The sequence below is a fragment of the Pteronotus mesoamericanus genome, unplaced genomic scaffold, assembly GCF_021234165.1.
Source record: "Pteronotus mesoamericanus isolate MK-2021 breed Mesoamerican mustached bat unplaced genomic scaffold, CSHL_Meso_final contig_82, whole genome shotgun sequence".
Classification (NCBI taxonomy): domain Eukaryota; kingdom Metazoa; phylum Chordata; class Mammalia; order Chiroptera; family Mormoopidae; genus Pteronotus; species Pteronotus mesoamericanus.
In genome coordinates, this window is record NW_026555265.1 from 14,296,551 (window position 1) to 14,440,729 (window position 144,179).

The 144,179-nt window shown below is 36.9% G+C and overlaps 1 protein-coding gene and 3 pseudogenes across 7 annotated transcripts; all 4 read left to right on the forward strand.

The window, feature by feature from the left end:
- Positions 1 to 9,695: 9,695 nt before the first annotated feature.
- LOC129080001 (cofilin-1-like) lies at positions 9,696 to 10,198 on the forward strand (annotated as a pseudogene).
- A 12,219-nt stretch (positions 10,199 to 22,417) lies between these two features.
- Positions 22,418 to 30,051, forward strand: LOC129079811 (peroxisomal membrane protein 11A-like; annotated as a pseudogene).
- Positions 30,052 to 33,331: 3,280 nt separating this feature from the next.
- Positions 33,332 to 80,684, forward strand: AGTR1 (angiotensin II receptor type 1). 7 transcript variants are annotated; one of them, XM_054585178.1, is made up of 3 exons: positions 33,642 to 33,775; positions 67,983 to 68,040; positions 78,725 to 80,684. In XM_054585178.1, the coding sequence occupies exon 3, from the start codon at positions 78,771 to 78,773 to the stop codon at positions 79,848 to 79,850; it is 1,080 nt and encodes a 359-aa protein (XP_054441153.1). In that variant the 5' UTR covers positions 33,642 to 33,775; positions 67,983 to 68,040; positions 78,725 to 78,770; the 3' UTR covers positions 79,851 to 80,684. The 7 variants fall into 7 exon arrangements, 6 of the variants coding, with proteins under 6 accessions (XP_054441149.1, XP_054441153.1, XP_054441152.1 ...); XM_054585174.1 differs by lacking the exons at positions 33,642 to 33,775; positions 67,983 to 68,040 and adding an exon at positions 33,332 to 33,602; XM_054585177.1 differs by lacking the exon at positions 67,983 to 68,040.
- Positions 80,685 to 121,673: 40,989 nt separating this feature from the next.
- On the forward strand, positions 121,674 to 122,069 carry LOC129079812 (40S ribosomal protein S26-like; annotated as a pseudogene).
- Positions 122,070 to 144,179: the final 22,110 nt, after the last annotated feature.

Below are 144,179 nucleotides of genomic sequence, written 5' to 3' on the forward strand. Positions count from 1 at the left end.
TTGGTGGTACATTTAAAATGATTAGAAGACTGAAATGAAATGAAGGTCAAGTGTTATGTTTAAATAGCTGAACTTTTGTGGAATTTATCTAACTGAGAAAAACATCTGTATAAAACACAACATTTCATAAACACAGCTTTGAGAAAAACAAACAATTTTTGGCTTACTAAATTTCACAGAGAATAATTCTCAGAGGGAAAAACAAATCATGGGGAAGCTACTGGTGTTTCCTTTAGCTTCTATAGCCTTTATAGTTGGTGCCCAATATATTTTAAAATCATATTTACATTCCAAATGACAAGCAATGTTTTCTCAATTTTGGAAAAAATCCTTAAGAGCTATTTGAAACAATACATGTCATTAAACAACATGCAATGAATTTGTTGGCAGAACCCCGTGAAGTGCACCTCACTAGACATATCCATCCCTGCAGTCCAGAGTTCATGGTCTAATGAAAAAGCCACATGTCAACATGCCAGGGACAGAAAGAGAGGCAAGTCAACCTAATATGGCTATCAGAGGGTTTTCTTGGCTGACGCCACGATTGAAGTGGATTTAAAGAATGGGAGGATTCATAGGAAGTAGTGGGCAGAAAAGAGAGTGGAGAAAAGGAATTCTCTCAGAGGGGAAAACATGAATTAAGTGTCCCAGATATGACAGAGCAACATGTGCAAGGGAATTTGCAACAATTTCTATATTGCTAGGACATGTTCAAACTTCCCTTTCTGTATGATACTGTTTTTAGGATATCTCTTTGACTACTAGTTCTTTACCTAAAGGTTTATTTAGTCAAATCATGATTTTTTTTTAGCACATATGATTTTGAGAGTGGAAACATGGAATACTCTTTCTAACACTGCTTGTTACAAAAGGAAACACTATATATAATTATATTTGTATTTACTACATGTACATATATATATATGATCCTGAAGCATTTGATTGATTGTAAAAACCATAAAAATAAGCACATTGAAAAAAATCAGATTTATATATTTTTTTTAAAAAATCATCAAAACTAGCTAAACTCTTTTTCTTGGAAGTATTTTACTTGACTTTTTGTAGTTAAGAGAGAACTTGGAGTGAGTGAAGAATATTTAAGAAGGATGAGTTTAAAGAAAGTTATTTGAAGAGAAAGTAAATAAAAGTAAATTTAATCTATTTAAGCTTAGATGTAAGAAATCCCTGGTGCATCATTTGAACCAAATGAAAATTACCTTCTATAGATTCCTCTAAATATTTTCCTGGAAATAGCATCTCCTAGGAACAAAAAGAGATATGACAAATATTGGGGGAGCATACCCCTACCAAAGAGAAAATGTAGTTTGTATTTCTGTAGGGTTTTCTACACTGATTGTATAATATTTACTTGTTGACAGAAGAGGTCCATTTTTTTATTTCCCCATTTTCAAACCAATCAATTTCAGGACTTATGCATTTTGCATTTATGTAATTCCTAACAAGTGATTATGTGTGGCTCTTCTAATTAAAGCTTCCTAAGTTGAAGGAGAAAATAATTTACATTTCGTCAGAGGAGTTGAGTCCATAGAGGATTCCAGTTTTATAGGTGGAACATAGTGCTAGAAACAACATTAATCTTGCAAATGCACATCTCAAAAATCATGTTTCTCAGACCATAAATATGTTGGGTGAGTTTGAATACACTCAGAAAATTCTTTTAAGATGCACTGTAATAGGCAATCTACTTAAAAGGCTTCAGTAATCTTTCCATATACACAGACATTGATTCCACAATTTGACTGTAAACTCCTTGAAGGAAGGAATTGCTGTGCCATGTATCATCTTAGAAATTGATTTTTTTCTCTGGAAGAACACATATTTCCAACTTTTGTATTTGTCAACAAATGCTGGTTACTGTTCAAAAAATTTTTATTATGAGTTTATCTTTTTAGAACTGTTTAAAGTTCACAGAAATATTGATAATATACAGAGAGTCTCCATATACCCTACCCCCATACATGCAAAGCCTCTTCCATATCAACATCTCCCACAAGGGTGGTGCATTTATTACAAATGGTAGACCTAAACTGACATGTAAGAATCACCCAAAGGCCGTAGTTTACATTAGAGTTTATTCAATCCTGATGTTGTACATTCTATGAGTTAGGACATATGCATAATGACATGTAGCCACCAATATAACACCCTACAGACTACTTTTACTATGCTATAAATCCTCTGTGCTCCTCATATTCTCTCCCCTCTCCTTCCCCAAATACTGGCAACCACAGATTTTTTTACTGTCTCCATAGTTTTGCCTGTTTCAGAATGCCATATACTTGGAACCATATAGTTGGAATCAGATAGTACACAGTCTTTTCAGATTGGCTTCTTTCACTTAATAATATGCATTTAAGGTTCTTGTATGTCTTTTCATGGCCTGATAGCGCATTTTTTTAGTACTGAATAATACTACTTTGTGTGGATGTATCACAATTTATATATCCATTCACCAACTGAAGGACATCTTTGCTGCTTCCAATTTTTGGCAATTATGAGCAAAGCTTCTATAAACATCTGTGTGCAGGTTTTTATGTGGGCATAAGTTTTCAACTTATTTGGATAAATACAAAGAAGCATCATTGCTGGATTGTTTAGTAATAGTTATGTCTAATTTTGTAAGAAAAGTAGCTGTACCATGTTACTTTCCGACCCTCACCAGCATTTGCTTCACACCCTCACCAGCATTTGATCTTGTCATTGTTTCGGATTTTGGACATTCTAATTGGTGTGTAGTGGTATCTCAATGTTGTTTTAATTTGAATTTTCCTTATGATACACGACACAGAATATTTTTTCACATGCTTATTTACCATCTGTATTTCTGTTTTGATGAGGTGTCTATTAAGGCCTTTGGTCCATTTTTAATCAGATCTTTTTTTTAATCTTTGAGTTTTAAGAGTTTCTAATTTTTTTTAACATGAAAAACAACATTTAGAGCATTAGTATTGATTAGATGACACATTTTCAAACACAGAACCAATCAACTAAAAGCAGGCAATATCCCATAAGAAAGGACGTTGCTACATCATGCAAATGTGTATAGCAGTGATTCCTTAATTCTCCCCAAAAGGGAACCTACAGACAATCACTCAAGTACCCATACACCAAGGGAAGGGGAACACTTCCTGGATTCTAGACCCAAGTTAAAATTGACTCAGGCATCTAAAACACTATTATGACACCTCTGTTAAAGAAAGAACATATCTGTGTCAGATAATAATTAGAGTCCTGGCCCACATCTGTCTCACAGAGATTCCAGGGATCCATTTTATGGTTATTTCTCAAGTAAACAATTGGAAGTAAACAAAACAATACTAAGCATTGGTAGAGGCATTGCACTGATTTTTTTGATTTATAGAATCAAGAGTTACACCAAGTAGAAGCTTCTGAGACTATTTTATAGTAAATCAAAAACAATATTGCAACCCAGGGGAAATTACAGATTAGTGCCACCTTCAAGGACTTAAAAGATGTAGTGGTTGTAATCTTCATAATACCACTATTTAATAATTCACTAGTCTGGCCTTCACAGAAATGAGATTTATCATAGTGGGTGACAGTAGACTACCACAAACTTAACAAACTCCATCCAGTTGCATGCTGGATATGCTGACTGTGGTATCTTTAATAAAAGAGATTAACACAGTATCAAGTACATGATATGTAGCTATTGATACGACAAATGAATCTCTCCTTATTTATCAGAAAGAAAGACCAGAAGCAGTTTATATTCATTTAGAATGGACAACAGTGCACATCCATTGTTTTTCCTTAGACCTATGTTAATTCTCCTACTGTCTATCATAATATAGTCCAAATGGACCTATATGATCTTATCATCATGCAGAATATCATCTTTGACCCACTATATTGATGAATCATGTTAATCCAAGCTTATTGGCAAGAAATGGCAAGCACTCTGATGCCTTGGTTAGACGCATAAGTTTTAGAAGGTGGAAGAAAAATCCCATAATGATCAAGATTCAATCTGAGTGAAGTTTTTAGGCATCCTGAGGCATGCTGGAATATCCTTTTCAAAGTAGAAAATACCTTCTTCCACTAAGGAAAACAAAAATCACAATACTTGGTGGGCCACTTTGGGTTTTGGAAGCAGCACAGTCCACAGCTGGGAATACTAAAATGACTCATTGAATCATGTAGAAGATTGATTGCTTTGAATGGGGTCCAGGGTAGAACAGAGCTTTGCCATAGATCCAAGCAGTGGTGAAGAAAACATCATGAGAAGTCTTTGGCATGCTAGGAGAGTTTCAGTGAAGATCTCTATGGTTTTAGAGAAGGCCAGGCCATCTGTGGCAAAGAAAAATGTATACTTCAAAAATATAGTATTCATCCTGGTCTGCTAATTGGCCCTGACAGAAACTGGGTATATGACCATGGGACATCAAGTGACCATATAGAGAGAATTGCCTATCATGAGTTGGTTTCTATCAAATCAATAAAGTCATAGAATTGCAAGAGCAGTAGCAATCCAATGGAAGTGGCATCTCTGATATTAGTCCCCCAAAATTTACATGTCAAAATCCTAACCTCCAAAGATTATGGCGTTAGGAGGTGGGGTCTTTGGGAGGTTCTTAGGTCATGAGGGTAGAACCTTCATGAATGGGATTAGAATTTTTATAAAAGAAACCCCACAGAGATCTCTTGCCCCTTCCATTATGTGAAGGCACAACAAGAAAGCACCGTCTATGATCCAGAAAGTGGGCTGTTACCAAACACAGAATCTGCTGGTGCCATGATCTTGGACTTTCCAGCCTCCAGATTGTCAGAAAAAAATTTCTGTTGTTTATAAGCCACCCAGTCTATAGTATTTTGTTACAGCAGTCCAAATGAACTAAGACATCTAATTTGGGGCTTAAATTCAGAGGGCAAAGGTCAGCTGAGGTAGTGGATAAAAAAGGAAAAAGTGGGAGCTTAGCTCATAAATGCATTGGTTTTGTAAGTGGTAAAATACCAAATGTACTAGAGCTGCACTTCAGTCCCATTCAAGAGTGGTCGTGAAAGACAATGGTGAGGCAGAATCTTCCAAATGGGCAGCAAATCTGGCCTTTCACTTTGTGTGGAGAAAGTAGGCCAAAGTGAGTATCCACAAAGATTCATGGACAATGTAGAATGGCTTAGTTGGTGGATCTGAGGCCTGGAAGAAATGAGACTGGAAAATCAGAGATACTTGGGGAAAAGGTATATGAATGAACCTACCTAAATGCCCACAAAATGTGAAGATATTTTTATTGCAGTTGATGCCCACCAATTAGCATCCACCACAAAAGAGGCACTAAATAAACCAAGTGGACTCAGTCCGTAGATGTTAGCCAGCCTCTCTCCTTGGCTATCCCAATGTTTGTGCAATTATCTCATGAACAGAGTGGCTATGGTGGCAGAGTTGCAGGCACTTCCTGGTCTTAATAGCCCAGGCTTACTCTCACCAAGGATTATATAGCTACTGCCACTATTGACCTGCCAGTGACAGAGACCAGTGCTACCTCCCTATCTGGGTCCCATAACTCACTGAAAACCTCCAGCCACTTGGAGACAAGATCATTACATTGAACCTGTTGTACCCTAACTTGAAACATGAGCTTTGGGTATGGGTTGCTTTTCCTGCGTGCAGTGCATAAGGAAGCATCACTATTAGGGCATCGTGAAGTATCTGCTCTATCTTCATGAAACTCCACATACAGATATCTGAAACCAAGAGACCCACTTTCAAGCAAAGGAAATACTGTCATGAGTAAATGATTATGTGAATCAATGATCCTATCAAGCAAGGAAATGGCTTCTCAAAGGCACAGCTGAGGTGCCAACCTGAATATGGCATCCCATGAGGAGATACTATCTGGATGTGATAAACCCATTAAACTAATGTCATTATGTTGGTAAAATATGTGGGTACAGAAACCAAGCAGTACAAGTCAGGGTGGCACTGCTCACCACAGCTCCCAGAGACCCACTTGGAGAATTTGTGCTCCATATCCCTGTAACTTTCAGCAACATGGGACTGGTTCCCAGTCAGTGAGGCTTCCACTTGAAGAAGGCTATCAGTATACTGAAAGCTAACCCAGTAGAAGTGACAGCCAAAAGGGGAGAGATCTAGAGTGAGTGGTGAAAAATGAAAATAGGAGGGTCGGTTACAGCCTGGGGATCCACTACAGCATCAGGTCTGCTGTCCTGCTAATGCTCCCCTTATAAGTTTTCAGAGATTATAACCAGAGATGGAGCAAAATTAAGGTGAAAAGCAAGTGTTTCTGAATGATACGAGGGGGAGTCTGTAGTGGGTACCATTAATGTCTAGTCTACGTACTCTTCTGGCTGATGTGCTTCTCTCCTAACTCTTGTGTTGGCTGCTAATGGCTCACAGCTGCCTCCTTCTGGGAACCCCCTAGTCCTCAAACTAGTACTCCCCCAACATACCCAGGCGCAGGAGGACCTCAGCTAGTGACCGACTAGCAGAGTATATAAAAGTCCAGCCACTAACTTCAAAGTGGACCACATCTGTTGCACAACTTGTGCTACCCAAGCTTCCTTGTGGACTCAGACTGAAGCTAGTCTCTGAGGCCCTGTGCTTGCCTAGCTCTTTTCTCTGACCAAGAGCACTCCCCCAACTCCCCTTCTTCCAAATATGCTCCCCCAGTAAATCACTGGAACAGGAATTCCCATCTCAGGTTCTGCTTCTAGGGAGCATGGCTGAAGACACCATTTATATAAATTAAATATATATGTACATTAAGAGCAACACACATTTTAAGGAATACACATAAATTAAAAGGAAACACATTCAACACATTAGAGTTATGGCGATGGTGGAAAATAGAGGTAAAAGAGAACAAATAAATTAATAAAATAGAGGGATCCTACAGACCAATGTGGATACTATGACATGGATTCAGGACTGAGATTAGCTCTGCTCTGTACACCTGAAATCCAAAATAAATAAACAAACAAAAAGAGAGACAGTTAGATGATCTCTTTTAGCAAATTCTCATCTCAAACTATGCAAATACATTCTGATAGGAGCTCAAATTGGTTTTTTCTCTAACATTTATTATTTGAGTATTGTTTACCTCCTAAGAGGTCAGAGAAGATTAAGAAAAGTAAAATCCCAATTGGTTTTTATGGGTCTGGACCAACCTTACTTTCTAGTATTCTAAATTTAAAATTTGTAAATAGTGCTGAATTTATTACTTCAACCAGAATTAAGAGTGCATGTTCTGCTCCCTGACCTGTGTGCTCTGGCTTAAAGGAAGAAGTGCCTTATTTTTATTTCCAATAAAGACATAATTTAAAGTACCCTTTCCCCATCCCTTCCAGTGCTGAACCTCCAACTCAAAAACAAGTAAGACAAGTTGATTCAGTCAAACTGCTGCTGATTTCCCTCTCTTCTCCCCTTTCTCCATTCCTTCCATTCCAGAAAAAAATTTACCAAAAGAGGTAACTATGTGTAGTGTCTGGAGTCAGACATGGCTGAATTTGACCCCAGCTCAAGTGTTTATATGCTAGGATCTTGGACAAATTAATGTATCTACTTTAAGCCTCAGTTTTCTCACCTGTAAAATGGATGATACTAAGTTTTTATAAAGATTAAAGGAGATTAAGGTGGTGAAGCCCCTCTCCTAGTACAGTATCTGGCACATAGTACTTACCTAATAAATATTTGCAGCTAAATAACAAGCAAGAAGGATGGATAGATGGATGGATGGGTGGATGGATGGATGAATGGACGGTTAGATGGATGGGTGGGTGGGTGGATGGATGGAAAAATAGATAAATTAAGCAAAACATAGAACTTTTGGATATCTACAGTCACTCTGCCTTTAAGAACTGAGTGACATGTGATCTGTATGACTAAAGTAATGACATTTCAGAAGAGATTCCTAAGAAACCAACAGGGGAGAAATTTTTGATAAACAGCCTTATTTCTGAAATTTCCTTCATTCATTTCCAGTGCAGAGTTTTATTCCTGCAAGACAAGAAATAACCTGTATCATGGGGAATTGTACATCATTCAAGTCTTTAAAACTTTATACATAAACTCAAAGACATTATGTATTTTATGAAAAAAAATAAGTAAATTACTAGCATTGTAGGTAATTCAATTTTACTAATAACTTGTTTACAGTGACATCCTAGTTATAAAGAGACACTAGTTTTCCAATTCAAAGATACATAGTAGATGAGGAGAGTAAAATGATATGAATTAGTCTGAGCAGAACATTAAAAAAATGAGTTAAGTAATTAAAGAGAGAAAAACTCTTTATGTTTCATACTCGTTTCTATAAAGGACTTTTACAATTGTTATTCATTGAATTTTAAGTGCTGACCAGGTAAATATGGTTAAGATCCTGAATTTAAATACAGTAAAAGCAAGGTGATAAGATGACTTAGCAAAAATTTGTGTTAACTATGAAATAATTATTGCTACATTTAGGTTTTCTGTTTTAACTAATCTCTCCCTCCCTACCACACACACACACACACACACACACACACACACACACTCACAAAAACACACAGAAATAACCATGGACGCACTCAGACATACATCTATACATGAGGAACAGAGAAAAAAAATGATTGAAAAACAGACTCCATTTTCTGAAGTAACACAATATAACTATAATTATGATTTAAAATACTTTAGCAATAAAAAAAAGGTCTTACTTCAACCAACAGTCTACAAAATGGTATGTTGGTGTTTGTCTCTATCTAATGAATGTAATCAAAAACCAGACTTGGTGCTGTTCACCATGGAACTGAACATACACCTGACCCAGGAGTTGAGGAAGCAGAAAGAGGACTGAGAGGAAGGTGAAGCAGTGGCAGGCCTGCATGCTGCCCCACGCCAGCAACTGACAACATAAGTGTAACAGAACCCGTGTTTACCTTCTGAATGCAAAAAAAATGGTGTGGAGCCTGCTGCTTTTCCATCCTCCAAATCTTGCAAAAAATATCTCTTATGGCCCACTTCAGTTGGAAACATATAGTGAAGAGAATTCTGAGCAATGAAGTTGAGTCTAGCCAAGTGGACGTATTTCAAAGCCACTGTAGTCCACCCCTTGTCAATGTGGAACCAATATATGTCTTTAAATCATATTTAACTTCCAAATAAAGACAGTAACAAAGTCCTGCTTCCAGCTAATATGATATAGCTATCCCATGTACAACTGAAAACACCATATGAAGCCCTTTTATCATCTTTAAGGGATGTTCATTCATCTCCTGATCATGGCATGGTGAGGGCTGTTCTTCCCCAATCATTCAGCTTAAAGTTCTCCAGCTCAAGGTTTCCTTCTCTTAGAGTCTGGTAATGGCATGTGGTACTGCTAGATCTCTGTATGCTTCCTCAGAGTGTGGAAGTTGTATCACCGCGCTGAGTCTCCTATAATAAAAGCTCCTCTGAAAGGACTGGCGTGTGCCCAGAGGGTCACCTCCCCTTGTTTGCTCAACAATATCTTCTCCAGTTGCAGAATCTATACCTCTATCAACTCAAAGACTTTACCATTTAAGTTCTTGCTTTTTTCCCTTCTGAAAGTTGAATTTCTTTCTCACTATCAAAATATGTTTTGAAAGAGATCATACAGTGAGATCCCAGCAGCAGCTGCAGCAGCTCTCATTTTCTCAGGCTTTCTTGCTATCTCCTTTTCACTTCTGGAAACATGGCCTATGGTGTGGCTGTCTTTGATGGAGTCATCAAAGTGTTCAATGACACGAAGGTGCCTAAGTCCTTGACCCCAGAGGAGGTAAAGAAGCACAAGAAGGCGGTGCTCTTTTGCTTGAGTGAAAATGAGAAGAACATCATTCTGGAGGAGGGCAGGCAGATCCTGGTAGGTGAGGTGGGCTAAATTGTAGAAGACCACTATGCCGCCTTCGTCAACATGCTGCCAAAGACTGCTGCTATACCCTGTATGATGCAACCTGTAAGAACAAGGACAGCAAGAAGGAGGATCTTCTGGGCTCCTGAGTCTGCACTCCTTAAGAGCAAAATGATCTATGCCAGCTCCAAGAGCCCCATCAAGGGGAAGCTAAGCATGAATTATAAGGAAGAGGAATCAAGCGTGAATTATAAGGAAACTGCTATGAGAAGGTCAAGGACCCCTGCACTCCGGCAGAGAAGCTGGCAGGCAGGGCTGTTATCTCCTTGGAGGGCAAGCCTTTGTGAGCTCCCTCCAGCGCCCTGCCTGGAGCATCTGGAAACCCTAGACCTGCCTGTGGGGTTGCAGGCTGCTCCTTTCCTGCCAAACTAAGGGAAGCAGGGAGAAAGCGATCCCTTCATCCATTTGCCAAACAGCCCCCACAGCCCCTGGACCTTCCTCCTCCCTCCACCCCTGGTAGTTCTGGCCTTCCCAAACTGCTTTTGATCTTCTGACTCCTCTTGGGTTGAAGCAGGCCCAGCGCCAACATAGGCACCCTAATTTGGTGTGGGGCCTGTATTTTTTAATGACAACCCAGCTCCCCACCTGATCCTCCTTTTCCCATGCTGCCAACCTCTACCACAGCAGTGACTCTGTGCTTATCTGTTTAGTTCTGTGTATAAATGGAATTTTGGGGAGATGAACCCTCCCCACACCACCTGGTTCTCCTCTCCTTTTCCACCTGGTCATGGCCACTCATGGAAGCAGGACTAGTTAGGGGCCATCAATTTAAAAAAAAAAGAAAAACACAACAACAGATGTTCACTTAATAGGAAGAAAAAGGAAAAAAAGAAAGAACTTAATACAACTTTACACACACACACACACACACACACACACACACACAAAACCCAAACAATCTAACTTTGAAAATGGGCAAAGAACCTAAGTAAACACTTCTCCAAAGAGGACATACAGATGGTCGATAGACATATGAAAAGATGCTCAACATCACTAATCATCAGAGAAATGCAAATTAAAACCACAATGAGATATCACCTCATATCTGTCAGAATGGTTATCATGAATAAATAAATCAACAAACAAGTTGGCAAGGATGTAGAGAGAAGGGAACCCTCATGCACTCATGAGAATGCAGATTTGTGCAGCCACTATTCAGAATAGTATGGAGTTTCCTCAAAAAAATTAAAAATGGAACTGCCTTATGACCCAGCAATTCTGAAAGACACCAAATACAAACTCTAAAGAATATATGCACACTTGTGTTCATTGCAACGTTATTTACAATAGATAAGCTATGGAAGCAACCCAAGAGACCATCAATATTCGAGTGGATAAAGAACTGGTGCATATATACAATGGATTATCACGTGGACCTTAAAAGAAAAAACAAAATCTTACCATTTGCAACAGCATGGATGGACCTAGAGGTTATTATGCTAAGTGAAATAAATCAGCCAGAGAAAGATAAATACCTCATGATTTCACTTATATGTGGAATCTGAAGAACAATATAAATGAATCAATAAAACAGAAACACACTCATAGAAACAGAGAACAGACTGATGGCTGTCAGAGCAGAGGGGATGTGGGGGACTAGGTGAAAAAGTTGAAGGTATTGACAAGTATGGATTCATAGTTACAAAATAGTCATGGTGATATAGACTATAGCATAGGGAATATAGTCAATAATACTGTAATAAATATATATGGTGCCAGACAGGTACTGGAAATATTAGGGGAACACTTTGTAAAGTATATGACTGTCTAACCACTATGCTGTGCACCAGAAACTAATACAAAATGATATTGAACATAAACTGTAATTTAAATGTTTTAAATAATAAAAAATTAAAAATAAATTGAACACAGAAAAAATGTTTTGCATGAAAAAAAGTTAAACCAAATAAGTTGCAGTGTTAAATTTTGACAAGGAATTTACTCAGTGATCAAAACTCTTACCAGTATATTTGAAGCCCTATTTATCTGTTGCTTATTGATTCTTATTTCCTTCATTTTCACGTGCAAAGTACAAACTACTAATCTTCACATGTTTAATTGCTCTCTCTGAACACTGGACTCAGGCCAAAATCTGTCCATTTTATTTTCCTCTATGATTCTGGGACAGAGTGCACAGCTGAGAATAAAATGAGGAATTATCATTAAGACAAATAAGGTTAAAACAGTCAGTTGAGCCAAGAAATGAAAAGAATTCTAAGAATAGTAATTAGCCTGATTTTTAAACAGTCATGTTTATCCTCATGTAACTCCATGTGAATTTGTTCAAGAAACTTCCTCTTTGCTTAGTTTTTACCACTATTTCATATATTTTTTTAAAATGCACTTTTAAAATAATATTTTTCTTTCTTAATAATTACCATCATTATATCATGTTATTAATTAATCAATATAAACAGTATAAATTTTATAATATAAAAACATTTTGATGTCATTATAAACAGTGTTGAAAATGTAGTGGCACTATGCTAGTTTCATGTAAATTAACCTATGTAAGTGTTATTGTGATATCCATTTTACACATGAGGATGCTAGGGCCTGAGAGGGTAACGTGCCAGTAAGTGGCAGAAACAGTGTTACGGCAGAGACAGTGTAATCCAAGTCATTCCTAACTACTACGTTCTACTACATAATAACATCTTGCAGTTTACAAAATGTTATCACATGATCTCCAGACCAAAATCAAGAGGTAAATATATCCATTTTCAAGCCAAAGTTGCTGAGACTCAGAAAAGTTAAATATTCTTTCCAAAATCAAAGAGCTGAGGTGTAATAAATTCAGAAAAAGAACTCCTGTTTCCTCCCTATCTGTATGTCTTCTTCTCTACTCTGCTTCTTAGAAAATAGGTTAAAATCATTAGTCTGTGAAATGGTGAAAGTTCTTGTTTACTTGTTACATCTCACTATCACCTATAAAATATCCAGAATTTATTTATTACATTTAGTGATCATTGGGGGTGGGGGGCACATTTGTACTGTAATAATGCATAAGTATTGACTTGGGAATTAAAGCCTATATTACAAGAACCATGTTTCTTTCTGATCTATCACAATTCTTTATAAATTTAATTCATCATTTAATGCATGCTAGTAATATGGCACTAGATAGGGAGTTAGGAGATTCTGGTTTTATCAGTAACAAGGGAATCTGGATTAGTGGTTTATCTGCTCTAGGCTTCAGTTTCCACATCTACACAATGAGAGAAAACTCCAAGTTCTTTATGGCTCGCCACAGTTCTAGGAATTATGATAAATCAGTATTCCTTACAAGACACTTTTCATGTGTTTTACTGTCTGTGGAGAGTACAGAGAGAAACCTATACAGATTTTATACATCAGGGAAGCTTTAAGAATGTATGGGTGAATTACAACAATATCACATAGAGGGAAGATGGATGTTACTAATAAAGCATTGAGCTGTTTCTATGTTCCAAGTTCTGTACTAAATGTTTTCATTTGTATACTCTCTTGCTACACAGTTCAAAAGCACCCCAGAACTTGAAATCAGTTCACTTGACAATGTTGATTGGGCACAGCTAACCCTGCTCCTTCTATTCCCAATGTTTCTTATACTCTAATTTCACTTTGATATCCTACCTTAGCACTGTTTTTTTCCATTATATTAACTGGTTTCATCTTGTATTTTTCCAAGTATTGAACACATTCAGTTAAAATATATCCAAGGGTCAGAAGCCAGAGTCAGAAATTATGTAACTTTAAAATATACACATATATATCGCATACAAACACATTTAACATGATAAATTAATTTCAAATCATCAAATTATTCACTTAAGAACTTTAAATAATTAAAATTTAATAGAAAAGAAAAATAATTAATTTCAAAAGCTGTAAATACACTGTAACGTGCAAGTAAGGCTGAGCATCTACTTGTACTGCAATATGCATTAAAACCCATTACATTCTTTTTCTTTTCCCTAAGTACAAATGTTACTCTAATGTGTTGGTACAAATTATATTGAACTTGTTCTCTTTATTTAAAAGCCTTATGTTTTGTGTTAGGAGAGGACAGTTGTAAAATTATTGACTGTACATTAGTCTCATACTGATTTCAGAGGCTATTAAGCAATACAAACAGCATCTTACTGGCTGGGAATTCACTCCAAACACAGCATATTCCATAGTAGTTTATCTTTACTATTGTTTCATACTGCATACAAAACACTAAAGGTATAAGCAACAGAATTATTAAAGTATCAAGTGAGTCTTATATGGTAAATATTTGGCAGATATGAGGAATCTAAGTGTATATCTTCAATAAATGTATAAAATTGGCTTTCTCAACAAAAAGGATGATCTTTATTGAGCATCTACTATGTTCCAGACATTTTTTTTTTTGAGTAATGAGAATATCATGGAAAAATATTATATCACCTTTTTCCTTGGAAATAACATACCAAGACCAGGATTTCTTGTATATATTATTTTAGATACATACTCAGGTTTATGTATTCAAAGGGAGCCAACTAAAATATATCAACAAAATAAAATCTTCACCACATATATCTACTCGAGGTAACACAGTATCTCTCAAGTAAGTTGAATATGTTGGCCCTTATTTTTGTTTTTTGTTTTTTGTTTTTTCCCGCTGTATAGGTGTGAAGCCTTTGGGTGTTTATTCTTCACTATTTCATGCTTGCACATTCAGAAGTAGCAGACACAAATGGTGCTATGGAAAGACAGGTTTTTTTATTATGTTTAAATTAAACTACAACTGTTTTAAAAAAATAGTTGTTATTTTGGCTAGAATCTGATAAAATCAAAATACCCAAAACAAAATGGGTTAGTAAACATAGGTGTTTAGTTAATGTAGATTAGGAATTCACTCAAAGCTTAGAGTCCTCAACAGCAGCAGAGCCTATAAAGTTAAGCTAAGATTTTACATGGTACTGAGCTCAAAGGAAAGAGACTGCCGAAAAGGTTGTGCATATTTTCTTCTTCCAAGCTTAAATGTTGGAAAATAGAGGTAGAACCTATAACTACTTAAAGTGTTGAACCTCCTGATTCTTTCAGGGACTCAGCCTTCTTAGCACATTCATGGGAATGAGGTACTCTCTGCAGAGACCAGAACAAAAGGGAATCAGATAAAATGCAGGGAATAGCTTAGTAGGTCTTTAAAAAGAGCTTTTTAAATGCATTTATAAAAGTGGGATAAATAAGAAACCTTTGAGTATTAGAGATTTAGAAAACCACGAATAATTTAACTAGTTACCAACTTAAAGATAAGGCATATGGACTTCAATTTGTGAACCTATATTAATTTATATGTTGCATATTTCAATTCACTTTCATGTATATCACCTAATATTTAATAACACTAGTGAGCCTTTGACATCTTTTTTACATTTGGATCAGTGTTTTCATTTTTAGCAACACTTTTCTATTTAAACCTAAAATAAAATGTGACAGCTAATCAGAAAATTTTGAGTAAGCATTGTACTTAAAGAGACACTTGTAACTTCTATTTAATAAAAATTCAAGATCCAGGCATCAGGCAGAGTGTACATCCCAGAAGGATCAGTGAAGATTTTCACAAGCCTCATAGGGGGATGGGTAGGGATGGGGAAACAAATAAGGTACAGTAGGATTCTTGGAGAGAGCAATAGTGGGAAGCCATTACCACCCCTAGGACTAAAGAAACCGGGACTGGTGGGGGGTGGGACGGGTGGGGGAGGAAATATTGATCCTATAATCCAGTGAGAAAAGGAGCCAAGAAGATTGAGCCTCCCAGAAGGAACTAAACACCTGAAAGAGTGAAACCACAGCTAGAGACTCAACTCCAAAGCAGGGAGGGAAACAGGAAAAAATATTCCAACCTCTCACACATTAGATATCCTGCTTTTGCCTCATATTAGCCAAATTCAACAAGATACCAAATTCCCTTTGAACAAACCAGTCTCCTATGGGCCAAACCCAACCAGAAGCCAAGCAGCAAGAAGACCACAGGAGACTTGCACTAGGAGTCAACTTCCCAAGGAATAAAGCAGGAAAGAAAAGAATAAAAAGTGGACTTGGGATAGGTATGGGGTGCAAATGCAGATTAATTAGCATACCAAAATAATTAAGCATTCTTGAGACTTAAGATAGAAATTGGAAAAGTAAACAGGATGCTTTTTGGAGTTCAAGTGACAACAGCATGAAAAGAAAAAAAAAATTAAATTTATTCCCTAAGAGAGTAGTTGTTGCAAAGCTATTACAAATTGGACAATTTAAAGCTTATGTTCCTAATACCAGAGCTTTTTCTCTGAAAAAAAAAAAAAAGAAGGTATAAGTGGAGCCATGTACAGGGATGTTCATTACAACAATACCCACATAGCTACAACCTTAACTCACACATCTATCCACAATTGTATATTTATACAATGAAATACTCTATCACAATGTGAAGGAACAGACTAGAGTTATAAAGAGCAATACGGAAAATTCTTACCAATATTATGTTGAGCAAAAGCAGCAAGATAGAGACAAATATGTTCACAGCATAGATCTATCTATATGAAGTATAAAATCTTTATTGTTTAGAGATACATACATATGTGGAAAAAGTATAAAGGAAAACAAATAAATGATTACCATAAAAATCAGCATAATGATGACTTCTAAGGAGAATGTGATAGAAGAGACACATAGGGGAACTCTGACATTCTGGCCATGTTCTGTCTTTTGACCTGCATAGTGGATTAGTCTGCTAGGGCTGCCATAATGGAGTACCACAGTCTGGGGGAGTTAAACAAAAAACATTTATTTTCTCACAGTTCTGGAAACTGGAAGTCCAAGATCACTGTACCATCATGGTTGATTGAGGCCTCTCTTCCTGGCTTTTAGATGGCTGCCTTCTCACTGGGTCTTCACATGGCATTTCTTCCGTGTGCTTATGGAGTGGGATAGAGCTCTCTACTGTCTCTTCCCCTTCTTAGAAGAAGAGCAGTCCAATCCAATTAAGGCCCCTCTCTCTGACTCACTTAACCTTTATTACCTCCTTATAAGCCTTATCTCACAGAAGCACACATGAATTAGGGCATCAACATAGGAAATTCAGGAGGACACTATTCGGTCAACAGCAGATGGTATTTACATGGATGTTTGCTTTACAATTACTTGCTACAGTGTATGTTATTTTATGTGTTTTTTTATATGTGTGTGATATTTTACAGTAAAAAAATATTTTAAAGTTATTACCTGAGTTTCTTTTACTTGCATATTTTGAATTTTACAAATAGGAACCTTCTTAGTAATTAAACAGATATTTCCTTTCCAGAAAACTTTATGCTTTAAAGTAATTTCCTTTGGTTCCTAAACTTTAATTACAGCACTCACTGAATATAATAAATTAGAAGGAAAAATCCAAAAAAAACATTTTATTCCTGCAGCCTCTATGGAGAAAAAACACCCTACGTGCATCTCAATTAATGGAAACAATTTGTCCCAGAACATATGTGCCAGGCATGTATTTGAAAGGAGATATAGCACAGAGAATATAACTATATGGTTTGATCTCAGAAGAGAAGAATTATATCATGGAAACATCATTAAATAATTAAAATAATATCATTGCTCTGAAAATATATAAAAATTGGATTCTGAGTGACTTTGGACTCAGGGATTTATCAGAGTAAGTAAGGGCCAGGACTAGTGATGAGAAAGTGATGTACTCAGGGATCCAGGAAGAGAAGTAGAGAGAAAGCAAATCTAAGCATGAGAGCAAAAAGGCCCACTGAAAGTAAATGCAACTTAGAGTCCCAATTTGAAATGCAAAATTATTTATTCAAAGAATCATGTAGTCTCAATATAACATAATTGATTTCTATTCCTTGAAATTTAGAAAGTTCCATCACACTTTGGCACGACTTTTCTTTCATACACAAACATGTTGGAGATGTCACTTATGGGTAATGAGAAATATTTAAATAATAATTTCACAGGTTTGAGTAATTTCTTTTTTTGCCCGTTTTTAAAACTATTTTTTATTGTTAAGTGCAATGTGTTCTGAAGCTTTCTCTGCTGAATCTCTTTTCCCAACATACTTTTTGCACCACCTAAAATGTTTCCATGTGTATTAGTTGGTTTTACAGTTGTTCATTTTTTCTTTTAAATGACTTTTCCTGGAACCCCTTTGCCCATAATGGTTAGCACGCATTAAGAATCACAGAGTTGAAGGTTTTAGCAATTGTTGCAGTGGCAGAGGTGAGACAGGAATGAGGATACAGCCAAAACCAGGGGCAGGGAGGGGTCAAAGGAAAAGCTACCTCTTTATCAGGTTAGGAAGCATTGTCTCCAAATTGCTCTGGGTCCACAGAGGTCCTAGCAAAATTCAAACTGCACGTAGAATTTAGTTTTTAAACACCCTGCATATTCTCCATCACTATTTTTAGATTATATCTCTTATTTTGAAAGTAAAGGGAAAAAAAGAGCTTTTGAAATGGTTAATATTTCAGCGTGGATTAAATAAACTCTCTCCATTATTTTTCAATATTTACAAACCTCCCTAAGTTTTTGGCAAGTTTTTTTCACCCTCAAGAATAATCATTTTACCTAGTATCTGAATGTCTAGTAGCTAGAAAGGACTGGCGGATGGCTATACCCAGTCACTTGTCCTATAAATGATATCATTAGAGCAGGTCCCTATGCATAGATAGGAATTACCTACAGTTATGTAGCTAAGAGTTGTAATTCCAGTTTCCTAAAAGGTCTTAACAATTAGAAGCCAAAAGTAAAACTTTAATTATAAAAGTAATTAATATATATTTACTTCAAACTTCCAGAATAGAAAACTACAGGCATATGACCCCTTTTTAACATAAGCCCCTAAATCAAAAGATCTTTAATGTATCATTCAAATCTTACTTGTATCACCGCTAAACTCTCTTGCATATTGCAAATAAATTAAAGTGGGAAAGGAAGCAGAATACAGAGGACAGGGAATTGGGCCAAGAATAGTGTTTGGGTTCTAATCTTCCATCTGTCAGCTAGATGTCTCTAAATACATTTAACTCTTGATCCCCAGGTACTTCATCTGTACAATGTAGGCAGTGACACCAGATTATCTGTCAGACAGGATTATTTTAAGGGATTAAATAGAATTCCTTTTAGCCATTTTAGAAGCCATTTTAGAAGCACCATTCAGAAGAGGGATCACAGTAAATGATATGGTGGCCTAGTCCCAACTTCTCCCAAAGGGCAGAAAACCAAAGGTAATCTGTCCACCTATACACAGAACCCCATGCCCTCCTGCTTTCCACAGGGTCTTGTTCTGCCAATGGTTTCATTTCTGAAAAAGCTATAATCTCTATTCTTTTTCATATTGCTCCTTTGCCTTCAAAAAATGATCCAATTGTCTAAATTATAGAACAAAGAAAAAAACAAAATAAAAAACCTTTCTAGCAAATGCCTTTCCCTTAAAGTATCACCTTAATTTTGTCTTTTCCGTCTCTGCAAAACTTGTTTAAAAGTCTCTACACTTATTCTATCTACCTCCTAATTATTCCCCAATCTATTATAATGGGGTCTTGCCCCACACTCTGCTGAAACCGCTTTTGCCGGATACCAACTGCCTCCTATTTGCAATATTTGGTAGTGTTTTTAGGGCTCACATTTGACACTTAACAACCCCCTTTTTTAAAACTAAACTATAGCCTGCTCCCTGTTTTTATATAGCCCATGATCTTAGAATAGTTTTCACATATCTAAATTGTTATAAATCAAAATATAAATAATATTGTTGACATATGAAAATTACATGAAATTTCAATGTCAGTGTCCATAAATAGAGCTTTATGGGAATACAGCTATACCTGTTTGTTTGCCTATGGCTGCCTTTCAACTTCGGAGGAGGAAAGATGCCTGAAAAGCCTAAAATATATACTATATGACCCTTACAGAAAAAGTTGTCCAATGCCTACTTAAGCTCCCTTCAGCCAAAGTTTCAAGACGCCTTTCCTAGAAAAGCTTTACTTCTCTGCTAAGGCTTCCCAGGGCTACTGTGAAAATTGAACTAAGCAATATATGCAAAGTACTGAAAATGGCATCTGTTTCAACGTTTGTATTCAAATTAATGTTAGCTCTTTTGTCTCGACTCTTTCCCCCCTTGTCTATCCCTTAGAAGTGTGTTCCCCCAGATTTCATCTGCATTTTATCCTTCTCTTTTCACACTCTTTCTTCTATACCTCATTCCTCTCATAGCCTCAAGCATCATCTCCATACTTGTGACTCTCAAAAAATTACATACTCCAGTCCAGATCCTGCTTTACCTGGGTGCCCTTCAAAAACGCAAGCTGAGCACATCCAAAATTAATCTCATCTTCCCTCGAAAATATGTTCCTTCTTTGTATTCATGATCTCAGTTAATAACACTGCTATCCACCCACCTCCCACCCCAAAAATCTCATCTTTTCCTTTCTATCTTTTTCTCACCCTTCATGTCCAGCTGGTCAATGGAACCTTTCTACTGCATTTTGGGAGCTTGTCCTACTATCCACAGAGTCACCATTTTAAGTTCTTTTCATTTCTCTTTTGGAATTTTTAACTATATCTCCTGGAATTTCTAACCCAATGGACCAGTCTGGTCCTATTTGGATCTATCCTCTACATTTCCACTAGAATTACTTTTCACCTTCCTGCATAGCAAATGGAATCATAGGGCTCCCTGCTTACCCACCCCTGTAATGTTGATTGGCCACAAAAATCTGTCCAAACACTTGAACCTGGCCTTTTACAATCTTGTTGTCACCTCGTCCCTCGATTCCTTCAACAAATATTTATTGAGCACGTACTATGTGCCAGTACTATTCCAGATTATTGGTAAATAAGACCACCAGAAAGGGGGTTCCAATTCAGCAGAACAAATGAAGATTAAATAAAATAGGAATGCATTTCCCTTTTCCCCATATTGGAAAAGGCAGCCTGTCATAGTGACTTCTGTGTAGAATACCTTAACCTTCAAATACTTACTCTTGTGTGGATACTTTCCCCAACTTGTAGATATCAGAGTTAATTCCAGCCTTCTTTATATTCTCTGGGCAAGCTCTAGTATTTAAACACAATATTATACATTCCTCCTATTCTTACCTCACCAGATTGTCAACATCATATTATATTCAGAGACTGTCTTCTAGTGATGCCCCAGGCCTAATCCAGTAGTCATTATAGGTGCTTTGTTTAATTAATTGTGTCTCTTCTAGGACTACAGGCCAAAAACTATCTTATAGCTGCACTATAATAGTAAGCAATATCTGAAAAAAATCAAAAAAGTAAAAAAAAATACTTAGACAACTTATGTTGCACATGAATAAATAGTATGAATAAAATAATATTTTGCATTTTAAGCAATTAATTTTAATAATTGGCTTTTTCATTTTTTTAGTTCAGGAAAAGTCAAATAATTTGCCATTAAAGGCATACTTAGCTGTTAAAATTTTTTCTGCTAATTTTGCCTCTCATTTTAGTATGTTCAAAGCATATTTTAGTAAAAGATAAATCATCTTTTTGCCAAGAAATATTTGAAACTATTATCCTCACAATAGTATATTTGTTTTATATGAATAATAAATTTATATCCTGTAGATCTTCAAGTCATAAACATGCAGAAAATAGAGAATGATGGATGAGCTGTGGAAAGATTCAAGGAAATAATTATAATAATAACTTCTCCAATATTTAAGATGTGCCAAAGGGGAGATCCAGGAAATTACCATGCAGTTAACATTAATACTAGGAAAGAATAAGAACAAATAATAATAGAATTGATCAGGAAGTACTTATGCAAGAACAATTTAATGAGCAAGCAGCAGCATGAGTTCATCTAGAAAGATCATGGAATACAAACCCAGCAGAAAGTTTGAGTACAAGCAGAGTCAGCCAAAAAAACTCTGTCGACTTCAAATTATGCCCATAGCCATGTGAAAAATAGGTGTTTTAAATTAAGATAATCTTAAAAGAATAAATATAAAATTAACTGTTGGTTGATATAAAGACAGCAATTAATTTTAAAAACTTGCAATTCAAAAGATACCTTTGATCCAACCACACCTTTATCACAGGACTCCCGTGTTGTATGAGTGCCAATGGTATTACTTCAATATTCTTACTCCATCTCCCAACAATTGCTCAGATCTTGCTAATAAGTGATTTTCAAGCCAGCCAAACATGGACTGTTTACACAGGCTGTCTACGTGAATGCCTGCAACATGAAAACTAGTACAGATAAAATCCTGACAAGAGGATAGCTGTTAGCAATCCATAGGCTGCAGGTGAGTGCATCAAATATTACTTTTTTAAAAGATAATTTCTTTATTTGTAAGGGAGTATTAGGCCTGCAGTGTCAAGTTAAATATTCTAAATGGACCGCAGAAAGCTTTATTCCTTAGGAGTTTTCTCTCGCCTAAAGGAGATCAAATCAGCTATAACATCTCCCCTTTGTCAGACATGTCTTTCACTGATTAGGAAGGAACCCCCTGCTTGGACCAAGAATCATGCAACTCAGTCAGCAGGAGAGAGTGTGCCCTGAGCCCGCAGAAGCCTTCTCAAGGTGGCTCGGTGCTGCAGAAGCATCGGCCAAGAGGGCAGCCTCTGCAGTAAGTAAAGGAGGGCCAGCATGATTGTGCAAATGAACTTTTTGATGATAATAAAGAAGGAGCCACCCACTAAAACTGAACCAAAATAAGAAATATTGTAGGAAATATTTGGATTGCATTCTGAAGATAGTGGGAATTTGACTAAAATTGAAATGGCCTCATCTCACCTTTCTTTAGCCAATTAAATTCAAACAAAACTTTGCAAACGTCACCATTTTTCTAGAATGTTTAATTTGAAAGGCTGTTGTGTTCTCTTTATGGATCAAAATATATACTATTTGGCATCCTAAATACCCACTTTGATATTTCCAGATACTTCATTTCTCAGCACCTTCAATTTTTATCATTTATTATATAAAACTTCATTTTTAACATTAAATATTTAAGAAATTGATACAATTCTTATGTCAGTACAGAGCACAATATATTAACAATAATTCAATGATTATTAAAAATAATATTCATAGATTTAAAACAGTCACACATTATAACTCTCCTGTTGGGAATTCTATTTGTGTAATATTTTTTCATTCTTTCCTATCATTTATCAACATTTTTGTTGGTGAATATTGTTACCTTCCTTATTTAAGAAAGTGAAATTAATTCAACATTAAATTGATCTACCTTCAATTTACTACATCTGACTTCATGTCTAAAATTAAGAATAGCTATATTTCTATTAATTTTCTCCTCTTATGAGCATTTAATTTTTAAATGTTTAACTGAGTTAAAGCAAAATATAACTTAAATAATATCTTTAACATTTTTAGATTCTTACTAGCTTTTACAAATTTTATTATATCCACCAATTTATTGGATAATATCCTTATGCCCTGGTGGGGTAAAACCTGGCAAACATTCCTTCTCCGGCTTTATAAATGAAGGTGACAAGAAATAATGCCTGATTAATAATCTACGAAGTTTATAACTTTGTTTTTTTAAGGGGTTACCTTTGTAAGAGATAAAAAATAAGAATGGTAGAGCAGTTGTTTACTCACTCTACATATTCATTTCTGACAGTACACTTTACAGACTATTGGAATAAATTACCTGAGATATAGACCCTCATTAGAATACATAGCACTGTAAATCTTGATTATAGTTAATGAGGCTATCTATATGCCTCAGTCAAAAATGTTCAATAGTGCTGTTTTGTCATCATAGTAATCTCTTTCTCTATATTCCTATAAAGCTGTTTAAAGCAGGATACTAATTTTGGTTAAGTATATTGAGTAAGATAGATAGGTCCCTTAGGATTTCTTAGAATGGTGACTGTGTACTTGAATATTTGAACAACATAATATTTAGAATTATTGGTGTTAATAAAATAAGCTAACATTTATTGAGCATTAACTATAGACCAGGCACTCTCTATTTGCTTTACCTTTATTAATTCATTTAATCCTCATTCACACTGAATTAGATACTATTAGTTCACATATTTTGGAGACTAAATAATTTTCCCTAGTTCATACAACTAGTAAACAGGATATTCAAAAACCCTTATTTTAAGGAAAGATGTTAACTAAAATAGTTTGGCCAAACTCCTCTTGACGCCTCAAGAGAGAATGGAAAATGGACTCCAAGTCTCTGAATTCCTAGTTAACATCTCTTCCCATAAAACCATACTACATTTTATTTTCGAAAACAGTACAATCATAGGCACACTCACAGGGGAGAAGCCATTGGGTTTTCAGTTTAGTGCCAGCAAAAAGTGCCCATTAATGGTGCCCCTGATAACCCTTGTTCTCCAAACAGTTCCCTTGCTAAGCTCCCTGCCTTCTTGTTCATTTTGCTAATTTTTTATAGTGATGTAACTGTTATATAAAATTTGGATAATAGAAACAAGCATAAGAAGAAAACATAATTTTAAAATACCCATAATTATTACTTTCAGAAATAACCCCTGTATGCATTTTAGTGAATATAAGTCTATTTTTTCTATGTGTATGCATGGATATGAGTATATTTGTGTCACTGTTTTAGATATTTTGAATAACAGTATACATACTGTTCCATAAATTAATTTTCACTAATTTGCATATCATGAACATTATCCGTATTAAATATCCTTCTACATTACTCTCAGTAGATAAGTTCTATTTCAGATGTATTATAATTCAGTTAACCAACCCTGTATTTCAGGAACACTAGGGTTTGTTCCAATTATGTGCTATTATGCATAACATCCTTGTATATAAATCTTTGCATATATTCATGATTATTATTTAAAATAAATTCCTGCTTGGTGCAGTGTATGCAATAATCCTATAATATTAGTTTTTTTCTACTTATGAGAATACCAGCTTTCTCGTATCCTCGCAAAAATTGATTTCAGGTGTTACCATCTTTTGTCTTTAATCTTTGGTAACTTTATAGGTAAAAAACTGCACCTTGTTGTTTTAATTATATTTTTATTACCTTTTTCACATTTATCAAGCATTGCACTTCTTTTGTATACTCTGTCAAATTTTTACTCCAGTCTTATTTTTAGAGTTGTGTCTTTCCTAGGTGATCTAGGATCGGACACCAGCCAAGCCCTGGCCTCAGCCAAAGCGGGGCGTGCTGTCTTCACTCACCCAGCCTTCCAATGCCTGCTCCCCTTTAGTTCCCTGTTCCCATTTCCAGTTTCATGGTGGCAGTGCATTCGGATCCTGCCTTATATGGCACATACTGAGAGGAAAGAGAGAAAGAAGACTTAACTTACATAAAAATTTCAAATTTTAAATAGTAGAAACAAATAATTAGAAAGATATCAACAGGTTTATCTCTTTTTTTAAAGCATCAAAAAGCTAGTACATCCCTGGCCAGCATGCAGAAGTGCCTGCTTCTCACTAAAGTGACTGCCATTTATTAAAGCACCTGCTATGTGCCAGGCACAGTGTCCAAAGCTTTTATACAGACTCTTTTCTTTAACCTTGACAAAAGTTTAAGAAACATTATCTTCTATACTGAAACATCTAAAGGAAAAAGGACTCACGGTCATGGACAACAGTGTGGTGATTGCTGAGGGGGGAGAGTTGAAGGGGACTAAATGGTAATGGGAAAAAATACAATAAAGCTTAAATAAAAAAATAAATAAAACATCCATATCAGAGGGGAAACATGTATGTGCACGGAGCTGACAAGCAGCAAAGCTGGGCTTCACCTTGACTGTTGTGTTTAAACTGGACCATTACTCTTCCCAATAATAATGATGCCATTAATTTCTTGGAAACTTTCTCCTCATACGCTTATGTCTGATAATATAACATCCCTGGGAGCAAACCCCACCCTTTTAATAGGTTTCACCCAGAATAGCTGATTCTCTAAGAACCTACAGTCTTCAAAATTATGATCATTTCTAAAACTAACTTGAAATTTAGTACAGACATGACTATGATTAATAATTTACAGCATTAAATAGATTTAAAAATAAAAAGCTCTTCTGAATCTTCAGCAGTAATCAAAGAAGCATTTCCTAATTTCACCCACAGATTCTGGAATGTGGTTGTCACCCTCTTTTCTTCAAAGGCCATCTCTTTCCCAATTATAATTGCCAGTGGGACATCGGTACAAAGTCTTTAAACTAACAAACCTGATCAGGTGCCTGCCATAGGCAGCTCAATACATCTCCACCTCCCTCACCAGCACCACCACTCCACTTATTGTTTAAGTCCTTGCTATCCTGCCGTGGCACTGTTTCTCGTCCTAAAGTAGTGCAGGTCCTTGTTACTTCTAGTCTAGTCCTCTGTTATTTTTGTTTCCAACATCTTTATACTCTGATCTACCCTATACATCATGCTCCTCCTCAAAAGCCTCAGTCACTCCTCAGTCGCCTAATTAAACTCAAAGCCCTTTACTAATTTCTGAACTCCACATTCATGCTAGCCCCATCTTTTCAGTTCTTTCTACCACTGTTCTCTCTTAGCACTGTAAATGCATAAGCTCTTATGCCACAGAACCTGGTATCTTGGTTCTGTTCCTTACAAGTCATATAATCTTGAGCAACTTGTTTATCTTCTTTACCTCAGCCTTCTCATATATAAATGGGTATAATAATGTACTCATTTATAGATGAGTTTTCTGTGATAATGAATTAGGTTAATAGATATGAAGAGCTTAATGTGTTCTGAAGTACAGTAAAGATCTAATAAATGATAGCTATTATTATTATTCATATGCTCTACACAATTCCAGCAATCCTTCCGATACAAATAATAAATGTTTTGCCAAAGTACTTTTACACATACTATTCCCCTGATTCCCAGTTCTAACACTCTAATCATCAAGACCCATCTTAAACAATGTTTCTGTTAAGACATATTGCTCATATAGGCTCAAAGTTGGTCTTATATCTCATTTGCATTTGTGGGAATTCTTAACATGTTCCAGGCACCCTGTGCATATGATGAACTCAGGTAGGGCCCTGCCCCAGTGGCACAGTCTAGCGGGGAAGGGGGATGCTGTCTCCCTCCTGGGGTAGCCCATGCAGCGCTCCATGTCTTCCTCGGCTTTGCTTTCCCACCATGCCCTCCTGCAGAAACCCAGGCTTACTACATATTTGGTTACATTGTAGAAAAGTTGGTATTTTGTGAAAATTCAAATTCAAAATATAATTTTGTGAAAATTCAAAAAATATAACTTACCGTATGGTAACTCTATGCTTAACATTTGAGCGAAGTGTTTTCCAAAATGGCTGTACCATTTTACATTCCTACCAGCAGTGACTGAGGGCCCCAATTTCTCCGCATCCTTGCCAGTACCTACTATTATCTGACTTTTTGATAATAGCTGTCCTAGTAGTTATGAAGTAATATCTCATTATGATTTTGACTTGTATTTCCCTGATTACTAATAATGTTGAGCATTTTTTCATGTGCTCATTGACCATTTGTCCATCTTCTTTAAGGAAATATCTACTCAGATCTTGTGCCTATTTTTAAATTGGGTTATTTTTGTTTTTATTATTGATAGGCATAAAGCTCTTTATATGTTCTGGATATAAGTCCTTATCAAATATATGATTTGCAAATATGTTCTTTATTCTTTGGGTTCTCTTATTTAACTTTGTTAATGTTGTCCTTTGAAGCCCAAGAGTTTTTAATATTAATGAAATCCAATTTATCTATATTCTTTGTGTTGCTTAAGCATTTGGTGTCATGTCTAAGAGTATGCATAACCCAGAGTTATGCAGGTTTACTCCCATGTTTATTATTGTTTTATAATTTTACCTCTTACACTTAAATCTATTATCCATTTTTTTAGAAGAAAATATCTAATCTTCTTTGAGTTAATTTTTGCTTATGGTAGTGTAAGAGATGCATCTTCATTCTTTTGCGTGTGAATATCCAGTCCAGTACTATTTGTTAAAAAGACTATTCGTTCTTATTGAATTGTCTGGTTAGTCTTGTCAAAAATCAATTAACCATAATATGCTGGTTTAGTATTTGGACTGAATGCTATTCTACTGATCTCACATACATCTGTCTTTATGCCACTAACACACTGTCTTGGTTATTATGGCTTTGGGGTAAATTTTGAAATCAGGAATTGTGAGTTCTACAATTTTCTTCTTTTTCAGGATTGTTTTTGCTAGTCTGGGTCTCTTCTACTTCCATATGAATTTTTGAATTACCTTGCTAATGTCCTGAAAAACAGCTTGTTGAGATTATGATAGGGATTGTGTTTAATCTTTTTAATGATTTGGAGATTATTGCTGTTTTAATAATAATGAATCTTCCAACCCATGAACATGGAATGTCATTTCATTCATTTAGGTTTAATTTACTATCTTTCAACAATGTTTTGTGGTTTTCAGAGCGTAAGTATTATACCCTTTTTGTTAAATGGATTCCTAAGTATTTTGTTCTTTTGACCTACAATAAATGTAGTTTTTTATTAACTTCATTTTTGTACTCTTCATTGCTGGTATATAAAAATACAACTGACTTTGTTTATTGACCTTATATCCTAAAGCTTTGCTGAACTTGGTCATTAGTTATAACAGCTTTTAAATTAATTCCTTAGGATTTTCTAAACATTAAATCATGTCATTTGCAAATAGAAACACCTTTGTTTCCTCTCTAATCTGGATGTCTTTTATTTCTTTTTCTTGTCTGATTGCCCTCTGGCTAGGACCTTTAGTACAATTACAATATTGAATAGAGGTGTGGAGAGCTGACATCTTTGCCTTGTTCCTGATCTTAAGCAGAAACATAGTCTTTCACTATTAAGTGTGATGTTAGTAAGTTTTTCATAGATAGACTTTATAGTTTCTTGAGTGCTTTTATCATGAAAGGGTGTTGGATTTTGTCAGATATTTTTTCTGATTTATTATGATGATCCTGTGGTTTTTTGCCCTTGGTTCTACTGAAATGGTGTATTACGCCAATTGATTTTTGGTAAAATAATTTTTCATTTCTATGAAAAATCTCACTTTGCTATGGTATATAATCCTTTTTATATGTAACTGGATTGATTTTCTATCATTCTGTTGGGGTTTTTATATATATTCATAAGAAATACTTGCCAGTAGTTTTATTTTCTCCTGAGGGTAATATTGGACTGACAGCATGATTTGGAAATGACACTTCCTCTTTTCTTTTTTGAAAGGTTTTATAGACATGAGCCTACCCCATGCGCTGAGAAACCCAGCCCTGTGGTGTCCCAAGGCCTGCCCTCCAGCAAGGACCCAGTTGTACCCCTGAGGACACTCTACCAGGTGCGAAGCTAGGCAGTGGGCTGGGCACCAGGAGGCCTTCACCCACTTCACCAACCAGACCCAGGGCTAGGACTGGCACTTCAGAGCCACGCAGTACACATGCCTGTTGCTTAGATATTTGTTAGAGACAAAGCTAACAAATAAAAGATAGTAATGAAGCTCTAGAAACTGGAACATAATGTGAGCAACCAGCCGTAAGTGATTCAAACTCGGTAATTTGGTATGTACACTGTACAGGTTACTCAGCAAAGCATTCATGCCACGAACCTGGTGCTCCGCTTATGCCTGACATTTGCCAACCTGAGCCTGAACCGTGTGGTTTATTTCACCTGTGACACCGCCCTTTGGGTGAGGAGAGTAGGGCTAGCCTCCAGCGTTAACAAGGAGAGAAAGCGAATGTGGGCAGAACACCATTACTTACTATTCTCTCCTGCTTAGCCTGGCTTGGGGACGGGGAGGGGACAGGAGGGATCTGTATGAAATCTCCCTTCAGATGGAACAGGTCACACAGTATAGGGCAAAGAGGGAGAAGTCACCATCCCAGGATCCTCTGAGGTATAGTGTGGCTGATGAGAAAATTGAATGGCTCCAGTTCTTTCTCCTATTCTTATTCCCATCTTTGAGTAAGCATCCTCCTTTGCTCCTGCACATAGTGAAAAACGTCTGTGATATCCTGAATCTCTCCGGCCAGCTGGGGATCTATAAGTCAAAACCTGGCGTCTTTGAACTCGAACGTCTTGTGTCCTCCATAGCAAGCATCGTTACCGTGGCTGGGCCTCACAGGAAGCTGAAGACTCATACCTCTTACTGGAATAGACATTTGCATTAGACACAGACCACATCTTTTTTTTTTAATTTAATTTAATTTATTTTTTTCAAATACATTTGTCTCTGCCTACCCCCCACCACTTTCCCTTGCCCCCTCCCTTTCTCTCTCCCTCCCTCAGCTCTTCCCCTTTGGTTTTGTCCATGAGTCCTTGCTGTATGTTCCTTGACTTTCCCCTTCCCTTCCTTTTCCCTGCACCCCCTCCCTCCTTCCCTCTTGTCTCTGTTGATTTCTTTCCACATCTTATTATGCTAAAGACTTATTCAGGAGAAGGGCCTGGCATGTGAGCAGAGGTCGGGCCAAGAATGGAGAATGGGAGAGCATGAAGATTCATAAACATTTTTTGCAGTGCTGGGATGACTTCTGAATTTCTGAGTATTTTCCCTTCATCTAACATTCATTGAGCTCTTTTATATACATAGTAGGAGCTTAGTGTTTGCTGAATGAATGAAAATTGAAAGAAAAAATTTTTAAAGGCTTAAACTAACAAGTACATGGTAATATACAGTAACTTTTGGGCTGTGTGCCTCACTGCTTTGCACAACTACAGCGGGTCTGATTCACAGCCCTCAGATCCAGTAGAGGCCCCTTCCTCCGCAGAGGCCACTGCCAGGATGCGGGGAGCTGGGCTTAAAGCCTCTTAAATTGCTCACCCTGACATCAGTGCACTCCTGTCCTTCCTCTGTCTGGAGGTGGAATCAGAAACTCATCAGGCACCTTCAAGTAGAAATTGAGTCTTTACTTAGTACAGTGACTAAGCAAAAAATCAGAAGCAGACAGAAAAAACATGAGGTAAAAATAACCTGGCAGGTCACAATGTGTACCTGTAGGTAGCCTGTGACAGCAGAGGAAACTGAAGTTTAAAAACAAGAACCTATATACCCCAATGTTCATAGTAGCATTATTTACAATATCCAAGTACTATAATACTTAGACTATAAATAGTCTAACTGCCCATCAGTAAATGAGTGGATCAAAAACTGTGGTACATTTACACAATGGAATACTATGCAGAAGAAAGGAAGAAGGAACTCCTACCCTTCATGACAGCATGGATAGAACTGGAGAGTGTTATGCTAAGTGAAGTAAGTCAGGCGTTGAAAGACAAATACCATATGGTCTCACCTATAAGTGGAACCTAATCAACAAAACAAACAAGTGAGTAAAATAGAACCAAATACATGAAAATAAAGAACAAACTGACAGTGACCAGAAGGGAGGTGGGAGGGAGATAAAGGGGGAAAAAGGGGAAGGGTCAAGTCAAGGAACAACATGTATAAAGCACCCATGGACAAAGACAAGGGGGGAGGACTGAAGGTGGGAGGTGGGGGGTGATTTGGGCACGGGAGGGTAATGGGGGAAAAATGAGGACAACTGTAATTGAACAACAACTTACAAATTAAAAAAAAACAAAACAACAACAACACTGAGGCCAGAACCTCATTCCTCTGATTCTCAGTCCAGTGTTCCTTCTGTGATATTTCACTGCCTTTTTGGTGGAGTGGGAGCAGAAGACTCTCCAGAATTCCTGTATGAGAAGCCTTTTTGAGAACCTGTGGGTCAATGGTTTCTATTTTCTCCAAAAATTAAAACTATATTTAGATATATCAGCTAGATTGTTTTATGTAAAGGTATATGACGATTCAGGCATTTCCACATTAATTTTCATCAAAATTTGTGCAATTGTAACAGTGGGAAAATGTAACCCATTCTTTTGACATTGTTTCTGAAAGTGCTGGCTCTGACTAACATGTAGCTTGTAGAGGAACAGCATGTTTGTATAAGAAGCCTAGGAACTAACTTCAAAAGATAGAGCTCTGGGAGATTTGCTGACCTTCACATGTGGAGCAGGATGACGGGAAGCTGAGACGATGTGAATCCAGGATGACTAAACCAGAATGATACTCAATGGACCATCATTTGCCTTATCAGAATGGATGGTACTCGTCTGCGCGTAGAGAACTTTTCAACCCCATCCCTTGATCTCTCTGTTCCCCTCTCCCTCCTTATAAAAACCTCAGCCTCCACTGAGAGGTAGAGACGGCCTTTTTGACATGAGTCCCCCATCTTCTCAGACGATGGGCTCTGTGACATCAGTCCCCATCTTCCAGATGGCGGACATCTGCAAATAAACCACTTTCCTGTCCATCAGCACCTGCCTCTTGAGTACTGGCTTTTGCAGTGGCAGGCAGCCAGACCTGCTTCCGGTTACACAATTAAGTTTCATGAATGCTCTGAATTAAGTTTCAGGAGGATCACAATTTTCTATGGTAAGTCAGACCTCTTATGTGTAGGGTGGTTGGAAAGGTGGAAAGAGCCATAGGGGCTGGTTTGAAGGGGACATCTTAATATTGCGTGGAGGCCACTTACTCCTGTTCCTACTTTCTATCTTGTGTGTTGGGTTCTTACTTGTGATGGCAGATCCTTCAATTGGAGGGAAGTGAGGTAGAGAAATGGGACGCCAGCCCTACCAGTAAAGCCATCTCGTTTATCTAAGCGGAAATGAGAAAAGAAGTGCACACTAAATAAATTTCCCATAAATATGATAGAGCTTCTTAAAAAGTACGCTAAGGTCCTTGGGTCTTTATTTTTAAACTTGTCCATCAAGATACAGGATTTGAGAAAAACCATTTTGGAAATTTTAAGAGAAATGAAAGCTGCTAGATCAAGGCAAATATAAAGTTTCAACAACTATTTCTACTTTGTCCAGATCCTTGACTGTAATAGATTAAATTATCTCTAATTAAATTTCTAGACAAAACTGAAAAAAAAAAAGAGTTTATTTAGATTTTTTCATTAATTCTTCCTTAAATATTTGGTCATTTTTTTCAACTTTCCTATTCTTATTATTTTTTTTAAAAAAAATGCAATTCGGATAGCATGGCCAATAGAAGAAAAATATTTCATCCTTTCACTCTGTAACTCTGAAATTAATCTCTGGGCTGGATCTATGATCCACAATGGTATTGCCAAAGTTTGAGTTACAGGAAAGAGAAAGAAGTTCCCTAGTACAGCCTTAAAAGTTTTCCAAGTTTGTTGTTGTGTTAAGTAGAAGATTAATCTCGGTGTGAATGGCTGCTCTTATACCCCCACCTCTCTTGATTTCTCCACCTTTCCCCCAGGCGGATTCTGGGCCAGGTGGGCACAGATCTAATAGGTGACACCGGGGATGACTGTGACTTTATCACTCTGCCGTCAGCATCAGGAAAGAAAGGGGGTTGGGCCGAGAGGGTCTCCTGGGGCGGGGTGGAGGAGGAGGGAATGCAAAACAGAGCCTCTCCCCGGGAACCCAAGGCGCAGCAACGCCCCACCCTATAAATTCGGAGCTGCCTCGTCTCGGAAGATTCCAGCGCCTGCCAGCCAGGCCCCCAAGCTTTGGCAACAGCGCGCTTGAGCGGGCGCAGGGTTAGCTGCTCTGCCCGGCCCGCAGCGGCGGTTGGTGAGAAGCAGCCCGACGGACCTGAAAGCAGCCCATACGCCGAGGCGGCGCGCGAAAGCCCAGCACCATCGCCGCCCGCTCGCGGCCCGACGTGAGCGCAGCGCCCCAGGCGTGGGTGAGTGGGCGCGGACTGCGGGACAGGCTTGGGGGCGGTGAGGCGGAGGTGGTCTGTTCCCTATCAAGGTGTCATAACTGCGGGCGCTGTGCTGGGAGGCTTGAGGACCACGGAGAGCGAGCATATTTCGGGTCGGCGCCCACCCTGAGCTGGCTGCCCTTCTCCAATATCAGGTGAGGGGCGCATCTGAGTTGGGAGGGCACAATTTGAGCTTGTTTGACGTGTGACCCCCCCCCCCCCCCCCGCGATTTCATTCCGATTTGAACAAACACTTCCGACTACAAGCAAGAAATCTGCAAAATGGGATGAAACCAAGTAAACTTTATTCCGGAGGCTTTTGGCTAACTGGACTTTTAAACGTGACCTGAGCGGAAGGCAGTACGACTGCCGGGCGTCTATTTATTTTAAAGTTACGCTACGTCTAAGGAGAAGTTACAAGGGTCCCCATACTCTCTCTCTGCTTCCCAGGCGATTCCCTTAGCCTGCTTGTCTTTCCTCCCTCTCCGTGCAAACCTTAGCAGTGAGTCCTTGGCACTGACGCCGCCCCCACCTGGCGCAAACTTTCCCACCTTTAGGTGCCCTTCAACTCATCAAACTGGGGAAGGGAGAAGCCCGGGAGTCTCCACACCTTAATCTCCACTCCTTAATCTCCACAGCCGTGGCCAGTGCATATTTGTAACAGAGTCAAGATTTTAGAAGCAGCTCTCTCTGGCTCCTTCCCTCCCCTCGACCTCTCTATCTAGCAGCACCCCCATTGTCCAGTTCTCTTAACCTTCCAGTCCAGGTCTCCACAGGGCCAGCTGCTGAGGTCTCTGGAACACCTCAGCAAGTATTTTCCCAAAGTGTCTCCTTCCCTGTTGTCTTGGGGCAGCATTAGACACGTGACTAGTGAATCCATCTGGGGCATCCTTACCAAATCTTGGTTTGCTGATGGTCTCATAAGTATCAAAACCCACTACCATACTCGGAGACCTCTCTCTTGGCAAAAGTCTGGGTGCTCTCTTCCCGGGGAGCACTTTTCGGATTTGGCTGCATTTATGTCTAGTGTCATTCCAGAAGGAGAAAGGAACATGAGGGGGCAAGCAATATGGTACCTTGCTGTTCCATGTGTGTAACTTTGCAGAACAATGTGTATCTCCTCCTGAAGGTGCCTCATCCCCAACACGCTTCTCTTGGTGGTTATCACCATCTGAGGGGCTTGGGTCCCCAGGCATTTATTCCCCCTAGCATAAGCTATAAACCCCCTTATAAGTCTTCTCTAAAAAAGAAATCACCTGTTTCCCTTGTCTCTTGTAATGTTTCCTTAGCTCTAATGGCCCCCATGGATAACCCCTCTCCAAGGTGATAGACCCCACCACCCTTCCTGGCAGACGGTGCAGGGGCAGGGAAGCCCAGGCAACAGGGAAGAGACTCCCACGTAACTTGCTGTGTGCTATTTGGAAAGTTACTTCACAGCTCTGAACCCCAAGTTCCTGCCCATAAACTTCCTCCCAGTAATAAAATTCTTTCATTCTTTTTGTTTCTTAATTATTGCTTGAAAATAAGTGTAAAATAATTACCCTTTTGGCCCATGTTTGGCATTTTAAAAACTCAAATAACTCTCTTGGTAAATTATCTGCTCTGGAAAATCAGTAGGTTTTCCAGAGCTGGCTCCAAGTGACCTTCCCACTGGCAGTTCCTGTAACCTGGCTGAACACGCAGGGAGTGTCCCCAGGCTGCTAGGTCTCAACATTTGTGCAAGTTTCCTGATTATTAGTGTTATGTTTGTTGTCTACTCTGCCTTCCCCTTTGTATCCTTACATCATTGGTCTTTGTGCCCATCACGCGGCCTTGATTCCTGGTTCAGCTCTTCTTTGACCTTACAATGAATCAACTGCTCCAATCATCCAACTCAGAAGAAAACTGATTTTCTCCCATTTGTTCTACTGATGCCAAAGAATACTCATCTTTGAGATTTAGAAAGTGTTTTTCAGTCACTATTGCTTTAGTAGTCCTCCACATCCAAGAGCTCTGAGCTTAAATCTTTCTCATCACTCTTGAACAACTGGTTCAGTGTTCAAAAAGGACAGAACTGTGGATGGTTGAGTTTTCTTACTTGGGGTGTTTTTCTACTTTGAGGTAAGAATTGTATGTGTCTATGATATTTTTTTTTTTTTGCTGCTGCTGTTTATATTGTTGTTATTACTATGACAAATTATTTGCCCTGTGCTAGAGGGAAAATAATGAAAGAAAATTTAATTTGCTGCTTACCCAAAGGCAAGGTAAAATACCATTTAAAACTCATAGTTTAAAATCATGATGCTTGTCTCCTATAGTTTTATCTGTGCTGTCACAGTGTCCTTTTCCAGCAGCTGCCTAAGAGTTGCTATATTTTGCTTTCAAGTTTGTTACAGGGACCAAGATTGAGTCCCATCCCATTTGCGTGTCTGCACTATCCAATGCAGGCTCCTGGCCTTTCTCCCCACGCTCTTCAGTGTACCTAGGACTTTTGCCACTCAGTCACAACAGGGGAATGCCAGAGAGTCTCCCAAGTAGGTTGGCAAATTAAGAATTTTATCTAGAAGTTTAAAGTAAATCCAAGTCCTGCGAAGGTTAAAATGCTGTCTTGAAGACACTGGCAATAATACAGAGTCAGAACAACAAAATAGGACAAAGTATCCAAGGTCAGGTAAGGAATGCTTTTTTCTCTTATTCCCCCACACTGGACAAATCAACTTTTAAACTCTCACCTTTGGAAAATGCTTATTATTTTTCTTCAAAATAGACTTCTCTTTCAAAATTGCCTAAAGTTATTAGATTACATGGTTTGTGTTTCTTTTCACATAGCAGACTTTTCACTATTAAAAGTCTGCTAAACTCCCATAAGCAAAAGTAAATTTTATTTCCTGTCTAAATTTAGTAATCACTTTACACTTTCTATTTTACTCATGATATGATTTTTTTCTACTAAAAATCAGCTTTTCAAAGACTTAATATATAAAGCCGTTTTAAATCAAGTAGTATCTATCGGGATTTAAGGTAATGTTGAACTGATTTGGCAAGTGAGTGCCGTTATCTTATTAAAGCTCTAAAATATAATGTCTCAATCACAGTAAAAAAAAGTCTAAAGAGCTGTAAATTTGCCAGATGTATCATTAGTTAGTGATTAATGACAAATTTGACAATTGGAAATAGAAAACAAAGTATATATTTAAAATAGTCATGGAAATGGCAGATGAATCTTGCTCTTAGCTCTGGTTGTAGTCATATTAAAGTCTGGCTATTTGATTTTGAGTCTCTTCATAGTAGATGACCACAGGGAAAAAGTTCACCTGAGTAGGAAACCAAAATAGTCTTTCAATATATTTCACTAACAAAGAATTCACTATATACTACAAGTACTGTATGATTGCTTTATTTTACATTATTCTTATAGCTCAATTCAGAATATCTTTTTCATTTTTTCGCTTGGTTTCTAAAGTAGATGCATCATATAAATGTCAAGTAGAAATAAATGTCTAAAATCAGCCAGTTCTTGTCAGAGTTTCCTTCTTATAACCCAAGAATACTTTAAATTGTGTTGCTAGTCTTATGTTTAATTTTATAACATTTACAAGTTTTGAAAATGGGTAAGAAATGGGTATGCTTTTTTTTGTAATCTTACTGTACCTTCATATTTCAAGTCCCAACTAAATGTATGTGAAATTTTAAATCATAAAATTAATAATCATTCAGCTTGAGTCAACTTTGATATGATTCCTTATTCATTTTACACATATATGAGCTGCTTTGTTCTTCACAAAATGATGTTAAAATCTTATTCACATCACTACTGGATTTAAAAACTTTGAATGGTTAACTTTAGAGTAAGAATATTGGAGAATTACACATATGATATATACTTTTAAACACAGTTTATGATTGCTAATTTGATCTCTAAGTTTTCTTTAGATACTTCCCATTTTATATTAATCTAAGTCCTCTTGGAAAATGAAGAATTATATCTATGAAATGCATTGATTATAGTATCGACAATAGTAGAAGATACAGAGGGAATACTGTGGGTCCAAGTGATATTAAACCCTGAGGACATACCAAAGTAGAAAATGATCTTTGTCCTAGAAAATTGTTGGTCAAGCTAAGTACATATTTAGATAGGGTTTCTCTAATCATCTCAGTGCCACTGGGATGGGAAGCCATTTAAAAACAACTCTCAGACCAGGTGAAATGTCTAATGTGGTCACATTGTTTGATTCTGGCCACTTCCATAATAACCACAACAGCTTTTCCTTCCTCATGAGATTGTATAACTGTTTTGATAGCATGGACCACATCCCATGCCTCCTTGTATTCTTTTACTAAATGGTCTGCAAGCCACTTGCTTGCCCCTTTGTTGTTTCATTGTTTTCTACAAAAGCTAAAATGTTAAGTACATTTTCAGATCCCTATATTTTAGAAGAGAAATTTTAGAAACCATTTCTCTAATCTCATTTAAGTACATTATCCTGGTATAATACAATGACTTAAAATTGATGCTTTAGTCTTACTAATTTAAGTATTAATGCCATTTTTTTAGTCTAAAGTTGTAATGGCAAGGGTTAAGTAGAGGAGAGAGTAAGAAAAAGAGAAATGGAAAAGAATAAAAGGTTGACATAGCAAGTCAGTAGTTCTTTAGATATTGAGGCGCAGGTAAGGAAAGCGTATTACAATCACATAGGGACTATTTTAAATCTAATATGTTGTCTGCACTTTCTTTCTGCCCCTTCCCCCACTGGACCACAACTTAAGAGCAACCATCCACAATTACCTCGGGTGTCAAGGTCCACAGACCAGCATTGTGGACACCACCTAGGGGCTTGTAAAAGATACAGAATCTTAGACCGCACCTGGACCCACTGAATAAGAATCTGCATTTTAACAAGATCCCAAGGTGATTCAAATGCGCATTAAAGTTAGAGAAGCACAGCAACCTATGCCTTGTTCAGAATGATTCTAGAGGTTATTTTCTTGGCTTTTAAATAAATATTTTAGATAAAGCCAACTGTGCATGTAATGTGTCAAATACAATGTTCAGCCTTTAAACATGTTTTATTTAATCCTCACATCTCTATAAAGTATTCACTACTTAATCCTCACTTTGTAGATTAGGATACTGCGTAATAAGGAGATAAGTAGCTCACCCAAATGCAGTAACTGGTAAAGTTTTAAACACGGGAATTCTGATTCCTATGCTCTCAGCTGCCACCCCGCTCTCTGCACTACACTAGGCTGCCTGCTTTTTAAGGCCAATGAATTATTCAAGAATTTATTTAAAGTTATAATTTGAAATCAGGTTCTATTTCCTTCATGGGAAAAAGCAGTTATAACATTTTAGTTAAAACATTTGCCCGTCATCTTACATTTAAGTACAATAATAAAGAATTTGAAAAATTCCTCCTTTAGTTGGGAAATAAATGTGAAAGTTATGCCAACCCATTATTTAAAACTTCAGGTTTGCTTTCTCTAGTTTTTCCCATACCTTAACTAAAGTTTACTGTTTTTACCTTTTGGTATTCCGATAGTATAAAAAAAGTCGTTCCTTGAATTGAACAAGTCATTCCTTACATACATAAACTATTATTCCAACTCAAATTATATATCATATTTTTAGCTTTTAAAATAAACATATGTCTAAGCAATTATTTACAAAACTGTAGTTGAATATCGTTACTAAACCAGTCAGTCTGCAAGCAAGTGGTAACTCATTTTAAGCCAGTGGCTCCGCAAATCCTTCAGTCTCTGAACGATTTCTCCCAGGACACATAGATTAGCCAACAGTTGTCAGCTGGATCTGGCCAAATGTCTGTTGTTTGGACAGGGGCTCGCTGATGTTGCTCAAAAGACTGAGATGACTCTGGGTTCCTTGTGGTCATATTTGAGAGGTGAGATGTGTCATCAGGAATGAGCAGACACAGTTTTCTTAGTAATAAAGGGACACATCCTCAGGAAACAGAATTTCACTAGTTGCTTGGATCTAGAACTTTAGATTTTAGATATACAGGCAGCAACAGTACGGCATCTAACTTGTAAGTTACTGGTTCAGACAAAATCAAGGGAAGTAGTATCTAGGAGACACTGCACACATAGCAGGTAGTGTTTCTTGCTGCTGATAATTTATACAATACCAGTAATTCTCTTATGACTCTTTAGAATCTTGCTGGTTTCACTAAGCCCAAATATTTGTGACTGGGGCTGAATAGAATATGCAACAGGGTTTTTCCTAAATAAATTGGGGGGAAAAAAATCTCACAACAATTCTACCAAACTTCATATATTTAAAAGTTTATCATTGCATACACTTTCTTGATTTTTTGACCCAAATTATTCTTGCTATCCAATTCAAATGCATTTTACAAGATTCTAAATCTATGTAGTATATCCCTAGAACAAGAATGTTCCATTAGCCCAGCTTTAGTATTCTAACTTTTAAATCAAATGATGTCACTTCACATAAAAGACATTATACCATGATCTCTCCGGCTTTTAACCTTCACAGAATTAATGGCAGCCACTTTATCGGGAATGAAAAAGAATCTGATGTGATCACTACATAATAATTTCTTGAATGTGTCTACGTGTTTGATCTGCTAAGTTAACAGAATGGGTTTTTAAGAGAAACACAAATCTATTTCTACTTTTTTAAATTCCCATTAGGTTAAGCCAAATGATAGAACATTATAAAGCCATAATATATTTATTAAAGGTATATTTAATATAATATATTTTAAAATATTTAATGACAAAGAAAGGTAATTGTAAATGAAAAAACAATGTGTAAAACATAAATCATGAGTGTGATCCAGCCTGTGTATATACTTAGTAGATTCTTGTTAATGTGCCATTAAGGTCTTAGTTGGGTCATTGGTGTTATAATGAAAGTAATTTAGGTATATTAGAACAATTTGTGAGTAAAAATTACTGAAATATTTTTAAATGCCTACATATTTGTAGAGCAGATAACAAAGACTAGAAAAATGTATAACAAATCTTAGAAGCTTTTGAGGGTTATTAAGTTCAAGGCTAAGATCAAAAGTGACTTTTTTCTTTCCTTTTTTTCCACATGCTTTCAAAATTTCCAATAATAACTTCTATTACTTTTATACTTCTTACTTTCTGTTTGTCTTGGAATTTCTGTTACTTTCCCTCTAGCCCACTCTAGATTTCAGCTCTTAGACAACTACTATTAACTCTCTGAAGAACCATAGTAATAAATCTGACCCTGTCTCTAATTTTTACCCGCTAAGGGTACATGAGCCCCTTACAAGATTCCACAGAATTCACACCATAGTGGTATTTTATAGGATAAATCATCTTATGGGAAACTTCTTTTGCTATAACTACAAAACCACCAAGAAATAGGGATCTAAAAATAGATCCTTCTAATTCCAAAATTCTCTCTTACAACAATGCTTTAGTAACGTTGATGTGTGTTCTTAAAAACAAACAAACAAACAAAAAAAACCTATTCCACTTTAAAAAACTTCTTACATAAAATAACCCCAAGTCCATAATGAGAAACATTGATAAAGTTGGCTACCTTAAAAAAAATAAAATTAATGACTGTAAAGTAAAAGACACCATAAACAAAATAAAAACATAAACAGGAATTTGGAAAAGCAGTTTGCCACACATTACATGTAAAATGCCAGTTTCCTTAACATAACATGAGCTCTTTAAAATAAGAAACAGTGAACAACCAACTTGAAAAATGAGCAAAAGCCATGACTGGACAAACTTGTAGAAGAATAACTACATAAAATAAGAAAGGAAAAAGAAGCTCAGTGTCTTTCATAACTAAAGAAATGCAAATCAAAACAAGTACATACTTTTTTACTTAATCTGAGGGGAAAAAGATTTGATAAAAACCAGATTTTTGGTATCATAAATTGGTGTAACTGTTATAGAAGGCTTTTTGTAAGTATCTTTCAAAACAGTGTACAATTTGCTTCAATAATTATTCAAATAAATAATATATTCAAACAAGTACAAAAATGCATATGTATAGATATGATAATTGAGGCAATTTTTTAGCAGCCAAAAAGGAAAACTGAAAAGAAAAAGAAAAAAAACCTTAAGGTCCATTAATAGTGGGCTGGTTAAGTAAGTTATCCTTTGTCAGTGCGATGAATATCAGTGCCATGAATATCAGTGCAATGATCAGTATACTCATCAAAATGAATGAGGTAGATTTACATATACTGATGTATTAAGTTCTGCTAGCCATATTATATATTAAGTTAAAAATAATAAAGAGTAGAATAGTATAATGTTAGTATGAGATGTAAAATGAGAAAAAGACTAGGATATACACTGGGATACACATTTATATGCATGTAAATACATTTTTTAAAAGTCCTAAAAAGATATATAAGAAACTATTAGTAGGAAGTATCTCTGGGAAGTTGATCCAGAGAGACAATTAGAGAGGGCTAGGAGATACGTACTTTTATGTTATACTCTGTAACTGGATATTTATATTACATGCAGGTATTACTTCTCTGAAATATAAAAACAAAGATCTTTTTAAATGATATTTTTAAAATTATGGTTCCATAACACTTGTATAAGCTTTATAATAAAACTAATCATTTATCAAAGTTTAACTAGATTCACAAGTAAAAATCTAATCTATTATATTTCTTATATTTAGTAGTTATGTCTACTGAAATGCCTAAAAATAAAATTACACTATTTTACCCAACAATATTTTATTTCTTCTTCTCTAGTGTGTTTCTACTGCGTGTAGGGGAAGGCATTAACCAGGAGCAGAGGAGAATGAGATGCCCTGACAGCATAGCCCTTTAGTGCAGCCTGACTCTATACAAGGAAAACTATGTCCTTGATGGGGACCAGATGATTTCATTCCCTCCAAAATCACCCATAAGATGTAATGTTAATGCTTACTCTGTAAATTAAAAAAATAAAAAGCTAACCATATTCAGTGAATCACACCGATCTTTTTCTTTCCAGAATTGATACATCATAAATTGGTCTAAAATGTCTGGGTTTTTATCTAAATAAGTTACTGACACTGTTCCAGAAGCTCTGCACCCAGGTAAAGGCCTTATACCTGCAGCACTGTATCTGTCAGGAGTCTCTTATAATGTGTCAACAGTGGAGGTAGCACAAGAAGCCACATGTGCCCTTGTCCAGGGACAGAAAGAGGAAGCTGAGAAGGAAATTCCAGTCCTACCCCATCCCTTCCAATATACAGCTTAAGAACACATATATGTATAGGAGTTTAAATGTAAATAGTGTCAGAATTACCAAGATATCCATGTATTAATGGATGTTAAACCATGCGAGAGATTTGCAGGCCCTTTGACAAGGGCGTCCCTGTGGCGTGGGTGATGGCTCTGAGCAGTGCTCTCCCTGCTGCACAGTACAGGGCTTCAGAAGACCCCAGAGGAGAATAATGTACTCTCTCACAGCCGTGAGGAAGAGATTTTCCCCACCACTTACTTCCAGAAGCTCAAAAACCTTAAAACTTGACCTGCTCACCTTCTGGAAACCACATGGCTCATTCTCGTTCTTACAAACCTCTCCCTGACTCCATTAAGATATAGGAAGAACGGCACTATGAAACTGGAGACAGAGGCACCTTTAATCCCCGTGCAGTCTAACCCCTTGGAGGCATGAGGCCATGGAGTCGTGCAACAGGACATTGTACTGAGGAAGTGAAAGGGCAGCCATGACTCCTTGTAGGTCCGGCTCCTGTCACATGGGCTTCATAACAATAAATAAAAACCTCCTGAATTTACGCTGCTGGCAAGATAGGTTGTGGATTCCATTTCTGGTCAGGACACATAATTTAAGTTGTGGGTTTGATCCCTAGTCAGGGAGCTTGGTTTGCAGAAGTCAACTGATCAACGTCTGTCTGTCTGTCTGTCTCTCTCTCTCCCCCCCCCTTTTCCCCCCTTCTCTCTGCCTCTCCCTTTTCCTCCCTCTCCACTCCCCACCCTTTCTTCCCTCCTTCTCCCTAAAAATCAAAGAACATATTCTGGAGTGAGGATTTTTTAAAAAGCCCAAAATAACAGGGGAGATACTCCCTAATCCTTAATCCCTCCAGGGAAAATGAAAAGAGTAGTTTCCCCCTTCTGAATATATATGATTGCATTTTATCAAAGTAGAAGATATCTGGTGGGTGAGTAGACAAATGTTGAGGTGCTCGATGATTTGCTCAATTGGCAAGTAGGAAACACTGAAGAGTACTCCGCAGTGGTGTTAGGAAACTATTTAGTACTGCTTTAATCTTAGAGATAAAAATAGTAACATTCCACAGAGTTCTGTCACTGTAAATCTTTAGAAGGTTTTGTTTTTGGTTGTTTTTCTGGGTTTTTTTTTAGGTGTAGTTAAACCTAGGAAGCTGGACTATCCATGTTTTTAGCAAAAAAACATCAGTTCTGGAAAAAGTACTTAAAATATATGTCCTACTTAGGAAGACACTAAGACAAGAAGCTTTATTTTACCTGCTAGGAGAATGAATGGTAGGTGGTTTTAATCCATAGTAGTCTGCCAGCCTTGCAGTGGAAGAAGCTGGACAATAACGTGTGGCTTCCTGCCAGAAATGATCCTTGGACTGTCTACCTTTCTCCTACATTTTGGAAGTCCTCAACTTCTAACACCCACACATTTATAACAAAACTTCCAAAATAACTCTGACATTTTGCTTACAAACAACAAAACACCAAAGAAAACATTATGTAAAATTTTAAACTTTTTCCAACTTTGAGGTTCAGATGAATAAGCAAACATAGTTAATTCTAAGGTTTTTTAAAAAGATTTTATGTATTTATTTAATTATTTTTAGAAAACGGTAAAGGGAGGGAGAAGAACAAGGAGATAAACATCCTCATGAAAGAGAAACATTGCTTGATTGCCTCTTTTATGTGCCCCAACCTGGATGAAACCTGCAACCCAGGCACGTGCCCTGACCCGTAACCTTTCACTTTGCAAGATGACGCCTAACCAACTGAGCCACACTGGTCGGAGCTAAGTTGTTTTTTGTTTATTAAAAGATTGATGCTATACCAGTTCTGCCTCTACCTACCAACTTTGCCTTCGGTTTCCTGTTAGATAATCTCCAAAACCCCATCCCAATCCGTGGACATTATATTGAAATACAAAAACTATTTTCAGGAGAACCTTTTGAAGCTTGTAATGTCCCTTTAAATGACTACAGAACTCTGATCTCTTATTGATTTAAACCAGTAATGTGTAAATAGCATTTCAAACCTTGTTTTATAGAACCAAAAGAATTTAGGTTGAAATCTACTTATGAAAATGGGGAAAACCTGATTAGGACAGTTAAAGAATCAAGGCCATCTTCAGTAACGTAAAATCTGTAGACCGGCACTGTCCAATATGGTTGTCATTTGTTTGCTACATATGGCTATTTCAATTTAAATATGAGTTGACTATAATTAAATGAAATTAAGAATTTAGTTCCTAAGATGTATTGGTTTGGCTAAAAGTTTGTTTAGTTTTTTCTATGCCATGGTTCTAGGGGTGCTTTGTTGTCTTTAACTTCATTCAAAACAATTTTGTTAGATTGTATTGTGACAGCTATCATATCAGTATGCATTTTTTAAAAACATCAGAATTAGTGAATTTTTGTGCAGCCATTTTAGTATTGAAGATGGAAGAAAATACGCATTATTTTCAGCGTATTATGCTTTATTACTTCAAGAAAGGTAAAAACACAACTGAAACACAAAAGAAGATTTGTGTAGTGTATGGAGAAGGTTCTGTGACTGATTGACTATGCCAGAAGTGGTTTGTGAAGTTTCCTGGTACTATCGACATTTTGACTAAATAATTCTTTGCAGCAGGGCTGTCTTATGCATTGGAAGATGTTTAACAGCACCCCTGGCTCCTACCCAGTAGAAGCCAATAGGAGGAAACAGCCTACATACTCAGAACATTCAAACAATAAAGTTATTGGTGAAAATGAAAAATGTGTCTTTATTTTGCAGAAAAAACTAAACGGACTTTTTGGCCAACCCAATATTAGCCACATTTCAGGTGCTCAATAGACACATGTAGTTAGTGGCTACACAGTGGACTACACAGATAGAAATATTTCTATCATCAGAGAAAGTTCTTTTGGACAGTCCTACAAACAAATTTATTAATAAAGCAGCAGACTTCTGTTAGTAAGAAGGTTGTATGCTGTCTTAAATTTATTTCAAAATTTAAAATCATTTTTTCATTCTAGTTTTCAGAGTGGTAGGGTATCTGGTTATATCGTTCACGCAGGCCCCCTTTTTCCTGTTTATGTGCATATGCAAATACAGGAAATTAAGTATTTCCTGAAATGACACCTAAGGGTCTTCAATATCGAATCTTCTCACAACCCAATCAGCAACGATGGCATTGGTGTACAAAGATGAGCACATTCAAAACTCTTACCTGTAAGGAACCTGCTCAGCTTTGAAACCCCTTCAGGAGTCCATATCTCCTATACATTGGGCAAATGGAGCAGCATTTTGAAAATATAACTTAGATGCCTTAGCTCCTTAGACCAGTTCTAAAATTAGCTGAAAAGTTTCACAACTGCTATACAAAGAATTCTTTTTGAGAAGTACTAGAAGGTTTTTATTTTTTTAATCAGGCTTATCAAAAGAAGTTACCCTCAGTAATCAAAAAACTCCATATGCTTGAACTGTTTTTAGAAATGTACATCAGTACCATTTAAGAGAAAACAAATATAACTGTTTAAATATACAGAATAAAAATGTCATCATGAGAACAAAATTATTTTCAAGAAGTCTCTTAAATAAACCTTTCAGAATAGAGCTGGCCATTTCTTGGGAAATGGAGTCTCCTAAGCATGACTGTTATCAGTCTAATGATATCTAGAACCATCTAGTTTTAATGTAGAAGCATGTTGGAGTTCACCCACCTGCAAGCTCTGATTATAGAGAAGACAGCCCTGAAGCCAGAACAGCTGGGGCTTACCCAGAGCCATGCATGCAGTTCCAGGTCCTCTGGCTCCAAGTCCATGTTTCTTTTATTTCATCTTTGTTTGCTTCCAGGATGTGGTTCCAAACTTGTCTACATACTGACATCATCCAAAGAGCTTTAAAAGTAATATTGGTATCTGTGCTTTCCCCCAGATTTGTGATTTATTCTTTAGGGGGTGTAGCCTGGGCTCTGAAACTTTTAAACTACCCCCAGGTCATTCTATTATACCTATATGTTTGGGAGCTTGTCAAATAGAACCTATCATATAGAAGCAGAGTTGCGCAGCAGAAGCGTGCTGGGCCCATATAGAAAAATTTCAGCCCTCTAGGCTCCTGCCTTTTGTTTTTAATCAGTAAGTACAGTCATATCAGTGAATATCATTTTTGGCTGCTTCCAATTGCTAACACCTATCCCTAAGGCCTTCTAGCTCACTGTTTCTAATCCATTGTGGGCTTTAAAAAAATCTACTAACTAAACCTATTAAAATTGGATATAAAATAAAAATAAATCTGTGCTCAATGAGATTCAGGTTCCTTTGCCTACATACACTTTGGTATAGTTCTAGCTTCTTAAAAGACTTCCGCAGGTACAGCCAACTAAGGGAACAGTTCAGTAATTTCTTAGAAACTTAAATTAATGCTTATTAACCCACCTTCCTTATTTTCAGGTATTTACCTAGGAAACAGGAAAATACATGTTTGCACAAAGACCTGAACGTGAATGTTTATAGCAGCTTCTTTCATAATTACAAAAAACTAGGAACAATACAAACATCCACCAACAGGGAAATAGAAAAAGAAACTGTGCTCCATCCATACAATAAAATGCTACTCAGCAATAAAAAGGAGCAAACTAGGATGACACCGAGTGAAAGAAGCAGACCGAATACATACTGTGTTATTCCATTTATATGACAGTCTGGAAAAGGCAAAGCTGTTGGGACAGAAATCAATCAATGACTGACAAGGAGTGGGGTTGGCAGGAGGGAAATTTTTGAGGGGTGATAAAAATATTCTATATATTGACAGTAGTGATCATTACACAGTTGGATGCATTTATCAAAACTCATCAAACTATATACCTTAAAAGGGTGAATATTAATATATATAGATTATACTTCAATAAATCTTACTTTAAAAGATAAAAAATATATATTTCTCTAAAGTCAATGGATGTTTTCTTAAAACTTGTGAAAAGAGGTATACACAATTATATTGATCTAATGTATGGCTATTGGCTTTTTTTACCTTTATCACTGACATCTCCGAGTAAGAAACACTAAAAAAGATGTAGGATCATTTTCAAAAGCCAATGTTTCTTTCCTTCTATTTATTTTTTGTAAAATATTATTTTCCTACAATTATAGATATGTCTCAATTGTAGTGGCTAAAGCTGACTTATGTTTTTTAGGCAATTTGAGCACTAAGCAGAATAAATCTCAGACCACTTATTTCTTCTTTTTTTATTTCCAAAGTATGTATATCACAACTAACAGTAGTTTGTTTTCAATATTAATTAATACAATTATTTCCTATTATAATCTATTCTTAAGTTCTCCATCACCATTTTCCACTAATATGATCCCATTATTAGTCAGTCCCAATTACTTTCCAGTCACTTATACCTACTAGTTCAATTACATTTGGCTCCTGGACTAATAGTTGTATGCGGCACAAGGCACAAAACTAGAAACAAATATGTCTTTGAGTTATTGAAGCATCAAGGATTTGAAATAGCTATATAACTGTCTGTGAGAAAGGTATATAAATATTCAGCCAATATTCCATTTACACATTTAAAACTATCAATGAAATCATTAATATAAGTTTGAACCCAATTTGTAGTTGTCAAATACGAATCTTAGAGTCTTACCAATGAAAAAAAGGCATAATAAACATTACCAATTTGTGGAATTTTTTTTCAATAAACAAAATTATATATATGTAAGTTTATTTATATATATATTTCATAGAGTGTACTCCAGATAGCCTACTATTATATATAAACATTGTTCCTAGGTTTGAATAATATAGGTAGATATGTTTAGCACATAATTATGTAAGAGACTAATTTAAATTATATTATTGTTAATATTTTTAACAATTAAAAGAGCTCAGAGAATTAGCTTCTAAATTTAGAGGCTCTGCTTTGTTGGCAGAAAGAACTTGACTAGTGCAAAAAGTGTTGTCATCCTTTCCCATCAACTAGTCAGTCATTCTCTTTAAAATGCTTAAGAAGATTTGGACATTTAGGAGTAATTTTTTAAATACCAGAAAGGTCTAGGATATCTTAGAAAGGTAATAATAAAGTGCATACCTGGCAGAAGATAACCTGTTAACTAGAACTAGGTCTTTGGCACCTTTCCAAAATTTAAACAACTGCTACACTCAGCCAGGGGGCCCTGGGACAACAGAACAGTATCATACCATGAGTCTAACCTCCAGTCAGGAGCAGCCTTCCTCCTCCTCTCAGCCAGGCAAAGCCAAAATACTTGTGCACATAGTATGGGCCACCAAAGAAAGCAAACAGCTGCTGTAGATAAAACCAGGCAGAAACTAAAGGCTATCTCTTGACCTGGAGACTGAACCTTGGCTCCTCAGTGATGCTCCGAGGTCAAAGAGCAAGAAAAACGTGGGTGTTTTGCTGCCTCTTGGTTCCTCGGGTGGGGTCAGGATGCAGAGCAGAACGATAAGACAACTGAGTGTCTTCCTTAACAACGCAACGGGAGAAGTCCAGCCTGCTTTGGCAGTGTGAAAGCAATGCAAATTAGAGTCACTGATTACCACACTTTCTCCTATGATATATGTAACACGAATGGGCTAGCTATCTTTTTATTCAGCTCTGAACCATCAATGAATGCTAGTCTTCATTTCACATAGAGCACGTTTATCTATAAGCATGTTTATCTATACACAACTGAACAAAAAGGGAGCATTGGAAATGGCCTTGTGGAAAGTTTTAGCCCAAGCTGCTTCAGCTTGTTTTGAGACAACTAAAGTAATAGTAGTTCTTCCTGCATTTCTGCTAGAATTTAGAGTTAATTAGATGAATAAATTAGACAAAACATACCATCTGAATTAAAGAATGAGAAATGGAATATGCACCAATTAAGTAAAAGAAAAATTATACTGTGAATAAATCAATAAATGTCAATAAATTAAAAAACTTATTTTAGCTTTCTTAAGATGTGACAAATTTAACAGGCCTAATTTGACATCTTAAAATGAAGAGATCTATGTAACCAATTTTGTGATTTTTATCTCCTTAGGAACATGTTTTGATATCTTTAACTTTTGTATTGAATCAATTTTTTTTTAAGTTTCTGTGGTGTCATCATCCATCCATCCATATGGGTTGAATTTATATATCTATATAGCTGAACATCCCAAGAGAAAGTAATTCTGCCATTCTCCTCAGCAATTCATTCTAACAATTAAAAACCCTTAAGCTAAATAGAATAATTCATTTCACAGGAAACTTTTATTCAATATGTATAATTAGTTTTAGTTAACTTTATTAATGAAATGTCGCAAATTAATTAGGTTTGCAATAATCAGATGCTGAGGACCCAAGAGGGGCCATATCTCTCACAAGAGGGGAGGGTGATATACAATTTAGTTGGAAAGCAAATGTAATTAGATTTGATCAGCTGAATATTTCTGTGGAGTCAATGCACATATACCCAAGCCTGAGTAAATAGTTGAAAAGAGGTAGAAAAAAAATTGTGACTTAGAAAATGTCTTCACGGTCCTATTGGCCACAAACTGACAGCTGAACTGGGCTTTTGAAACCACAGGTACACAGGTTTTCTTTCAACAGGCCTGTGATTTAAATTTTGTTTTTCATCTGAATTCTTTAGGGTTGTATATGAACTTCCTACTTATCACAGATCCTAGCATTCCCTAATGCCTTATGCTGGGTGATTCACACTTTTATTTACCTGCCCAAATCCTCATAACACTTCAGTTTGCAACTTTGTGACCTAGAAGTTTGTTATTGAAAGGATGTGGGGTAATCCTAGTTTCTTTTACTCTAAAATAGGAATATGAAAGAAATGTCATGAGAGTAAGAATCCTGAATGAGAATTATATTAAATACAAATTATTCCTTTTTAGAGCTGCAGTTCGCAACAGATTCTGCTGTGTTTCAGTAAGCATTTTTGTTAGACACCTATGTGCCAGTTGCTGTGCTCAGCACCGAGGACAAAGTGTAAGCAAAGCAGACAAAAAACCGTGTCTCAGAACTTAGGTTCTAGTGCACACAGACAGAGAAACAGTCAAGTAAAATATTCAGGACAATATATTGGATGGCGTGGAGGGTGGAAATATAATGCAGAAGCAGTGATGGGGAGGGGCAGTTTTAAAGGGGTGTTTAGAGAAAGCCTCCTTAGCAAGAAGGAGGGAACCTATGGACTCTGGGGGAAGATCGCTGTAGGCAGAGGGTAGAACAAAGGCAAAGGCCCTGAGGCAGTACTGTGCCCAGAATATTCAAGGCACAGCAGATAGGCCAGTATCCTTAGGAACCACACAAACACAGAAAAAGAATGGATGAGAGTGATCAGTTATTGAAGGGGATGAATAAACAGGTAGAGAAACTAGGGACATTTAGAATGGGTACTGGAAGAGGGAAAACAAATGGAATTTTAAAATCTAAATGGTTTAAAAACTTAAAATACTTTGAAATATTGTGAAATGCTTCCAGAATTAGAGATTTTAAAGTAAGGTCTCTGACTCAATCTTGCGAGACCCTCTTGCAAGTTCTGTGGCTATAACTCCAACTCTAATCATTAGAAACCCTTATATGATGTCAGTTTCTCCTTAACACCCAACTGATTTGTTTAGTGACTTTGGTATATTTCAAAAACACTTTGCCTATCACTAACCTGGAATCCCATGTCTCTGGGCCTTGAAATAAAACTCAAAAAGTTAGGGGTGCATGATGCTGCCATTATATTAATTTTAATAATTCTTAGACAAAGTTGGGATTGTACGTGTGGCCTTCATCCACATATAACAGGAATAAAATTATTTAATGGAAAATTCCAAATTCAGCCAACTCTAAACATATAAGATAGTCTGAGAAGGAACAATCCTGTGTGTTATTTTTTTAGTGTTGGTGTTTTCTCACAATCCCCATGCTTTCTGTTTTTTCCTGTCCTTCTATTCTTCAGGATTTCCTAATGAGGATTAGGTAACAGGCATATTTAACAATTTGTACTTGCAGGTCGGAAACAAGAAAATGAAGACTAATAGTTTCTCTCCCGATGATTTGATTTTCTAAGCTCCTCTCCTACCAGCTTAGGCAAAGGCCATAGTTACTATTTCTAGCAGATGGGGCCAAGGCAAAGACAGCCATCTGTGATGTCATGCTTCCTCCAAATGGGCCAGTTTTTTAACTGCTTTACAGGCCTCCATTAGAGACTTTACTGAAAGTAACAAACGAGTAGTAATCATGAACAGGGGGCAAAAAATGCAAGTTTCTTTATTCTGGAAAAAAAAAATACTCAGTGGCTGGTAAACATGCTACAGTAAACATTTTTGTACATTTCTTTTGCACATGTGGAGAGTTTTAGTGGAAATGCTGGTTTGATTTCCACTAAAGAGGTGGTGATATAAGAAGGCTCCTAGAAACCAGATTGTGCTGAGTTGACAGAAAGAATGGCATTCAGTCCTTAATTGTCAGTGTGTGGCTGGCTTTTAAACTGAAACATGAGCCCTGGCTGGGTGGCTCAGGTAGTTGAAGCATTGCCCCATATACCAAAAGTTCGCAGGTTTGATCCCTGGTCAGGGCACATACTTAGGTTGCAGGTTTGATCCCTGGTTATTGCGCATACAGGAGGCACCTGGTTGATGTTTCTCACATGAGTCTCTCTCTCTCTCTCTTTCTTCCTCCCTCTTTAAAATCAATTAAAAAAAAAAAAAACCCACATCCTTGGGTATTTTAAAAAATAAAAATAAATAAAATAAATAAACTGAAACATGACCGCAAAAGAACTTCTGGTATAATTCCAGGTCAAATGGCTAGTTGATGATACAGTTATTTATTTGTAACTAGACAGGAGTTTATTTCCCAGTACCCCTCATATCACTGACATCCCATAAAGTCAACCTTGCAAGGAGTTAGAACATTTTGAGAATTTGCAATAGATAACATTAAATGAGAGGTTTTCTTTTTCTCACACAGAAACATGAGAGTTAGTTTGAATTGATGTGGACTTCTATCCAGGCAAGTGCTTCTAATTTCAGGAAGCATGTACCTCTTGTAACTCCAGGGCGCCCTTGGAAATTGCTGCATAAAGGCCAAGCTGCCAAGTCTAGTGCTTCTCCTCCAAGCAAAACCTTTTTAGTTATATGTCAGTAGCTGGTCTTTGTTCTCTTTGGTGCTCAGTGCAAAATACAGCAATTTTAATTCTAAATCTCTGTAGTATTGGAAAGACAAGTTAGTTAAAATAATGACTGAAATTGAGTCAGTGTTCCATCCTGAGTGAAAAGCCAGTCACAGCTTCCTTCAAATCTCTCTCCCACAGAAATCTCTCCAGAAAAGAGATACTATACAGGGAAAACAATTGCCAGGGTTAATGAAAGGGTTGAAAATAGCATTTTAAGCACAATCATGTTATTTCTTTCACTTTCCTGAGGTTGAACAGATTGTTAACTTCAATTTTTTAACTATACTGAAAATAATTTCTCTCTAGTTGACTCTTATTTCAATGCAATATTTTATCTTCTTAATCTAGTAGAGTCACAGATTTAAGTCATCATCCAGATCAGAAAGAAAGAAATGAGACTTAAAGTAAATAGAAAATCTTCTCACTCGATAATAAATAAATAAATAATCTCAAATCCAGGAATGAGTCGTCCTTGAAACTCTCCCACCTTTGGGTCTAGTCTTATGGGTGAAAAGTTGGGGACACAAGTTTAGGAAGAAACCAGTGCCAGGAACGGTTTCATACGCATAATCTTATTTACTTTTTGCAATAACACTTAGAGGCAACTCTGATTATTGTCATTGTATTATATTGTTATTTTATAAGTATAGACAGAAAGGATCAGAGAAAATCATAACATTAAGTGGACATTTACTAGGTCAAGCACTGGGTCAGTTACTTCATCTGCCTTTTCTTACTTAATCCACCATAAAAACAAAAACAAACAAACAAAAACCCTACAGGCTAGGTTCTCTTGTCGGCTTCATTTTTTCACAGACAGAGTCTGTGGGGCCACATCGCTAACCAATGCCATGTCCCAAAATAGAATGTGAGATTGACTCCAATACCCTAGATGCGACCATTACTTTCCCAGATGTAACCCATCAAATTCTCCAGAGCCTAGGATCTTCCTGTTGCTGTTTTTCATTAAGTGCTATACTATTAGTTATTATTTCTTACATATACATATGTATATAAGTGAACACTATTAATATTTAATGATAGTTTTATACTGATATTGGATGCAAGTATAAGCTATACTTATTTTTAATAATAGAGGACCAGGAGCTGTGAAAGGTACATTCAGGACTGGGTAAAGCAGATATTTTTCTGTCACACTTCAGTAAGAAAATTATTAATTCATATGCCACCAACCATACTCAGAAATGCAACAGGAAATGAAGAAAACTTAACTGCTTTAAATAATGTGGTCAGTGGTACAAATTATTACACTGGGAATCAGTTTCCTTCTGCTGTAGAATTGATCATTTGGATTATGTAGACAAGCAGGGTTAAGACATTACTAAAATTATCTGAAATCCTAGATTTGAGTTCTATATAAAACATTAGGTAATTTGCCTGTGAATACATCAGAAACACTTTTCAAAAGGATAGGGATGGGTTATTTTCTCCTCTGTTAAATATTAGCCTTTGAAGTGAACCCAGCTGATCTGCTAAATAACACTTGCAAATTGTTGTGTTTTAATAAAGTGACAGACTGAGAGAGAAGCCACACTAGACCTGCTTATGTTTCTGGAGGCATTATAGGCCAGAAACATTATGCAATCATGCCTTTTAAAAGAAGGGAGCCTCTTAGCTTACACCTTGCCTGGCAACAAATGTAGCCACTTAACTCCAAATGCAGTCATAATTAGAATCTGAAAATCTAGCATCAGAATCCCAAACCCCTGGTGCAATACTCAGTAAATTACAGCTTTTATGTCTGTAATATTTTCAACCATTGCATTTAAATATCTGAATTTATGAGTGTGCAGTGTTTTAGGAATCCTGCTCTATAAGGCTACGGAAAGAAAGGTTTCATCATTATTAATCAGGTGTCCAGTAAATGGAACACCTCATGTTTACATTTCTGGAGAGCTCCGAGTCTGCACTATTGCTGGCAGAGGGCCAAGCCAAATGGGCTACTCTAGTGAAAATGCCGGTGCGAACATGGAACACAGTGAAAACTCGGGGGGCCTGAGACCTGTGAATGCCGCCAGCAACCATCATTTCTATTACAGCTTTAACCAGGCAAGCCCAGGCTCATGCATTCGTTTATAAAATTTCAGCAGAGCCTTATAAAGCAAGCCTGAGAGAACATTAATTTTTAATCTAATCTTTGATGACCAATAAAAGAAAATCTTAGTTAAAAACATTCATAAAGGTTGTAAAATTGGTGTTTTAAATGAACTAAGCTGAGAATTAAATTAACTTTGTCGTTGCAATAGGAAAATAAATGCTTTAAAAATTAAAGTTAAAACATAGAGATCTTAAAATACATTGGGTAAAACTATTTTGCAGAAAATAAGTTTTGTTCCTCTAATTGTGACTGGACATTGATTTCTGAGTTTCAGAGTATGAAGTTGCGCCCAGCAATAGTAGTGGAGACTCAGTCCCCTTTCAAATGGAAATATCCCCATTTGTCAATGTGTAAGAAATATTCAAACTTGTAGATAATTTTTGTGAGTTTATTTGAGCCAGGAAGCAAACTCTCAATGGATTGAGAAATCCTTCTTCAAAGAATGGCAGTTTAACACCTTATTTTATACATTACAATCAAAGGAGTAGAAATAAGGGGGTTACATGAAATCCACTGGTAATAGATCAGGGAGGCAGGAGCAAGCAAAGCAAGGAAATCTCTGGGATTGGATAAAAAGTAAAATGGAGAGATACGTAACTTCTTTTACATTGGTGGGTGTACCATAGTTAACAATGAACATTAACAGCACGTAGAGATGATCTGCAGGAGAACAAGATAACAATGAGGGGCTCCCGTGGTCTCTGCTCTGGTGGAAGATTGTGCCCTGAGAGGTCTGGAAAAAGGAAATGATCTTGACATTCCAAAGGTATGTTATCTTGGATGCAAAAAGAAAACAGACAGGCTCAGTTAAGGTAAAGATTGACCTTTGTTAGGGAAAGATACGGGCCTAGGACGGGACTATCTTCCACGGAGGGCTTTTAGTTAATAAGTGTTCACTTCAGATCATCCTTTGCGTTACTTTAGGTCTCTGAGTCTGTAAGGCTGCCGCTGCAGGCCTCCCCTGAGCTTGTCAGGTTTACTATGTGGCCCCTTTTCTTCCACATACTAGTTCTTCTCCTCCATTTCCTGAAATGTTGAGATTTTTATTCTGCGGTGTTGTGTCTTTAAAAGATTTTCAATCTTAAAACATAGAAATAGGTGTTGAAATTGAGAGCTGAAACTCTCAGCCTGATGGGTGTGATGCTTTTAAATAGGTAATACAGACCTCTAGTGGCTGAACAGTTTTAAAGCCTCTGCAAGTAAAGGAAATTGTGAGGCAAGTGCCTGCATTTTAAGGAGAAAAAACAGTTGTTCGTTAACATTACTCACATTGCAAAATTCACACATTTCATACAAACAAAGAGAATGTGGTTCAAGGGAAGGTGGAGCTCATCCCAACCTTTTTTAATGCTCCTTGATTCTTCTAAAAGAAGCAAAGACCTTCCCACTGAAGTCCCAGCAAGAAATCTGTATCTGTATTGAGCTCCCTCTAAAAGATGAACACCCAGTTCATTTATTATGTGAATGGAGCTGACAGATATTTGTGTCATGTGAAATAGATTTAATTTTCTTGGTACACAGTTTTGCCTCACTGGGACCCTTCCTCCACTGGAGGGGGCTCAGCGATTGGGGTGGCTCTCCAGTCTACACAAGGGACAAACACTTAGACCCCTGTGCAAGCTTCAGGGATTACTAACTGTCCCTCTAGACTACCGCTTTGCAAACTTGAATGAGTATACACATCACGTGGAGAATGTTGTTGAAATGCAGGTCCTGACTCAGGAGGTGTGGGGTGGGGCCTGAGATTGCTCTGCAGGGAAGCTCCCAGGGGCGCGGATGCTGCTCCTGCTCGACCACAAGGAGAGTAGCTGGGAGACTCTTAACACCTGTTTATTTTGTTAATTATGCTTCCGGTGTTTACTGATCTCTTCATCTTTTTGTTTTTGTTTTAATGGCATCTATTAAAATATAATTTCTGAATTTATAAAACTTTTGAAGTTCTCTTTCACCTGACTGTGTCCAAATATCTCTGGGAACCTGTTATTCAAATTATGTAAAGTTGTTCTTTATATTAGTGTCATCTGCTTAGCTTGGTGAGTTCCTGGTGGTTGTGAGCACTTCTCCAAGCATTTGAGATCATGGGCACTTGAGGTCATGAGCACTTGTTACCTCAATTAAATGTCATAGGGGGAGAGTGGGTAAGATGTGGTTTTGTGCATGTGGAAAACCTACCAAGGGCCCACAGTAACATCCACATTGTAAAATCTGACAGAATAAAAAGCACAAGCTGAAACCCTAAGAGTCAACAGATCGGAGTAAAGCATGGGAAAATAAATTTTTCAGGCAAAATCTATTGTAACTCCATCATCTAAATAACTTCCTATCCTAGCATGCTGTCAACCTTAAGTTTGAAATAAATACATAATTTTAGAACTTATGTCATGGGGTAGCCTTTAAGAGCCTCTTACAAACTTTTAACGTCTAGTTTCAGATCAAAAATAATATATTAAGAAGCCGTAGGATGGAGGGAGTACATAAATTATCATCATTGCCCTGCATGAACAGTAATTCACAGGTTTGGCTCAGACACAACTTAGATGAAATAATTAACTATATATAGTACTTAACAGTATAAAAGTAATTAATTTAGCTGCCTCATACTGGTTTGGCCTAAATAAACATTCAATAAAAAAGCCATACAATTTTATTATTTCCTCACTCTGGTTACTACTTTAGTAAGTTGTAATTTTAAAATGTCAGAAGAAATATATCCTTTCCTTAAAAAAATCACTATATTCAAATGTTAATATACTGATTATAAGCTAATAAGTTCCATATATTTATAATGGTGGGTAGATGTTCTCAATTAATAGTTCTGTGCAGTCTGCTTCACAGGAATTTGGTGAAAATAATTACCTATTTTTAAATAAGGTACAAATAAGAAAAAAGTTTGATTTTTTTAAACTGTAAATCACATAGACTCTGTTGATTGTACCACAGTTGTGTGGTGGTGTAGCTTTGGCAGAATGTTTCAGGTAATTTTGGTTTGTGCTCCATGATTCTGGAAGGAGAAAAGCTGCCTTTTGGTCCATAGTCCCTTTACCAGCAGGTTCACAATGTAAAGGGCAGGGTCGTTACTTCGGACGAGGGCAAAAGCTAAGACAAGTATCCCTGTTGTAGCAAGAAAAAAGGGCTCAGGTGATTCCTGCTAGGGAGAGAGGTTCATCCCACTCAAGTGTTTTGTTTTTGTTCTTTTCCAAGTCCCCTCTCAGTATATGAACACTCCTTTGCCTAATCTCACGGACTATGACATTCTCTTCCCTATATGATCCCACCGATTAATCATTGTATTATCTCAACTTCATATATGGGCAAAGAAGAGAATGAGGCTGACTAATTCTTCCAAAATCAAATAGCACACAAGATGTAGGGTCAAAAATCAAACCCAGAGACTCGGCTTCCAGCCAGCCACGACAGAGTAACAAGGATTTCCTTCTCACCTAAAATAACAACTAAAAAAAAAAAAGGAGATAGATAGACAGACAGACAATAGGAACATCTGAAACAATGATTTTCAAGGCAATAGACATCAGACAGCAAAAAGCAATGACCTGTGAGGGATGGGATGAGCCCTGTGCTTACCCAGCTCACTCACTAGAAGGCGTTTCCAGCACAGCACAGGGAAGGAGAATCCAAGAAGGAGCTCCAGCATCTCCCTGGGTTGAGAAGATGGAGCTGGGAGCCCAGAGAGGCAAGGAGCGAGAGTCCACAGGGCAGAGTACCAGAGTGGAGAGCTTGACTAAGAAAAAGCCCAGAGACCTGCAAAGGAACCCCTGGTGTTTCACTGCATGTCTGTGAGTAATCACCCAAAAGGATCAGAAGGAACAATCTCCAGGGATCATGCAGAGCCAGAAATGAGTTCCTATTCCCACCAGCCAGAGTGCAAAACCTCATAATTATGGGCATCAGATAGTATACTTTGAAGAGTTTTGCCTCAGGAATGGGAAAATATCAGCCCTAGACTAAATGCTGCCTTGGTCCCAGCTAACAAAGCCTAAAATAAAAGCCAGATCGAAAGGGAATAAACTGCAGGTAAGTGCTTCCCAGAACAAAGTTGAGGAGTTTTTATAGGAATACAGAAACATCCAATACCAAACAAGGCAAAATTCAGTGTTTAGCATCCATTGAAACACTACCAGGCATGCAAAATGCCAGGAAAGGACCATCCGTAAATAAAAAGAAAAAAAAATCAATGGAAACAGACCCAGTAATGACACAGATGGTAGAATTAATACACATGGACATCAAGGGTAATTATAACTGTATCCATAGGTTCAAAAAGCTAGAGGAAAGTTTGAACATGTTAAGTAGGGACATGGAGGACATAAAAAAGACTAAAATTGAATTTCTAGAGATGAAAACAACAACGTCTGAGATGAAAGCTCTCATCAGTACTTCAGATACCAAGACCATGTCCCTTCCACAATATTCTTCCCTGGATCCCGAGTTTGATCCCAGCAGCCTAATACCTGCTTAATCCTAAAAGTCCTAGGTGAACGCGTCCCTTAAGAGGGCGGAAGGAGGTCACTAGCTGAAAATAACAGCGTTTTCCAGGGCACCCTGGGGGCCCTTTCTGGCTCACTTTGGTCCAAACCCCCTGGCTTGTCTCCGGCTCACAGAGCAGACTCCACCACCTTTCATGGAGTCACATTCCGTCTGTCTAGCATAAAGGGAGCTTAGGAAAGGAGCTGCTAGCCGTCCTCGGCATGGCTCTTTCTGAGTTACAAGAAAGTTAATGTTACTAGATCACCATTTGCCATCTTTGTTTTCTGTCTCGCCATTAAAACTCTATACAGTAGCCCCCCCTTATCCACAGAAGATACATTCCACCACCCTCAAGTGGATGCCTGAAATTGTGGATAGTACCAGATCCTATATATGTTTTTTTCTATACTTAAATACCTATGATGAAGTTTAATTTATAAACTAAGCACAGTAACAGATTAACAATAATAACTAATAACAAAATAGAACAATTTTAGCAGTTATGTGAATGTGGTGTCTCTCTTTCAAAATGTCTTGTGCTATGCTCATTCTTCTTCAAGTGATAATGTAAGATGACAAAATGCCTATGTGGTGAGATGAAGTGAGGTGAATGACACAGGCATTGTGACGTGGTGTTAGGCTAATATTGACCTGAGAGCATGTCGGAAGGAGGATCATCTGCTTCAAGTGATGCTGGCTCACCAAGCCATGACGATGTCAGTGGTTGAATGCTAGGAGCAGATGAGGTGAGTGGTTGAAGAAATTTAGTATTTTCAGACCACAGTTGACCATGGGTAACTGAAACACAGAAATTGAAACTGTGGATAAAGAGAAACTACTCTAATTTGAGAAGGCCTAAAGTTTTATCTCTTTATATAAAATTAAAATGGAAATGAGTACATTTGCAGCTAGCTCCCCACCCTTCCCATCCAAGGTACTATGTGTAAAATCATGAACTGTGTTCTTCCAGCTAACCAAGCAGTTAACCAAAATGTACATTTTTTGTTCGTTTGTTTTTTGTTTTACAGAATTCAAACTATACTCGTGAGAATTAAACTACTTTTCGTTCCAGAAAGTCAACTTACTTGTCCAGGAAGTTTTATTAGGGCTAGAATCCCAAGACATGTTAATGTATGCTAGCCAAATATTAGTGTTCATCAGAAACATTCCATATTCATCTGGAATTAATCCTGTGAAACTCCCTCAGTCAATGTATTCTCCTAATCAATAACAGATATATTCTTTTTATGTATTTCTTTTGTGTGTTCCTAAGCCTTCAGTGAATGAATTTTGGAAATATGTTAGTATAAAAACATAAATGTAGGCTTCTGAGACAAATGTATAGATAATCTCATGGTTAGAGCATATACAGTTCACTTTAAAAACATTTTACTTGATAGTGAAGCTTTCAAAAATAAGTATCTTCTAGCAATTACTAAACTTATTTTAAAATTTAACCTCATCACTAGTTATATGATCAGAAGCCCTGGGTCAGTGCAGTTCTGAGAAATAGCATCAGCCCCTTTCACTTTAGCAAAACTTCTGGGTACTAGATAATATTTTTGAATAAATGTTAAAATAACATGCAAGAATCCTCAACTATCACAGTTTCTGTGCTATCTTCACCCGCAGGGAGATACACTTTAGTGAAATGCAGCAACAACTCTAAAAGGCATAGTGGTGACTGTAACAATACAGAAAATGAAAAGAGAAAACTAAGGTGCTGGCAGAGACAGTGAAGCAGAGAGATGACATCCAGACTGCCATTCTGGATGTGCTCAGTCTCGTGCACACCCAGGAGGGGCAGCCCCGCTGCGAGAGAGCCAGGGTGGATAGTGGCCACTACCCATCACACCTCTGTTTGCCCACTACCTCCAACTCCTCTGTGGATTGTTGTTGTAATGGAAGGAGGGGATGTCTACCGAGATCCACCACAAGTATTTAGTGTAGTATGAAAACATTACAGCGCAGGTCTGCAGCATCTTGCTGGAGCTTAGACTCTTCTCAGTTGTGAAAATAGATGGTTGGCCTATATCCTACGTTGTAAATTAGCAACTCTTGAACCAGATCTGATCTGTGGAAGGGTTCTGTTTAGTTCAAGTGTTCCTTTTTAAAAATTTTTTATTTTCAAGTGTATTAGTTGAAAGCATTTTAAAATAAGATATTCCACATAAAATTTGAAATCAGCCTTTATCTTTCCCTGATCACAGTTGCCACAACTGGCTGTAGCCGGGGAGGGATGCTGCCCACCCCCACTTCCTCTGAGAAAGGGGAAGGGCCCTCCGTCCACCACCGTGCCTGCGTCACCCATCCCTGCCACTCCCGGCCCCTATGCATATTTGAATATGTGAACCCTGGAGCGTGTAATTTCTAGGGACCACTCCAGCAGTAAGATGTTATGAATCTCTGACATAAGTTGTTTCAGTAAAAGCAAAATCCTGTACAGAATAATAGTTCAACTCTATTATAGGTTAAAATAGACTTTGCAGGGATAACCAGATAACCAAAATACCATTTGCAGTATAGTAAATAGTGTATGTTTACAGGGCAAAGGGCATACATATATATTCCTATAATTTGCTAAAGAAAAGCAATAAACTTGACCCCTATATTTCTTTCTATGGCAGAAATTTGTATGCCTTTCTGATCCACTTTAAGAAGGTATTTTCCAAACCTAAAGTGAAAGCCCACAGTTGCAGAATGACTTTCTATGTAAACAGAACATTATAATTTGTTGGTATAACATAAAACCACCATGTAATTTATCTAGAGAATAGCTTTAAGCTGATCGTTGACATGTATACTATGACTACTGAAATAGACTGATTTATAAACCATATTTTCTGTGAATTGGAACCTCTTAATTTCATGATATTCAAAATTATTAGCATATTATGTTATTCTCACAAAGTTCTAATGAACTTCACAAATCTGCCTGCTCTATTTAGTCTAATTTGTTTTTCTATTATTTTTATGGTAATAAAATAATACCAAAAATGTTATTACCAGAAACAATACAATGTTGTATAATTATTACAAAGTGAATCTTACAAAATCATATTAAAGAACAACAATTAATACATGTTAACTCAGATAATTCAAGGAAGAGACTTATATGAATACTGGCAGAGCTGTTGGCAAAATTTTTTATTCTGGGAATCCAGCATTTTGAAGGAAATTTTTGCCATTTAATTAGTTGAAGTATGATTCACCAACCAAAAGCCTGTAGTGTGATATTTTTTCCTCCCCCAATTTAATCTTCAAATCATCTATGCTTTCAATGTTCATACTTTCACTGCTTAAAAGCATATCCTTCATAGATCCTTTTTACATTGCTTTATGGGATTAATAGCACAATATAGCACCATACTGACAGGACTCTTAACATCACTCTTTAACATCTGTTTCTTGGCCATGTGACACATAAAGAGAGTAAAATAATGGTGTAATTAACTTAGTATTTGTATGGGGACATATGAATAAATATTGAGAATATCTATAATGGCAGTAATAAATAACAGTAATACTAGATATTAGATTACTGAGTATTTAATATATGTCAATCTTTTTTTCCCCTTGTTTTATTTAGCCTCATGTCAACAGTATACAATAAGTTTTAACCCATTTTAAGGTAAGGAGACTAATGCTCAAAGATGGTAAATAGATTAGCCAATTATAAGATTAGTGAGAGGTGGAGCCAAGATCTTAATTGATCTTTGTGACTTCAGAACTTATGGTTAGTTTCCTATAATGCTTGCCTACCTGCCAAAAGACTTTGCTAACACTGATTAAATTAATCCTCCCATTTAAGATTCTAAGTACAAAATATGCACTTCTTAATATACAGATTAGCTTTCCACTTCAGCCATGTATTAAACTTGTTTTTATTGTTTCTAGTCTATTCATATTGAATGGGTATAATATGCTATCTTTTAATGAAATTATTTTAAACATGTAATCGCACAACATTCTTCTAAGGGCAAGGTAGAAGCTGTGAGTGTCACTCCTGTTTGTCAAATCAGAGTTCACAGAAGGTGTAATGATTTGCCTAAGGTCTCAGTTTCTAGAGAGACAAAGAAAAAGCTCAAGTCCTTCACCCCAAGCTCTAGACTAGTGTTTGTTCTAAGTCATTTTTCCCCTGATAAATCCTGCAATCAACTTATTTCTACTCTTTGACTTCTTAAAGCATGTTACTTTCTTACTCATTGCTTTTGATTTTATATATTGAGATTTGACATTAGTATTCACCATATCTTTCACTCTTAATTCTGAGTGGTTCCCTCTGATGGCTTATATTTGTACTTGATGGGCTTTTTTCTTTATTTCTCTTTTACCCCAGTTATTCAGGAAAGGCTGCCTACATCTTTTGAAATGAAAAGACCTTCTAAATGACCTTGTTTGTCTCCCATGGAGTTGCATATCACAACTTCAATGCCTCAGTAAAATGTTACCCACTTGGCATCAGTATACAGAAAAGGCTGTTCTCTGTGATAAGAAGTACAGTGGTGTTTTCCTAGTAAGAGGAGAGTTCTAATGAGGAAAAGCGGGAAGGATAATTTCCTCAAATTTAGTTGCTATCTCAAACACAAAAGTGCTTTTCTTCTAGAACTAGTCTTTAAAAACATAGGGAAATACCACAGGAACCAATAAACAATTCAAATTTTGGTTATACAATTCTACTATTGCTCCTTTAGAGCCCCTTTTTCCAGATATGTTCTTTGGCTACAAAAACCACTATTTAATGTCTTTATGGATAGGTAAGGCAGTTAGATACAGGGGGGCAAGTAACAGGGACTCAAACTAAGTAACTGGAACTCTGCTTATGAAACTTGCAGAAATTATCATTTGTAACTAGGAATGTTTATCCTGTTTCTCACTTTGCTCTACTTGGCTTAATTGTACCAAGGGCCTTAATGACAGGCTACATTTAATGTGTTGATCTGCAGAGTGGGGGAGAAAAGCTTAATGTAAATGCAAAGTTGAATTTACATTCAAATATTGCAAAACCACTTGATGCCCTGACTGCAGATTGACTTTTGGGGCTCAGTCAGAGTCCAATGGTGGTAATGCCACCAGAGGGCAGGGTTTGACTTCAGACATGGTGGCTTCCTCCCTCCAGAGGCGACCTTGGGACCGCTATAGCAGCCATCAAATCCCTTAAAGACCTTGTAAGCTCACATTCTCCCTTCCAGTGTTCTTGTACAGAGTACTGGAGTTCTGGAAAATGGTTAGAGAGGGTAATTTCTAGAATGATCTGACACAATAGATATTTAGCTAACTCACAATTTCAGAATTCCTTCTAAGTATCCAACATTGTCTAAGATATTTGAAAGTTACCTGACAGTATTTTTATCTTTTGAGGGGGTCTGTGGTTTCTCAGGGAAGATATGAATATAATGCATGAAAAAACCATCATGATAAAATATAGTATATATTTTATATATCAATGTACAATATTTATATAAGTATATATAAATATACAATTAACTTACTCCCTAAAAGATTAAAACTACAGATTATTAAGCACTGAAAGAAAAAGTAGGAACTAGAACAAGGTTTCTCAGTAGCAGCACTACTGACATCTTAGGCTAGATAATTCTTTGTTGTGGGGTCCTGTCCTGTGCTCTGTAAGATGATTAGCAGTATCCCTGGTTTCTGCCCATGAGATGTTAGTAACTCCCCTCACCCCCACCCCGACCCCCACCCCCGCTGTTGTGAGAAACAAAACTGTCTCCAGACATTGCCAGAAGTCCCTGAAGGGCAAAATTACCCCCAATTAAGGAGCATTGAATTACATTCAGAAGAAATGACCTTAACAACAATAACAACAACAACAAAAAAGAAGAAGAAAGAAAAAAAACACCCTGGGCTTTGAAATTTTAGAATATCAAAAATGTGAAGACCTGCTCTCTAAACCTGTTTCCTCATCTGAAGAGTGGAAATAGTGATGCCTCCCCTCAGAGGCTTCATATTAGTCTGCCTGGGCAACCATAGCAAAACACCAGACATTGGGTGACTTAAACAACAGAAATTTATTTTCTCACAGATCTGAAAGGTAGACATTCAAGACAAGGGTGCTGGCAGGGTTGTTTCCTATGAAACCTCTATTCCTCACTTTGCAGACAGCCCCCTCCCACTGTGCTCACGTGGCTTTTCCTCTGTGCAAGCACAGTCATGGTGTCTTCCTCTTATAAGGACACCAATCATATTAGATTAGGGCTCCAACCTTATGAATTCATTCAACCTTAATTACCACTTTAAAGGCCCTATTGCTAAATATAGTCACATTGGATATCAAGGCTTCAACATGTGAGTTGAGGGGGAACACAGTCCATAACACAGCTCTTATACATATAAAAGCAATTATCACAATACTTGGCACACAGTAAGCATCCAATTAATCAAATGTTACCACTGTTAATATTAACTCAATATTTTAGGTCTTCCTTGTAAATCAGATACCAGCAAATACACAGAAGAGTATAAAAATAAAATAATTGTACATTAAATAAGCTTATGTGAACACTTGTTTCTCACCCTGTGCTGAAGTGACATAGCTGAAAATTTCCAATTGACACTGTCCACATTAACCCAACTAACCTTTTCAAGGATGCCATTTCCTTTATTTGAAGCAAAGAGCAGTAGCTCCTGCATCCCCTGCACCTGATGAGTTGTTAATGATCCAGAAATAAACTTTTAAGTGCTTTGGGTGATTTCTGTGTGTCAAGAAATTCTATACAAGTATTCCTGCAAGAGGAAGCTTGACAGTAACAACTCACTTTCACCCTCTTAATTTTATTTACAAGCTTCATCTAAGAACAACAACCAAAAAAACTGGCAAGAAAAAAATAACTTTTCAAACAACCATGGTTTCCAGCTGGAACTGAGTAACTGTAGAGATTTGGAAATTGCAAAGGAACATGAGCCTTCTTCAGCCAATATTTGTTCATAAAAGCTAAAGAATGTTACATGTTTCCAACACACCAGTTTATTATTTGAGATTTCTGCTGGCTCAAGTGAAATTGTGCTGTCCTATTTCCTACCAAGGGGTTCCCTTCCTAACCACCACTGCTTTCAGATTGGAGGCACAAGAACAGAGTCAGCTCAGCTAGCTGGAGCAACAGAAGGAGAGTGTTAACATCCCACGAGGAAGTGAAGCACTAAAAGGGTTGTTAGTGCAAGTTCAGGAAGAGTGGAGTTGACATCGACAGTTGCTGAGTTGAACAGTCTTGTAGGTAATGAAAGGAGGAATCGCTTGCTGAAAGTGAAGATGTGAGGAGAACTTGCTATAGCAAAGTTAAAAACAAGAGGAGATGGCAGTCTTGGTGTGGCACAAAATGTTCAAAAATATTCTCCTTGGCATTACAGAGTTGCTGCTACATGAATAATGTGCCACTTCACTACATAGCTCTTCTATACAGAAAGGCTCTATTCCCACTTTCCTAACCAAGGGGCACATTTTATTTTACAACAAAAATCAAAAGCAGAGGTGGTACATCATCTTGTGTAGCTCCCTCAGGAAGAGTACATTTTTCCCTCCTGCTCAGACTGCACACTAATACTGGGAATATATTTTAATTTCAAATCCGATGTGTGACATCTGGTAACTCATTTATTGCTAATGAAGTTTTCACAGGAAGTAACAGTCACCAGTATTTCATCGTATTTTTTAGTTGGCAGTGTTGTTTACCTTTTATTGGCCCAGCATCCATGTCTCTTATCACGCGCTGTTTAATTAGAAAACACAAGTAGCCCCACATAGAAAATAGACGGCTAAATAATAGGAGATAGAATGGTATAAAGTTCCAGGGGTATCCAGCCTTTTGGCATCTCTAGGCCAGCCTGGGAGAAGAGTTGTCTTGGGCCACACATTAAATACACAAACACTAATGAAAACAGATGAGCAAAAAAAAAAGGTTTTAAATAAATTTATGATTTTGTGTTGGGCTGCACTCATAGCCATCCAGGGCTGTGAGTTGGACAGCCCTGGAACTTTTTATTACAATCATTGGTGTAGTATCATTGTAATTTAATTTTTAAAATTACATAGACACTTAAGAGAATGATTAGAGCTGAAAAAATTGTTGGGTCCAAGTAGCTTATCAGCAGTGCCTACCAGCCCCCTTCTCTGAGCCTCTCCACCTCTTTCTGGTACTTTAGCTTCTTCCACTTCAGTCATTTTCTAATCCTTCTTACTCAAATTTGCTTGCAGCTGCAAAATTAGTCATTAACACCGTAGTGTAAATTTTGTAACACTAACAAAATCTCAAAGCTGGGGGATCTCATAGCATCTTCACGTACATGACGTCATTTGGTGTTCCAAACAATGTTGTGAACCAGAATGGACATATATTTTTTACTTGATCATTTTCATGAACTTCATTATCATTATCATGGTTTCCAGATGAAGAAAATGAGTCACAGGTTAAACAAAAAGCTGAAGGCCTCCTAGTTCATAAGAGGTAAGTCCTGTACAGGCACACCTTGTTATATTGCATATCACAGGTGTTGCATTTTTTTACAAACAGAAGGCAAGACCCTCCCCCAGCAAAAGGATGACTTGTTTTAGTGTGATAACTTGCTTTATTGTGGTGGGCTAGAACCAAACTGTCAAATCTCTGAGGTGCATCTGTACCTGGCCCAGATCTTTTGGCTCCCCTAACCCTGCTCACCCACTACTTTGACTCTGGCTCTCACCCAAGTCAGTGTGTTTTCTTTCCCCAAGTAAATCTTAACCCTAATGGATGTATGGAGGTGGGTATCACCCACCCACTTTAAAGAAATTTCAGGCCTCTATGAGTAGGTGCAAGGGACATCCTGTTGGGCTGCCCTTAGCCACATTGGTCCCTAATGTTTCAAAGAAACACTGTACATAGTTTAATGAGTAATTCTGAGGTTGTGCTTAGATGTTTGTTGTACTTACTTCAGGTTCTAAAGTCTCAGAAGAGCCAAATGAAACATTTTAGCTGAGGGTACTTGTGTTGTTTATTGGTTTGGTTTTGCCCATAAATCATGACTATCAGCGTATAAACTAGAGTTACAAATTAAGGTGCCAAAAAGAGCGCCTGGAGAGCTCATTAAAACCCAGATTGCTGGGCCCCACCCATAGAGTTTCTGATTCCGTAGGTCTAGGGTGTGGCCTGAGACTTGCATTCCTAAGGAAGTACCAGGTGATGGTAATGCTTCTGTTGCAGGGGCATTTTCAGAACCATTGCCTGGAGGGCTGTGTAGGTGACTTAGGGGACAGAAGCACCTAATGCTGCACTGTCCAATTAGGTGGCCCCAAGTGCTGATTGGGCACTTGAAGTGTGACTACTTTCAGTTGAGATGTGCTGTAAACATAAATTATACTCTGGATTTTGAAGACTTACATAAGAAATGGAAAACCATCAGTAATTTTTATATTGACTACATGTTGAAATTTTGGGTTAAATAAAATATATTTTAAATGAATTTGATCTGTTTCTTTTTAACTTTTAATGTTGCTACTAGGGAAATTTAAATTGCATATGTGACTCATATTATATTTCTTTTGAACAGCACTGACCTAATGCATCAGAAAACAGAGTGGTAGTAATTAGTGAACTATAGAGGATTAAAATTCCAAAAACTGTAAATGCATTTGGGCCAAAGGAAATATCTGTTGGCCAGACTTAGCCCAAGTGCCCTACTCTGTAGCCAAACATTTTTTGTCATGAATACTAAATGTAAAAGCTATACAATATCTACAATTTTACCTTTCTTTTAGTTTTATCAAGTGCCTCCTTATGATTCAGAAATAAAAGCATTAGATTATAATAATGAAAATATGTCTGCTGTTCATAGAGAGAACAGATTAATGATCTCTGCAGGGGAGGCAGGGGGTGGCGTAACAGGCACAATGGGTGAGTCAAGAAGTACAAAGGGGAGTCAAAAGGTACAAACTTCTAGTTTTAAATAAGTCATGGGAATATAATGTACAGCATGGTGACTATAGTTATTAATATTGTATTTCATATTTGAGCATTGCTAATAAAGTAGATCTTAGAACTTTTCATTATAAGAAAAAATCTAACTATGTATGGTGGTAGAGGTCAGCTAGATTTATTGCAGTGGTCATTTTACAGTGTGTATGAATATCGAATCACTATGTTGTACACCTGAAATTAATGTAATGTTGTGTGTCAGTTATACCACAATTGTTTTTTTAAATTCTGAGTTTTTAAGTGAAAAATTTTTGTTAGTAATTGGAAATTCTGAGTTTTCTTTCATTAAGTTCATTTTGCTTACCCATACATTTTAGAAAGTTTATATTTCCAAACTGTTTTTGTTTTTCAAAGACCTCACTTTTTACCTTTAACAGTCTATGAATCAGAGGTGAGAACAGGGGTTGGTATTCTCATTTTAAATGTTTTTTTAAAATATTTAAAGGATAACAAAGTAAGAGATTAAGTTTCCTGAGTATGATTGTGTCATCACTGGTCAGAGCAGGCATTTCAACATGACTGTAGTCCAGTGCATTCGCTATCAGACCGGCCTGCTGTGTCTGTTTTACAGCATTTTAATGTAAAATATAAAAAGTAAAGAAGTATAATACATACAAAAAATGTCTGAGAAAATGTGACTATGGCTAAATCAAATAAAATTACCCTTATAGAATTCATTTTCTTAGGACTAAACTCCATTTAACTTTTCAAAACATTGACAATATAATACTTCAAAATATTTTTCTAAATAACATTACTGTAAGATTCTTTTACAATTCTCTACTTTCATGTCTATGTTTTTATCTGGGCAACTAATCCACCTTAACTAATTGCTGAACTTTAAAAAGTTGGACTTTTCCCCACAAAGACTCTGAGAGTAGGTTCATTTTATATGAGTTATCTTAACAATAACACATTGTGCCATCCTTTTCAGAGGATGATGTCATCTTGATTGTCTAACTGCAGTGCGTGCATTTAATTTTGATTTATAACCATGATTCAATCTGTCTTTACTCTTTCACTGGGTATTGCCAAAGAATATCACAGGGGATGCCTAAGAGGCTCAGAGTCTTTGGCCATAAATGGAGTGAAACCAGCTAGTCTAGATGGGGTCAAAACCTGTAACCTTGTCCTCATTAACAAACGGTCACAAGCAGCTCTCCAAATGCTGTGCCAGGGAAACGTTCCTTTGAGTAGATAGTTAATTTAAAAAATGGGAGGGGAGGGCAGGGGCTTTAGGGGAGGAACTACACTGTCACTATAATATAATTATGTGAAGTTTTTTATTTATGTTCATTAAAAAGTAGAATTTTTTTCATTTCTTTTAATAAAGAGTTTTTGCATTTAATTATGGAACATTATTAAATCATCGTGGCATTAATAATATTTATATTGATAATAAACAGATAATTGGCTAATTTAATGATTTATTAGGTCATTTCTACTTGTCAAGTGATGATTGCCTTTGTCTTCAAAAGATGCATGCCTATATAAAAGAAAGATTCTGAAATTTCAGTGTTTCAGGAGATTTCTTTAATCGTGTACTAGCTTTTTGAGGATACAGAAGTCCAGAGAAGCTAAGTGACTGGTTCAAAGTCACATAGCTAGCTAGTGAGTGGAAAAACCAAAATTAGAACTAGTCTCCTTGCACACTGCAGAACTAATTAGTGGGCTATCATTCAAGACCTACTGCAATCAGGAAATTGGGCAATTTGGGGAAATATATACAATATATTGAATATTTAATCCTTCCAGCTTCATTTAAAATTTATTATGTGATTTATATGATGTTAAAAACTTTAATCTGAAATAAATTGCCATGCGACCAATAATGTCTAACATAAAACTCATAATGCATATAAATAATATAATATCATTATAATCTTCTAAGGGTATAAATCAGTTAGTGCTCCCTTCTCTGCTTAATAATTTTCCTCATCCCCCTTAAAATGGAAATTGAAATGAGATAAGCAGTTTCTGCCACTGATTTAGTCTCAGAGAAGCAAACTGGAGTAGCTTCAGAAGTTGGATCAAGCAGCAGCTGTTGACTGAGGTGCCTACACAGGTGCTGCCTTTCCCATTTGTTAAAAAGCTTGTGAAGAGTCTCCAAAAGCCAGATTATTAAAAATGATGTTGCCTGCCCCTTGATGGCCTAGATGCCGATCCTTTGCAATGTGTTTGTGATGCCCTCAGGGAAATTCTATGAATCCATACATTTGAAGAATTTGGGAGTATAAGAGGATGAGGATCTATTTACATAGAAGCTTTCTTCCCAGTTAGATTTTAATGTCCTTTTCTCCTAATCTCTGGAGCCCTACTCTCTAGGCTCACTAGAAAGCCTTCTGTGGCCCTCTGTGTTTAACATAACAGGAATATTTTCTACTAATACCAACATGTCAGAGGAAGATTTGTAAGGACATGATTAGACTTAATCACATATTTTTCATCCCTTTCTGTTTTTCTTTTTGAAATTTAAAAAAAAAATAAAGAAATCATACAACAAAAACAGCCATGCATTTAGGATACAAAAGTGTAAGAGGAAATACCATAGGAATAAAGGTCATTGTACAGGAGGCTTGGGGTATTCAGCACAACTGAGTTGCATAAATGATAATTTATAATAAACAGAAGTTTCTGGACTGGAGAGAGATTTAATTGTAGTTTAATGTTACACTATTAGATATTAAGGTATCAAGAAGCTAAAATTTGGGATTAACGTTTTACTTTCCTTAAAATATGTACTAGAGGAGAACAACGGGGTAAAATTGAGACAACTATAATATAATAATAATTTAAAAAATGAAAAAAATGTATACTGTAACTTGGAAGGAACATCTGAATATTCTTTCATAAACCTGAGTTATTTAAAATCTTGGGTTAGTTAGGATGAAGCAAAGGGGAGGACAAGTTGAAGATGACAGAACATTTAACCACCATCACCACAGCTGGTTACAATTGGTTATGTGCAGCAATAAGAAAGCAGCATGCACTGCTTTCATTTCCTATGAGGGCAGGCCACAGTGGATGACATTGACTTGGGAAGAGGGCCAGGAACCACTGTTCACCTCTTGGGCATATCACATGGCCATTCTTTAAGTCTGAGGAGATTGAATCTCAAATACTTAATATTGCATTAATAATTTTAATGAAATGTTTTCTATTAATAGAAATATTTATCCATGAATTTCACAATTGAAAAAAAAAATCACCTCCGAGGAAAGTATTTAACATAGAAAAGTTAGGCGAGGATCGCCAACCAAAAGCATGGCATTCTCCTGTGCACTGGACTCAAAAGCAGTTCTGGTCACTTGCCCCAAGGGGCAGGCTCTCTGCCCTGCTCTGTTCTTCATGACTGCCAGCGCCGAGGAGAGTGCCACCCAGATGATGTATGTTTCATCAAAGGGCATGATGGGGTTGGGAGGATGTGAAGACAGGTCAGACTATAATCCAAAACTCACTGGGTCCAAGCAGCTTAACTATCATCTCCAAATAATGTGCAGGACAACTTCCAGTCAAGATGAAGACAATGAATTAAGCAGTCTTGGACATTCCACTTCTTTCTCTAAACACATGAAATTTCGCATCATGACTCTAAATAGACACATGGGCCAGAGAAGAACCAACAGCAGATACACAGCTGAGATAAAGTTCTAATGAATTCTTGAGGGTGGATGGAAGTCAAGACAACTAGACTCATATACTGAAAACAATTGAAATTAGGTTTTCTGGTTAAAGCCAGAAACTGGAAAGTTACTGTCTATTGTGACCAAAAAGTAGAAAACTTTAGTATACCAACCAAAATATGAGAATGAGTGGAGGGCCTCATCTGTAGTATCTGCAGACAAAGTATGAAGTTAGAACGTAGGCCAAGAATTGGCATTAAAAACTTTTCAATGCCTAAGAAGAAATTCCACAACTGAGCACCATGCAGACACTCAGGCCTCCTAAGGAAGTTAATTCCCATCACATATGACCTCACAGTCAAAGGCTACAAAAAAAAAAAATAGAATTTGTATATGAAAAAAGCACAAATAGTAAAATTTGATAGGGGCTCTTACCATACTGATGTTCAAAATGTTTAAGGGAGTAAGGGTAGAAACAGACACTATAAAATAAGAACAGAAGGTTAAGAAATAAGACCACGTAGATTCAGGGGAAAAGAGTAGAAACTCTAAAAATTTTAATGCTAACTTCTATAATTCAGTGAATTCACAGATAGTGGCTAACAGTTGTTCCCGGTAGAGTGCCTCATTCACTTCTGGGAGAAACACACACAGCAGCGGTTGCTTTCTTAAGTCTGAATTATAAAACAGGAGCAATAAAGAGAATGACTTTTGATCAGGACAGTTTATTGAGCTATCCAGCTCAATAAGCAAATGACTTACAAATACTGGCCTACTCTTTTTGAATTTGAGAAAGGTAATTTGATAGAAAATTATTCTAAAATATAATTACGTGGTCTTTTAGTTCTCTTTTTATTATCATAGGAAACTATGGGGTATTTTTTTCCTTTAGATTACAAACTAATTTTTTTTAAAAGGAGCTGGTATTGAACAATTTAATTAGAATGGTTTTGGCCTGTCTGAAAGTTTAAGAAGGTATTAATATTCTAATCATAAGTCTTGGGGAAATATTCTTAGAATTTAAAAAAAAAAAAACTTCTTTCTCATTCTTGTTTTTAAGAGCCAGAGAAACTCTCAAGGAATACAAGGTAATTCCTACGAAAGCAAGCAATAGATTAAAGTGGTGTGGCCACCATGAGCCAACCTTGTGTTTGCAGCAGACTGAAAGTTCCCACCTAACTCACGGCACATTTATTCAGCTGCTTATGATTATTTTTTACTCATACTTTGAAAGAACAACAGCTTGATATTTTTAGTCTTTTCATGGCAAGAAAAAGAGCTTATCAATAATAAACTCCCCCTTCTTTTTAATTCTCCCACGCTTTTTTGACCCATGACTGAGTCAGCATTTACTTTGCATTCAAAAAATAATAGCAACAATTCCAATAAAATACATTGATTAAACAATATTTGAAAGATACGCCCAGTGCTTTCCCATTATCTCTTTTAATCCCTACAACAATCACGTGCAATGGGATCATTGTTCATATTTCTTATAGATGAGGAAAATGAGGCTCATGTTCTGAGAAATAAGGTGATTTACCCAGAGGCACACAGATTTGTAAGTGGCAAAGGAAGATTCCATTGCAAGTACTTTGACTCCAAATCCGGTCTTATTTCCTCCAAGAAAGAATGATGCTGTAGAATTCATGTGACCCACGAAGCCTGCCTGGGTAAAAGCTACAGTGAGACCCAAGAAGAGAGGGAAGTGGATCCTCCTGTGTTCTTCATCAGTATCGCTCCTACCTATCCTACTCTAGGAGAAGAAATGGATGAAACTGAAGTGTAGCTGCTTTCTAGCACTCACAAATTTGGCTCCTAATAGAACACATCTCTCTCTTCTTTAGCGCACCCAAACAGCCAACTTTCCACTTCTTAGAGAAAAGAAGCCCACTAAGATGGCTGCCAATCATGACTTCCACTTTCCTGCTTTCCTGAGAACCCTCAGGCTGGGAAGCCAATCAGTGGGAGAAATGGGTGAAGGGGGCCAAAAGGAAAAAAATAAAAAAAGAAAGAAAGAAAAAGAAAGCGAGCAATCGCTATAAATGCTTGTGCAAAAAAAAAAAAGGTGCAAATCAGAGAATATTATTATTTCTCATTTCTTACACACCAGGAGGGCCAATATTACCCTCCCATCCAGTGCACATCAGACCCCACAGCCCTTCCCAGAGGCTGTGCAATATCTGTCAATTTGCAAGAGCAGTTTCCCATGGAGGATACTGCTGCAGGCATTTGTAAGAAAGGAAAGTTCAAGCGATGACACGGTCTCTACCCCACTTTGGCTGGTCAGCTGGTTGCCTTTAAGTCTTAACCACTCTATTTTCCATATTAACTCCAAATCCAAATGCCATCTTCTCTGGGAAGCATCCCTGACCCCTCACCCACACCCTACCACCAGGCTGGGTCAGTGGTAAACACAGAACATCCCACAGGCCTCTTATATGGTTAAGTGTTCCATATGTTAGAGATGACTCTCTCTTTAAGGCTCCTGTGCCTCCAACTAGACTCAAATGTAGAAGGAGTGTGACCTTATTCACTTTACATCCCTGAGCCCAGCACATAGTAGGTGTTCAGTGAATATGGGATAACTGCCCACCAAATGCACTATTTGCATTTCTGCTTCCCTGAATTTCTTCCTGCTCTTTCAATCATTCAAAAAAATCTTCTCCATCTTTCACTACCCTCAAATATGAGAAAACTTGTTTCCTTACTAGGTAGGAAGTCTTGGCCATTACATATATATATATATATATATATATATATATATATGTAAATTTTTCTTCCAATTAGTATATTCAGTGCTATGTCCAGAGTGTCTTAAGTGATAAATTCATTAAAAAAATAAATACTTCACTACAATTCCCAGGGATGCTCCCCTAGCTGTTTAGAACAACCTTTCACATGTTCAATATTAGCCAATCTAGACTGATGAGAACTGAAGGAGAGGCTGACCTCAGGTTGTGAAGGAATTAGGGTCCAAAACTAATGTTTATAAATTGGTCCTCTCAAACACAAACCTTTTCCCACAGAAATTCTTTTACAAATGATGGTTAGAGTTCCAGCTTTGTCAATAAAATTCCACATACTCTAGACACAGGATTAATGAACCCAGCCTTAGCTGTGTGTCCTCAAAGTAGGGTCAAGAGAGGAAAAAAGAAAGAGAGGATAATTTCCTCCCTGCACCCAAGCTCAGGACACCCCAGAGATCCTAATGCATCAAGTTGTTTCCTTCCTATCTTTTAGTGCCCTTGTGTCCAAGCTGAAACAAATATTTACCTCTGTCCTAGTTTTCAGTTATGGAGTTCACCCAGGCTACTTTTAATCTTTGAAATTTCTTTAACCTTGACATTTCCATTTTTTTCCTAGGCAAAATCCAACTGATCTCAACTAGATGTTAGGAGAACTAAGTAAATTAATCCACATTAAGGTATAAATGATTGCTAGCACATAAACCTTTAATGTAGCATTTAATTTTAATAGAGAATATTTGTTTACCTAAATGAATTTATGCTTCTAATTTGGCTTAATTTTAGTAATTATAATAAAATGAACCGAAAAATCAGCGAAGTGTAGGAAAATCCTTCTCAGTGAAGAAATAGGTCATACCTCTCTGAGAGCCTGGCCCTAGTTTCTATTACATTATTCTGTCTTTTTATCTTTTGTTTTGGTAAACTGCAGATTTCTAAAAATATGAAGGGCCTTTTTCTTTTGTCTGTTTTGGTTTGGTTTTGGTTTCAGAAGCAGAATGTAAATTAATTTTATTAGCCCCATAGAAATTTGTCAATAGTCTATACTGTTAACTTTTAGGTTATATGCTATTCATCCATTCATTTGTCCACTCACTCTCTTCTTCATGAGAGATTTATCATGTGCCTCCTGGAATGTGCCAGGCCTGTGCTGGTAAACAGGCCCTTTCCTCAAGCAGCTGAAAAACCAGTGAAGAAGGCAGATATGTCAATAGACCATTACCCTATAATGTCAAAACCTGCATCCGAAATACCAAAGCCGCTCAGAAAATGGAACAGCCAATTGCCCAGAAAAGTGAGGGAGGCTCCACAGAGGATGTGACATTTGCTTGGTTATGAATGGTAATGCCTCCATGAATGACAAGAGAAGAAAGAGATTTTGATTATGTAAGGCTAAGTACAAAGGAAGAAGTTAATGAGGATATGGAACCAAAAACTTGGATGGGGAGAATAACTGCCTCTGCAGGGGAGGCAGAGTAGCCACTTAAGGATCTCTTTCTTCCGAGTGTTACCTCTTAAAATTTGCCTACTTCAACCTCATCTTTTTCACAGCAGCACTTGGCATCAACATGGATACTGCCTTAGGTGCTCATGGTCATGCCACTCTCCAGGATGCCACACCCAGCTACACGGCCTTCCTGGGCAAAACAGTAGTGTTTTATTCCTGTTTCTTTTCTTGCCCAGGACAGTTTGCTACCAGGAGAATGCACAGTCATGCTCACCTAGGGACCTGTTCCTGGTGTAGCGGTAGATCTTGACCCAGCGCTGCCCTTCACTACGGTGTGCCTGTGCCACCTCCTGTGGTGGGGTGCTCACAGCATTTTCAGCCTCCCTCCCAAGGGTTTTCTGATGGACTCTTCTCTAAGGCAGAATAGGTTGATTTTCTAAAGCACATAAATGAAAAGCTTAATAATTGATTACATAAAATATTGGAGCAAATATTTGCAGAAGTCTTTATGGAACTCTTTTGTAAACATCTGATTCTTCCCAGAATCCTAAAGAACTGCTGTTATCTCAAACCCCCACTAAAAACCTGTTGATAATCCTGATTTAATTTAGTCATTTGACATCCTTGATATACAGATGGTTAATCTTAAAGTTAACTCCAGAAATGGCTGGCAGGCATGAAAGGTAGGAGATTCAGACCCTTTTGCTAGACTGAGTTGGAAGTTAATGAATGTGGTTATTGCCTGTAGCAGCCTGAAAAATCATGGAGAGAATGCTAGTCCCCAAAGCCTTGAGCCTTCACTCTTATCCTGTCCTAAACCAATTCCGACAATGACCAGTAACCTAGAGACAGCTTTTCTGATCACTTAAGGGAGGATGCTATGTATATACCTAAGTAAAGATTGTGCAATGAAAGAAATTATTTTAAAAATGAGATACCAATGTGTCACACTTCTGAGGTTAAAGATAAATTAATTGGCCTTGCTTACCTCAGGAAAAACTCAAGCTTTCTGAGAAACTAATTTAATTTGGTAGTGTTTTTTTAGATTTAGATTATATTTTTAACCAGTTTGGAAGCTAGAATTTACTTCTGGAAAACACACAAAGAATCTACATAACTTTATTGACATAGAACCCTACTTTTATTTTTCTGGAGGATATTATCACTTTCCAGAAAAGCAATATGCTCTAACAATTAATTTAAAGATGTAATCCAGACTTCATTAGTTCTGTTTTTCTCCAGAAAATATTATCTAGTTTTTTTTTTAATCTAAAGTTGAGTTACTGTACTTATGTCTGAAAAATAAAACTATTCTTTTAAAACTGAAAATTAATTTTTTCCTTTCCATTTTTTATTTTCTCCAGGTGCATTTGGCATTAGTGTCTGAGGTTAATTAACTCAAGAGTCAAAATGATCCTCAACTCTACTACTGAAGATGGTATTAAAAGAATCCAAGATGACTGTCCCAAAGCTGGGAGGCACAATTACATATTTGTCATGATCCCTACCTTATACAGCATCATCTTTGTGGTGGGAATATTTGGAAACAGCTTGGTGGTGATTGTCATTTACTTTTACATGAAAATGAAGACTGTGGCCAGTGTTTTTCTTTTGAATTTAGCACTGGCTGACTTATGCTTTTTACTGACTTTGCCCCTATGGGCCGTCTACACTGCTATGGAATACCGCTGGCCTTTTGGCAATTACCTATGTAAAATCGCTTCAGCCAGTGTCAGTTTCAACCTCTATGCCAGTGTGTTTCTACTCACATGTCTAAGCATTGATCGCTACCTGGCTATAGTTCACCCAATGAAGTCCCGCCTCCGGCGCACAATGCTCGTGGCCAAAGTCACCTGCATCATTATTTGGCTACTGGCTGGCTTGGCCAGTTTGCCAACTATAATCTACAGAAACGTATTTTTCATTGAGAACACGAATATCACAGTTTGTGCTTTCCATTACGAGACCCAAAATTCAACCCTCCCCATAGGGCTGGGCCTAACCAAGAATATACTGGGTTTCTTGTTTCCTTTTCTGATCATTCTTACAAGTTATACTCTTATTTGGAAAACCCTGAAGAAAGCTTATGAAATTCAGAAGAACAAGCCAAGAAATGATGATATTTTCAAGATAATTTTGGCAATTGTGCTTTTCTTTTTCTTTTCCTGGGTTCCCCATCAAATATTCACTTTCCTGGATGTTCTGATTCAGCTGGGCATCATACGTGACTGTAAAATCACAGATATTGTTGACACCGCTATGCCCATCACTATTTGCATAGCTTATTTTAACAATTGCCTTAATCCTCTCTTTTATGGCTTTCTTGGGAAAAAATTTAAAAAATATTTTCTCCAGCTTCTGAAGTACATCCCCCCAAAGGCCAAATCCCACTCAAGTTTATCAACAAAAATGAGCACGCTTTCTTACCGCCCCTCGGATAATGGAAACTCATCCACCAAGAAGCCTGCCCCATGTGTTGAGGTTGAGTAACACACTTGAAACCTGTCTGTGATGTAATTTTGTGGGAAAATGAGCAAGAGACACATTCCTCTACAGTACTTCCCTACCAAATAAGCATCGCTGCTTTTCAGAAATTTAAGAAGAAAGTGAATTATGTAGACTGAACGGACTTTTCCAAAGCTATGAACAAAAGCTTTTCCTTTGCAACAAAAGAAAGCAAAGCTGCATTTGGCCACATTTTGCATTAGATAGATGATGGCTGCCCAAAGAACAATGTCAGCCTGTGATGATTTGGGAAAATTTGACTGGCAGAAATGCATCTCCCCAGGCTGCTCTTGTTCTGCTATTTATGATTTCCACCTAAAAGAATTTAGAATATGTAAAATCTTCAGAGAAGCAACAGGAAATCAAGATTGCTCTCCCCAGTTTCCAAAGGGCAGTAAAGCTTTTGTGCCTATTTAGCCATTAGCAACTGTGGTCCATTTGTACGTGCTACTACACATCACATTTCATACAAAGGCTTGCTAAGCAGTGGTTGTCAAGTTTCAGAAACTTGTGAAATTTAACTAGTGTCTTATTGATTCACACTGCCAAAACATGCCAGCTAAATGGCTTATTTGTATAATGATGGTACTAAAGTCACATTATAAATGTTAAACTACTTGTAAAGATATTAACTTTGGTCCCAGGTCATAAGGTCTTCGTAGTCATTAGTTTCATTTCATATCTGAGAAGTATATATATTTTGTGGTAAAAGGTTATATATCATAAAGAATGCCTTATTGTTTGAAAAAGTATATATTCTACATATATATGTATATGTATATCTATATCTCTAAACTGTTGTTACATGATAAAAATCTGGTAAAGTTATATTTACATTAAAATAAAATAATTTTACTGCAATGTATTTCATCTTCATTACTTAAAAGAGATGCTGATTTATTTTTAACACAAGGCAACTGTGAATAAGTATGAACATATTTTCATTTAAATTTTGATACAACTGATGGTTTACTACTGTTAGTTATAGCTGTTATATCCTGCCACTGAAATAATAAAGAATACATTTTATTCCCCTGCACAACATGGAATAAATATCTCATTTTGAATTTTCCAAGGTTTTTCATGCAACAAAAAACTCATTCCTTATAACGCTAAAATAATACATTATCTTACTCATTTTTTAATAATAGGACTTTTCTAGTTACATAGATGATCACTGTGGAAAATTTATAAGACATAGGAAAGCATAAAATAAGTCATGTATAGATTTTTCACACAAAAATCACCATTTTTAACACTTAGGTGCATTTTCTTATACTTTCTTTGAATTCATTATATAAAAGTACATATATAAATCATTGTATGGGAGCCATAATGTGTATAGTACTTTGTTATACAGATTTTCCATTTAATGCCATAACATAGTAGCTTGCTACACCATTAAATGTTTTTCTAAAACATTTAAATAATTGTATAACATTACAAAATAATGACACATACTAATATAATGAACTGGTCCCCAAATTGAGTCATTTAGCTTTTTTTCTGATTTTTTTGTATCATAAATTGCACTGTGATGAACATTCAAGTGCATGAATCTGAAAAATTACTCATAATAACTACATTCCTAGAAGTGGTACAACTGAGTACACAGATACAAACTTTTTGATATTATTATTATATATTGCCAATATTTCCAGGAAGCTTGAAACAATTTACAGTATTAGCAGCTATGCATGAACATATCTCACCCCAGTCTCAGCAGCATGGAATATTTACTAGATTTCAGCAGAAAAGGAAGTTTTACGCTAAAGATCCAGGTGCCACAAGCAAGGAGGAAACTTCCCTGAACAAAGTACTGCAGCATCTCTGTTCCCTATGGGCAGTTTCCTCATTGCTGCTCCTGGAGTCCACACAGGCCAGGGCGAGGCACTCATCAGGCAGTCACTGGTGGCCGAAGGATGGGGATGGTGTATAAAGTAGCTGTTGTGGGATGTGGGCCATTCAGAGAGGCCTTGGTGGGCTGTGCAGAATCTGCACAAAGCAGCCTATCACATTCACATCCCCAAGGAGAGAGTTATCTTGTGAATAGATAGAGTTATATGTGGTTCCACATGCTTCGTATTACTTTCCTTTCACGTATTTTTAAATTTCACTAACATAATGCCAGCCATTAACTCCAAAGTTCCTTTACAATTTTCACAAAAGATTGCCTCTAAAACATAAATACTAGCTCATCCCAAGTTATAGTGTAAACTTACCCTATTTGAAATCCCTCTAAGTCAGCTTTATGATAGTTCTTTATTATTCAGTTGTCTTCCTAATCCAAATGATTACAAGTACTATAAATTTACTGAACCATTTGATAAGTTATAGTTATAGGATTTCTGATAAGTAATTGTATTCAGATACCTTCTATCTGGTGTGAAGGACATGTTCCAAGCCTTGTTTTCATTTTTATTTTGTCAAATTATGTTGTGATTTTTTCCCACTCCACTTTGTGAAATAGGTATTCATAACTTCAATGATTAATCTTGCAAGATGAATATTGACCTTGAGACTCTACTTACCAAAATTATAGGATGGGATGTCATGATTTTATTCTTAATGAAATTATTTAGAGGTTAGGTGGACTTCTTATTTTTTGGAATATTTTTAAAATTTATGCAGAAATGAATATTAACCATAAAGATCTAGGGACCCAACAGAACTCAAGGGCATTATGTGAAGGCTTTGATGAGGATGACAAATAAATTTACTACTGTGCTATTTACCTGAAACTAATATAACATAGTGTTGAATCCAAACTGTAATCAAAAATAAAATAAATAATGTTAAGAAATAATAAATGTAGAGGAAATAAGGAATGGAAAAGGTGAAATGTTGGAACTCATAATAAGAGAGTCAGATTCCCCAAATTTAACATTTTCATTAAATCAGTTAAAACATAATATCTTGTCTAATATTTGTGTTGTGGACACTTCTGGAACTATCTGTGCAGTGTCCTTTATCATGGGAATTTCCTACCTCACTCAAGGAAAGGACCACCATTTTCCTGTGTAACCTGATCCCCATGCCAGCCAATTGGTCCAGGCTTGAAGTGAACCAATAAGTCTTTCCCTGAGGATTCTTCAAACAGGTAATAGTGGGAGTGAAATTTGTGCTAAAGGCAAGAAAACCCTAGCAATGTTTGCATCCTTCATTTCACTTATGTCTGATATCCATCTGTATCCCTGCCCACCTCATACTTTGAACCCAGCGTCTATGTTTCACTCTAATCAAGCGATAGAATATAGCGATCTATAGCTGCATTCTGCATGTATTCCTTCCTGATAAACTGATGAGAGTTTCCCTTCTGAAGTGGACAGCACATCACCTCTCAGCCATCTAGCAGGAAAAATACCAGTCTAGAGCCTAAAATAGCTTGGTCTCTCTCTTAGTAAGAAGTCCTGTGGACTGTCCCTTTTTCATGTGTCTTGTTATGAGAGGGTGATGACCAGGACACCCAGTAGTATGTGTGTTAAAGGAGAAGAGTTACAATGATATAGAAGGCCTTGTAGTTGGATGTGTCTAAGAATAAGGACCTCAGCATCTACTACTGTAAATTACTGAAAACTGAGATTTCCCCCTGAGATGACACACTGGTAAAAACACTCTTTTCTTGCCCAAGAAATTATAATAAATATGATTTGGACCATGAAATAGTAAAGAAAAAAGAAGAAATGAGCACTCCACGCCACCTAAGAGCTCGAATATAGGGCCTGCAGCTGCCTAAACCCTCCCCTCTCTCCATGACTTGGACATTGTCTAGATCTCATAGAGTGTGACAACATAGCATCCTACCCTCCCAAATCCAATAGAAAAGTCCTTTGTTCAACAAGTCCACCCACCTTACTCGAGAAATGAAGTAACAAGTCCAAAACATGAATTTGGGCAATCAGAAAGAACCAGAGTTAGATTATTGTCTTTTATTAAGACAATAGCTTAGAATGAAAGAATTAGCTTAATATTTAATTCTAAATCATTCATACACAAAGAAGCTTTATATCATAACCCTTTAAGAATTTAAACACCCTGAGATTTGCCCTTCAAGCAGCATAATCAGAAAATATTTATCTTTGTGCACAAGAGATGTAAATTTGATGAATAAATGATGTTAATTTTGAAACTATTAAAAGCCAGTTTACTATTATGATTACTTTGTTTTGAATTCAAAATGATGATGAGCCATATATGCCCCTGGGCCCATTTCTTGATTCTTTCCATGTCTTTTAAAGCTTCTTTTGAAAAACTGAACAGGATGAGAAATAAGAATATATCTCACAGAACTTCCTTTCCAAGTCTGATGAATTTCTGCTATGCCATATTGGCACACACAGTTGCTAAATGTTAATTTTCACAAAAAAAGCTTTAATTCTCCAAAATGGCAGATAGAAAGCAGGATGGGTGGTGTTAACCAACAGGGAGTAGTCCTCATAGAGTTCATTGCTGAAAAGAGACCATCATATATGCAGGCTCCTGAGCAGATACACTGGGAATCAGCCAGCACTGTGTGATGGAAGAAACTCCAGTCATTTTTACTGATTCATTCCCCTGGCTATTGCTGTTACAGAGAAGTTTCTGTCATACTCAATGGATACAAAGCAAAGTATATTAATCAGAGGACACTAGGGCAACTCTCTAAAGCTGCACCTCAGTATAAATCATCGGAGATCTTCAACACACATACACAAAAAGAGAAAGAATGGTCAAGGAAATAATCTGATGCCCTTACAAATAAGTAACTGCCTTTCTCATTTATTCATGTAGCAAGTGGACAATAGAGGTGCAAAAAAAAATTCCTTTCACTAATGAGATCACCTTCATAGCTGTTTCTTGAGTCCCCTTATCTGTCCCATCTTCTTCCAGAAATAACCCCCTTATTTCCATTTGGGTGCCCACCCTCCCCACATTTAGTGCAGAGAGAGTCTGTATAAGGCTCTATCCCCACTGCCACCACATCCAACAGGGGATGTGATAAGACCTAAGCAAATTGGCCCATCCTATTCCTCTGACTGCAGTGGAATGAGCACGTAACCTAAATGGACCCAATTAAAATAAATTTTCTGATTTTGCCAAGAACTACCAGACAAATAGTCTTTCTCATTACGTAGGACCTAAGTGAATATGAAAGCTGTTGCAGGCCTTTGGTTACTCCAAAGGGGGAAGCAGGAATTTTCTGGTGTTTGTACGGGGAGCATAAGAATAAAACCAACATAGTAAAAGGCTGGACCAGGAAATGGAGAGGGACCAAGTCCTTATGACACTGTCTGAGATCTGACCTTCTGCGCCAGAAGCTAGCTCTACCTTCTAGACCTCTTTTTTCTTATGCCAGCTAAGGATGGGTTTCCTGTCAAAATAACCCACTAACCTCCAATCTTTACCAAATCAGTATAGTGACCATTTATCAAACTCTCACTATACGACGGCCACACAGTTCTCTGCTTATATGAATTGTATGATTTAATCCTCACAATGACCGGTCTCGTCAGTTCTATTATTATGCAGTGATACAAAAAGAAACTTAGAGATTTTACATAATTGGTCCAAATAAGTTGACTGGCAAATGCTAGAGCTGAAATTTGAACCCAAGCATTCTGACTCCACAACTTATGCTCTTGCTTAATTATGTTGTCCCTGCCCCCACAAAAAAAATGCATCACAAACTATGAATCATGTAGATATCTTCCAATGTGCTATCTATGTTTGTTTATTCAAAATCAATATGGATATTTTACTTTGTCCTAAACTCACACTTGCTGAGTTTCAAGATAGAATTTCAAGTCTTTGTCCTTAAAAGTTAGTCTTTTTAATAGAAAATACTAATTGACCTCATACAACATAGCACTGAATTTTACATTTATTGTAATTTGATTTTGGATGAGCTTATATTGGGTCTAGCAAATAAACAGGCTACAATTGCTAACTGTCACAGTAATTAGTTCAATACTCTGGTCCTTTCTGCGGCCAAGAATTTAGATAGCATTTACTAAATGAAAGGAGGCAGGAAATTACTAAATTAATTTTCATGTCAAATTTTAGCTTCATACAGCCTAATGGAATGATATACTTTTGAAAAATATTGTGGAGAAACTACATCACATTCTGAGGCAGATTTCCTTTTAAGGTATATGACTAAGATTTGGCAATAAATTTAGATGAAGAATATCCCTGAAACAATGAAAACTGAAGTGTGAAGTGTGGTTTATTTCAACTGTTCCCAGAGACCAGAAGGATAAATTTGGTAAGATCACAGCCAGAAGTTCTGAGGACAGTTCCACAGCATCATTACTAATCACCAGAAAAAGGATGCTGTTCAAGATATTGAAAGGTAAGACATGTTGAGTCAGAACAAGCAAAACACATTCCCCACTATGCCTTTAGCTTCCGGCTTCATAACATGTAGAAAAGAGCGGCTGCACATGAAACATGAAAAAACAAGGTGATTCGGTCATGAGCTGAGAAAATAACCATGACATGTGGAAGTTCCAGCAGCCAAAATGATTAAAAAACTAGTGATGAAGCCTCTCCCAACAAGAAAGCTGGGCACAGAGGTACATCGGTGATTCTCAGCTGGCAACAATTTTGCCTCCCCCACCCCGGGGGTATATGGAAATGTCTGGAGACATTTTTTATTGTCATATCTTGGGGGAGGAACGCAACTACTGGTATCCAGTGGGTAGAGGCCAGGATGCCGCTAAACATTGTACAATGCACAGGACATTCCACACAAAAAAGAATTATCTAGTCCAACATGTCATTAGTGCCAAGACTGAGGATCCCTGAGGTTGAGAGGGAGGAAAGGACACCATTTAAGCAGTACAAGTTAGGGCTGTGCATAGTGGGAAATAAGAAAGTGTGGCTCTCCCAATTTTTATGACCCTTAAGTGTCCCATCATCCCCTCTTTTTTCTATGCTCCTGCTCACCTTCTCAAATTGCACTGCATGTGAACCTCATTCAAATTATCTATTCCATAGGAAAATTGTATGAAAAAGAGCAGTTCATTTCTGGGACCAAGTAGGCAAATCTATTAAGCATGTGCAAAAAGTTGTATATTTAAATTTATTCATAAATGTTAGGGGGGAAACACTGGAAGCATGCCTTCAAGCTGAATTATTGCACCCCAACTTCCACAGCAGATGAGGTGAAGGTGTGGGTTGCACTGAGCAGCTCATCCTGAGGAGACAGTGAGGAAATGGACCGTGTGGGCGCGGCAGTGCAGCAGGCCGCTCCAGTCAGCACACTCTACATACAGTATTTCTAGCATTTGATAAGATTCTAATAGAAATTTTTATTGAACAAAATCAAGATGCATTTTATTTTTATTCTAAATATTTCCATAGAGGATTTGAGCAGCTTCCAATGAAGAACACATTAAACAAGGTAATGTAATGAAATTTTTTTTTTTAAAAAAAGGTCAGCAGTTAGGAAGAAGCAAAGCCACTGATGATGCTGGCTAAGAGTTGTTGCAGCAGGAATGAAAGGACACATCACCACACATCCAGTTCCCTTTATCAAAGCAACAGCAGACCAGGACCCCAGGTGGAGCAGCTTCCTTGACACTCTGTTGCTAAGGGAATTTCTCACATAGGATTGTGGATGGCCATGTAGAGTCCCATGATGAATCATTTTTAAGCAATAGCTTTCAGTAAGGTCTGATTCTTTTCTGGGTGCTTTAGTAACATTCTTCTGTAAATGCCAAGAGCATGGCACCACCAATTCAACAAAGGTGGTAATGTGAGAGTGTCCGGTACTCTGATAGGAGTGGGGACCTCTGGGTCCATTGAAACCTGAATGAAATTGATTCAGACTCCCTGAGGAAGTCCAAAACCTCCAGAATTTCCTGCAGGTTCACATTCTCATGGTCTAATTCTAGCCTTCCATCTGCTTTCCCCAGTTTGGTTTAGAGATTATCTCACCATTCACACAGGCTGCCCAGTATCCCTGTTCCATGTGATACTGGTGCAAAACAATTCCAATCTCTCTCTCTCTCTCTCTCTCTCTCTCTCTCTCTCTCTCTCACTCACACACACACACACACACACACACACACACACCACATTCATAGGCATTAAAGGATATCCTTGATTCAAAAAGTTCTCCATTCCTCTGAACATTTCCGTCTAGGCTCCAGTCGGTCTCCAATCGCACCCCATTCACACATCATCCCCTCCTTCTCTGCACCCTTTTCTCTTTTATCACAACATTCCTTGGGGAAATAAACCATGTTTCTCTTGTAAAGCAGCCTAGCCATTCATCCCATTACCCTCCCCACTGCTGAATATCCGCCATAGCTGAGGCAGGGACTCATCTTCTCCTTCGTGCAGGTTGTCAGGATATGTCCTTGGAGAAATTTCAGTGCACACCCTATTAACATAAAGAAATATTCACCCTGTTACTGACAGTCCAATGATTCTCGAACTGTAGTACCAGTCCTAATGGTGGGAAGCAGAATAATGTCCCAGGGAATGAAGGGTCTCATCATTTGATTTATATTCAGGAGTCATGTTCTATCAATCCTCATGTTTTTCTGCCAGTCTGATCTGTCACTTCCTGCTGTTCCTACTTGCCTACTTCCCACTGTTTTGTGTATGGAAGGGCCCCCATGATCTCTGTGGACATCCATTCATGAAGGTACTCTCATGGGGTTCATCTGATGGATTTTTTTAGTAGGACCACCTCTCAGCATTTTTTTCTAACATACCATTGGGCTTAGTTTTTAAGAAGTTCTCATATTCTATAGTTATTTGAAAGTTTTAAGACAATATTATTTTTCTTTTAAAATACAAATCATTATGTAGTTAATACCTATAAGTATACATTCTAAGTAATCACTTTCTCTATTTACCACATGCAAGCATAAAAAATATTGATGTTGTTAATGTAACTTCACATTTTTAAAAAAAACAGTGTGACAGGTGATTAATTTCACTGAAGGTAAAGATTAATTTTTGTTCTCTTGAACCATATGTTCTTTTTATAACCTTCTTGGCTAATCATTTACTTACCAAATTCTTTACTTGTATAAATTTTTCTTCTCCTGGCCATTATCTAGGTAGCCGTAAGCTCCTTCAGGAAGGTTCTAATGAAGTTTCATGTGTTACCAGTTTTAGGAAACAAAATGTCATGGGATAATGATCTTATGCAACCCCCTCATTTTATAGATGATGACACCAAGACCCTGAAGGGTGAACTAAACACTCCTTGAGGCTTTTTGCTTTAAAACAGGACAATGCCTCACAAGGAAGACACTTCAGCAGTGGAATTCCAACTCTTAAATATCAGAAAGAGAGGAGAGAACTTTGGAGCAGAAAATGTTTCTTGGGGCTCTTAAAATCACACCATAGGTCAATGCTGATAATAGGAAAAGGCAATTAAAGGAAAGGACAAGTTACTCCCCAGGGAATCTGGGAATGGGGAGAAGGGAAGGTAGGTTTGCAGGTAATTAGGAAGGAGCAGCCTAGGTTCACGTGGAAGCTGCTCTAATAAGCCAGACCCACCTCCGTGGCAGCTTGTCATTAGTTCATAGAGACGACTTCTACATGACCTCAGAAATTACAACTCCCAGCTCCTGAGACACTCAGGCTGCAAAGCAAAGGGGCCAGGAGCAGAGAGGACTCCTGTCCTGCTTTAGAAGTTTTAGATTCTAGAGCAGTGCTTCTCACACTTAAAGGTGGGGATCCAGTGTAGACGATCAGTGTTCAGCCAGAGTTTGAACTCAAATCTCCCGCGTCTTAGGTATGTGAACGGCATTCTCTCACCTAGGAAGCATGTCCTGTATGTGAGAGCTGCAATAAAATGAAACTTGGGGAGCTTCTGCTCGAAACTTCAGTTTTTAACTTTTAATGGTAACTATTTAGGAAATATCATTTAGGCTGCTTGAGAAGAATAACAGAAATTCAAAACACTAAAAGCATTCAAACCGGAAAACACTTCCAAACCACAAGTCAAGGTTGCTACAGCTGCTCCCACACTGATTCTAGGGTTCCTCTAATACTGTTCTGAGTCATCACCCATCGCTGAAGGTCTGTGGCTCTGACCTTGCCACTTAATTTGGTATTGCTTTGAGAAACAAGTTGCAATTTCTTGGCCTGTCAAATGATAATGCTCCGACTCCACACAGATTCTAAGACTTGGTCTGTGCAGCAATGCACTAATCTCAGGCAGACTGTCTATTTAAAGATGGAGAGAGAGAGCCTTTATATCTGTTTCAGGGTTTTATCTTCTCTCAAATGCATATGGGTACACAGCAAGCAAGCAACAATACCACACTTCCCTGGTCATTGAATATCCTGCAGTGTGCTTCTTAATTAACACCAGCATTGCAAACATGATTGCTTAAGTGCCAAAAACCTGGCCCGCTTAATGGCCAATCAGAGAACTACATTATCATTAAATCCATTTGGAGCTACATTTTTTTCCTGAGGTGAATATAGTTAAGCTCTTAATATTCTTTTTGTTTTCCATCCAGTGTATTTTTTAAAAATACTGCTACTTTTTTCGAGCATCACAACTTCCATTTCACTTTTGTCATCAGATTGAGCCCTATGGTATAAAATTTTATTATGGTTTTTGTTGGTGGTGGTGGTGCTTTTTTCACCTAGAGTTTGTCGCAATGCCGGGGATTAAGGAATAATTTGAGTGAACGACACATACAGTGTTGCCTAGTAACACAGGCAGATCTGCACAAAGCTATAAATTGCAAAATTTCATAGCAGCATAAAAACTTTTACTGGCACTTAAGCATATTTTTCCCTGATTGAAGCAGAATTCATGCAACAATTACAACTATATGACAAAAGCTGGTAATGATTAGCCTTCAAGAGCTGCTGTTATTTCCTGACAGTTCCAAAGCTGTTTTTGTTTGTTTCAGGAAAGAAAGCATCAAATCCTTGATGGCCTAGCCTCGCTCAGAAGGCAGAATTGAGCCTGGTAATTAGGCAGTGCCAGCATTTAACTACAGCGTCCAGTGAAGAATGGAAGAGTTATGTAATAATTTACAATTCTAATTAATTTGTGTCAACCTAAACCAGTTCTGAGTACACCCACGCGCACTTTAGAGGGCAGCCCCCTACTATGTAATACAAAGGTGGAAACATGTAGCCTTGTAATGGGACAAACAAGTCTATGACTATCACTAAGAAAAGGACCTCATGGAAATAGAAGCTGAAAGCCAGAAGGTGTTCATTTATTGTAACAAATATCTTAAAGAGCTATTTTAAGATATCTTCAGTGTTTATACTTAAATAAAAATTATAAAATATAGTTGTTAAAGAGTCCAGGGAAACATTTTCAAAATGAATTCAAGGTTGCTTATTAAGGAATATCCCATAGGCAGCCCCCCAAAAATATGAGTTTGTGGAAATAATAATTTATCATACCCTGACACACACAAACACACTGAATGAGTGTTTCCCTGGCTGGATACTGGGTGATTTCCTCTGACAAACACATGTTTCTATGAACAGATTCGCCAATGTCAAGAGATTCAAACTACAGCTGGCTCAAGGAAATTAAGAAATAAATGCTTTGATCCTTTCGTAAACTCTTCATTCTTCTAGCTCTGGCTTGAATAAAAATTGCTTATAAAATTTAATAGGCAATACAGGCACAAAAGAATGCATTGTGAAACACATGGGAAGACTTGTATGTTCAGACTTAGACTTTCCATCAATTTTATGAAGGATCTTCCTGGTATACAGTTTGATAAATTATAATTTACTTTCACCAGAGACTGAAAATGTAAAAAGTCTGGTTTGATTTCTCAGAATCCCCAAACCCAACATAGCTACTTCAAGATACTTGCAAAGACCCAGCTGCCACCAGAGGAAATAGAACAGGATGGTACTGAAAGCAAAGGTGGACATCTAAAAGTAAAACAAAACCAGGAAAGCGACTCCATCTAATCCACAATACAAGCCTGGGAAAACCCATCTGCATACCACGAAGTAACACTTGTAGTGCATGGAAATGGTCCAGAAGTACAATGAGCCCACAACTTAGTGGCTGTGGAATCTTGAGCAAGTTGCTTAGCCTCTCTGAGTCCCAGTTTACTCCTAACAGCTCCAAGATCCTATAACTGAATGCTTCCATTGATCCACAAGAAAGTCCCTATGGCTTCCTACTCTATCATTTTACTAAAAGAAAACCAACAGTCAGAGCTGAGAAATGAAAATTAGGCATGAACCACAACCACTGAGGTGTGATATGCCTTCCAGACATACAACTTCATGTTATAAAATGAGACCTGCATAATTACTTAGCATGCTTAGTGCATAGTGGACACTTGGCAAAAAATCACTCCCCACTGCTGCCCCTCCTATACACACACAAACCTCCCAAGAAGTTTTGCTGTCTGTCCTCCTCTATGGAGTGAGCTTCTGTGATTAAGTGTCAATTATGAAGACTTAAAATAACAAATCTGAAAAACTTATTTGGAAAGTGAAAGTACATTCCCTAGATTATGTATAGACTGAGTGACAATTTAGTCACTAATTTCTGATTAAATTTTAAGGCTGAACCACTTTGATATTTTGAAAATTAGTTGACATTTATCAGATAAATCCTAATGATAAATGAAATATGTTTTCTATACAATGTTAGAAAGTAAAAATAATCATCAAATTCTTGAATGATCATTAAATGAATTAGCTGAATTATGAATATTTCATGTCTCATTAAAACTAATAATTCATTCTGAAAAGAGGCTACAGGACATGGATTCAATGCTGCACTGAAGCTGAGAGAAGCATAATGAGAGTAATGAAACCTCAGAGAATCCTTCTACCACCAGCTCAAGAAGAAAACAAATAGATATATCAAACTGCTACTCATGTTGCTTGTTAGAATGAAATAAAACATACAGATTCTGTTAAACATATTTTCTAAAATGTATTACTTCAACTTTCCAAAAACTTCTCAAGGATGACTACTGTACAAACTTCAATAACTATAGTGAGAATTCTAAACTATATGGGTTATCAGTCATATGTAAATTTTGTAGATACTAAGTTAATCAGCATTAATGAAGTGCTTAGACATTGAATTACACAAATGTAATGTATTTTTATTAAAAGTCTGTGGCCCCAAATAGACACATATAAAATTCTTTGAGTGAGTTTTTATTTTTTTTTAAAAAAACTTATTCTATCCCGCAACCTCATAGCTTAAAAGTAAGGTCTACATAACCAAAACTGGGGAAATTCAGGTTCTTAACAATTAAAGAGAAGTTCCAAATAGATTTTTGTCTTATCGACAATGTTATTTCATTTCCAAAGGAATGGAATACTTATGCTTTTTATTTGGCTTAAAACATTTCTTTTTTTGGGTCTTCCTATTTATATGAATGATGTCAGACTCATAAATTGCCTGATGTAAGAGATTTGAAGTTTGAAGAGTACCAGCTTTCATATACTTTAAAGCAGAGAACTGTTGAAATAACACTTTAAACAAGGTGCAACAGACAGTATTATTGTCACCCTTTATTGTAATATTTTAATGGGAAAACCACTCAGAGTAAATAACGATGGGAGAAGTGAAGTAAAGCATGAGTTTTGTTTTGTTTTCCTTTTACTTGAAATAGTGGCTTCCTATAATCTCATGGAAGATAAGAAAGTAGATTTCAAGTTGAAGACACCAAAAATGAAAATAGATCAATGTCCACTGCATCTATTTTCAATTACTGAGACATACAGTCCTCAAGCAGCCAGAGTCAGCCAGAATTGTCTGAGACCTGGGATCATAATGAAAATATCTTATAGTAAAATGCTTTCCCCATAGGTTTAAATGCAAAATAAGAACCAAACTTTTTATTACTCATTAAATAAAATGTGCAGTCTTTTTCCCCTTTTAAGGTCAAGTATGCAGTATTTTGGAAAACAAACCATAAAAACATGATTAGAGAGAACAGAGGAAGTCATTATTTTCTCCAGTCATAAAGAATGCAGCATCATTCTATCAATCTAATGTATCTTTATAACGGCAGTGGCAGCATGTGGCAGTGCTGAAATTGCAAATGCAGCATTTAAGAAGAAGCTTGGATGAAAAGAGCACCATGATGAACTGGAAAATATCCACATGGATCAGATTATTTTTATAAATTCCATTTCCTTCCCAGAGACCCACTTAACATTATATATTGTCATATCATCTACCCACATGGAAATAATACATTCGTCAAGCCAAAGTCATAAAGCAAATCCAAATGAACAAAGTTAATTGTAATGGGGATGGAGTCCACGTTGTGCTATATAGAGTAGGAAATGAAAATATCTGTGAAATCAGTGTAGAAAATATGAACCTGAATTGGTAAATGTATATGACATCTCTTGGTTTACTTTGCTTTCTTAGAAAGATTTATAACTGAAAAACTGAAGATGGTAGGACATGCCTTCTCCATGTTACCATCAGGACAGATTGTGTGAAAGCTTATCACAAAGGCAAATATTTCAGTGTGTGGCCTTTGCAAAGCACAACTTCACTGTGAAGATTGTTCCAATGGAGTGTCAGTTTTCAACAACAGCTGCTAGCTATCTGTCATATTCAGGACATTTATGCTTTCAATATACTCAGCTAGAGGCAGCTGGATCAACTTGAAACCAATTTGAAAAACATATTTAGGAAAGTAAAGGAAATGACCTGTAACATTATAAACACACAATTTCAGACCTGAGAAGCTTACCAGTCCAGCTTTATCAAGTCATGTTACCTACAAAGGGATAAATTTTTAAGCCACCGTTCAGGCTGAGAATTTCATGTTTCAGGACTTAGTGATGGCTTCCATTTCTAATTTGTGTTTCCTTGAATGATGTATGGCATATTTTTCAAGCCCTTGTTCTCCATGAAATAAATAGAAAAGAAGGAAAATACTACCAACAGCTTCACTCTCTACATTGCTTAATGAACAAAAATCATTCTAACTCAGGGACAGCATAAGACAACAGAGATTCTGCAAAATCCTTACTAGAGGACATTTTGTTTTGTTGTTTGGTTGGCTTGGGGTTTTTTGTTTTGTTTTTTGTTGTACTGGGGTTTGTATTTTTTGTAGAAAATGGTAATGTTGCAACCTTGTCTCATATGCTAACGTGAATTAGGAAAGTTTCCTCTGTTCAGGCCAGTTTGTTTCTCATCCCAATGGTTTGTCAATATAATGAATGAGATAAACAGTCTACACAAGAAATAAAATTGACCTCATGGAGAGGCTAAGGAAATGTCAGGCCCTACTTTTTACTGAAAACTCAGCAGAAACTTACACAGAATAATTGGAAGGAGTCCAAAGGCACAGATGCCAAATAAACTGGAGATTCTACTTTAGGCTTCAGTTTCTTTATTTTTTTCTGCACATTTCATAGTTAATGCCCAGGATTTGGCTAGGCACTGCTAAGTAAGTATATTGAGCTCATCAGAAAAATTGGCATAAAAAAAGAAATCAAGATTTATTATTTTTAAAAAGTTTTTTTTTTCTTACACACTTAAGCTAGATGTTCATCAGACTCAAAGGTGGTGGCCAGACTGAAAATTGAACAGTTATGTCTTCAGTTTTTTTTTGAAATAAGATACACCTGTTCATGTGGCATTTTAGAATTATTAACAAAAAGATAAATCCCACTTAAAACAAATGAAGAAAACTATATTTCCAACTCTCCCTTTGAGTCATTTCTGGTTCACAAGTTAGCAATTTATTTTTAAGGGAAGATGCAAATGAGCAGCTAGGACATCAGGTACTGTGTCCAGGTCCATAAAAATGTATTTGTGCACACACCGAGAAGGACTCTGCATGCCCATTTCACATCTCCAGCCATTACTCAGCACCCACATTTAATGAAGTAGCCAAGGCCTAAAATATACATGTAAAAGAGCCAGTCCTGTTATCAATCCTATGTGCTGAGTAAATCAATACTTTCATTTGCATGAGATCATAGTCCAACATAAAAAATCTTGCAGCTTCAGTAAACCGTTGTCATAAGTATGCATTTTGTTCTCATAAATATTGTTCTCATGCATCTCAAGAGCCACTGGAATCTGATTCTCCATGTTAATCTGATATTACAGTTAAATGAAACACACCTCTGAAGCCTGGTTCAGTGTGCAGGGTGACTAATATATGCAAAAAGAGCTGAAGGCTAATGAAAAGACAGCTCTGAGTACTCCAACCCTTCCCCTCTCTTTGTCAATGACAAAGTAAGTTCAATTGCAGAAGTAGCCATGAATTTAACCATGCCTTTGTTAACCAATTCACTAAAAGGCACTGGAGAGAAAGGAGAGATTTTATTCAAGAGAACAGTTTCTAAACTGGGGAAACTGAAAGTGTGCTCCTCTGAGAAAAAAGAGACCATGTTTTATAGAAAAATTTCCACCCAAATTTCCCACCAAGGTCCACTTAATGCAAATAAAGTCTTCAACTCTGAGCAGTTGGGAGCTGTTGATGAATATGCAAATAAGGATACAGTCTGTGTACTTTTGATTCATCCGGGCAAGTTACAATCTACTGGTTGAGTGGTAGTATGATGATGACGAAACAAGGAACTTCCCTGCAGCAGTGGACTTGGACAAGGCACAAAGGCAAGGCATAGTGCAGAAAGCTGAGAGTTCAGTCTGGTTTTTCCTGATATGCAGAGTACACAAGAGGCCCTGGCCAATAAATAGCTTCTAAACTCTAATTTTGAAATTGGACCAGTTAACTAAAAGGAGTCTTGTCTTAATATTAAATCCTTCTTGGGGTTTACATTAGATAAATTCCCTGTGGGGTACACATGTTCAACAAATGTTTTTGAGCACCTGAGGCTGTGAAAATTATTGGATGTACAGCTCCTAAGAAACATTCTAAAAAATAAAATAGAAAACCTCTATAATCACATAAATTACATTCTAGAAAAAGAAGATAATAAATAAAATAGATAGAATATAAGAAATAAAATACACAGAACATCTAGGTGATAGGTGCTAAATGGATTAAAATAAAGCAGGGAAAAGGATAGCAATTTCCTGGTTTGTAGGAAGGGGCAAAGATTCAGTTGAAAATAAGGTATTATCGGGGAAGATCTTTTTGTGATGGTGCCCTGAGCAAAGGTGATGAGAAGTCAGCCATTCAGACACAATGATATCTGGGAGAAGAGCATTCCAGACAAAAAGAATGTAAACAAAAAGTGTGGAGAATGTGAAGATTTTATAGTGATTATATGTGATGATTTTATAGTGTAAGACCTGTACTTTAAGTAGCATCATTGTAGACAATTGTCTGGATTTATTCAGAGGCAAGGAGATTTATACTTCTACACAAATATAAAAAATTTTATATAAAGTACATACAATTTCATGTCTGTTATCTTCATAGGATATAATGGAGAATGGAGAGTTTGGGATGGCTTACCACGCTCCCTCATTTATTAAGTCAGAGAAAGATTGGCTAGGAGAAATTACCGTATTTTGCCGTGTATAATGCAAACATTTTTGTGCCCATTATGCACAGGATATTATGCCCATAATTATACCCATGGCATGTAATCATTATACCTATGCATAATTCACATCCTTATTTTTCCCTCAAAAATTTGGGCAAAAAGTGTGCATTACACAAGGCAAAATATGGTAGATGTTTTATCAAGATCACTCCTTTATCTGGTGTCAGAGCCAACACTGGAATCCAGAGCTCCTTACACTGGAATTTTTCCTCACTTGAGTTATTCACAATAAATACTCTGAACTCATTCTGAATTATGATAAAAAAAATTACTGAATTATTTTAAGGAGAAAATTTCATGATCTGCTTTACCATTGTAAATGTTCATTCTGGCTACCATGTGAATAATAAATGTTATTAGGGAGGACACACATGCACACAGAGAGACCAGTTAGAAAGCCATTGTGGTGTCCTCCACACCTAGAAAACTATCTGTCAAATGAATGAATGCAGATAAGTGCCTCAAAGGACTCCGAATATTGTTTTCTAAAAATAGTGTTTTCTCAAAAGACCCTGAATAACCATAACAATCTTGAGAAAGAAGAACAAAGTTGGAGGAATCACGCTACCTGATATCAAGCTATACTAGAAGGCCATAGTAATCAAAACAGCATGCTACTGGCATACCAAGAGTTTTATAGAGCAATAGAATATTCTAAAGAGCTCAGAAGTAAGCCCATGCCATTATGGTCAATCAATATTTGGCAAAAATGTCAAGAACATACAATGGGGTAAAGACACTCTATTCAATAATGGATATTGGGGAAATTATACTTATGCAAAATAAACTAGCCTATCTCCTTACGTGATACACAAGAATAAACTTGAAATAGATTAAAGACTTAAATATTAGACTCAAAACCATAAAAATCCTAGAAGGAAACACAGACAGTAAAATTTTAGACATTGCTCACAGCAATATTTTTTTTTGATATATCACCTCAGGCAAGGAAACAAATGGGACTACATCAAACTAAAATGTTTTTACACAACAAAATAAAAAACCATCAACAAAATGAAAATACAACCCACTAAATGGGAGAATGTATTCACCAATGATATATCTAATAAGGGGTTAATATCTAAAATTTATAAAGAACTTACACAAGTCAACACCAAAAAAATAATTGAATAAAAATGGGCAAAGGACCTGAATAGACACTTTTCCAAAGGAGACATACAGATGGCCAATAGACATATGAAAAGATGCTCAATATCATTAATCATAAGAGAGATTAAAATTAAAATTAAAATCATAGTAAGATAACACCTCAAACCTGTAGAATGGCTATCATGAATAAACCAACAAACAAGAGCTGTCAGGGATATGGAAAAAAGGGAACCCTCATGCATTCTTGGTGGGAATGAAGATTTGTGCAATCATCGTGGAAAGCAGTACGGAGTTACCTCATAAAATTAAAAATGGAACTGCCTTATGATTCAGCGACTCCACTTCTGGAAATATATCTGAAGACACCTGAGACACTGATTCAAAAGAACATAAGTACCCCTATGTTCATTGCAGCATTATTTACAATAGCCAAGATTTGGAATCAGCCCAAGTGTCAGTAGATGAGTATAAAAAACCAGTGGTACATTTAAACAATGGAATACTACTCAGCTGTTAAAAAAAAAAAAAAAGAAGAAGAAGGAAATCTTACCTTTTGTAATAGTGTGGATGGACCTGGAGAGAATTTCACTAAGTGAAATAAGCCAGTCTGAGAAAAACAAATACCATATGATTTCACTCATATGGGAAATCTAGAGAACAAAAATAACCTAACAAACAAAATAGAAACAAACTCATAGATACAGAGAACAGATTGACAGCTGTCAGAGGACAGAGTAGTTGGGGACTAGGTGAAAAAGGTGAAGGGATTAAGAAGAAGAAAAAAGAAAAAACTCAAGGACACAGAATAGTATGATGCTTACCAGAGGGAAAGCGGGGTGGGGAGGATGTAGAAGAGAGTAAAGGGAGGGATAAATGATGATGAAGGAGACTTGACTTTGTGTGGTGAATGCACAATACAATATACAGGTGATGTATTATAGAACTGTACACTTGAAACCTATATAACTTTATTAACCAACATCAATGAAAATTTTTAAAAAATAAAATAAATAAATAAAAATAGTGTTTCTCAAAAAGTGCTTGGCACTTTGCATATGCATTTGGAACAGTTGGAGATAGCAAAATAATAAATTTAAAAAAAATTACCCCTGAAGATTTTCACTTCTGGGAAGATGTAATAGAGGTACTTTTCTCTATTCTTCCCACTAAGTAAAACTAAAACCCTGAATGATATACATAAATAAAAACAAGAAGACTCTGATAGGTGGAAGGAGGTGTCAGACTAGCTAGGGAACTCAGGACCCTAAAAAAGACATCCTAGCAAGTTCCTGTGTTTTCTTTCTGCCTTATATATACACCAGTCTTGAAGTTGAATAATATGACAACCCAGAAACAGCAATGGTCACAGAAAAAAATAAGCCCCCAAAACCCTGCCCTCTCTTGCCAAAGGAATAGGAAAAGTGTGGCATAGGAAGACAGAACATTTTTAAATAAAAACACCTTTATTCCAAATACGACAGAAAAAACTGTGGCCTCACCCCTACCCACCAGAAAAGACCAAGTGCCCCAACACCCCTACCAGGGTGGAATCAGAGAACTAAGAGGATAGCTTGGACTTTAATCCCCACCAGCCAGGAATAAGGTCCTCCCATGGAATCAGTGGAGATCACTGGGAACTTGGAATTCCACTCCTCCCAGCAGTAACAAGACACCCCTCTTCCTCCCCATGGGGGGTAGTATCAGTAAGGCCTAGTAGTACCAGTAATTCCTAGTCAGGAGTTTCACCATAGCGAGTCCATTTCCACACAATAAGCCAGAAATCCCACCCTTGGCTTAGGAGTAAGACAGAGCCTCCCATCCAGGTGTCAAGAGGAGGAATGGGAACCAGACAAACTCCACCTGGTGACAATGAGGTTGCACTCTTCCTTTCCCTGTCAGAGCAGTGTCAGAGAAAGCCAGATAAATTAGAAAGGTTAATAAGATTTAGAGTCTCATAATATAATGTGTGAAATGGCCAGGTTCCCACCAAAAATTACTCATCACACCAAGAACCAGGAAATTTGAAATTGAATGAAAAGGAAAGTTAATAGTCACCAACACTGAGATGACAAAGATGTCAGAATTATCTGACAATGATTTTGAAGCAGCCTTGATAGAAATGTTTTAATAAGCAAGTTCGAACACCTTTAAAGTAATTTTTTAAGTTATAATTTCAGCAAAGAAATAGGAAGTCTTGGCAAAGAGTAGAAGATATAAAGAAGAACCAAATGGAAATTTTACAACTGAAAAATAATCAAAATTTAAAAAGTGGGTGATTTCAACAGCAGAATGGAGAGAATAAGGGGGAAGAACCAGAGAAATAGACGACAGAACTATAGAACTTACTCAATCTGAAACGCCGTGAAAACATAACAATAAAAATTAAATAAATAGAAACTCAGGCCTGGGGGACTACTACAGAGATTTAACATCTGAGTCAGCAGAGCCCCAAAAGGAGAGGAGAAAGAGGGCAGAGCTCAAAAAAATAGTACCCAAAGAAATGAGGGCTTAAAACGTTCCATATTTGGCAAAAGTCATAAACTTACAAATTCAAGAAACTGAGAAAACCCCAAACAGGATAAACCTAAAGAAATCTATGCAGAAACACAGCATTAAACTTCTGAAAATTAAAGACAAAGAAAAAAATCTTGAAAGTAGCCAAGGAAAACCAATACCTTACCTATGGGGAAAGTAATTCCAATGACAACAGATTTCTCATTGGAAACCACAGAGCCAGAGGAAGAGGCACAGTGTTTTTCAAGTTCTGAAAGACAAGAACTGTCAGTCTAGAATCCTATGCCCAATGCAATGTCCTTCAGGAATGAAGGGAAACCTAAAGCATTCTCAAAAGAAGGAAAACTAAGAGAATTTTTCCCTAAAAGAATGGCTACAGGAGGTTCTCTAAGCAGAAGGAAAACAAAAAAAGGAAGGAATTTGGAACCTCATGATGGGGGGTAAAAAAAAACAAGTAAGCAAAAATATAGTAAGTACAATAGCTTTTCCTTCTCCTCTTAAGTTTTCTAAATTATGTTCAACTGTTGAAGGAAAAATCATTATACTACCTGATGTAGCTCTAAATGTACGTAGAGGAAATTATTAAGACAATTATAACTGGAGGAGGATAAAATGACAACAGCAGTGGACTTTGAGAAATTGGGTTACATATCGTAATACCTAGAACAATCACTAAAAACAGCTAGACAATATATACCCATAAACACTACACACAAAATGTGATTCTTAATGTTTAATAATCCACGTAATTCAGGGGAAATAAAACAGAAATGAAAACAGATAAAACAGACAGAAGAAAAAAATAAAAACAAACCCTAACATATGAATAATTATATTAAATATATTGATTTTCTATTGCTGCTGTTAACAAGTGACCACAAACTTGGCAGCACTAACCACACAAATTTATTATTTTACAACCCTATCAGTAAGAAGCCTGACACAGGATTCACTGGGCTAAAATCAGGAGTCAGCAAGTCTTCATTTTTTTCTCTTGGCTGCAAAGGATCCATTTCCTTGCCTTTTCCAGCTTCCAGAGGCTTCTTGCATTCATTGGCTTGTGGCTCACTCCTCCATCCTCAAGGTGAATCACATCTTTCTCCCTTTACATCACTCTGAACTCTCTGCCTTCCTCTTCTACTTTCAAGGACCCATGTAATTACATTGTTATCACTCAGATAAATGAGGTATCCCCTTGTCAAGGTCAGCTGATTAACAACCTTAATTAAATCCATCTGCTACCTTAATTCCCCTTGCCATGTAAGGTAATGAATTCACAGGTTCTGAGGATTAGTATGTGGAAATCTGTGTGGAGGCATTATTGTTCCCACTTAAAATGTAAATGGTCCAGATGTTGCAAATAAAAGACAATGACAGAGTGGATTAAAAAAAGAAAATGACCCAACTATATGCTGTCTATAAGAAACTCACTTCAAATATAATGATATGGCAAGATGAAAATAAAAGGATGGAAAAAGATATGTAAACATTAATCAAAAAAAGGTAAGTTCTGGCTGGGTGGCTCAGTTAGTTGGAGCATTGTCCCATACACCAAAAAGGTTGCAGCTTAGATCCCTGGTCAAGCCACATACCTAGGTTGAGGGTTTGACACCGATTGGATTGCCTATGGGAGGCAACCTCTCTCTCTCTCTCTTTCTCTCTCTCTGTCTCTCCCCCCTCCCTCCTTCCCCCCCTCCTTCCTGTCTCTCTCTAAAATTAATAAACATATCCTCTGGTAAGGATTTTTTAAAAAGAAAGTAAGAGTAGCTATGTTAATATCAGATAAAGTGGGCTTTATAGCATAGAAAATAACCAGAGATAGTGAGAGATATTAGATAATGACAAAAGGATTGCCCCACCTTGAAGATGTAGCAATCTTAAGTGTGTATACACCAAACAACAGAGCTGCAAAATATGTGAAACAAAATTGATAAAATGAAAAGGAGAAATGCACAAAATTCATAATTATGACTGGAGATTCCAACACCCTTCTTTCAATAACCGATAGAAAAAATAGGCAGAAAATCGGAAAAACATAAAACTCAACACCATCAACCAAAATATTCTGATATTTATAGAACACTCCATCTAACAGCAGAAAGCACACATTCTTCTCCAGTGTGCAAGAAACAGGTATCAAGCTAGACTATCCAGGACCATAAAATAAACCTTAACAAATTCAAGAAGAATTGAGATAATTAACATTAAATGAGATTATAAGAGTGAGGCCCTGCCCTGACTGGTATGGCTCAGTGGATTGAGTGCCAGTCTGCAAACCAAAGTGTTGCCACTTCAATTCCCAATCAGACCACACAACTGGGTTGTAGACTCAGTCCGCAGTTGGAGGTGCGCAAGAGGCAAACACACATTGATGTTTCTCTCCCTTTCTGTCTCCCTCCCTTCCCCTCTCTCTAGAAATAAATAAATAAAATCTTAAAAATCAAAAGGAGTAAGGCCCTAGCCCAACATGACTTGTTTCCTCATGAGAAAGAGATGCCAAATATCTACATATAGAGAGGCAAGCCCATGTGAGGATACACTAGAGAGTGCCTGTCTGCAAGCCAAGGACGGAAGCCTCAGCAGTAACTAAACCTTCTAGCACTGTGACATTGGACTTGCAGCATCCTGAAATGTGAGAAGAAATTTCTGTTGTTTAAGCCATCCAGCCTGTGGTATTTTGTTGTGGCAGTGCTAGTAAACTAACACAGTATGTTCTCTTACCACAGTGGAATCACACTAGAAATCAGTAACAAAAAGGTAGCAGGGAAATCTCCAAACTGCTGGAAACTAAACAATATTCTTCTAAATAATCCATGGATCAAAGAAGAAGTCTCGAGGGGAACAATTTTTTAAAAATACATTAAACTGAATAATAATGAAAATATATCAAAATCTGTAGGATATAGGTAAAATGGTGTCGAGACAAATTTATGATAATGACATAATTTATAAACATATAACTTTGGAGTCTACTTTGAAGGGTCCAGTAGTGGGACAATAAAGTAAACCTGTATAAATAGAATGTATTCTTCATTAAGCCTGTCTTGATACATGTGACTATACCTATAGTTGAATTAAGAAATAATATCATGAACCTACATTTGAGAATCTGCACATGATAAAACATAATATGAACCACCAATTATTCTACTCTAATATTTCTGTGGAAAATATCTCTCCCAATAATAAGCCATTCCTTTGCTGTTAATTGAGTATTTATAAAACTCTGCACACAACCAAGAGGGCCTACCATTTGTAGTATTATCATAATGCCATATTCTGAAGTTGGATCAGTCTTCTTGAGTATGACAGTCATGCCTCTTACACATTAAAGTGTCAGAATGCCTGTTATGCAAATAGAGCAGATATACACCCAGTTACCCAATACAAATGCACAAAACACAGATTTTTAATGTGAAAATAACATCACAACTATACTGTGGCAGAACCTAACAGAATTGTCCTAGAGGGAAACCCAGGGTATCTGACTGTATAAACCAGGAATTTAAATGGTCTATTTCTACTATGTCATCTGCCATTGATTGCTCTGGAGACATGCAGCCCCCAAGACAACCACTTCTGCCATTGACTCTGTGTGTTCCATAACCACATGGGAACAGATTCAAGTGGGTCAAGGTAGAAAGTACCATCAGATCAGGGGTCTGCCAGTGCAAACCTGCTGTCTGAGCTATATGTACTCTTGCCTGGCAAGAGGTCAGCTTGCGCTGCCCCACTCAGATTCAAGTGCAGAGAGAAAATGTGCCTATTTCAATCTAGAGTCAATACCAAGAGTTCCATTTTTCTATCCTGGTAGCCTCCATTGATGGACACAGGCCCCTGCAGGTACAATGAGAGCTTCATGTTTGGTTCGTATGGAGAAATCAAGGTGCAATGGACTGTGCCATTTAGGTCTTTGTTCAATTGCCCACCAGTCATGTAATCTTAAAGCTGGCACTTCATCTCTAGCCTCAGTTTAATCATTTGTCAAACAAGGATACTACTCAACATCAAGGTTACTAGGAAGATAAAGTGCAGTAATATATGGCAAAGTGTGTGGCAGATACCAGACCCTTAATGAATGTTAGTAACAGTAATAGTTATCTGTTTCAAACCAGAGAGCCAGAGGAGAAATTCAAAGGGGAGTTCTTCAACTTGAAAAAGTGGGAGAATAAGATGCCCATACCTAGGCAGTCTTAGAGAGCTTAAGGACGAATACTTGGTTACCAATAGCCTAAGTCACTTTGAGTTTGAATTACTGTCCCTATCGTACTTTCCCAGTTCCAAGAAAATGGATTTACCCCCTAATAAGTTTCTCACCACAGTGATAAGAAGTCAAAAGATTACCCTTACAACCACCATAAGAAGTAAATAATAGTATTGCTATTTAACAGACAACCTCTGAAAGGTTGGAAAATAGCACAAAAACTTGAGCCTTACTCTGCTTATGCCAAAGTTCATGTCCCCTACTCTATAACAGCACCGCTCTCCATACTAGCATTAGTAATCCCTCCGAAAGTGACTAAATATTACTAATGCCTAAGATTTATTAAGTATTGATAATGTGCCAGCCACTTGCATACATTAAACGACATAACTTTTACAATGCTATGAGATAGGTGCTGTAGTTTTCCTTATAACACAAATGTGGAGACTGAGACCCCAAAAATGAAGCAACTTGTCCAATATCAAATGGTTGGTGAGTGTCAGGGCTCGGATTCAAATCCCAGAGCCAAGATTTATCAGTGGTGCTCTTAACACTTACATGAGATGGATGTACCAAAGAGAGGCATGATCCTCAACATTCATCTTACAAAATTCTTCCCAGGGAGGCATAGCCAAGAATTATGAACCTCATCGGAGGGGCAAACGGATTAGTCCAAGATTGCACAGCAGTTAAGACCAGAACTTAAACCAGGGCTTTGTTGATATAAATAATAACACCTAAGTGCAAGGCACTGAATTAGGTACTTGATATTTCAGAACAACCCAACCAAGTAAATAATCATTTTCTTCTTTTCATAGTTAAGAAAATTGGAATTAATAGTTGTGGAAATTATGTGAAGCCAGGGGGCCAGTAAACTGGCAAATTCAGGATTTTAACCCATGTTGTTCTATCTTCAAATTCCATGCTTTTTCTAAACACTCCAGATTATTCCCCTGAGCCTCAGTCTGTTGTTCTCTCCATTATTCTATAATTTCTTGATTTTACTCAAAATGAAAGAATTTGTTTCTCAAGATCTTATTTTACAATTAAAGTTTGCACAGGTGTTTTTAAGATGAAACAAAGACATGCCAAGGAACAAAGTTTTTCCCCAAGAGTTTTTCCTTTAGCAAATTATATATAGCCCTATTTGTTATAAATTATTATATTTTTTTCTCTGAGAGAAAAATACCCCCGCAAAGCTTGGAATTTGTGAAATGCTCATGAAGAGCCAAAAACTTAAATTAGGTTTTCTCTAGCTTGAAGAGAGAATTTTGAATATCTGGTAACTTTTATGGTCTCTTTACAAAGTAATAGAATATTCCTGGTCCAAAGCTACCTTCAACAGCATCTATCACAATCCTCATTTTATTTATTTAGATTTTTTTTCCAGAAAAAGGATATGAAGGAACATATAACAAAAATAAAGATGAGATGGGACATTTAAAAATAAGTAGATAAATAAAAACCTTATAGACAAAGAAAAGAAATCATTCCTTTAGGGAACTAAAGGGAAATCATAACTGAACTTGGGTATCAGTTCCACTTTTGGTTTGTTGACAGCAAAGGCAAAAATGGAAAATGCTATTTACATAATTTATATTATGTAATAATGGAAACAGCTAACATACAGAGGGTCCAGCAGAAATAAGGCCTGCTTGAGTGTGGTTGGTAGGGTAATAATATGGGTGTAATAATTTATAATTTTAATTTGAACATTTCACCTAAAATGTCATATGGTGTGCTTGAGTGTGTTATCATTATGTTGTAGAATTACATGCTTATGATTTTGTAATAAAAAATTTTGTAATAAAAAAGGGGCCTTGTTTGTGCTGGACTCTGTATAAGAAAGGCTGAGGTGGTGCCTAGACAACGTTGCTCAATAAGTTTTTACTTCTGCCTGCCTCTCTTTAAAAGAGACTTTTTTTCTTTATTTCACATGAATTCTAGATTATCGCATAGCATCCGTTTGTGAAATAACACGGTTTTGAAATTATTTTCTCCTGGAAATTGTTCCTGGAAACAGTTTTTTCTTATTAAATAAATAAATAACTCCTGTGTTATAAAATAAAATTTAAAAAATAAATTACTCATATCCTTAAATTTCTCAAACTAGGTTGAGAGAGAGAGAGAGAAGAAAAGGAAATGGAGAAGGGGAGCATAATCATATAAAACCAGTATCTAATATTTGTGCATGTTGATTAAAAAGTGAATTTCTCATGGACAAAACCAAAATGGGGAAGGATTGAGGGAGGGAGAAGGGGGAGGGGCAGGAGAAAGTGGTGGGGGGAAGGCAGAGGCAAATGTATTTGGAAAAATAAATTAATTTTTTTTTTTAAAAAAAGTGAATTTCTTCAAGGTCTCAAGAGTCAGCTGAAAATATTTTTTCTGTAATCACTCCAGACAACTCACCCACAAACATCCAGTGACTCCAGGAAAGCCACGTCCATTCACCTATAAACCTGGATGAGTAATGATATGAATTAATAGGTGGCGACCGACCTGAAGAGCTGTATGTATCTGAGGGTTTGAGTACTTTATCAAATCATTTTATACATTTTAAGTGTTTGTTTTTCCTAAAGTTTTAACAGGTACAAAAATGAAAACATTAAGACCCCATACACAAAATCCTAATGAAAGAGAGGCAAGATAAAATAATTCTGAGCTTCCCCATCCGCATTCCACTGCCAAGAGTGCAGGTGTGCCAGGAGAGGACAGGTGATCTGAGACAGTGTCTCTAAGCTTCAAGCTACCGGAGCAAGCAGCCTTGCCTGTTGACACCAGAGTGTACAAGCAGTATTTTCTATATATTAAAAGGGGTGGGAAAGCACCTGAAGAGACTCAAACAACATGGAAGTTGGACAGAGTTGGATGAGAGGAATAATTTAAGACAAAAGGCAGAAAAGTCACTGAAAAGACAGTCACCAATGATTATGAACATGGAATCAATTTAAAAGAGGATAATCATTAGAAATAGGAGTCACAGTTGAGAGCATTGCCAGGCAAGATAATAGGATTAAGAGTTTATCAAGCAAATACATTAAATGCTGTAATAATGGTAAAGTATCTGAAACAACAACTTTATTATAAAATCTGCTTCTAGCATACATGCACAGGAAAATGAATAAATATTTTGGGTTAGGTTGGCCTTTGAGCTATACAACTCAAAACTGCATCCCCTACAGTGTTACTCTATGATGCAATCACCAAATGGACACATTTATTCAGCTTTTACTTACACTGCTAGATTTTAAAATGCATTATTTTTATTGACAACTATAAAAATCTACTTAACTACTAATATATATGCTATTCCATGAACTGATAATTAATAGTATTTCTTATTTTAATGAATATAAAATTTAAATTTTAGTCCTGGGGACACTAAGAAAAACAAAAGATTGGCCAATTTACAGACTTGTATTCAAACTTAATTAAGATAATCATATAAACGTTATTTCTTATTAATACTCAATTCAAATTTAAGTGATAAAATGTCTGTGAGAATGCTCAGAATGGTTTGAAATTAAAATATCTTCTTCATTTTCAAAACTTTTTATTCAATCCAAAATATAGGTAAAATCTTACAACTAAACTGCCTAGAAATTATTTTTACTTTTAAGGAATAGCCAGTCAAGATGTAAAGTCTTTACAGTCCTTAAATGCTCTTTGCATTTTTTCATTGTTTATTTTTAAAATAATATTAAAAACTGAAAGAATAAGATTAGTTACTTCACAAATTACAAATTTAATGGCTTAGTTTTCCCTTGTCCTCAGACTTAAAGTATTTTATTTCAAACAATATATAGATAATTAGCTCATACTGGAGTTATAAAGCACCACAAGTATTGCTACTATTATTACTTGAGAAAGTCTGTGGTTTAGGAATATTTATCAAAGTTGCTTTCCTATTATCCCTACAGAAAATAAAGTTAATTAAATAATAATCCCATAATCTAGAGTCACTCTTAACACTCTAGTATAGACTCTCTTTTTTTTTTTTAACTGGGAAGGTATCAGTACAAATTTTTTAATCTTTCAATTATATTTGACATGCAATATTATATTAGTTTCATGTATACAGTATAATGGTTAGACATTTATATGAGGTCTGTCCAGAAATAATCCAACCATATAATAAGAATGGTTTGCATGACATCGATGTAACCTGACAACCAAGGAGAGTGAACTGGAATAGGCATATGTGAACAATGATGACTTCACTGTACTAGTCAGTAGGGCTGATAGACACCATTGAGTGAGCATGTGTACTGTGTGGCCATTGCACTCAAAATAACTGAGTGAGTAGAGCAATGAATCTGCATCAAATTTTGCATTAAGCTTGAACATTCGTCTGTGGAGACTATTCAGATGATTCATAAGGCTGCAGTTATGGGCAACTGGTGATTGACAGCTTCATCACGACAATGCACCCACTCATGCATGTCTCATGCAAAGTTTTTTGGCAAAACATCAAACCCCCCAGATTACTCAGCTCCCCTACAGCCCAGATGTGACACCCTGCCACTTCTGCCTTTTCCCAAAACTAAAATCACCTTTGAAAGGGCAGAGATTTTCAGACCATTGATGAGATTCAAGAAAATATGGTGGAGTAGTTGATGGAGACTGGGAGAACTGTGTGAGGTCCCAAAGTGCTGACTTTGAAAGGTACTGAGGCATACATAGGTACATTGTCCTATGTACAATGTTTCTTGTATCTTGTCACTTCTTCAATAAATGTCTCTAATTTTCATATTATATGGATGAATACTTTCTGAACAGACGTCATATAACTTACAAAGTGATCTCCCAATAAGTATAGTATCCATCTGATACCATACACAATTATTCTAGTACAGTGATCCCCAACCTTTTGGTACCATTGACTAGTTTTGTAGAAGAAGGAAGTGTCAGGAGGTGAAGCTCAAGAGAGCTTCACTCCTTTGCTGTGGAGGGAGATAGGAGCTGGTGCTCAGGGGAGCTTTGCTTGTGGCCTCTTGGACCACTACCTGTCTGAAGTCCGGGAGTTGAGGACTCCTATTCTAATATATACTTATAAACATTTTTTTATACATGTTGTTTTTGTTTTTACATTATTAACATCCTATTATTTTGTATCATGCTTCACAGCCTAATATTATGTAACAAGCATTTCCTATCTAATTGATTATAGTTGAACCACACTATATATAATAGTCACATATTGTTCCATCTTACAACTACATTATAATTTATTTCAGCAATCCACTATTACTAAACATTTAAGTCATTTACAATATTTCACTACTAGAAACACTATAGAATTCCCTGGTCAAAATACTAAAATGCTCACTAATGTAGAGCAAAAGATAATTTTTTTACTTTTAATATGCAACCCAATGTAAAACAAGATAGGAAAATTTCTAGGTTCCAGAAACAAAGAGAAAACTAAAAATCTTACAGACATGTAAGAGAGGAAACCACTCACTATGGGTATAAGAATCAAATATAGACTATAGGGGCTAGAGGCTAAAATTTAATAGGAGTTAGGAAATACGAGAGGAGAAGCCACACCCATTATAGACAAAACTAAACTTTGTTTGAAACTAGGAGCCATGAAGCACTCACTGTGCATTCTATTCTACAAGTTCTGCTTGCCAGCTTAGGAAAGTGAAAGGAAGGTGTTTGGGTATATATGGGTAAGGTTGGAAAATAATCACCTGTAGAAGAGCAGAACAGCCCTGGCTGAGTAACTCAAGTTGATTAGAATACAGTCCAAGGTTCAGGGTTCGATCCCAGGTCAGGGCACATACAAGAATCAACTAATGAATGCATAAATAAGTGGAACATCAAATCAAAACCAATCTCCCTCTCTCTCTCTGCCCCCCCTTCTCTCTCTCTCTCATCAATAAGTAAAAAAAAAAAAAATTTAAAGAAAAACAGAACAACAAACCTATGCCTCTCATGGGTATGAGAGTCATGTTCCCAGGGCGTGGATTTCTCCACATGAGAAATTAATAGAATGGTTTGTCTAAACCAGTAAAACTCATAAATCCTTGCAAGAGGCAAAAACAAAATCATTCCACAAGAATGACTCCACAGGGACAATTCCACAACCCAGGATACTGGGACTTCTGAGGTAAACAACCCCTACTGAAGAATTGCTCACAGTGAAAAACTGCAAAAAGCCTTACACATAGAAATGAGCCGCATTGAAGGAGAGTGGGAAGATGCTACTAAAGGGATCATTTGAATCCTAAGAACTGAAGATAATAGAGCATTCCAAAATAAAACTTATGTATAAATATAAAAGTAAGTATCAAATGATCTAAGAAATAATAATAAAAAAAGAATGGAAGCTCTGTATCAAGAACATTTTGGATATAAATGTGCTTTTTAAAGAGAAATTCGAGAAATAAAAATACTTAATCAATGTAATTTTTAAAATGTAAATGTTTCCCTGGAAATCAACCTCAAAAAGAAACTTCAAAAACTTGCAAACTCATGGAGACTGAACAGTACACTATTAAACAATGAATGGGTCAATAATGAGATAAGAGAAGAAATCAAAACATATCTGGAAACAAATGAAAATGAACAGACAACAGTCCAAAACCTATGGGACACAGCAAAGGCAGTCCTGAGAGGGAAGTTCATAGCAATACAGGCTTACATAAAAATGATAGAAACATTTCAAATAAAAGACCTAACACTACAAATTCAAGAACTGGAGAAACAACAACAAATAAATCCCAGAGCAAGTAGAAGGAAGGAAATAGTCAAGATTAGAGCAGAACTGAATGACATAGAGACAAAAAGAACAATTCAGAGGATCAACCAATCCAGAAGCTGGTTCTTTGAAAAGATAAATAAAATTGACAAGCCTTTAAGCAGACTCATCAAGAAAAAAAGGGAGAGGACTGATATTAATACTATCAGAAATGAAAGAGGAGAAATAACAACTGACACCACAGAAATACAACAAATCGTCAGAAAATACTATGAACAATTATATGTCAAGAAATTTGAAAATCTTGATGAAATGGACAAATTTTTAGAAAAGTATAATCTTCCAACACTGAAGGAGGAAGAAACAGAAAGCTTGAACAGACCGGTAACAGCAGGCAAATTGAAGCAGTAATCAAGAAACTCCCGGCACACAAAAGCCCAGGGCCAGACCGTTTCACAGGAGAATTTTATAAAACATTTAAGGAAGAGCTAACCCCTGTCCTTCTCAGAGTATTCCAAAAAATCCAAAAGGAGGGAAGGCTCCCAGAAATGGCCTCTTTCTATGAGGCCAGCATCACCCTGATCCCAAAACCAGATAAGGACCCTAGAAAGAAAGAAAACTACAGGCCAATTTCGCTGATGAACATAGATGCTAAAATCCTCAACAAAATATTGGCAAACCACATCCAGCAATACATTAAAAAGATTATCCACCACGATCAAGTGAGATTCATCCCAGGCATGCAGGGATGGCTCAATATATGCAAATCAGTAAACGTGATACATCACATAAATAAAAGACAAGACAAAAACCACATGATCATTTTGATAGATGCAGGAAAAGCATTCGATAAGATAGAGCACCCATTTATTTTCAAAACACTCAGCAAAATGGGAATAAATGGGGCATTCCTCAATGTAATAAAGGCCATATATGAAAAACCTACAGCCAATATACTCAAAGGGCAAAAACTGAAAGCTTTCCCACTAAGATCGGGAACACGACAAGCATGTCCGCTCTCACCGCTTCTTTTCAACATCGTATTGGAAGTCCTAGCCACAGCGGTCAGACAAGAGAAAGAGATAAAAAGCATCCAAATAGGAAAGGAGGAAGTAAAGCTATCATTGTTTGCAGATGACATGATAGTGTACATAGAGAACCCTGTAGACTCTACCAAAAAACTCCTCAACTTAATAAGTGAATTTGGCAAAACAGCAGGATACAAAGTCAACATTCAGAAATCAAAGGCATTTTTGTACACCAGCAATGAAATAGAAGAAGAAATCAGGAAAAATATACCGTTCGATATAGCAAGAAGAAATATAAAGTATCTAGGCATAAATTTAACCAAAGATGTAAAAGACCTGTACGCAGAAAACTATACAACATTGAAAAAAGAAATTAAGGAAGACACAAATAAATGGAAGCATATACCATGCTCATGGATTGGAAGAATTAATATCATCAAAATGTCCATACTACCCAAAGCAATTTATAGATTCAACGCAATCCCTATTAAGATACCAATGACGTATTTCACAGAAATAGAACAGACATTTCAAAAGTTTATATGGAACCATAAACGACCCCGAATAGCCTCAGTAATTTTGAGAAAGAAACACAAAGTAGGAGGGATCACAATACCGGATATCAAACTCTACTACAAAGCCACTATGCTCAAAACAATCTGGTACCGGCACAAGAACAGACCCATAGACCAGTCGAACAGAATAGAAAGCCCAGAAATAAGTCCAGGTCTATATGGGCATCTAATATTTGACAAAGGGGGCAGAAGCATAAAATGGAGCAATAATAGCCTCTTCAACAAATGGTGTTGGGAGAGCCGGACGGCTACATGCAAAAAATTGGAATTGGATCATCAGCTGACACCATACACAAAAATAAACTCAAGATGGATAAAGGACTTATATATAAGTCACAACACCATAAAAGTCCTAGAGGAGAACATTGGCAGGAAACTCTCAGATATCCCACGCAGCAATCTTTTCACTGATATGTCTCCTAAAGCAAGGGACATAAAGGAAAGAATAAACAAGTGGGACCTCATCAAATAAGAAGCTCCTGCACTGCTAAAGAAAACATCAGCAAAATGAAAAAGGAGCCAACCATATGGGAAAATATATTCACTAATGATACATCAGATAGAGGTTTGATCTCCAAGACATATAAAGAACTCACTCGACTCCACTCCAAGAAGACAAATGATCCAATCAAAAAATGGGCAAAGGACCTGGGCAGACACTTTTCCAAGGAGGAGATACAGAGGGCCCAGAGGCATTTGAAAGGATGCTCAGCATCACTAGCCATCAGAGAAATGCAGATCCAAACCACCATGAGGTACCACCTCACACCGGTCAGAATGGCCATCAGAAACAGATCCACAAACAACAGGTGCTGGCCAGGCTGTGGAGAAAAGGGAACCCTAGTCCACTGTTGGTGGGAATGCAGACTGGTGCAGCCACTGTGGAAAGCAGTGTGGAATTTCCTCAAAAAGCTGAAAATGGAACTGCCTTTTGATCCAGTGATTCCCCTGCTGGGACTATACCCTAAGAACACCAAAACGCCAATACAAAAGAACCTATGCACCCCAATGTTTATAGCAGCACGATTTACAATAGCCAAGTGTCGGAAGCCACCTAAATGCCCATCAGTAGATGATTGGATCAAAAAATAATGGTACATATACACAATGGAATACTACGCAGCAGAAAGAAAGAAAGAACTACTAAACTTCGCGACAGCATGGATGGAACTGGAGAGCATTATGCTAAGCGAAATAAGCCAGGGGGAAAAGACAAATACCATATGATCTCACCTATAAGTGGAACCTAACTAACAGTACAAAGATGCAAGGAAAATAAGACCAGCAACACTGAAAGGAAAAGAAATCAACAGAGACAAGAGGGAAGGAGGGAGGGGGGCGGGGAAAAGGAAGGGAAGGGGCAAGTCAAGGAACATAGAGCAAGGACTCATGGACAAAACCAAAGGGGAAGAGCTGAGGGAGGGGAGGAGGAAGGGGGCAAGGGAAAGTGGTGGGGGGTAGGCAGAGACAAATGTATTTGAAATAATAAATTAAAATTAAAAAAATAAAATAAAATGTAAATGTTTCCTTTCAAAAGTCATTAAGCTGAGTTCAACAAGATGGGTATCTGTGCAAGGTCAGTGAATTGGGTCACAGGTGCAGTGAGAAATAGGCTACATGCAGGTGGGACTAATGCAATAAACAAACATGTTGGGGATTATGGGAGTCAATTTCCCCACTGTTGGAGAAAGGAGAGGCAAATATGAAAAGAAAAAATAAGGTGGATTGGAATTGGAGGTACTGGTAAAACTCATGGGTGTGATTATAAACAGTTTGGGCAGTAAATATAGAAATATAAACATGTGAGTGAGGTCTGAGAATTGTAGCAATGGTTATGCTTAACACTCAGATCTTAGTTTCTAAATAACCACTCTCCACTCAAAGAAGAACCAGGGCTCCTTGGAGAAAGGGCTGCTTCCAGGGCTGGAGAATGGAAATTTTGAGGTAAGCCTGGAACATCTTTGGGACAGAAAGAAAATGATCAAAGAACCATGGGGAAATATCAAAGAAACAAGTATGAGTGTAAAGGAATCCTAGACAAATTTTGGACACTTTAGCATCAAAAGAAATAATGACTGCAATGGACTATAATCCATTGAATAAAATAGGAATTCATGAGTCCACAGTGATGTAAATAATAAGGGGATATCTAAGTGTAAAGAAAGCTTTTCCTTACAGTAGACTGCCAGTGAATAAATGGAATAGAATAAAGAAATCAGAAAATAACAGTTTGACACCATCACAGAAATATTTAATTCAGCCAAGAAACATCAATGAATGCCAAAGTTACTTGGAGAAAAGTTAAAGAGGAATTGGGTATTTGTATAGTTTCAAAGTACTTCACAAAATCTGTATTAATTACAAAGGGATAAACAGTACTTTTACAGTGGACAGTCTTGACAGATATCACTTTAATCATGGTTAAGATCACCAGTAATGGAACAAATAAAAATCATGTGCCACCCGATAGAATGCAATGGAAAGAACACGGTATTAAAAAACATGATTAAAAGAAATAGAGGTGGGGGGAAGGCAGAGACAAATGTATTTAAAAAGTAAAGAAATTAATTTAAAAAAATAAAATAAAATAAAATAAAAAATAAATAGTAAAAAAAGAAAAAAAGAAAAAGAAATAAAAGTTAGCCAGCTCTGGGGTGGGGGTTGGAGGGTGGAGAGATTGAGCAAAAAAAGAAAAAGGACTTGTGGACACAGACAACAGTGTGGTAATTGCAGGGGCAGGGGGTGGGTAGAGGTGGAAGAGGGTGTAAGGGGATACATGGTGATGGAAAAAATACAATAAAAATGAACTATAAAGAATAAAAAATAAAAGTGAGCAACACTAAAATAAACATCCTTGGATATATATCTCTACAAATGGACTCCTGTGTTAAAATTCATATGCTTAGTACACTGTTTTAACAAAGACACAATATCTTTTGGTGATCACAAGTAAACGAAGGTTTTACTTCACAAACTATATTTTTAATAAAAACACTAACTCCATATCTCTCTTCACTTTGCCATGCTCCACACTACTGATGATACTCCAACCATACTATTCTTCTATCTGTTCCCGAAACACACCAACCTCTCTCATCTTAGAACCTTTCCATCTGCTGTTTTCTCTGTATTGGGCTCCCACTTTCTCCCACAACCCACTATAATCATGCTCCTTTTGGTCTTCCCACAATTACCACCTCCCCAAAGAAGTCCTCTCTTACATTCTCTCTTAAATAGCCCTTCTTGGAAGATCACCTTCCATGTAACCTACAGCCACACTCTGCAGAAAACTTTCAACAACTTTCTCATCTGAAACTGAGGAGCATAGTGTCACCTTCTCATGTTAATTTTTATAGCACAGTCTTTATCTTTCAACATACTTTATTCAATTTTTTTCATAAATCAAACTGCTAAATGCTAATAAGACATAATAAAAAGGTAAATGGCCTCTATATTAATCTCAAATACTGTCACCTGTAGTATGATTTTTAAAGCTATATTCTCAAATTACATAAACCCTGTGGGGCTGATTGTCAATGTCTTTCATACATAAGAAAGCTTCATTGTGATTGTCATATAGCTTATGTCAAATCTGTTTTCTTCTCCTTCTAAAAAAAGAAAAGAAGAGAAAACCTTGTTATAAAGAGACTCTTGCAAACTTACTGCTGGTGAAAGAAACCACACTAACAGTGTTCATGACCTTGTTTTAAGCACAGGAGAAACACTTTTTTCCTCACAGTATTGACATGCCTCACACTCACATCAGAAAATCCAGTTTTCCTGATAACAAGCATCTGATACTGGTGAAAGTTTTTGTCATTAGAGCTTTTGCCAATTCCAGTAGGAAGTGACCTGGACTACCGCAAAACAGCAGGCTTTAAGGGCCTAGTGATGGCTGCCAGGCATGAGCTGGTGAATTATTAACATTACGAGACCTGTCTGTAGCACTTAGTATTTTCAGAATGTTTTACAATCCCTTTTCTCAGTCATAACTCAGAGACTTATGAAGGAGGCAGCTCTTGTCAGTTTTGCTTTGCAATTTGGATGCTGATCCCTGAAAAGGTTAAATACCGTTTCCAGGGTCACCAAGAGTTTTTCTGACAGAGCCTACTTAAGCATTCATTGCCTCTGACATAGGGCTCTGAAGGAGGAGGAAAGAGACGAGGTGAGAAATAGCCCTAAACTACGATGAAAATGCAATGCCATAAGCACATCACCAGGGATAACCTTTCTCATAAACTGCCAAAGACAACTATACCATGAAATATTTGATTATGTCCAATTCTTGCTAATATTGAATAGCAGTATCTTTAGAATTCCTGGGAAATAGCAGAGCTAAAAATTGAAATAGAATGTAAAGCCAATGGAAAAAAACACATTGACTTTTTTTAATACCAAGATAGAATATTTATTTTCTATTTATACTATGTTGATACTAACCCATGTACCTTATATTTACAAAAGTTAATGTAGTTCTGTCATATGTGCTAAAACTATTAGGCATTGTTTGATTTTTCTAGGAGTCACAGTTAGATCTGACAAGTGAATCCTGTCATTTTTCAGAAAACACAGTGTTAGAAAAAGTTAAGTGGCTCATCCAACACCAAACAGATACCCAGGGCACCTTGCCCCCAGCTTAGCGTCCTGTCCCCACCCAAGCCACACCATCTTCCTGCAGCCTCCCTCGGGTGGATGCTACTGATGCCATTATATATGTGGAAAATATTCAGGAAGACATTTTACTTTGAGGGAAGGCATGAGTGGAGGAGATCAATTGGCAAGAAAGAACTACTAATCAACTGCAGGGGATGTGGGTAAAATGTTAAAAATACCCCAAAAGCACGTGATTTAAAAACTTCAAAGTAGAGGAACTCATTATTGCTCAGCAATCACAAATCCCAGTTTACCTCTTATTATTGGCCAAAGAGGAGGTTAGAAACCCCGATTATCTCTGGAGGCAGGCTGTGACTCCAGTCCTAGGCTCTTCGTCCTCATAATCGTGTGTTTCATCAGACTGGCTTCTGCACCATAAGAGTGCAATAATGGTTGTTTCTTAAAGGGAGCAAAGTAATCATGTACAAATCAAATCTCTAGTCTCTTCTCTATTTATTCCAGATACTAATATCTCCATTGCACTGTGGTTCATGAATACACTTAATTATAAAAATTTGACAGTTGATCATAAAACTTGACAGTTCTTGGAGGTCAATGTTGTCTAACCTGGAGTAGAATAAACGCCAAAGCAGAGCCTAGAGCTACCGAGCAGACTTAGACTTCAAGAAATTCCTTTCAGTCACACTGTCCTCTAAGTGAGTCCAAGCATGGTTCTTTTACTCCTGACTTCAGCAGCAAACCACAGACTTTTTATGTGGGATTTGGGGATTTGGTTTGTTTTCCCTTAGCCCTGTGACCATGGCTTTTCTTGCATGTGAGCAAGTTCATTGTCTCTCTGCCAAGCTCCTCAATTTGTCCCCACAGAACAGACTTGGCACCCAAGATGACATAGTTAGGCAGACCACAGAGTCTCCAGAAGGAGGAAATACTGGAAGCAGAAAATATATTCAGCTGAGCATTCCTTCTGGCAGTGTGAGGGAGGCCTGATTTGGACCTTAAAAGTTCAGTGGCAACAACAAATGAACACTGGCTGGTCTTCTTAGGCAAGACAAGGTGGGTAATGTGAAAATAGGTTTGAATTACTTGCAGCCTCTCTCTGCATTAAAAAAAAAGTCACACTCCTACACAGGCCACTGTTGTGGAGTCATTCAGCTCTGCATCCCTTGCATGTGATCCAAATCTCTTTGTATCTCTGACTGCCTCCCAATACCTGAGGGTCAAGTATCCCACTGAAAGCTTGGAGAGAGAAGCCAGAAAGATTTGGAGCTGGTGAGGGTGACTGTCAAGCACAGATGGCTGGTTATCGATGTAATCTGTGTATCTGGGAGGCATGTGCTTTAAGGAGGCAGCTGCTAAACCAAATGAATCAAGCCACAGTTTTTATGAAGAGAGAGAGCATGGATTGGAAAGGATAGAATTTTTGAATGTATGCAGCTGTGCAGAGCTGTGATCAATGGTTAAAAAGCAGAATTATATGCACTAATTGATTGAGGGTTTTCCCCAAGTACAGCCATATGGAAAATCAGAGTGATGATCTCTGTCACTGGCAGGGAGACTCTGCAAGCTCACCTTGAACTCTCTCTGTCCATTGTTCTCCTGGTATGCCAAGATGTGCTTTATTACTAATGGTGCTCTGTGTTTTAGAATAAGACAGCAGGTCCAGGTTTAAAAGAAGTTATTGAGTTGTGCTTTTCCTGTGGAGGGAGAGCAGGGAATGTTTTTACTCCAGTTTTTGATCACTTAGATGCGTGGCTTAATCTGTATGGCTGGATAAATTCTGAATTTTCTATTTATCCATGGTGTAACCCATTATGTTAGTGGAAAATGAGCCAATATTACTTTGTTCTGGCTATGTGAACAGCACTGAACTCTAATTGTGTTGCTCGATCTAAGCCCCAGAATGGAAACTGCCAAGATCAATTCATTTTGATAAATCAACTGTTTCTGATGGCCATCTACACTGAACTACAGCTGCTGTGCTTTTTTTCCCTAACAAAATGATTATGAAGCAAGCGTGCTCCAACTATTACTCATACTGTTATACTGAACTAATGAATTGTTCTGGGAAGCCTGTTATGAAGACTTTTGATCAATTATTGCATACAAACTGGTTAAAAGGAAATACATCATAATTAGGCTAACAAATCTATTGTGACGCTTCCTCTCCTGATGAACGAATTCCTTGGAGATGAAGGTCTTGGTGGGCTCGTAGGGGTACTTTGCATTTTTCAGTTTATTGATTTTCATACTTTTTAATATGATGGATTAGCAAACACTGGCTCATAATTGCTCTTTGTCCAGAGTTTAATGGAGAAAAAAAATACCTTTCAATCTCTTTAAAAAAGCTTCTCCTAGACATGTGAGAGGACTAAGCACATGGTGCCCAGCAATACTACTGAGAACATTCACCTAGATCACAATGAGGATGCATTTCAGCTGTCACTATCATGTCATTACAGCCCCTCCTCAACTGCGTTTATGTTGCCAACAAGAAGACTCACCAGATCAAAATAATTGGAATCAGGTCCAAGACAGCTGTGGCCTAGATAAAGGAAACCAAATGCTTTTCAGTCCCCTGGACACCAAAAAAAAAAAAAAAAAAAAGAAAGAAAGAAAAAGAAAAAAAAAAGAAACCAGAATATGTCATCAATGGCCAGTTAGCAATCTTGCTCTACACTCTAGTATTGCTCATCTGAGTGCAGCCCTTTCTGTATAGTCCTCGGACTGTCACTGCTTGTTACAATTTAAAGAGAAAAGGATTCCATTTTCTTTTAAAGCCTTTTACTGCCAAGTTGGGAACTCAGACATCAAGTGTCACAAAGAAAACTTCACAAGGCTGTAGAAAGAACCAACAATCCAATCAACTACACTGGCTTTTATTTTAGAATAATTTTACTTTTTCAAAAACTGAGGAAAAATTGGCACGTATATATATTGTAGACTAGTGACTACCAAATGACAAATGGACTATGACTCTGAGTTAATTTAAATTTGACCTTGTATATTTCATAAAAAGGGGAAAGTCTACATGAAGAGAAAATCCTCGGTCGAATCTCTCACAAGAAGTTTTTGGGCATTGAAAAGAAATGAGCCCTTTTATACCCACCTAAGTTCAAAGACACTGTCACCGTTATGCTCTATGAGACGAAACTTAATAAACTGAACAATTTACAAATCAGATATGAATATGGGCAGTCAAAATCATTTGCACATTATGCCCAAACAAACAGAAAAGAATCTCTGGACTCAGGGGAAGTAAGGAAGAATCAGTGCACTATCTACCCCACCCCATGAAAGAAGCCAAAAAGCACCCCTTAAATGGGCCTCCACTTTACCTAGCCAGTGGGTGATCTTGCTCTTATGCCAGGGACTCTCCTCAGGACTCTTGAGCTTCCTCATTCATAGAGCTTCTGGTTGCTCTAGCTTCTTATTCCTCTCTCTGCAATAAAGCTTCTCTCTCCCTAAAATAAAGATAATAATACCCGACAGCATGTTTGGAACTGGAGAGCATTATGCTAAGTGAAATAAGCCAGGCAGCAAAGGACAAATACCATATGATCTCACCTATAACAGGAACCTAATGAACAAAACAAACAAATGAGCAAAATAGAACCAGAGGCACTCTCTCGGGTCCTCGCTCCCAAGATAAGGAAGAAATGAAGGAACAACTGTCTCGCCAAGAAGGGCCGCAGCCATGTGAAGCCTGTTCGCTGCACCAACTGCCCGCTATGAGTGCCCAAGGACAAGGCCGTTAAGAAGTTCGTCATTCAAAACATAGTAGAGGCTGCAGCCGTCAGGGACATTTCGGAAGCGAGTGTCTTCGATGCCTATGTGCTCCCCAAGCTGTATGTAAAACTACATTACTGTGTGAGTTGTGCCAGTCACAGCAAGGTAGTCAGGAATCGTTCTCGTGAAGCCCGGAAGGACTGACCACCTCCACCCCGATTCAGACATTCGGGTGCTGCCCCACGACCTCCACCAAAGCCCATGTAAGGAGTTAAGTCCTTAAGGACTGAAGATAAGTTCTCTGGAAAAAATAAAATGGAAATTGTACTTTAAAAAAAAAAAAAAGAGGCATGGAAACAAGGAACAAACTGACAGGGGATCGGGGGGAGAGTAAGGGAGGAAAGAAGAAGAGTCTAGTTAAAGAACAAAAATAAATGACCCACCGACATAGACAACGGGGTGGGGATTGACTGTGGGAGCCGGGGCAGGGGGCAGGCGGGGCAGGCGGGGCATGCGGGGCAGGCGAGAGCAATGGGGAGAATTGGCACAAGTGCACTAGAACAACAGTAAAAAAAGACAGTAATACCATATATGAGATATTTTGAAAAAGTGTGGTTTCCTTTGAAGGCCAATGTTAAAAGAGTCAAACCATTAGTAATTTAAAGAGTGACTCCCAACTTTTCTCACATCACAGAACACATAAAGTTACTGTTTGTACACACAGGGCTGTCTGAGGTCAGACAATCTGCCTGGGTTGCAACCTGCCACTTGAGGACTGAAAGCATAAATGTCTCAGGCAAACTGTAAGTCATTCACATGGAGGCTTTGCTGTCCGGCAGAGGTTCTCAATTTTTTGTGTGGCATGGACCCCTTTAGTATCTGGTAACACCCATGAATCTCTTCCCAGAATATTTTTAATGCATAACATAAAAGTCATATGACTGAAAAGGAAACTAATTTTATTGAAATAGATTTATAAAATATTTTAAAACCAAATGCATGATATAGTATATATGCTTTTCATTAAAGCATTAAATAAGGTCTAGTAACAAAGTCTAGTGACCACCATGATTTCAAAATACTTATGAGTAAAAATAATATTTTAAAATACCTGCAACAATTAAATTGTAATACAAAAATGTTTGTTATTTCTACAAAGGCATTGGTGCTGTTAGTACTAAAGTGGTTTGTGACCTATATTCATAGTTGAGGGAAAAGCTATCTTTCAGTTAGAAGTGAGAGAAAATAAGGACATAATTTTTTTCAAATCCCAACTCAGGGACCCTACATTTTCTCCATGGATCTCAGGTTGAGAACCCTGAATTAAAATAACAAAGTTACAGTAAAAAGAGTCTTCCCTGTTGTTTTCTATTCTTACATTTTCCCAGACGTGCCCCGTGTCTCTTACACCCTTTTCCTGTCCCTTTTCCTGAGTTTCTTGCTGTTTCTTCTCTGTATCTGTCTTCCCTCCCTTCTTTCCTTATTTCCACCTCCCACTGTCTTCCTTCACTTCATTTTCTTTTCTCACTTTCCATAATCCATTTCTTGATACACTCAGCCTGCGAGGGGACCCATGAGGTTAGGCCTCTGAATTGGTCTTCCCTGGCAAACAGTGACGGTTTGGGCAAAGAAGGAAATGCACCTTCAAACGCAGTCAAGGTGTGAGATGGATATAGCTTGCTCCAGACCAGGCCTCTTCGTTTTAAATAAAAGAAAGAAAGCAGCTTCCACAACTCAGAATGAAAATAAGCAATTGTTTGCAATCTTTAATCAATATTCAAATATAATGATATTGAATTTTATATTCAATATAATTAAAGTTATCTCATCTCCAAAATAGAATATTTGTAGACACCATTTTTATCATTTAAAATATCAAGCTCTTCCTATAGAAATTAAGGTTACATTAGCTAATCCCATGAATATAAATTAGTATTAGCAAAATCCTAAAAACTTCTCTGGACAGTCAAAAAGATGGCAGGGAGATTCAAGCATTTAAAATTATTGTCCTCATACCTTAAATACATAGCCATACGCTGGCATTCAAAAGTGTAATAATACTTTACAAACACACACACACACACACACACACACACACACACACACACACACCTTTCTCCTCAAATAATATTCTAGAAACATCTTACATGATTATTCTCCCAGGGGCCACTGTATTCTCTGGTTGGCCTCTGGGCCACTGCAGAATAATCCAGAAGACTATTATTTGGTTGGCCAAAAAGTCCATTTAGTTTTTCTGTAAAATAAAAGACACATTTTTTTTTTCACCAACAACTTTAGTGATTTGGAAATTTTTAGTTTGTCAGCTATCTCCTGCTATTGGCTTCTAGTGTGTACAGACCAGGGGTGCTGCTAAACATCTTCCAATGCATAAGACAGCCCCACAGCAAAGAATTATTTGGTCAAAATATCAATAGTAGCAAGAAACTTCGTAAGCCAATTTTGACACGGTTGATCAGTCACAGCACCTTCTCCCTACACTGCATAAATATTTTTTGCACTTCAGTTGCATTTTTACCTTTCTTGAAATAATAAAGCATAATATGCTGAAAATGTTGATATTTTTTCCATCTTCATTATTAAAATGACTACACAAAAATTAACCAATTTTGATAAGGTGTTTTTAAATGCATGCTGATATGACAGCTGTCACAACAATCTAACAAAATTGTTTCAAATGAAGTTAAAGACAACTAAACACTATTAAAACCATCATATGGAGAAAAACTAAATGAACTTTTTGGCCAACCTAATAAATCCTCCAGTAAGTAGTTAAAGAAAAACACTGAATGAATACAAAAATAAGAGATTTATAAATGAATTTTTTTCTTCAAGTTGTGCTGGATAGATTAAACTTACCAATGAGGAAAGGGGATTCATTTAATGTTAAATATTTCATTTCAGTTAAGCATGTGTTTACACCATATAATGTAATTTTGGGTAAAACTATTTTTGCAACAAAAATTCAGCCACCTGGGTAGAAAACTGTCTAGAAAAATATGATAATTTATAAGAAGGCCGGTTGAGGAAAAGCACTTAATACTATGCTATCTAGTCAAAGAAAATGAGATCTATTCCAATCACTTCATTACTCTGTCATGAAGGTTTTCCTGTTACTTTATACTTAATTCATCATGAGGAAGACCCAATCAGGAGGAAAGCAGAAGCATAAGTGTGAAAGTCGCACTGGCAGTCACAGTTTTTTTCTTCCCAGATGACACATCTTTTTCTAGACTACCTATGTCTCCCTTCCTGTTGTTTCAAGAACAAACAAACATGATGTCTCTGATTCAAATTTTGCTCCTCTGTGTGAGCTTAAGCCTTTACTTTCTTCTAAGTCCCAGTTTCTTCTAACATAAGAGAGAAGTTATGAAAATCAAGATAGACCATCCATATTAAGTTGTTAGTGCTGACACAAGCAAAGTTCTCAATAAACAACATAATGATGGGTTTAGCTGATCCATCCAACTGACCAGGTAATATTTCAAACTATGAGAAGAAACCATAGTTAAATTTTGTATAATGTGGAAGCTTTATTACCTGTTTAGGAATCTGTTTTGTTCTACTTATATTTGGTAAAAATATATACCAATGGTGAGCCAATGCTGTGCTATTTTTTTTTACACACCAAAGTTAGTAGAAGTATAATTTTAACTTCAAGTTTAAGCAGCTCATATTATGCCTAAGACTATATCATCTGCCTTGATACAACATAAAGAGAAACTCTCATCCACTTGGAGAGAGAGAACAGCTATAACGTTGTTTCTCTGAGGGAGAATAAATTAAATTTTTGTCATTTCTGAACTTCAAAATCCAAAGTACATTGGCTTATTCTACAGATTTCCAAAATAATATATTTTTAAGTACTGTTGATCTTTAAAACTAGGAAAATGATTAAAAATCCATCTCCTTTATTTGGTACATTCAAATATAGTATCTATAAAAGCTTTGTGTTATGGTAATAATCCCTTACTATTTCCTCTCTCTCCTTGGTCTATTCATTTATTCATTTCCCATTAATCGTAAAATTGAAATAAAAAGAGAATGAATTTTTTAAAGTCACTTTCCATTCTGAAGCTTTGTTAATTTCTTCTAAGTGCACTTCAGTGCAGTTTTATTTGTATCTAGGGCAGCACACTGGTACAGTGCTATTCGCTATTCCTCCAGATAGAAGCAATTAGCTGGGCTAGCCAAATCCTCCACCTGGCCACCATCAGCATATGCACAGCACCAGGAGAAAACAGGAGGCTGAGTGTTCCTTAGGGCCTGTTTCCAGTGATATTCAAAATCCCCACTTTCTCCATTGGGTCTGTGGTAGTAGAGGCATATTTACGAAACTCTGATTATCTCTGATCTTATTCCCTGCAGACAATGAACACAGTTGTATTTCTATGCTGATATTTCAGTACCACATTTTTTTCTATTTAAAAACTATTTCACTGACAAGGAATCTTTAAAGTTCACTTACTAATTTGGGATTGGTTAATGTTTCTGGGGTGTGTGTGTGTGTGTGCGCGCGTGTGTGTGTGTGTGCGTGTGTGTGTGTTTTAACACCACCGAGAAATTTTCTGTGAAACCAGCTGCATGTCTTACCATTTTCCTCAATTCAGACACTGTCTACCTGGAGATAGTATCAGATCCTACAGGTTAAGGATTCAGTCCTATGAGGCTTGACCCCTCCCCTGCTTCAGATGCCAGTTGCAAGTCCTGGTTGTCACCTGTGCTTTGGACCCACCAGCCATAGGCTGGTGGTTCCCATTACCTCCTCCTTGGGTTTGATTAATTTGCTAGAGCTGCTCAAAGAACTCAGAGAAATATTTTACTTACTAGATTACTGGTTTATTATAAAAGATATAACTCAGGAACAGCCAGATGGAAAAGATGTGTAGAGAAATGTATGTGGGAAGGAGCTCAAAGCTTCTCTGGATACACCACTCTCCCCAAAACTGCACCTGTTCACCAACCCAGAAGCTCTCCAAACCCCGTCCTTTTGGGTTTTTATGAAGGCTTTAGTACATAGTACATAGGGATAATTGATTAAGATCCTTAGCCATTGGCAATTGATTCAACTCTTCACTCCTTTCTCCTCCCTGAGGTCAAGCTGATAGGACTGAAAATTCAAACCTTCTAATCACAAGGTCAGTTCCCCTGGTAACCAGTCTCTATCCTTAGGTGCTTTCCAAAAGTCATCTCACTAAGGTGTGGTTGAAAAGGGTCTGTTATGAATATCAATGCACCTTTATGGCTCTTATCACTCAATAAATTCCAAGGGCTTTAGAACCTTTGTATAAGAATGGGGACAAAAAACATATATATATTTTTTTCTTATGATAAATCACAATACTAGAATTTAATGTTTTGTTAATGTTATGTATGAAAAGTCTAGATGCCGTGGCCAGGTAGCTCAGTTAGTTAGAGCATTGTTCTGATATGCAAAGGTTGTGGGTTTGATGCCCTGGTCGGTGTGGCTCAGTTGGTTGGGTGTCATCCTACAAACCAAAAGGTTGTGGGTTCAGTTCCCAATCAGGGAACAGGCTTGTGTTGTGAGTTTGTTCCCCAGCCAGGGCTCATGCATGAGGCAACTAAACAATGTTTCTGTCTCACACTGATGCTTCTCTCCCTCTTTCACCTTCCTTTCCCCTCTCTCTAGAATCAATAACAGATTTTTTTTTTAAAAAACAAGCAACCATTGAATGCATAAGTGGAACAATAGATGTTTCTCTCTCTCTCTCCCCCTCTCTTTTTGCCTCATTCTCTTTCCTTTTCTCTTTCTCTCTACAGTTAATAAATAAAAGAAAATTTAAAAATTAAATAAAAAAAGAAAGTTTTAAAAGAAACAAGGGTCATCATAGTGTAGCTCAAACAATATTATGACTGTCCAGACTTTGAAAAATGTATAGGTTTTGGATTATGGTTAGATTGTCATTGTATGGTAAGTGAGTAACTCCACACTCTTTTGAATTAGATGTGATAAGTTTGAAGTGTAACTTGATATATTCCTATGTTGAAAATGGCTTTTTCTTTTAGATGATAGCAGCACTAATTTCAAAGTTTTTTTCCCAAAACTTAGCAGAGCATTGTCTCTAATTTTAAAAAAGTTTCACTCCCTAGATGTAACCTGATGAGCACTGACTTTGACACAGAAAAGTTTGATTTTAAAAATTAAATTATACAGATGGGAATCTGGTACCTAAGAGAACAGACATCTTTAACTAAGGATCTATTGTGTCATATTCAAATGAAGCAAACATTAAGCGTTTTATATAAAATCAATAGGGTGAGACAATGTGTAAAAAATTTAAATGAATAGGACAAAACAATATTTTTATTTTATATGAAATGCTTGTAATTAATCTTTCATTTTTATTTTTGAACAATATTTATATCTTTCTTCCTAGGTTTCAACAAGAGATGTAGGATTCAAAAGACCTCATCTTGGAGGTGTTGGAAATTTCAACTTAGAGAATGATTCTTCTTATCTTTGGTCATGTTTCTCCTGGTCTTCGAAGCTGCTAGATACTAAACCCACAGATAATACAATGAAAAGGCTAAATAAATAATTACATCAAAGAGTTGAAGGGAACCCCCAAAGATCTTCAAATCAAGTAACCAAAGTCGTAAGTTTCTTCTTCTAAAGAAAATTACTGGTAACTTTTTAAAAATTAGTTGGGGAAACCATCTGCTAACTAGCTTTTTTCTTTACTGTGTACAATTTGAACAGCTGTTCACAGTTGTAATCTAGGTGCCTAGCTCAGAGCCTAGCACATGGAAGATGCCACATAAATGTCTTTAGAAATAGTAAGAGGCTAATTTAGTGAATTCCTAATTGAATGAATGAATGCACAGCATAAATTTTTTTTAATAATTTTTATTTTTCAGTTACAGTTGAAATATGGTATTATATTGGTTTCAGATGTACAACTCAGTGATTAGATATTATATAGATTATATAATGATCACCCTGATAAATCTAATACCCATCTGACACCATACATGGTTATTACAATGTTATTGGCTATATTCCTTATGCTGTACTTTATATCCCCATAAATATTCTGTAACTACCAATGTGTACTCCTTAATCCCTTCAATTTATTGATCTATCCCCAAAATCTCCCTTCCATCTGACACCCAGCAAAATGTTCTCTGTATCTATGAGTCTGTTTTTGTTCTGCTTGATTGTTTATTTTGTTTTCTAAATTCCACATATAAGAGAAATCCTACAGCATTCACCTTCCTCTGTCTGACTTATTTCATTTAGCATAATACTCTTTAGGTCCATCCATGTTGTACAGATGACGATTTGCATTTTTTTTTATGGCCGAGTCATGTTCCATGGTATGTATGTACCACTTCTTTTTTGTCCATTCTTCTATTGCTTCCATATCTTGGCTATCATAAATAATGCTGCAATGAACATATAGATGAATATGTCTTTTTGGTTTAGTTTTTTGGGTTTCTTCAGATAAATGCCCAGAAGTAAAATTGCTGGGTCCTTCATTATCTCTTGTTATAGCCTTTGTTTCCAAGCCTAATTTGTCTTGTATAAGTATTGCTACCACAGCTTTTGTTTGCTTGTTTGTTTGTTTCCATTTTCATGGATATCTTTTTCTGTCCCTTTACTTTTAGTCTGTGTGTGTCTTTTGATCTGAAGTGAAACTCTTATAGAGAGCATATGTAAAAGTCTTGCTATTTATTCATTCAGCCTTCATATGTCTTTTGATTGGAGCATTTAATCCATTTGCATTTATAGTAATTATTAATAGACATGTATTTATTGTTATTTTATTATTCAAATTTTTTATCTATTTCTTCTTTTTTTAGAAAAAAGGACAGTTTAACATTTCTTGTAATACTGGTTTGGTGGTAATGAATTCCTCTAGCTTCTTGTCTGGGAAGCTCTTTATCTGTTCTCCAAGTCTAAATAATAACTTTGCTAGGTAAAGTAATCTTTGTGGTAGGTCCGTGCTTTTTTCTTCACTTTGAATATTTCACTCCAATCTCTTCTGGGCTTTAAAGTTTCTGGTGAGAAATCAACCGAGAGTCTTATGGAAGCTCCCTTGTAGATACTGCTTTTCTCTTGCTGTTTTTAATATTGTCTCTGTGTCTTTAACCTTTGCCATTTTAATTATGATGTGTCTTGATTTAGGTTTAGGACTCTCTGGGTTTTCTGGACTTGTATGTCTCTTTCCTTCCCCATGTCAAGAAAGTTTTACATAATTATTTTTTCACATAGGTTTTCAATTCCTTGCTCTCTCTCTTCTCTTTCTGGCACACCCATGATGTGAATATTGGTATGCTTGAAGTTGTCTCAGAGGCTCCTTATACTATCCTCATTTTTTTTGTTTTCTTTTTTCTTCTTGCTGTTATGATCGGGTGTTTTCTGCTTCTTTCTCTTCCAAATCTCTGATCTGACCTTATTCTACTTCATCTACTCCATTGTTGATTCCCTGTAATGTATTCCTCATTTTACTTAGTGTATTCTTCATTTCTGTCTGGTTGATGTTTTTTCAATCTGATTTCATGTTTCCTATATCTTTGTTGAAGTTCTTAAAAAATTCATTTACTCTTCCCCTAAATTTGTGTAGCATCTGTATAACCAATGCTTTGAACTCTGCATCTGGTAGATTGCTTGTCTAGGTTTTGTTTACTTCCTTTTCTGGAATTCTGTGCTGTCTTTTCATTTGGGACATGTTTCTTTGTCTCCTCATTTTGGCAGCCTCCCTGCGTTTGTTCTATGTATTAAGTAGGGCTACTACATTTCCTGGGCTTGGTAGGGTGGCCTTCTGTAGTAAGTGTCCTGTAAGGCCCAGTGGCACAGCATCCAGAGCTGGGCACCCCAGGTGTATCCTCATGTGGGCTGTGTATACCTTTATGCTGCTGGTATCTCAGTGGAAGGGATTTACCCCCAGGCCTACCACTGGGAAGACGGGCTGTGACCACTAATCACCATGATGGATCCACTGTTAAGGGGCCCAACTGCATGAAGCAAGACTTACTTTTGCAGGGCTCTGGTGCCTGCTGATTCTACCCCTTGTATTTGTAGCTTGTGGACATGGTTGGGTGGTGCTTCATGGTGGTCTTAAACTGTCCACAAGGTGCACTGGCTCTGGGTCATTCCTGGGAGATACATGCCAAGGTCAGCTGCTGTCTGCATGTTGCATAGGGCCACCCAGCATGAGCCGCAATGCAATCTGCAGATGGCTGCTACTTGTGCTGTACTTGGAGGTGCTCAGATGAGGTCAGGCTATGAAATGAAGCTGGCTGCCACTAGAGCCAGGCCTGGGGCCACTTAGTGAGAGGTACAGGGCACTTGAAGCCCAGATGCTACTTGTCTGTGAGATTTTAGGAAAATGTAAAGCATGAGCCAAGTCACTGGAAATAGCTTGGATGGGCCTGCAATTTGGGTGGGGCAAGGTGTCAGGGACTCACCAGGGCTGGGTGAACAGTGTTAGCCAGGTTGATGGAACTCATATATAGTGCCCACTTGCTGGCTCTGTAACTGGGGAGGGCTCAGAAAAGTAACAATGACCTTTGCTAGCTCTTCCATCTGAAAGAAAGCTTCCTCTCCAGCTCTCACCCTGAAGCCAAACAATTCAGTTTTTCCTTTTATGTCCTTGGTGTTTATCCAGCTGCTATGTTGCAGTGCTGGAGCTCAGAGCAAGTGAATCCAAGTCCCTCCATGGGCCCTTTAAGAGGAACAAATGCCTGGGACTCCAGAAGTCTTCTGTCCCATTCAGCCACAATCTCTGCTTGTTTTTACAGCCAGATGTTATGGGGATTTCTCTTCATGGCACTGGAACCGTAGGTTGGGGAACTTGGTGTGGGGTAAGAACCCCTCACTCCTCAGTGTGGGGGACCTTCACATATCCCTCTTGATTTTTATCTGCCACATTTCGGCCTGGGACCAGCCCATTCCACATCTTCATCCCTCTTTCCAGTCTTGATGTGGCTTCTTTTTATCCTTAGTTGTAGGACTTCTGTTCAGCTGGGTTATACTCTGTCTTAATCTATCACTACCAATTTAACAGAAATGTCCTGAGAAGTTTTGTTGTTAATATTATATTAACATTCATCGTCATCACATTTTCTATAGTCATACTATCAAAAATGTGCCAATGTAGAATTGATCTCTATATTGGATAAGAAGCCAGAGGACAGAGCAAATAAGGGTAAGGGAAATTTTCCTATCCCTTTAACCTCCTTGTTAAATTAATAAACTATCCTGCATGTTCAGAACTTGAAAAAGTTTTAAAACAAGTTACTTTTTTATCTTGACCCCTTTAGTAATCAATCTAAATCCTAGTTTTCAAAAGTAAAATGTCCTTTTGCCATAAAAGGATAAAAAGGGAGGGGATAAAGTGATACACTCAATGACAGGTTTAAAGAATTAGATTGCTATATTGCCTCATAGCAGACAGTCTGGAAATGGCAATTGGTAGGCTGTTTATGGGTATTAGTAGAGTAGTAAATATAATGTATGTCATTTTTATTTAAGACAAGAAGGCTGGAGGTAATTAATAGTGAATGACAGTAAATTGTGCCAGTAATTTGAATAGCCTTTTAGCTGCACTTCTCATATTCACATACTCATTAGTATTTTAATTTTTAGCCATATTACTCAATACAAAGTTTCAATACAACCTCACATAAAAAGACAATTTCAAAGATGTCTACAGAACAACATTCTGTTTTTGAGACAAGTATTCATAGTTTGATAAAGAAATCATTCAGTATCTACCAAAGAGAATGAAAACATGTTCACACAAAGACTTACAGGTGAATGTTCATGAGTAAAAACAATACAAAATGCTCATGAAGTGGTAAATGTGTAAACAAAATGTGGTCCATTCAGGCAATGAAATATTATTCAGAACTAAAAGAGAACGGACTATTGATAAATGCTACAACATGGATGAACCTCAAAAACATTATGTTAAATGAAGTAAGCCAGGTACAAAAGAGCTAGAATAATATAATATTATATTATTCCATTAACATAATATAAAATTCCATTTCATATTAATTATAATATAAAAGTTATCATACAAAAATGTCTTCCTATTATATAACATAAAATTCCACATATATGAAATGCCCGGAAAATAAAAATGTATAGAAATAGAAAGTAGATCAGTGATTACCTAGAAATGAAGATAGGAGCAGGGATTGACTGTAAAGAGGCCTGAGAGATCTATTTGGGGTGATAAAAAAGTTCTAAAATTTAGACTATGGAGATAGTTCCACAAGTCTGTAAATTTACTTCTTCATTGGTTCCTCATCAATCCTTATTTTACATGACTTCTCAGTAGTATGTTTTTGGGCGTTAGAGTTGATACTGTTAGACTCTGGGGAATGTTGGGATCGGTAAATGTATTTCACACTTTCACCTCTCTAAAGACCTAGACCATCATTTCAACTTTCTATTGCACATTTCCACTGAATAACATACTGACAGTACAGTTTCATATACTGCATTTCATCATATCTAAATTGACATCGATTATGCAATAAACCATTACTTTGCATACCACTAATTCGTTTTGTAAGTCACCAATTTGATTATGATATGTTCTTCATTGTAGGAACTATGGCAAATTGAGATACAATAAAATGTGTTGGGGGGTGCAGGGGACACTGTGACTTGGGTTCAATGAAGATGAAGGGTTTCCTCAGCTGGACTTCAGAGTGGAAGATATTTCAAGCAGCTGACAGAGCATAAGCAAAAATACAGATGTTTGAAAATACCTCATCTGTTTAGGCAACTATGACATCTGGGAAGACCGAAGCCAAATAGAAATAGTCTGTTACCAAAAAGATCTGAGCAATTAATCAGGCTCTCAAAAACCATCTGTAATCTCCTAGCTCTGAAATTTAGTTCAGCATCCACATTCAAATTCTCATGGAAGTGCAGTCTCACTTCAAATGAAAATGCACCATTCACTTTAGTCTTGGAACGTCCTCTTTCAAATCACCTAGTGAGCAGTTACATATTTTTAAGAATTCTACAACTCAGAAATTAGTAAATTACATTGGTTTATTTAGGCTTCTAAAAAAAGTTTTATTTTAAAAATGTGTTAAAGATGAAAGAAAGAGAAACACATGAAGAATGTCTAGTGCTTGCACGGGTTTTTACTAACAATATTAGGCAGGCCAAAGTCCAGGATGTGCTACGATCTATGGAAAGATGTTAAGGAGAACAAAAATCATTTTGGATTTTTGAATGCAAATCAATTGGATCACAAAAACACAAGAATTAGCAAGAAATGGGCCCTTCTTCATTTCACTTTGAGGAGATAGTATCAAACACTAAAACGAAAAGTAGAAATAAATGTACAGCTCCTAGTTGCCCCAGTCTGTCTTCACATAGAAGGATAAGGAAGAGTACAAGTATATCCAGACCCACTTACTGTGGTCACAAGTCTACACCCAGCTGGACTGTACAGGAACCGAGTTTCCCTGGGGGACTGGAGGCACTCGATATTCAAATGAAAAAATAACAAGGAATTTTAAAGAAATCAAGTTAGCCCTATTCAAGGAAAACCTCCCACTTCATAATTACCACCCTCTTTGTAAGCAGTTGTCATCTCTGTCCAGCTTGTCACATCTCAGTTTCCACTCCTTAGGCCTAGCTTCAGGGTTATTTCTGCCCTGGGTACAGCTGTTCCACCTCACCTCACAAAACTGCAGCTGCCCACCCAGCCACCAACCTGTCTGTTCTGCATAGTCCAGAGAAGCATCTGTTGGAGCAAGCACTGGCTTTGTGCTGGCACATAGGAAGTACCTCATTGTGTCTGGTGTTTCCTTTTGATTTATGCTTTAATAGGTTCTTAGTGGTGCTGATGGAGCCATCAAAAACCATGGCCAATGTCTAACCTAAACATACTGCACATATACTTTTTTCCTGATTTGCCCTGCCATCTGTGTCCACAGCCTTAAGAGAGTTCATGGAAGCTTAAGTTTGATTTGGAGGCCCAAAGGGAATATTTGGCAATGTCTAAAGATATTTTTTGTTATCACAGTTCAGTCAGGGCAAGGAGGATTACTACTGGTATCTGACTGGCAGAGTCCAGGGATGCTGCCAAACACACTACTATACACAGAATGGCCCCCACAACAAAGAATTGTCTAGCCCAAAATGTGAATAGTGTTAAGATTGAGAAAACCTGTGGTAGTCTAGCAAATTGTCACTAATTCCATGACTATAAACTCATTTCTCATTTGTCATATCTTCCTGGCATATAGATTTATAGTGCCTGCCTTCAAAGATTTAACACTACGAGCCAGAACATGAAGCTGTTCTGCATAATTGCCCTATGTACATTTCCATATTCAGAAGTCACCAACATCAGATAAAATATGGCATGTCAGAAACACTACTGACTTTTTTTATTCCCAAAATACATGTAAGCTATTAACCTGTATAAATCATTCACAAATCATTTAATAAATGCATGAAAGAGCAAAGTCACTAGTTGTTTCTATACAAAATTTTCACTTATGAACCTGTTATCCACATTATCTCTCAGCTCCAAGAAAGCCTGATATGCACTATGCATGACATCCCTCACAATAACCAGGAAAAATGCATGGAGTCCTCTTCCATGTCAGATCTGAGCCGCATACTTGACAGTGCATGGCCACAGTGTAGGTTCTGCGTATAACTCATGCCCAAGATGATGTCCCTAAAACACAGTACTGATTTATGTGAACATTTTGTTTATTGGATAAAATACTAAGTAGAAACATGAGCAAATGACTGGTTTCAAAAATGGACATGAGTGAAGGAGTGATAAAGGAAGTAGACTGGGAACAAAAAGAGACTTTTATTTCTTTTGTTTGTTTGTTTTGTTTTGTTTTTTATCATCCAGGCTTATGCCAGAGATATTAGGGGTAATTACTTCAGCTGAGTCCTCTGCTCTGCCTCTGGAGCCCTGCCATTGTCCACAGTTTGTGACTTGGTATTGTATTTCTCTTGATCAACTTGTCAGTCTGCCAGTTACAATTTTCCATCAAACAAAACTTTTACCAACTGCTATCCTTATGCCCATTGGACTTAAACCAGCTACTCTTCTCCACATTTTATACTCTGAACTAAATTGTGTGTGAAAATTACCTTTTATTGACTTTAGTGAGAGCCTTATACAAACAACTGAGGGCAGATTTCAACTGCCCACTGCCAAAATAGCCCTCTGCCCCATCTGTTGGATGCACATATCATTAAGACTTTTATTAGCCTCAGAAATAGAGACCTCATTTTATGGTGTTAGCTAAAAATCTACAGAAAGTCCTTGAAGTGCAGTTCTTACCAGTCCTGGTAACCACTGCCTCTGAGCAGATGCTACTAAAGAACCAGATTGGCAACAGACATTGAAACATAAAAATGCCTCCAAATGATAGCACCAAAATGTAACTTCACACTTTACATTAAACTGATCAAAGAAAATAGTCCTACCGTCTCTTTGAAAACAGAAACTTCTTAAAATTCAAGTTTTGAAAGAAGAGTTAGAACATTTATTCAGAAACATTGGAAAAATATATTTTTTAAAATCGCTGTTAAGTGAAGACACACCATCAGAAGAAATCAAGAACTTTCTTAGAAATGGAAAAGTTGTAAAAGGCTTAACTGTTAGGGGCTCAGGGAGAAGTAATGATCTTTTACCAGAAGAAGAGAATAAAATCATGGAAGCCTAATACGGCTCTTTACAGTTCTGCTCACAATTACTCATTAAACAATTTACCCCTTGTGGATGGGTTCCTAAAGCCTGCTGAGATGTTGCACTTGGAGCAATGAGTACATGCTGATTTTTCTTCTGTTGTGGTTTGTTTTTATTAAAACAAAAACTTATAACAACCAAAAAAAATCACTTTTGCTAAATTTTACTCTTTCCAAGAAGACCAGCAGCATGGATGAACATTTGTCCAATGTTTGTTGTAAGTCCGACAATAAAAGACAATGGCTTATACACCCATGCCCGGTCAATGTCCTATGGGCTGGAATTCATAAAATCGAGGCAGCAGATGGCATACCTAAATTTTATTTGCTGTTTGATTTATCCTTGTGTTACCACTCTGAAATGCAGACGTTGAATGCCCATCTAAACACTGTTAGAAAACACAAGACCATGCTTCAAGCAAGTTTATCATCTAATCTGACACTGGTTCATTAATCCTGAGAATGAAAACTGTAGCCCATAGAGAGGCACTCTCCTCAGATTAAGAGGGGCCTGTCAGCAACCAACACTTTATGTATCAAGGATGGCATTTCATGTAGTTTGAAACCACTGCTCATGGCAGTGAAGCAACACCAGGGACCATCAAGAGGAAGACTATGCCTTTGATTCTGCTGGTCCTATTTGAAATGAGAGGGCAATTTGTGTATTTCAGCCTTACTTCCTAATGTTCCCTGAGAAAAACATTATTTTGTTCAATTGATAATGTGATCACTTTTCCTTGTGGTTTCTTTTCTTAAACATTGTGCTACTGTCTTTGATTGTCCATTAGCATGTAGACATCAAACCAATATTCTAGACTACCACATTCTAAAATGAAAACTTCTTAAGTCTTATGTTACTGCTTCTGGCAACTGTCAAAATAATTCCTGCTGACATCATGTTTAACAGGCTTGCCTCCGAGTCAGATCAATGTTGGGGAGCAGCATGCAGGGCTGTAAAATTAGCTCATTGATTGTGAAGCAAGCTCAACCCTCCTTCTATTTGGAGTCCAAAACTCTGAGAGAAACAGAAATTAAACAAAGATTCTGGAATATTCTTTTAAATCTCAATCAAGGTGTCAATTTAGCTATTTTATTCTCAGAAGTCTTTGGAAGGCTTTTATTATTTAAGAATATCATGACATCTTACCTAGTCCTCCAGAGAAACTGTACAGCATTCCAACATTAAAATATATCATTTTTAATGGGTAAAAATCAAAGGGCTAACATCCATTGTACTGATCACCTTTCTCAGCACTCAAATGTCAACTTTTTCAAATGATTCCAGGATCTCTACCTGTTATTCACAAATGTGAGCCAGAGTGGTTGTCATAGGGCCAGCCTATGAAATTACTCATAGAGAAAAAGACAAGAATCTCAATGACTTAGAACTGAGTAACAGAAAAAAACCAACCTTGCAGTTAGAACCAGGTTGCCAAATGACAGCATCAACTGCATTACCTGGAGGCTGTCCTTCCAAACTAATTTTAAGAATAAATTGAAATTGAGTTGGAGCCATGAAGTAGAACACAGACCTTTTTAAGATTCTTATCATGTAAACAGTAAACAGGTTGTCAGATATATCGACATTTTCTTTTTTAAATTGATTTATGCTTTTATTTCTCTACCCATATGACATTTATTATTAACATTTATTTATAAAAACTCTACCCTTTCCTCAAAAGGTTTTAAGAAGATTTAATGTTCTGTTACAGCATTTTAAGAATAAAAATAGTTTCTCATTACCTTACAAACTAGAATAAAATAAATATTTTTCATATATGAAGTAAAGTTGTTAGTATGAAAATAAATAATGTAATTTATTTGCATAATAATTCAAAATACCTGGGAAGTTTTTCCTAATATCCATCATCTCACACATAAATCAAAGATCAAAATATCAAGGTGGTCTATAAGGATTAACAAAGATAAATGTAGGTACAAAAACAGGTTGATTTATTTGGCACCATTCCAGTTTACTGCCCCATTCCTCTGTCCTGATTAATTGCCCTCAGCAAGGAGCTGGAGCCTAGTTATGCCGTTTTCTTAATTCCTGTTGATGGAGTGTTGATACAAGGCTAGAAAAAAGAACCAACTGCCTTTTAACTATCCCATTCTTCATGAGTTAATCAATCATAACTTGTCCATTTTAATTATGTCCCAAATTCCAAATAGAAGTATGCTTGCAGTTTCCAAATATTTGCATGATTAAAGATGTTTTTCTTGTTTCAATAAGAAATTTCAAATTGATGAGTCAGGTGGTAAGATTTATGAGATGAAGTTGTCCTGTTTATCTCCCAGCTTTGAAAAATACTGGTCTGCAGTTTGAAATAAACAGCATTCCCACCAGAGAAATGTAGACTATGCCCATTAATGATGATTATCATATATATATATATATATATATATATATATATATATATATATATATAATCTCCCAACACCAGTAGACACCAGAGAGAAAAGCCAGCCAAGAAAATGCTTCCTAGCCTCCCTCTTCATATCCATAAAAAAGGGAAGTTTATTAGAATATTAAATATAATTACACAAAGCTAACAGGCCGTTGATGCACCTGGATAACATTTTCAGGTTGTTTTTGCCCTCCTTGAAACAATACCAATAAATTAGGTCATCAAATCAGTTATATCCATCAAGTTACAGGGCAACCAACTGCCTCACAAACAACTAGGCAACTCAGGTACTATAAGAGCATGAGCAGAATTGTCACTGTATTGACTGAACCAATTAGTTATTTTGATTGGATGCAAACAAAAACAAAAGCAAATTTTTTCCAGAAATAACTTCCCATTTAGCAGCTTCCCTCTTCTATCAATTAAAATCCTTTTTTTAATGTATATAATCTTTATCATATTTTTTCCAATACCACTTAGTCCCCATATAACCCCCCTACCCCCAGCAATCCCTGTTGCCCACATCCATGAGTCCTTTTTCCTTTTGCTTAATCCCTCCATCCTCTAACTTTCCTCTCCCCACTATCTGTCATCTCTCCTCCATCTATGAATCTGTCTCTGTTTTTCTTGTTAGTTCAGTTTGTTCTTTAGATTCCACCTTTGAGTGAAATGATATGGTATTTGTCTTTCTCTGACTGGTTTATTTCACTTAACATAATATTCTCCAGGTCCATCCATACTGTTGCAGAGGATAAAATTTTCTTTTTTTATGGCTCAGTAGAATTCCATTGTGTAAATGTCCCATATTTGTTTTATCCACTCATCTACTGATGGGCACTTGGGCTACTTCCGTGTCTTGACTTGCAAATAATGCTGCAATGAACATAGGGGTGTTTATGTTCTTTCATATTAGTGTTTTGGACTCCTTCAATCTAGTCTTAGAAGTGGGATCACTGGGTCAAAAGGCAAATCCATTTTTAATTTTTTTGAGGTAACTCCATACTGCTTTCCACAGTGGCTGCACCAGTCTGCATTCTCACCAACAGTGCAAAAGGGTTCTGTTTTCTCCACATTCTTGCCAGTATTTCTCATTTGTTGATTCATTGATGACACTTGTTCTGGCAGGTGTGAGATGGTATCTTATCATTGTTTTAATTTGCATTTCTCTGATGATTAGTGACATTGAGCACATTTTCATATGTCTACTGGCCATCAGTGTGTCCTTTTTGGAGAAGTGTCTTTTCAGGTCCTTCGCTGATTTTTTAATTGCCCTGTTTTTTAGGTGTTGAGTTTTGTAAGTACTTTATAAATTTTGGATATTAATCCCCTTATCAGATGTATAAGTGAATACACTCTCCCATTCTGTGGGTTGTCTTTTTATTTTGTTGATTACTTCCTTTGCTGTGCAGAACTTTTTAGTTTGATGTAGTCCGATTTGTTTATATTTTCTTTTGTTTCCCTTGGTTGGGGAGATATATCTGATAAAAAATTGCTACAAGCAATGTCTGAGATCTTGCTGCCTATGTTTTCTTCTAGGATTTTATGGTTTCGGGCCTATCATTGAAGTTTTTGATCCATTTTGAATTTATTCTTGTGTGTGGTATAAGAAAGTGGTCTAGTTTCATTTTTCTGCATGTATGCGTCCAATTTTCCCAATACCATTTATTGAATAAAGTATTTTTAACCCATTGTATGTGCTTGCTTCTTCTGTCAAATATTAATTGGCTACAAAATATGAGTTTATTTCTGGGCTCTTTATTCTGTTCCATTGATTTATGTGTCTGTTTTTATGCCAATACATGTTGTTTTGATTATTTTGGACTTCTGGTATAGTTTGATATCAGGTAGTGTGATTCCTCCACCTTTGTTCTTCTTTCTCATGATCACTGTTGCTATGGAGAGCTTTATGGGGTTCCATGTAAACTTTTAAAATATTTTTTTCTAGTTCCGTGAAATACATCATTGGATTCTTGGTAGGAATTGCATTGGCTCTATAGATTTGGGTAGTGTGGGCATTTTAATGATGTTAATTCTTCCTGACCATGAAAACAGTATGTGCTTCTATTTATTTGTATCTTCTTCAATTTCTTTCTTAAGTGTCATAATTTTCCATGTACATGTTTTTTACGTCCTTAGGCTTATTCCTAGACATTTTATTCTCTTTGAAGCAATTGTGAATGGGATTGTTTTCTTAATTTCCCTTTTTCTTAGTTCATTATTGGCATACAAAAATGTAACTGATTTCTGGATATTAATTTTGTATACTTATACTTTGCTAAATTTATTTATCAGTTCTAGTAGTTTCTTTTAGTTTCTTGGTGGGATCTCTGGGGTTCTCTATGTACATTATCATGTCATCTACAACTAAAGATAGTTTTACTTCTTCCTTTCCAATTTAGGTGCCTTTTGTTTCTTCTTCTTGTCTTATTTCTGTGGATTGGACTTCCAGTACTATGTTGAATAAGAGAAGTGAAAGCCGACATCCCTGTCTTGTTCTCAATCTTAAGAGGAATGCTAATAGATTTTTACCCATTGAGTATGATCCTGGCAGTGAGTTTGTTAAATCTGACCTTTATTATGTTTAGGTATGTTCCCTCTATTCCCACCTTGCTGAGATTTTTTGTAATAATTTGAAGGTGGATTTTGTCAAAAGCTTTCCCTGCATCTATTGATATAATCATGTTTTTTTTTATTTTTCATTTTTTTTAAATCATGCTTATTCAATTACAGTTGTCTCAGTTTTTCCTCCTTTGCCCTCCTCCATCCATCCCACCCCACTGCCCACTCCTACAGTCAATTCCCACTCTGTTGTCCATGTCCATGGGTCATTCATACATGTTTTTTGTCCAGGCCCTTCTCCTTTCCACCATTGTCCTGCTTCCCCATCCCCTCTGTTCACTTTCAGTTTGTTCCATGGTTCCATGCCTGTGGTTTATTTTGTTCCTTAGTTTATTTTGTTGAATAGATTCCACTTATAGGTGAGATCATATGGTATTTGTCTTTCACCGACTGGCTTATTTCACTTAGCAAAATATTATCCAGTTCCACCCATGTTGTCGCAAAAGGTTCCTTCTTTCTTTCATTTTTTAATGCAGACTGATTTTATTTATTTATTTTTTTAAATGTCAAGATCCATTATAAAATATTTAAAAATTTAAATCCATTATGAAGTCTCAAATTAAAAGAACATGACACCAGCACAGAAATAATCAAGTAGATCAATGGAATAAAATGAGCATTCTAGAAACAAAAGTATGTATCTGTCTAACAATGTAATAAATGATTAAATTGAATATTTCAAATCAATGGGGAAAATAGGGCTTATTCAACAAATAAGGTGCACAGACCACTATTACTTGAAATAAAACAAATATAGAGCCCTATTTCACACATTATACAAAAAATATTCAGGTGAGTTCAAAAATCAATATGTAAAATCTAACGAGTTTTAGGAGAAAATACAAAATAACATTTTTCTTACCCTAAAGTAAAATATTCAAACTCAGAAGCTATAAAGTAAAAGATTGACAATATGACTATATTAAACATTTAAGACTGTACAGTAATATACATATTAAAAAGTAAAAGGACAAGTAATAGAATAGGAAAGTATTTGCAACACATCTAAAAAAGAGTTAAGTTTTTTTAGTGAAAAAAATTCTACTAACATTTAATCAAAAACTGGATAAACAATACCAAAAAATCATTTAAAGCTTTTTAAAAAATAATAGAACTAGGCAAGAAATATACTAAAACATATTCAGTTTCAATAAATAATAAAGTAACAATTAAAATAACAAATCATAGTCACAATCAGATTAATAAGTATTAAAAATATTGGTAATATCAAGTATTGGTGACTCTGGAAAGAACTGGGTATTCATAGACCCATTTTCTTCATCTTCTTAAAGCAGTCCCTTTAGCATATTTTGCAGTGCTGATTTGGTGGATGTGTATTCTTCTAGCCTTCTTTTGTCTGGGAAACTCCTTATTTTACCTTCCATTTTTATTGAAAACCTTGCTGGGTAGAGCAGTCTTGGTTGTAGGCCTTTTCATTACTTGGAATATTTCTTGCCATTCCTTTCTGGCTTGTAGTGTTTCTGCTGAGAAGTCAGCTGCTAGCCGTACAGGGGCTCCCTTATATGTTACTACCTCTTTCTCCCTTGCTGCCTTTAGGGTTCTCTGTTTGTCTTTGATATTTGCATTTTAATGATGATGTGTCTTGGAGTGAGCCTCACTGGGTTCTTCTTAAGTGAGACCCTCTGTGCTTCCTGGACCTCTGTGACTTTTTCTTTCCACAAATTAGGGAAGTTTTCCATCATTACCTTTTCAAACAGGTTCTCTATCCCTTCCTCATCCTCTTCTCCTTCTGGTATCCCTATTATATGGATATTATCACATTTCAGGTTGTCCTGCATTTCTCTAAATGCCTCTTCATTCTTTTTTAGTCTTTTTTCATTTTCTTGCTCTTTCTGGGAGTCTTATTCTACCTTACCCTTCAGCTCGCAGATTCTATCCTCTGCTTCATCTAGCCTGCTTTTGATTCCTTCTACTGTGTTCTTCAATTCAGAAATTGCATTCATTTCCTCTTGTCTCTTATTGATAGTTTCTATATTCTTTTCCATGCTAATATAGTTTACAGTAAGTTCTTTGCAGTTTCCCTGTAGTTTTTTGTAATTCTCTCTGAGCTCACTGAGCTCATTGAGCTTCCTTAGAATTGTTGTTTTGAACTACACATCTGATAGTTTACTTGCCTCTATTTCATTCAGTTCTCTTTCTGGGGATTCCTCCTTTCCCTTCGACTGATGGGTGTTTCTTTGTCTTCCCATTATTTGTGAAACTCTTCTCTTTTGTTTCTGCTTCTTACATTAATCTGTCTTGATTTCCTGACTTTGTGGTGTGAACTTCTATGGTAGAAGACTGCTGTTTTTTTTCTTTCTGGACCTGCTTCTGATGATGTCAGATGTTGACCCTGTCTGACCTCAGGCAGTCTATTCAAGACTTCCAGGAATCTACTCTCTGTGGCTGTCTCCTTCAGCTGTTAATTACCACTCTGGGGAGTGGTCTGCCTGAGCCAGATAGCTGCTGCTGTATGAGGGATGAGTCAGCATCGGGATCCTGCTGGCTACTCTCTCTATTCTCTCCCCAAAGCCTCTTTCCCCAGTCTCTCCTCAAGCATCTCCAGACCACTCTGTGCCCCCTTTAACCAAGGATATACTATCTGTGTCTGCCACT

Bases quoted from the DNA above. Each gene is read 5' to 3' on its own strand.
- AGTR1 (XM_054585174.1), top strand. From the start codon at position 78,771: ATGATCCTCAACTCTACTACTGAAGATGGTATTAAAAGAATCCAAGAT.